Here is a 122,320-nt window from a genome sequence, read left to right on the forward strand (position 1 = left end):
AAAAAAAAAAAAAAAAAAAAAAGAACATACTAGAAAGAGGTAACAAATTCCACAAACACATGAACAGCAATAGAAAGAAGCTGCTAGGCAGGACAAGCAATTAAACAGGAGAGAGGGAACAAACAGCAGGAAAACAACATGAAAAAAGAAAAGCCAATACATATCAGTTATAACCATCAACATAAATGTTCTCAATTCACCAATCAAAAGAAACAGATTGGCAGAATGGATCAAGAAACAAGATCCAACAATATGCTGCATGCGCCGGGCATGGTGGCACACACCTGTAATTCCAGCACTAGGGAGGCTGAGGCAGGAGGATCAGTGTGAAGTTGAGACTAGCCTGGGCTATAAAGTGGGCTCCAGAACAGCCTTAAATGCATAGCAAGACCTTGTCTCAAAAAAAAAAAAAAAAAAAAAAGCTGCATGCAAGAAACACATTTAATCCCCCCCAAAAATTCATAGACTAAAAGTCAAAGGATGGAAAACAATTCTCCATGCCACAGGAACCCAGAAAAAAGCAAGGGTAGCTATTCTATTTGCAGACAATACAAACTTTAAGCCAAAATTGATTAAAAGAGATAAAGAAGGTTACTACGTACTTGTTAAGGGAAAACACCAAGAAGAAGTGATAACAATCATAAATATTTATGCACCAAACATAGGTTCATCCAACTACATAAAACAAATATTAACAGACATTTAAAAGAAATAAGCACTAACCCAACTACAGTGGAAGACCTTAATACCCCATTCCCACAAATGGGTAGATCATCTAGATAAAAAGTCAACAACGAAATATTAGAATTAAATCAAGCCTGTGAACAAATGGACTTGGTAAATGTCTACAGTGTTCTACCCCAAACATCAGAAAAACATTCTTCTGAGCTCATATGGGATGTTCTCCAAAATAGACCATATATTACCTGATAAAATGTGTTTAAGTAAATGTAGAGGAATTGAAATCATCCCATGCATACTATCTGACCATAGCACAATGAAACTGGAAATCAACAACAAAGATCACAAAAACTTCATAAACAGTGGAAACTGAACAACATCCTTCTTAACAACCAATGGGTTAGACAGGAAATTAAAGACAAAATTAAACAGCATATACAATTAAACAATAATACTGATATAACATACTGAAACTTATGGGATACAAAGAAAGCAGTCCTATGAGAGAAATTTATAGCAATGAAATCACATATCAGGAAAACAGAGCAAGCTCAAATAAACAACCTAATGTTGAACCTCAAACTTCTAGAAAAAGAACAAATCAAACCCAAAGCTTGTATGAGATAGGAAATTATAAAGGTAAGAGGAGAAACTAATGCAATAGAAGCTAAGAAAACAATACAAAGAATCAATGAATTGAAAAGTTGTTTCTTTGAAAGAATAAAGAAATTGATAAACCATTAGCCAACCTCATCAAAAAGAGGGAAGAAAAAACACAAATTCAAGCAATTAGGAATGAAAAGGGGGAAATCAAAATGGATACCACAGAAATCCAAGAAATCATCAATATCTACTATGAGAACCTATATTCTAATAAGACGGAAAACATAAAAGAAATGGACAGATGCCTAGACACAATTGAAATGCCAAAACTAAATGAAGATATAAAAATTCTATGACAAGGATTTATTTTTGGTCTTTTGGAGACAGGGTCTTGCTATACAGTTCAGGCTGGCCTTGAGCTCACTTTGTAGCCCAGGCTGGTCTCAAACTTGCAACAATCCTCCTGTCTCAGCCTCCCAAGTGCTGGGATTAAAGGTGTGCACCACCATGCCCAGCTGACAAAATAAAAATTCTAAATAACCTAATATCAGTCAATGAAATTGAAAATATAATTAAAAACTTAGCAACAAAGAAAAGCCTGGACCCAGATCAGTTCACTGTTGAATTCTACAAGAAATTTAGAGAAGAACTAATGCCACTAATGCTAAAAATCTTTAAAGAAATTGAAAGGGAAGCAGTACTTCCAAAATCATTCCTGGAAGCAAGTATTATATTACCCTGATGCCAAAACCAGAGAAGAACACAACCAAAAAAGAAAACTTAGGCCAATCTCCCTAACAAACATAGATGCAAAAACCCTCAACAAATACTGGAAAACAGAATGCAGAATATCATCAGGAAGATTATACAACATGACCAAGTAGGATTCATCCCAGGGATACAGGGATGGTTCAACATATGCAAATCAATACATGTAATACATCATATTAACAGAACCAAAGACAAGAATCACATGATAATCTCAACAGATGCAGAAAAAGCATTTGAAAAAGTCTAGCACTCATTCATTGATAAAAATGAATAAAAACACTACAGAAAATTGGAATAGATTGTCTTTACTTCAACTTTATAAGACCCAGAACAGAATGGAAGATGCAGATGCAGCCCCAAACACACTCAGCCACCTTATCTTTGACAAAGAAGTCAAACATGTTCACTGGAAGACAGCCTTTTTAATAAATGGTGCTGGAAAAACTGGCTTTCCACATGCCAAAAACTAAAATTAGACACATATGTATCACTATGCACTGAAGTTGAACTGGATCAAAGGTCTAAATATTAAAATAGAAATATCAAATTTACGGGAAGAGAAAATATATAGAAATCTCAAAGATACAGATGTAGGCAGAGATTTCATGAACAAAACCTGAACTGCAAGGAAAATACTACAAAGAATAAAAAAAATGGGCTCTCATCTTATTAAAAAGCTTTTGTACAACAAAAGAAATCACCAACAGAGTAAAGAGACAACCTATAGAGTGGGAAAAATTATAGCCAGTTTTCCCTCAGACAAAAGACTTCTATCTAGAACATAGAAAGAATTGAAAAAAATCAGACCCTCCCAAATTCAAAGATCCAATCCAAAAATGGGCATCTGAGATGAATACACACTTCTCAGATGAAGAAATACAAATGGCAAATAAATACACGAAAATATGTTCAACATCACTGGTCATTTGAGAGATACAAATCAAAACAACACTGAGATTCCATCTCACCCCAGAAAGAATGGCTGTCATCAAGAAATCAACAAATAACAAATCCTGGCAGAGCTTAGGAAAAAAGGAACCTTTTTCCACTATTCATAGAAGTGTAGAATGGTACAACCACTGTGGAAATCAGTGTGGAGATTCCTTTAAAAACTAGGATTAAAGGTCCCATTCATCCCAGCTATTCCCCCTCTGTGTATCTTCCCAGAATTAAAAACATCTTACCACAGCAACATATGTGACCCATGTTTATAGCAGCACAATTTGTAATAGCTAAATCTTGGAAACAACCCAAATGCCCATCAACTGAGGAATGGATAAAAAAGATTTTTTTTAATATAATGGAGTACTACTCAGCCATAAAGAAGGATAAACTTGAGACATTTCTAGGTAAATGGATGCAACTCAAGACCATACTCATAAGTGAAATAAATCAGACCCACATGTGTAAACACTGTATTATCTCACTACTGTAAGAAACTGAACAAGTAAATGCGATCCAAAATGTACAACAGATATTGTGAATTGGGGAGAAATTGTTCAAAGGAAAAGACAAACTGTAATGGGGGAAAGGAAGAAAAGGAAAAAGAAAAAATATATATATTTATACACAAGATAGTTAAGATAGGTATACAGCTAGTTGCTCAGTTCATTGAAAAAAAAGGTTTGTGCTAATATTGTTTGGACAAGATATTATGCCTGTATCCTGTACTTTGAATAATTACTATAAAGACAACAATAGGCAATGTATTAATTATTGTAATTCTCCTACTAACCTGTTTTGAAACTATTTTATTGTTATTTTTATTTTTTCCTCTTTAAAATAAAAAAAAAATTGTGTACCAAAAAAACCCCAAAACAACAAAAAAAAAAAACCCTCTCATAAAAACAAACAAAGAAAAGAAAAAATGAATATTGGAGGGGATGTGGAGACACTGGAACACTCATACTGTTGGTGAGAATATAAAATGGTACAACCACTATGAAAACAGTAAGGAGGTTCCTCAAAAGATTAACATTAGATGTGGAGGTGTGGCTCAGTGGTAGAGCACTACCGAGTATACACAAGGCCCTAGGTTCAATCCTCAGTTTAGGAAAAATAAACAAGCAAACAAACTAGAATTACCATCTGACCTAGTAAGTCTACCTGTAGATGTACACCTAACACAATCGAAAGCAGGTGATTGAGCGGACACTTGTATTCTCAGGTTGAAAGCAGCATTATTCACAGTAGCCAAAAGGCAGAAGCAACCCAACTATTCATTCACAGATAAACTATAAGCAAAATGTGGTATGTCCATACAATGGAACATTATTCAGCTTTTTAAAAGGAACTTCTCACGTAGACACAACGCAGATGAACCTTGAGGACATTATGTTAAGTGAAATATACCAGTCACAGAAGGACAAATAGTGTATGATTCCACATACATGAGGTGAATAGAGGAAACAGGGCCACACAGATAAAAGTAGAAGGGTACAGTTGCTATGGGCTGGGGAAAGAAATGGGCAATGGTGATGGCTGTACAACAGTGTGAATGTATTTAATCATGAAACCCTACACTTACAAACAGACATAGGGGTACACTGCTGTAATCCCAGTGGCTTGGGAGGCTGAGGCAGGAAGATTGCAAGTTGGAGGTCAACCTGAGCAACTTAGTGAGATCTGGTCTCAAAAAGGACTGGAGATGTAGCTCAGTGGTAGAGTGCTTACTTAGCATAAGGCCCTAGACTCCAGTTCAAAAAAAGGAAAAATAATGTTAAAATGGTACCTTTTGTACATTTTACCAAAATAAAAATATTTACAAATCATATAGTAACTCTCAGTACTCTAGTGCTGAAATCTCTCCCACAACTTCCCTCTCCACCTTCCTGGACCACACAGCTCTGCAAATTCTGGCTCCCACCAAGCTCTTCTCTTGGTCCAGACGCCCAAACTGTCCCTTCTACTCCCACCTTGGGCCCCTCCCAGCCCCCATACAGTTGTCTAAGGGCCTGCCTATCAGTAGCCATGAGAAGGGTAGACTGGTTTGCCCCTCATTATCCCTATATTTAGGCCATTATATGTAATGACAACCTGGTATAATCCCATTTTCACAATTTGTACACTTACATTCTAGGAGCTAAATTATCATTTTATTATTATTCAATACTTAGTAAGCGCTGCTAGCCATGTAATACATAATGAGTTATGGCCTCAGCTCTTAAAAGTCATTCTTCCTGAGCCGTCTCAATCCCAGCTATCTTCTCTCCTTGGAGAAGGGAACCTCTGAGCTCCATGCCTGGGCTTTCCATGCAAGAACTCGTAGGAACTCCTGGACAGTGCTGGCGGGCAAACACTGCTGGCCTCCTCCCCTTCACCTCAGTTTAGATTTGTGAGTGAACCTCCGAAATTGTAAATGCTGCCAACTTTAGCAGGTTAACTAGCTATTGCCTAATATTCCTTGCCATAAACCTCCTCCCACTCCTTTTATATCTGTGGGAATCAGATATCCTCTGACCTCATGAAGACAACCCCAGGGGATGAATCTCATTGATATAAACCAGTCCTAGCAGTCTCATTTCCTTTGGCCAGTAACTTGTCTCTAGGTGAGCTTATTGCCCAATTCCAACAAATGGGATAAGGGGCAGACTGCTAAGGAGATCTTCTCTTCCTCATTAAAAGACAAAGTCTTGCAGCCTAATCAAGAATGAGTCTTTTGCCTACTGCCCTTTCCCTGTTCCTACCTAATGCAGTCATGAAGTATAGACTAGCAGCAGCCATTTCTGAACCATGAGGCAATAAACAACATGAGGCCAAAAACCAAAGGGTCAAGAACACAAAACAGAAAACACGATACAGAATCCCAGGGATGTAGCTCAGCGGTACCGTGCTTGCCTGGCAAGCCGAGGCAGAGTTTGAGTCTCAGTACAAAAAAAAAAAATTGGGGCCAGGGATATAGCTCAGTGGCACAGCGCCTGCCTGGCAAGCATGAGGTTGTGAGTTCAATGCCCTGTACCAAAAAAAAGAAAGATACAGAATCCCACCACCTGGAGCACAGCTCAGCAATAGTGTTTCCCTAGTATGCACACAGGACATGCATACATTTAATCCCCAACACAGCACAAAAACAAAAACTAAACAAAATATACAGAGTCTTTGCTGGATCAATTCCAGATCTGCCTCCTACAGCTCCAGACACACAGCCACTTTGTACAGATGGGAACAAGCTTGGTCCCTGGAAGTGGCCAGAAAGAGTGACTCATAGCCACAGCCACTTTGTTAAAGGCCTCCTTGTGGAATGTGCCCTTTGGCGAGTGCCTGCATGGAATGCAAATTTCCCTCCTCTCCCCTTTCTAACAGGTTCCTCCACATCCCCCTCCCCAGACCTGTTTTCTTGATCTTGTTCTCACTCTCATAGGCATTCAGTCACCTGTTAACTACTGTCCCTGAACTGTCCGTCCTCCCAGATAAGTGCCTGCTGGATGGCCGCCCTGCGTCTCTGCCTTCACTCTCATCCTCTGGGGTGACTGTCAGGTACAGTATTCTCCTCCTGGCTGGTCTCAGTGTATTTACAAAGCAACCCGTAAATCAGGTCTGTGTTTTTCTTTCTCACTATTCCGCCCACAGAGAATTCCCCTATGAAGCCATAATTCAGGAGACAGGGTGAGGAAGGATGGAGTGGAAAGAGGTGCTATGGGAGTCTGATTCACCTACTCAGCAACTGTCACTCCTGGGATTTGCTCAGGGAAGTGCTTCCCTCTGAGGACAGGGTGAGGTGTACAGCTCGGTAGATTACACCACCCAGCGAGGGTCACACACTCAACTGAGATTGTATTGTGTGGCTTTTAGGCTCTACCAGCACCCAGAAGCAAACTGAAGCTGTTGCTCAAATGGAAAATAGTCCCTTTTTTGGTCAGGTCATCTTTTTACTGAAATATTTTCTCATGCTTCTTAGCTAGCTGGACATTCCACAGCACTGTTGTTGATGTCATCTATGATGTCATGAGGGTGCCAGCTGTCCACATTGTAGCCCACAGACTGGGCGGTCCCCAGCACCTCTTTAATGGTTCTGCAAAGTTCTCTGGCTAAAGACCCATGCCACATCTGTCGGGCAATGTTGACAATCTCATCAAAAGTGATGATTACACTGTGTTTAATTTTTTTTTCTGCTTCTATCGCTTGGTGGCTCCTTGAAGGCTTTGATGATCAGGGCAAAGGCAGAAGGCACCACCTCATGCTGAGCCTGTCTGTTCTGACCGGTCGGTTTCACTGTAATCCTCAGACCCTTCCAGTCACCAGTTGCCGTAGCAATGTCATCACCCAGTTTATCTGGAGCCAGGCCCAGGGGACTGATCTTGGGGACCAGGGCAGACGTCGCACCAACTTCTCCAGCAGTGCATGACTCCTCAGGTACATGACTTTGATCTTGTTGGGGGTGAAACTTGCGTGGCATAGTGGAGGCAGCTGGTGTTGGATCAACCAGGACTCAGGAAAACTGAAGAAAGTTGCACCTTAGCCTCCTCCTAGCTGAACACCGAAAGCTGTCGAACAGTTCTTGCAGAAAAGGGCGTATTTGTGCTTCAAATCTCTGAGAGTCTGCTGTGACTCTCAAATTGGGACCTGCCAGAATTTAGAAGGGTGCTATCTGCCATGAACACTGAACAGCACAGGACCTGTGGTGTTTCCTGGGAAACAAGTCAGAGCAGCATACTCCAATGTGGTCTGTATTATCTGTAAAAGTCAAAGAAAGCCACTAGTGTGGGACACTTGAGTCCAGAGCTGTCTACCAGTTCGCTGAACAAACTGAGCCACCCCCAGCTGCTAGAAATAACACACTGAATCAAAAATTTCTTATAAGTTTGCTACGCCAGTAACTTCACCCTGGTCCAACATTACAGTCCAGATTCAATCCATTAGCATCTATTTTGCATACACTTCCCAGGTTCCTGTTGATGAAAATGGGTTACTCTCACAGTTCTTTCAGTGCATAAACAGGCTTTGTAGTTATTTCCTGGGACATATTGGGACCTTACTCAATAATGGGAGTTAATGAGGGGTAGCCTTTGAGAAGATGGCGTTCCCTAGTCATGTGGTCACTGCCAGTGAGGTAAGAGAACTTCAAACAAGAAAGGCCCATCTCAGACAAGCAGGAGACTGACAGCCATGTCCACTAATGAGGAGGCTCCAAAGGGTTGGTGGCTAAAGGTGCTTGGATGCACTCCCAACACTGCCCATCTCCATTTTCAAGGCCCCACTCTTCCCAGTCCATGGACTAACTTCACATATGATTGCAGCTGTGAACTCATTTTATGTTGCAATTATGCATTAGGTGGGAACAAAGGTAAGTGTGATCTTCAGCTCCATCAGCCTGGAGACTATGTGAATTACAGGAATCTCTTTAGGCATCAAAGAAACTGGTTCCCTAAAAGATGACCCAACAGTTTAAAGCTTGAGCTCTGACTTTATGAAACCTCTCTATTGCAATCAGAAGCTAGCTCACCCAAGCCTTGCAGTCATCATTACCGCTGTGATACTCACTGTGGCGATCTTTCCTTCAGTGGACATTCCAGCCAATGGCTGGTGTTATGGGTTGTGTCTAGATGTCCCCCCAAAGCCCCATGTGGTCATAGGTGGGGTTTTTCAAAGGTGGCTGCATCTAGAGGGTGTGATGCTGGGATCATGGACTTACGACTACTAAATCAGTCCACTGATTGGGTTGGCATAGTGCTCGGTGTGGATAATAGAAAGGCTCAGTGTGGGTGTGATACCCGCCCTAAGGTCATGCAGCCTGAATAAGGGACAGAAAGAGGGCTGCTGCTATTACCTTTCTGCCAGTATTTTTCTCTCAGCCATGACAAAAGTAACTAAGACACCACCTACACAATAACCTCATATCCTGGGCTCTCTGTGTCACTCATTAAGCTCCAGCCACCCTGGTCTTTCAGCTCCTCAAACCGCCAAGGCATCTTCCTCCTTGGGTGTCCTTCCCACGGGCTGCCTTGTTTAGATGCCCATCTCATTCCAACCTTTCTGCATCAATGACTCCTTTAGTTCTGAGCACAAATGCCATTTCTCAGAGGCCATCCTGTCATGCTCACTTGGCTTTGCTTTACTCACAGCACTTAGCACTGGAGATATTTTTGTTTCTTGGTCTGCCTCAGACATGAAAGGAAGCTCTGTGAAAGCAGGGACTGTAGCTGCCTTAGTCACTGGCTGTACCTTTGTGCCTAGTAGTGCCTCACGTTATCCCTCGGTACCCGTAGGTTTCACATGTATAGATTCAACTGACTTTGGATGAAAACTACTCAGGAAATTCACTTGTACAAACTATGTACAGTACTGTCATTATTCCCCAAATAATGCAGTATTAAAAACCATTCCTATAGTATTTATAATGTGTTTAGTATTGAAAATACTCTTAGAGATGATTTAAAGTACTGTATAAGGGAGACTGTCCATTGCCTAGGGTATATTTTATAGAAAGGACTTAAGCTTCTACAGGCTTCTGTATCCCCCAAGGATAAAGACAGACAACTGTATTTTGTGCTTATTTATGTGGGCCAGAACCCAAATGATGACACTGAAACTTAAATTCAACCCAGACCTCTGCCAAATTTGCTCCTCCCACAGGACCCCCTATCTTATTAAATGGAACTATCTTCCTTTCATGCATATTCCATATCATATTAGTAAGTTCCTTTCACTTGGAAAATAACTACCAACCTGTTATGAGGAATGAAGTCAGGAATCAAAGTAGGTTTGGAGAGTTTTATTGGATGGAGGAATAGCTCCTGAATTTCCAGGGTTTCTAGTAGATGGCCACTGAGGCTCTTTGTCAAGGGCACTTTCTACAGCAAGATCACAACTCAGTACAACACAGGTCAGACTGCAATCAACCTATGCAAGTACAAGTATAGTTGCTTAATTAACACTGACCCAAAAGGCAAGTAAGGCACGTACCAAGGGTATATAGTGAGCATCATTCATCACTTTAGCTTACCTCTAATATCTAAAGGTATGGCAGTATATATTCTAGTCACCCAGCTATATGTTTGATGTCTATATAGGCTCCCTGGACCAGGTGGTGCTAATTACACTATAGGGTCACCTCAAGCTGCTGTTTATTTTTTAGGCAGGCTTGCAATCCCGGCTATTTCATCTGGATCTTGAGGTCTGGTGCTCTTCAGATTTGCCTCCAACTCTCTGACAGCTTATTAATTTCTCACTTAGTTGTCTATAATACTTTGACTTTTTTTTTTTTTTGGTACAGGGAATCGAACTCAGGACCTTGCACTTGCCAGGCAGGCGCTTGTGCCGCTGAACTATACCCCTAGCTCCCTTGACTTTAAATTATATCTCAAATGCAACCACTTTTCATGATTCTTGTAAAAGTTAAGGCGGACCACCTTACTCTTCCAAGGGACTCCTTATTTGGAAAGAATTCTAGGTCTTGGAGGGCTACCTCTTCTGACACCCCACTACTTCCTGCCATTTTTTTCTTAGTCCTTTCATTTTAGCCACACTGGCCTCCTGATCAGCAATTGCTGCTGCCCATCCCACTCATAAACAGCAGCTAGAGTGATTTTTTTTATCTTAAAGACATAGCCTATCAGTTTTTCAACAATATGCCATTTTTCTTAGAATATAATCTAACAGGACACAGCTCCTGACAACCTCCCAGAATCCTTTTCACGCACGGGGACCCCAGTGCCTCCAGAGCTCCTCTAAGTGGTTCATTCCGAGAGGGTGTGTCCTCTAATCTCTATCACTTTTAAGAAATACTCCCTGGTTCCTCTTATCTTTCTACAGCACTTTATTTTCCTTCATGGTACATCTCATTACCAGTGTGGCATACATTTGCTTGCTTCTGTCTTGCCCTATACAATGTGAGCCTTTTTTTTTTAAGGGGGTACAGCTGTTGCTGTTGTCCCCGCCGGCCCTAACTTTTAGGTATAAGTTACCTCCCGCCTCAGCGTCCGGTTGTAAAGCGTTTCTTCTCTTCGCTGTCCCATGCCAACCCCACCACACAGCAGAAAATTAGTACACACTCGCAGGGAAGCTAGAACCACCTCCTGAAACTAGCCAGCAGTTTCCCACGATGCTCTGGGTAAGAGGTAAGCGGTAAACTGCATCTGCGCGTGCGCGGCACGAGGGGCATCATGGGTAGCTCCCTTCCGGACTACGACTCCCAAGGGGCTGCGGGGCGCTCGCCCGCTTGCCGGCCGGCCGCCAGGTCGCGCTGGAGCTAGAAGATGGCGGACGTAGCCGTGGGCAAGGACAAATGCGGCGAGCAGCGGCTCGTGTCGCTGCCCCTGTCCCGTATCCGGGTCATCATGAAGAGTTCCCCCGAAGTGTCCAGCATCAACCAAGAGGCGCTGGTGCTCACGGCCAAGGCCACGGTGAGGCGGCCCGCAGGCCGGGAGGAGCGAAGCTGGGGAGGGCGTGGGCGTTCCTAACCGCCATACCAGGCTGCGAGGCACCGTCCTGTCCTCTTTGGCCCTGACTGTCCGGGCCGTGGTCGCGCGCGCCTCCTTCCCGCCCCGCGCGCACCCTCCACGCCGCTCCCGTCGTCCCCCTCGACTGCCCCTCGGCACGCCCATTCGCGCCGCTCCCGCCGTCCCCCGCGGTGCTCCCTTGGCCTCGCCCAGCCTCGTTGCTCGCGCGTTCTCCGCTTCCCCTTAGCGCGCCCGTTAGTGTAGCTCTGGCTGGGTCTCGTGGCTCGAGCTGGGTAGTGCGCGTGTTCCTGGTGTCACAGTACTCATAGCTGCGAAGATTTCCCTTTTTTAACTTCTTGCCAGCGTGGTATGGGAGCGCCCCACCTCCCCGCCCCGCGCGCCTGCGTCGCAACCTGGGGCTTTCTTCCCGCAGATGCGGAAGCGGCCTGGAAGGTGCCGGGCCCTCCCATTCTCCGCCCACCAGACTTGCTCACCTCGAGTCGGGAACAACCCAACCTCTAGCCAGAATTGCAGACTCCAGAGAGCTGATTTTTACTCTACCTGCCCCTCTCCTGGGGCAAAATATTTATATTTTCTTCTGTACGTTTGCTTTTTCTTTCTTTTTTCTTTTTTTTGGGGGGGAGCGGGGGAGGAGATACCTGTCTCCAAAGCACCTGCAATTACAGGTTGCGTGACCGCCCTGGCTTCCTTTTATCTTTTTAAATTTAGACTTGATAGTAGTAGACCAGTAGCCTTCTTGTTCTGAGACTTGGCCATGTTTAAGCTGTACAGTTAACTGCTTTAGCTTTCTCTAGATTCTGTTTTACAGGCCATACTACTAATTCATGGTTGGGCTGTGGCTAAAGGAAATTTTAGCCACAAAACTTCGAGTTTCGTTGTCTTGTGCCAGAGCCATGCTTCCTTTTAACGCCTGGGAAAATCTAAGAGGCCTTACAAGCTTGATCGCAGCACCCCCACTTATACAAAAATTTTGGATGCTAAATCCCTTATTTAATAAAATTGTATTTATGTGTAACCTACTGACATCCACTGGTATACCTCATCTCTACAAGGTGGCCTTGTACAGTAATTGTATATTTCCAGTGTGATCTTCGATCATAGGTGTTTTCCCCTACAATTTCATTGTTAGTATTAAGGAATTAAGGGTTAACAGGAATTTTTCTCATTCCTCACGAAACTATATGGATTAAAAAGGAGGAGGCTCAGTTTAAGTTGTTGCTTTGGGATAATCTGAGAATTTATAAGGGGCAATAAAAATACGTGGTAGATGTTTTAAAAAGTTTAATTCCAGAACTACTTCACGGAGTGGTGAGAACAATGGGTTAAGTGTTCAAAATGAGGGAGAGTATTTTGAGAGAGCCTAATGGCAATGTGTCCTTTACTGTAATACATTTTTAAAAAGTTAACTGTTCATATTTTTTGATCATACTGTGGACGTCTGTCACCAGCTAGGAAGATGCTTTTTGTTTGGGCAAAGTATGTCAATTTTCAGCTTCAGGTTGTTGATTCTACTGTAGTTATAATAGGTGAACTATCTTCAAACGAAGGATTCAAATAGGAGATTAAAAATGTGTTCCTGAGCCAGATAGAATATTTTTTTTCTAATGCTGGGATCAAACCCAGGGCCTCCCTCAAGCTAGGCAAGCAGTCTGCCACTGAGCTAAATCCCTGGCCCCCAGATAGAATTTTTGGTCTTTTGCTCCTTACTTTTACCTTAGAGGTTGTTTCATTGTTACAATTCATGGTTTTTGGTCACCTGTAAATACTTTTCAGAAGTTACACATCTAAACTAGGCTCTGGAAAATGCCCATCTCCCCTCCAGATGGGACACAGACTTGCTTTCTTTCTGACCTCATGTTTCTTTCTCCTGTCATTTTCTGTAATTTAATTTGAGGAATTTAATGTACACTTTTAATGTAATTTGAAAAATTAGATCTCTGGTGAGTTTTCAAAGCATTCCTTTCATGTTACTTTTTCATTTTATTTTAGGAGCTCTTTGTTCAGTATCTAGCCACCTATTCCTACAGACATGGCAGTGGAAAAGAAAGGAAAGCATTGACTTACAGTGATTTAGCAAATACTGCAGAGGAATCAGAAACTTTTCAGTTTCTTGCAGGTACTTAATCTTTGAAACATTCTGCTTTAAAGATGCCTGGCCATTAGGCATGGTGGCACACGCCTGTAATCCCAGCACTCAGGAGGCTGAGATAGGAGGATTGCTGAGACTTCAAAGCCAGCCTGGGCTCCATAGTGAACTCAAGGCCAGCCTGAACTATACAGCAACACCTTGTCTCAAAAAAAATAAAGTCTGGTAATTTGAGGATTATCCCCCCGATTTTGCTTTCACTGAATTAGACATTTGGCTTTTTTCTTCAGGTGCCAGTTTACCACGATATGGCACAGGGAGGTATTTCTAGTCTTTTCTGAATATGGTGGTAATGTGGTCCACTTAGAACAGTAATGAAGTCAATAGGATACACAAGACATTTGGTTTGCAGGGCCCAACTGTAGAAGGGAAGCTCCTTGGAACAGGTCCACAGGCTAAAGAGAGCTCAAGTCTACTCCTGGGACCAGCTTGGCCTATCTCGGGTTAAGCGGCATTGCTCACAAAACTAGTGCATCAAAGCACTGTGGTTTAGAGCCAGGGGTAATGGTACATGCCTATAATCCCAGCACTTGGGAGGCTGAGGCAGGCGGATCACCACAAGTTTAAGGCCACCCTGGGCTAAATAGCAAGATCCTGTCTCAAAAAAACTAATAAATAAATGAATGAACCAACCAGCCAACAATAGTTTGCCCTTAGTTGAATGGGAGCAGGTCTATAACGTTAGTGAGGAGACAATCCTAGTTACCCTATTTCACCCAGAAGCGTAGCCTGAATTTTACTGTCTTTTGGAACTTGTTTTAAGAGGTCAAAATAGGAATTGGTACTTTTTGAAATTTGTACTGCTGTATTCATAGTTTATCATAATGAATTGCTGATGTAAGCCTTATGATTTTAAGATATATTACCAAAGAAGATTTTAGCTAGTAAGTACCTGAAAATGCTTAAGGAGAAGAGGAAAGATGATGAGGCGAATGCTGGTGATGAAAGTGGTGATGACGAAGCTGAGTCCTAAACCACAAAAGAAATCAGCCTTCGAGGACATTTCTGGAGAAGCACCATTCATCTGAAGCAAGCACAGCGCTGTGTGCTTTCCTGCCTTCACTTTCCCAGCAGCTGTAGCACACTGCCTGCTTTCTTGGCAGAGACAGGCATCTCCTGCGTCTGCACTGTGACAAACTGCAGGGAGAGTGACACCAGCAGCATCCTTTGACAAAGCCCACCTGCAGCTGGAGGTCATCAGGAGAGAATCCTGTACCCACGGCATTGCAGCTAATCTGGGCTCCAAGCTGGACAGGCAGAGACCACTGTGCTTCCCTTTGGAACTTGCAGACTGACTTGGAAGAGCTTCTGAATATTGTGCAAATTTATATGTATATTCTGAAATTATTTCTTGTAAACAGCTATATTTAGTTTTAGCTAAGTATGTAGTTTATAAGTAGCATGTTACCTTTGAATTTTTGTATTTAAATAATTAAAAAATTTTTCTTGTAAAGACATATGCTTTCCTTTTCACAATAAAATGCTTCATGCAACTAATTTTAGGGCCCTCTATTCTAGTGCGTTGCTCATGCCTGAGAATTTAGTGAAACTTAAAAATAGGCATTTCTGGGTGGGAATATAGCTCAGTGGTAGTGTGTTCTTAGCAAACACAAGGCCCTGGGGTTGGTCCCTAGCACCAAAACAGCAACAACAGAAACCACTTTTATTCCCAGAAAAAAATTGCAAGTCTGATTATCAAATAAAATACAAAAAAGAACTATTTTACCAGCTGGGTGCAGTGGTGCACACATGTAATCCCAGCACTATGAGAGGCTAAGGTAATTGTGAGTCTGAATCCCATCTAGACAATTTAGTGAGACTGCCTCAAAAAAAAAGTTTAGAAAAGATCTGTGTATTGTTCAGCATAAAGACCCAGGGTTCCATCTGCAGTATCACCACCACAAAAAAAAATTACCTCTGCATAAACACATTGTTCTTAAAAAATGTTTTGTATGTTGAAGATACTTTTCATCTTTCTGTTCTTTGCTTTAAACCCCTAGTAGTTGTTTTTACTGTTTATGAGAAAAAAACTGTTAAGCTTTATTATATTTTTTTCTGCATGGGGCAGATATTTGATTCCATCTTTTCAGTATACCTGTCTTTATTTTTAAAAGTTTATTCTTAAAAAGTTAGCTAGGTATAATGGCACATGCCTATAATCCCACCACTTGGGAGGCTGAGGCAGGAGGATTGCCAAGAGTTTAAGACGAGCCTGAAGTACATAGTGAGACCCTGTCTCAAAACAAAAAGGTTACAATTTTTATCAGTAAAATAACACTTTTTGGTCTCAAGGCTGAATTTTGACAAATGCTCAGTTTTACATTTTCTAGCTAGTCTAACTTTGTTGCTCAGGTTGGCCTCAAACTTGTAATCTTCCTGTTTTGTTTTTTTTTTTCCCGGTACCGGGAATCAAACTCACGACCTTGCGCTTGCCAGGCAGGCACTGTGCCACTGAGCTAAATCCCCAACCCCCATCTGCAGCAGATTCTTGAGTAACTGGGATTACAGGTCCCTCCCATCATACAAATGCACCAGTTAGTACACAGAACACCCAGAATACTCCCTTGTGCTAACTGTAGTTAGTCTCTTCCCCCAGTTCCTGGTAACCACTTATATTTTTTGTATCTCTTGTCTTTAAAAATTTTTTTTTCTTGGTGGGGTGGGGGTACTAGAAATCAAACTCAGGACCTTGTGTAGGCACTTGGGCCGCAGAGCTATATCCCCAGCCTCAAAATTTTTTTTAATAAAATATTTAAAAATTGACTTGATGTGTAGTTGTTTTGACAAATGCAGTCATATAATCACTATAATTATGACAAAACAGTTCTATCATCCTCTAAAACATTCTCTGCTGATTAACTCCATCTTTTATGCTGGCAACCAGTGCTGTTCTATCACAGTATCAAAGTCAGCAAACTTTCTGGAAGGGGCCATATGTAAATACTTTATAGTTTTTTTGTAGTCTCTGTTGCCACCTGTTTGCTGTGGTAGTACAAAAAGCAGTCATAGGTAATATTTAAAGAAAGCTGGATGTTGTGGTGTATGTATCTGTAATCATAACACTTGAGAGGTGAAGGCAGGATTGCTGTGAAGTCCCAGGCCAGCCTGGGCTACATACTGAGTTCCTCAATTACACAGTGAAACCCTATCTGAAAAAAAAAAAAAAGACAGAACATGGTTGTATTTTAGTTGAACTAGTAAAACTTTTATTTCTGGACACTGAAATTTGAATTTTATCTAATTTGCACATGTCAACTCATTTAAGAATATAAACACCTCTTACCTTTTACGCTGTATAAAACAAGACTGAATTTGGCCCATAAGTCCTAGCTTGTTGACACATCTTTTCTGTCTTATAAGTGGAGTCACATAGTATATAGCATGTGCCTGGCATTTTATTTAGTAGTGTTTGGAATTTTTAGAAAGTGTTTGGAATGTAGTTGCAGGTGTCAACAGTCATTTTATTGCTGAGTAGGATCCCACCCTATGGATGTACCAGTTACCCATTCTCCAGGTACATACACAGTGCTCTGTTTAGATTACATCCAGTTTTAATGGTTATAGTCAGCTGTATACACACTGTATAGGTTTTGGGTAAACAGGGTTTCATTTCACTTGGCACAAACTTATGAGTGGAAGCTGTACAAATTTACAAACAGCTACAAATCTAGTTCCAAGAGTGGCTGTGCCATTTTTCACTCCAGCCAGCAACAAGTGTGTTCCAGTTGTGTTGTAATTCTCCACAAAACTTAGTGCGAGTTTTGAGTTTTATATATTCCTAATACACACCTATTGTTGGAGAAACGATTTGCAAACATTTTTTCCCAGCCTGTGGCTCATCTGATCATACTCTTTTAAAAAAATTTTTATTTGGAAAAAAGATGGAAAAGAAAGGATAGTCAACTCCAGGGGGTGGTAGGGGGCATCAGACCTGAAAGCCCCTTGTCATTCTCTTAACTGCTTTGTTCAGAGTTCTTACTTTTGAGAAGCCCTGTTGATTAGTTTTTTTCTCTTATAATCGGATCATGCCTTTGGTGTCCTGGCTAAAATGCATTGCTAGACCTGGTCACAAATCTTTTTCTGTCAGTCTGTCTCTTGGCAGGACAGATGCTGCTTCTGGGTATGACCAACTTAAGCATCCTTAACCCACCACATGCACTTCAGGTCCAGTTATTTAGGGGAGTACCTCTTTGGTTCCTGCTAGAACATGTGCTTAGTCATAGTAACTTTTGACTGTTTCCTTACCATCTCTCTAGCCTCTGTACTCCTTCCATCTCACATGCTGCTATTTGATTAGCAAAATGATTTCATGAAGATTAACATCCTTCTGAGTGTTAAAAATAGCTGATATTTGCATAAGCCACTGAAGGCTGAGCCTTTCTATGTGTGCTGTGCATACTGAATCCTCACAACTTACACACTAAAAGTCATCTTTTACCAGGAAGGGAATGGGAAGATCAGGTTTTAAGACACACCTAGAAAATGGTGGAAATGGGCCTGAGATCTCTGACTAGACCCTTAAGTGGACCATGGAGCTGAAACAGTAGTGTTTACACACTGTTGGGTAGATTCCCAGGTTGGTATTCAAGGTCCTTGATACTGATCTCACTCTGTGTTCCAGTACTCTCCTGCGTCAACCTTCACGTGCTGCCAGGCTCCTGTATCCTCTATGAAAACCTAAATATTCATCACACCACCCTATCAGGGAGCTGCCCTCTGGAATCCTTTCTTAATTCATGTAACAGTTACTGTCATGCATTGCTTTTACTTTTAGGTCTCTCCATTCAAACCGTGACTGTTTCTAGCCATTCAGTAAATGACAGCAAATAGGAAAATAACAAGGCCAGGCCATAGTAAATATATCATTACAGATCTCTGTGTGTATATGTATGCTGTGCTGGGAACTGAACCCACAGCCTCATGCGTGGGGTCAGACCCACAGGCACAAGCACTGAGCCACTTCCTTGGGCCTTTTTTAGAGACAAGATCTTGCTAAGTTGTGTTGGGCTCCAACTTACAATCCTCCTGTCTCAGCTTCCCAAGTGCTGGGATTACAGCTGTGTACCAGCTTCTGAGTCTTATGATTTTGACTGGCATATCACAGGGCCAGTGGGCACAAAGGGGGTTCCTACTTTTGGATACTAAGTAGTGTAAGAGTCTAGATACATTAAGAAATAATTACATCTTAGTATATGTGCAGGCCAAAGCAAGCATGAAATAACTACATCTTGATGTCTTTTTGTTTTTTTTTTAAAGGGCTATGGAACAACAGATCAAAGTGTTGAGTAATTCCCAACTAATGTTGGTGATTATAGATAACTTAAATGACAAATCGAGCTTGCTTTAGCAACAATAAATATCCTAAGGATTTTTAGCTGCTCCCACCTCCCAGTATTAGGAATCAAACCAACAGGGACTCTACCACTGAGGTATATCCCCAGAATTGTTTTTTCTTTCTTTCTGAGATGGTCTTGCTGAGTTGCCTAGCCTAGTTTTCAACTCGCAGTCCTCTTGCCGCAGCATCCTAAATAGCTGGGATTACAGACGTGTGCTACCACACGCAGCTATTTTTGAGTTTCTTAATCTAACCTTCTTTCCTTTCCTAATACCACCCATTCTTTTGAGTATAGCAGAAGTCAAAAACAGCCCAGAGTGAGACCATTCAGGGATTTCAGAGCAGCACACTGTACCATATTTCACTGTATCAACTGAGCCAGGCTAAAGAAGCTAAGACACCAGCCAGGCTAAGAACCAGGATGTGGCAGGCTTGGGTTCCCACACAACACAGAGCTCAAGGCCTTACCATGACAGATGCAGGAGGGCAGCTTTTCAATTTATTCTTCGTAGATGTGGGTGTGGGAATAATCAACTCACCCACATGCTACCTTGGTTCTCCCTCCTGTCCAGCTCATCCCTGAGCTCCGGGTCCTGAAGCAGTGCTTACCCTGCTGAATGCCTCCTTCAAGCCTGAAGAAGGCTATGAGCTCCATCCCTGAAGGTATGGAAACCAACCTCAGAATCTCTGCACGTAACAGTGCCCAAATAGACATGTGAGTAACTGGAGATCTTTGGAAGAGGAAGCTGTAAATATGAGGAATTTTATTTTATTTTTTGCTGACATACTATGAGGCAAAACAAAATTGACACTATACAAAATAACTTTATAAAATATCATTCACATCATATTTTATCAGATTTACAGCATTCTGTGCATGTTAGGGGTTATGTAAGGAGGTGAAAAAACACTATGCCAAACTTTAGTATTAGTTTATATACACACAGTAAGAAACAAAACAGTAACTGTTAGGTATTCCATGAATTTATTGCAAAAATAGTGCAACTACTTAACCTAGTAAGCTGTAAAAACAAACTTGAAAGGACCCAGCTAAGCTTAAACACGACGATAGATGCTCAGTATCTCAGCATTTAGCTTTCTTCACCAGTTTATCTTACCCATCCAGACCACTCCCCACCTGTTCAGTCTGGGGTGAGTGTGAGGAGTAACAAAATGTGAAGACTGGCTCTTCAGGGGCCAGACTCATTGGCTGCTTTGGTCAGCAGCACCTTTTAGCGTCATGCTACTCAATGACAATTTTGTGAGGTCTGTGTTGAAAAATTAGAATGCCATGATTTGTAATTTTGAGCTTAGAAATAAGGTATCCAACCTCTAGATGACATGGGAAAGGGAATCAAGAAAGCAGCATGAGCAGAAAGGCTTAGGAACATTACTATCTGCTTATAAACATAGTATCCTTTTCCTCAGGTGTATCTGGGTAAAGTAATGTAGGGCAACCTTTGAACTAGATATTGCAATAAGTTTAAAACAAAATAAAGGATACTATACCTCTACAAGAGTAACTTTATATTTCTTTCAACAATCTATTGGGGTCCAAAAAAGCATATCTCTAAACAAAATAATAGAAGCAAAACAAAATGCTACATGTAAAAGCTAAAGAAACAAAATGCAGCATATGCAGGTTCTTTTTCTTGAGGTACCTATATAAATTTAATTACCTGCCCCCAAGTACTCTTGTTAGGTTAAAACAAAATGCATCCTGGCGAGCCAATCATAGGGCATTTATTATTATTGAGAAAGTGCAACAATGCTGATCTTTATATGCAGCATACTAAAGGATGATTTACTCTTTATAAAATATACCTTAAGTATTAACCTGATGGAAGTTAAAAAATTAAAAACATTTAACTAGAATATTTTTTTTTGAGATACTGCAGCAAAAAGCCTCCCAAATCAACTTTCAAAGTTTTGCCACAAGGAATGTTGGTTCTCTTGTAAAATTCAGAGATCTCCTTAAAATAGTAAAACTGTATACTATAGGAAAGATCCCTAACTTTTATTTCTTATTGGTATAAAATCAAATTCTTAAGACTTCAAAATATTGTTACCTCCAAAGAAGTAAGTTTAAAAAGATTGCCACAGTAGGAAAAGTCTAGAATTGTAAACTGCCAAATATAAAAGCATGGAAAGTTATCCATCTCCTATCTTATTTTGTTACCCGTCAGAAAGCTTTGCTAACTTCTAGAAATCCTGGGGCTGCTGCAGAAGGCAGATGTTACCCCTGCAGACAGACTTAGGCTCGCCCTTTCTCTGTCCATGGTCATTAGCACCTCCACTGGGCAGGCCAGGAGAGGTGAAACTGACAACAGTCCATCTGCTGCTTATGAAAGAAACTCTTAAAAAACAAGCCAGAGGAAGAGGGGCATGAATGGCTAAGACAGCAATGCTAAAATTACTTGTTTTTTTTTTTTTTTGGCCGCCCTCACTGGCACAGAAAATAAAGTGATTTTATATATATATATATATATATATATATATATATATATATATATATATATGCATATTATGCATAGAAGAGTTTGGAATTTATTGTTTGTAAAATATTAAATTTGCTCTTGGACATAATTTTTTCCTTTCCACAAGAGGGTAGTTGGGATTGGGATTCCAATATACCGCAGCAGTTGGCTGGGAATCTACCAAATTCCATGGCCAATTGGGCTCCTCTCCCCACCTGCAATAAAAAGTGTAATTCTATACTGATTTTTATGATGTGTTAGGGTTCAACATAAAAGGCACAAAATAAATAAAAATATTATTAAATAAACGGAAACTATGATTTCAAGTTTCATGTGGAGTTACATCTCACTGTTTGGTTACTTTTTCCAATTTAGTTTGACAGACTTAGTAAATAGCACCCAACTGTTTAACTGAGGTAGATCCACATTGTAAAGAAAGCTGGGTCCCCTCCATCTTACCTCTAAATTGAAGATGCTTTTACAAAAACAAAAATTCATTTTAATCACATGCAGAAGCAATAACAGGTGGCACTACCTGAAGAAAACTTAGAACATGAGCAGGTTTGTGAGTAAGATCTATGCCTAAATCATACTCTCCTGCTGGAGATAAATAAATCTCACATGGAGGAAAAAAAAAAAAAATCAAACATTTAAAAATAACCCTGAAAATGTCTCTAGACTTTCAGAATAGGTCTTTCTGCCTGACTGCCACAGAAATGCACAATGGTCCATCCATTGTCATTAAGCAAGGACAACAGCCAAGTCAGACCTGGAGAGGAGGAGGAAGGGGATTGAAGGGGAGGGGAGGGCAGGAGAGGGGAGAGGGTTACCAGATGCTTCCCTTTTTAACTCCAGAGAAAAGACTTGTTGAATTATGACATACATCTCGATCTGCACAGTTTAAACTCATTCTGCCTAATATTTTTGCATACTCTGAAACTCACAAATTTAATATCGGATTAAGGCTTGAAGTGGCAGTACCACCTAACATCATGCAAGCACTAGACATCCTCAAGACACACAGAATGGTATTAAACTAAAGATAATGACATGAAGCCTCAGAATTAGAATTAGCAGGTACTATAACTTTATAATTAATTATACAATCCATGTAGCAAATGAAAAATTATACGGAGGCCAATGTATATAAATAATAGTTTATACAGGAACTGTCAATTTACAAATAGCACTGCATGGTTTCTATATTGCAAGCACAAGACATTGTCACATAGATCCACTGTACAGGTATAAACGAGTCCATGGACAATACATAGAGTACCACCTGAAATGATGCCCTTTTAGCTGCTCAACTTCTTAGAAAATAGTAAACTTTAAAGGGACGTAATACATTTTGATTCAAAATGTCTTCTAAAATGTTTTGTAGGGGGAAATTAAGAAGGGGCAAGATCCACAGTGGGACTTTTGAATTCATTTTTGGTTCTTTTTCAATTATTTTATAAAAATAAAATAAAACTAGAAAAATTGATAAAACTAAGGGTTAAAACCCCTCAATACATATTAGGTATTAGGCAAGTAATCTGAAGTGTATCAGAGGTAAGAAAAGTCTGGGTTTAGGTACTACATTCTCTTCTTATATTTAATGAGTCATCAGCCACTTTGCTGCACAGAAACTTCAATTATTCTCTTACAACTTTTTTAAAAAATAAAAACTCACTTGCCTCTACAGTTATAAAACATGAATTTTCATATCTTTAGGAACTACATTAAAATCCACCACCAAACTCAGGACTTAAATTTCAGTATAATACTAAACTAGATAGTTGAGAATTTTAGCCATAAGTGAGTATTTGGCTTTGAAGGAGTAACCAAAACTGTTAATGCATTATCCCTCTGCAGCCAGTGACTCTGGGAGGGAAAGGCCTTTTCTATATGTCTATTTAAAAATAAATATGCTGGATTTCTCCCCCCCACTTTAAACCAACAAAATCATCCCTTGATAGGGAGGGGTCGTTTTAAATTAGACACTGGCCAAGAAACTGCTCAACACCTGGCTTGAAAAACTTAGGGATAAAAACTGCATTTCAGGCATGTTGAAGCTGGAGTCCTATATGCACAGCTCAAGTGACACCACACCTAAGTAAGCGGTTTCCCCGACAGTCACAGAAAATCACAAAATAGAACAACAATGAAAAGCATTCCAAAATAAGGACTGAATAGCACCTTACACCTGAGGACTTCACACACATTTTACAAAGACATGATTCCAACTCCTTTTAAAGCGATCTACTTCCATTACAAGACATTCTTGCTGAGTGACTAAGAGAACAAAACCAGTAGGTTTTGCTGATGGTCATGGTCAGTGCTTGACTAAGAGATGGTCTTGCACCAGTTTCCTGAAACCCCAGGAGAGATACACGCGCTTGTCAGAGCACAGAAACTATGGAGGGATCTGGCAGCAGGTACCCTGGCAGCTGTAGCCTGCAGGGTGTTATAGACTGCAGTCAGGAGCTGAGTGCAGAAAGGAGCTTCCAAGGCAGGAGGCCTGTGACTGACTTGTGGAATGATTCAGGCTCACTTCCACTAAAAATACAGCCCCAACAGAATTCCCAAAGGACACTGAGGACCAGACTTGAAAGGCACAGAGTCTGGGATTGGGTCTCCAGACACACTCAGGTGGGTGCTGGTAGAGACCAGAGGAAGGCCTAGGGCTATCTGCTTTTTGGGACAGAGAGCCTGCCCTGTCTTGCCCTCAAGGAGCCCTGCCCCCTCAAGCAGCCTGCGTTGGAACCCCTGGCAGGTAGATGGTGTGGGTGTTCTGGGGATCAAGTCACAGGTTTTAAGGACCATGAAGATTCCGGAAGAACTGGATGAGGGCCTTTACATCTAGTTCCTGGAGACACTTGGGGGGGGGGGGGGGGAGTCAGTATTTGGTGTCTTAGCTTCAACTCTGAACTACCTAAATCCAAGGAGGTTTTAAGTAGGAAAGAATTCAGCCTTCTTCCACCCCTCAAAAAAGGGGATGGGGTGATGTGAGGTCTTAATACTGCAGTCACACCACCGTGGGCACTAAAAGACCCAAATATGTCTGAATTATTCACTTTGACCAGTAAGAAAATTATAAGCAAAAGCACCAGCAATCTCCAGTGCTGTTTAATCTTTCACAAGTGTCAAGTGGGCAACTCCCCCCGATCCTGGAGATATGAGTGTAACCAGCTGATGGGCAGATCTGAGTGCAATGGTTCACATAATGGAGCCAACCCAGCTTCCTGATGCACAATGTCCTCTCAAATGCCCTCACTGCATTCTGGCTGAAAACCCAAGGCCAACCCTGAGGACCCAAGCAGCCACTGAAGCAGATCAGGGTCATCACTGACACCCACCCTAAATGTCCATGCTTGCAGGGTAAAGAACAGTGTGATGGCAGAATTGAAAACCTTTTCAATAAATCTGCAAGACACTTACTTAGCTCTTTCAGAATCAAAGCACACCATGTGGTATATGGTGTAAACAGCAATGGAACCCAAACCACAGTGTTAAAGGCAATTCCTCCAAGGGATGATGTATTAAAATCCCCCAGGCTAAAGTTAGGGTCTGATAGGCATCCGAAAGAGGACAAAGCCATCTTCACACACCCGGCCAACTGTAGCTGTGAACCTGTCCTGCCTTTACGGAGGAGGTATTTGGAGTGACTGCTGTCTTTCCAAATACTACAAAACTTAAGGAACCTACAGATAGAAGTGGAGGAGGCCAGAGAACACTGAGTGATCCACGTGTGGTGCGAGGGAAAGACATTCCTGACAGAAATGTGGATAATCACAAGAGGGTTGGTCAGAGGCACCAACTTTCAAAAGACAGACTTAGTGCAAGTCAGCCTCAGACCATCGCCAGAGCTGCTGGTGGCAACTTCTACTCCAACTGCAGACCCTGTGGTCTTTTCAAAGGGTGCTCAATTGGAACACAATGTTTTGCTTTCAAATCTTAGCTCATTTTTAAGTGAGAAGTGACAGTAACTCAAGTCCCAAAGCCTTTTGAAATCGTGGAACTATTTTAAATGTATTATTTGCACAAGAGTTGGTGTTGAAGCACCTTGGTGATTATATAGGGTATAAAAAGGGAGGTGAGAGCAGAGGAAACAATTTTCAACCCATTCAGAAGAAGTAAGTAGGAGGGAAAAAGTGCTTTCTTATATTAAACAGGGAATTGAAAGCAGGGATGCAGGGTTATTTCAAGGCTCCACCACACATGTGGTCCTACACAGAGACACTCCTGCCAGCCAAGGGATGGCACACTGCCCATGCAGAAAAGCCCTTGGTTCTTTTCATGCTGGCCTCTCAGAATGCTGGAATCTCAGCTGGACAGTGCTGAGGAGTCCCTGGTCCACTGACACAGCAGAGAAGGAGGGAGCTGCTCCTCCACCCCCATCACAGTATGGCACACACATTTTCAAGCCAGAACTGAATAGAGAGATGTTCACAATTCAGTTTATTTAGGCAACATTTTGGCTATTTTCAGTGTGGATAGCTACGCTTATGAGAAAACATGGATCTATTGAGAATTCAGAGGTAGCTTTTATCTGCATTTGTTTAACTAAAAAGTATTCAGAAACCACCTTCTGTAGTGATTTGGCTAAGCCAATACATTCACTTGAGACAATAAAATGGCAGAACATATGAGGAGAAGCAAAGTAAGGGACCATGATGGCACTGATGTGACATTCACACACACACACGACAGCCCCTCTGTACCTGACACTGGGTAGTCTGGCCAGAGTTACACATGGGGCTGGAGCATGAACTTCAAATCCAGCAGTGTCACGGCATAGGGACCAGCACTAGGTTTCAAATCAGGTCTCTCTGGCATCTATAGGTACAGCTATAATGACAGTTTGACATAACAGTAACCTCATGGCTTTAAACTGACACTGGCCAAAGGGATGCAAGGGAGACCACCCCACAGTCCATTAACACAGATCATGCAGAGGCTTCCTATCTGCAATGTCAAAGGCTGGTTTGGACTAGAAGGAAATGCTTGCAGGAGCCATGGCAAGTAAAAAGATATTGAACAAGACCAGGAAGTCCCAAAGATTTACAATTAATCCTCTTACATTCAAATCTCCAGATAACAGGAGAGCACAGTCTCTTTCAAACATATGGGAAACTTACTGTCAGAAAAACAGAAAAATGAATCTAGTTTGTCCTTCATGAATGGTTCAGAGACGAGGCTGAAGAGCAGAACAAAAGCAGGTCTGCACAACTCTTAACGTGTAATACTGAAATGCATGGTGGTGTCACTGAAGCGAAGCAGTGTCCTGTATTCACATCATTCTGCTACCATGAATCTATTTACAATCATTTAAGTACAGCAGATGCAAAGTTGGACATAATAAAACAAGTTGTCAAAAAAATCAGTGCAATTATTTCGAGTTGAAAACTTTTCCTTACAAAAGAGTCAAGCATGCATGTAATAGGGACACTCCATGACAGAGTCACATGTACACTGTGTCTACATCAAAACTTGTCACAGCAGCGAGACTGCTGGCATGACAGCTGGAGACAATGTTCTCAGTTACTTTGGGGAAAGGCTTAAAATATAAATAAAATATTTGCATTCTGCAAGTGAGGCGCATGAACACTGAGGAAATATCTTTTCTACTATTGTACATTCCTTTTCTCATGAGCGTGAGAGATGAGTCAAAAAGAGGTCACAGAAAAGTTTCTTATGGCTTGTCTGGGCCACCAGGATTGTCCACTGTCTGGATTAGGTAATATCTAAAGCGCCTCCTAATGGAACTGCCTTAGGTGCAGGAAAATGCCCATGAGAAAATCCTTGTAACTGTCCAACAGATCAAAAGCCATGCTGATGGACTACATCCAGTTCCTGAAGGCTCCATGACAAGCCAAGTGCTAAGTGACCACGAGCAACCAGGAGAGGTTGTCTCAGCCCCAAAGCTTCCTGGAGACACTCTGGTGTCCCAGCTGCATGAGGCATGCTGGTCTACCCTTGACATATTGTATCAAATATATAATTTGGCTGAAAAACTGCCTTGTAAAAATAAAATTTAAATCACCCTGCAGATCAATGTAAAAGCACATTGCTGCTGCATATATAAGAAAAACAATTCATCCAGAAAAATTACATTTGTGGCTTTCAAAAATAAATCATCCGGTAAACTTGAAGGTAAACATTACGTCATTTATAAAAGTTGGGTAAAATAATTCCTACCATATCCATCAGGTACCACATGCGCTGGAATATCCATATCAGCCAAATCAAACCAGAGCAGAAAGGAAAAAATAAATAGCAACATTTGCATTTAACAACAATAAAAATAACATATAACAATAAAATGCAAGGACTGAAACTGTCTCTAGTGACTGCTCAGTAATGGGGGTGAACATTAGGAATAACAGGCAGTGTTTAGGCCAGCTGAGAAAAGTTCAACTCTTACTCCCCATTTGCGACAGTGCCCTCCCAGAGCAAGCCAGCACAATGGCCATGTGGCCTTCAGACTGAAAGTGTGAGGCCATGGCCAACGACAACCTGACCTAAGGAGACCAAGCAGACCCTAAAGTGGAGTATCAACAGTATGTGCAAAGACTTCTCAGAACCAGAAAGCAAAGGCAAAACCAAAACATCCCTTTCTTAAGAACAGATACACTCAGTTTTACAAAATTTATCTGAAATAGGAAAACGTGAGCTTACAATATGCAAGTAACAGGAACTACCAATGGCTCCCCTGAGCTTGCATTTCTAAGTTCTCACAGGGAGAACTGCTGAGTGTAACGAACAGTGGTAAGAGGATGAGAGTTCAGTAATGTTTTTAAAAAATGAATATTTTTAAATATACTAGAAGAGTCCCACTATGGAAATCTAATTGGGAGATCTCTTTTAAAGAGATAAACTCTAGCTTTTCTTTTAAATGGATCCAGACTTCTACATCATAATTTTCACATTCAGTTTGCTTAAAGCAAGGCACACCTTACTTAACAGCGGGGTGGGAACAAAGCCAGCAAATGGGCAAGTCTCAATCCTAAACAGGCGGCACTGTGGGAGGCGCACCAAGGAGGAGCCACTGGGGAACCTGGCAGCCACAGTCCAAGGAGACGCAAGTGCCCTTGTAGCTTCTGTGAACAGGGCTTGGACTTATCTTACTGTATTCTGAGGTTTTGCACTGTCTCAAAACGTATGCTAGTAATGGAGGCATTGGTAGAAATTAGGAAAACAATTATTTACCTGAGAAATTGTAACTACAGCCATTTAAAGTGAATCGTCAGACATGTACAAAGGTATGTAGCTAACTCAAGTGGAGACATTTGGTCTGTTAATGTTTTTAGTATTAAAAGCTTATAAAATGAGCATAGGGCTATAAAAAGTACACTTCTTAAAGTACTTTGGCCCACTAAAAAGAAAACGTACACTTCAAAATGGAAAAACAAAACAAAAACCCTATCGGTCTAATTTTCTGTCAGCCTGCATTCTTCCTTAGGCCTTAGCTCGCTCAAGGCCTCTTTGCTTTGCTGAGGGGGTCCTCCCAGCTGGCCCCCTGGTGCCCCAGGTGGATAGCCTGAGTAAACCTCAAGAGCTACACCAGAGCTGCAAGTGATGGTTTAAAATGCAGATGCCCAGTGGCCCAGGAATTTGCATTGACAAGACCCACAATCCCCGAAGACTGAAATCCTGTTTTTGGGGGTAGAGACACATGGTTGCAGATGGCTCTAAGAATGGCTGAAACTAACCTAATTTCAGATTCTGAAAACTGACTAGTCAGAAGAGTCCCCTCTTCAGCTTCAATGTGCCTGGTGAGCTAAGCTCAGTATATTTGTGCCCTTCTGGAAACAGGAGAAAGTGCCATTTGCCAAAAAGACAACAGGCAGCTGCAGTGCTTCTTAATGCGGGGGCTGCTGTCACTTAAAGAGTAGAAAAAAAAAGATACAGCAAGAAGAGACTAATGTCATTAGTAAGACACCTACATGCACACACAGACACACACTCCACTCGGAGTACACATCTTCACAGATCACAGCTACCCCTTGTCACTGCCACCAGTCTAGGCCCAGTGTTGGGACCACTGGGCCAGGGGCTCTTGGGCCTTCCCACCACGTCCAAAGCAGGTCAATGATGGGGACAGGGGGACAGAGGTGGGTGCCTATTCTAGCCTTAGGCACCACCTTTGGGACCCTCACTCTACCACAGTGCCAGAGGTAATGTCACACAGGGCTGGGGAGGGGACATCAGCAGGGAGAGAGGAAACCTATAGAGCACAAAGCAGCACAGGGGAAGGCTCATTTCCTTCCTTTTGAACTTCTAAGTAGAACATGGATCTGATTCTTACTCAAATTGTATTCAAGGACCAAAAGCTCATTCAGCACAAACAGCAATTGTTATCCTTTAACATCGTCCATGGTGTCACTCTTAGTGCAACGGTTTCTAGATAGGTAAACCCCATCTGGGGCCCCAAATGCAAATCCTAACCAAGCAGTCTCTGCCCTCTGTTGCTTGCCTTGGGCCTCTCAGCCACTGGCAGCTCTCTTGGTTTCAGTGCATAGATCCTATGAAGCTTGCCCACCAAAACTGCACACCGAGAGAAGTGCACTCCGACACATGAACTTGTTTCCCAGCGATAGAAGAATAAATTCCATTTGTGCTTCATCAGCTGAGTGACACATGGGGACAAGGTGGCAGGAGGGTGGTGACTGGTGGGCACACTGTCCCTCCCAGAGGTATAGGCTACAGAGTCCACAGGGGAGGAGGATCGCATCACATGAAGTCAGTTGCATATTCCTGTACTTAAGCACTAAGAGCCACTAGAGGTGGCCCATCTCCAGGCTCCAAACACTCCTGATATGCGAAATAGGTCACATGAAGCACCCCGTAGTCAACAAAAGGAAAACAGCATCTATCTATCACATTAATACTGCAAACCAGATATATATATATTTTTCTCTTACATTAAAGACATAACAGTGAAAAAGGATTGTACTGTATTTATCACCACAGACCCGTATTCTTTAGAAACTTTGGAAAATAAATGTCACAGTCCTATAGAACAAATCTTATGATTAGACTGTCAGTATATTGTCTTTTTCTTTTAAATAAATTTTTATTAAAATGGCACTTGTCTGCCAGTCTCTTGACCTGTCACTGCTGTAAACACACATGGCCTACCTGCCACTGCTCCTTTGCTGAGGCCATGTGAGGCAGGCAGTGGCATGGTGAGACATGCCCATGGCTGCCTCGCATGGCCACCTGGCCTTGGGGCTGTGGAGCTTGTGCAGCCATGCCAGGAGCACACAGCATCGCAGGGATCAACATTAGTGACAACATCAAAATGTTCAAGGCTTTAAAACCACAATCGTGTTTGTGTTGCTTTCACTCTCGGAGAACATTCACAGCTAGTTTGAGCCCATCAATTTCATAAAGAATCATGCATTAAAAACAAGTAAATTGAATGATCAAATAAATTAAAAATGTTTTAAAGCCCTGAGTTCATAGACTGGTTTTAGGAGATTTTTAGGAAACACGGGGTTCTACTTTAATAAGCAGCTTATAGATTTTGGCAAACCATATTTCCTACGACAATGGGGTCTCATACAGGTCTGCAGTTCAAAATCCAAGTTTGAAATCTGGGACGGAAGGCATTCTGGAAAATGGAGAATCTAATAAAATCGATGACGTTTCATGTTCGATGCTGGCTGTCACGGAAGGGCTGGGCGTCTGTTGGTCTGAGTGTAGCTGGTCTCATGTGAATCCAACTTGGTGTGCACAATCGCTAAACACTAGAACATGTCAAGCAAAGTACATGGTGCGCAGTGTGTCCTGATGGACCTGGACCGCCTTGGCCAATGCTTGGTGGTCTCGCCCGTTGCTCTGCCCAGAGGTATGGCTTCCCTCAGCACTGCAGGGACACAGGAAGGAGGGGGAGAGAGAACACAGCCTTTGTTTGATGAGTGAGTGAGGATAATGCCTCAGATACCTAGGGAGGGGAGCAGTGTGTCTCCAGCCACCATAAAAGCATCAACACTCAGGAATATCAGCTCTAGCAATTCCTCATTTGGTAAAGCAGCTGCCAACCCTGTCAGAAACAACCCTAACAGTAACCTCCAGCCAGGTACAACACTCACCTGTCGTGTTCCTTATCCACCAGGTGGTACCTGGCTCGGAAGGCCACCAGGTGAGCATAGTAGGCTGGTGCAGGGATGGACACAGAGCGTGTACAGCGCACATAGGTGTGACACAACTGGTAGGTCAGAATCTGCAGCTCATCAGAAGAAAATCGATTGTCATCCCAAAGGACATGGTAGTGAGAAGGCCTGCTTGTCCCCTAAAAAGCAGATCACAGTATCAGTCAGACTCACTGTAAAATCTTTACAAAGAATACTGTGGAAAAATATTTAATGATAAAAAGCGATGCTTATATTATTATGAAAAACTTATCAGGACAATCTATCTTAAAGTCTCCATATTTATAAAGTACTGTACATGCAGGAAAATCGGAACAGACGTAAAGCAATTATTAAAGGTGGGCATAATTCCAAATAGCTAGCAGAGAGGATACTGAAGGTTCCAAATACAAAGAAATGAAAAATGTTTGAGGTCATCATACACTGTACACATACATTACCTCCAACCTGCACATCCCTCCAGACAAGGGGATGGAGATACTGTCATGCTTCAGCAAGAGTAGTCTCTTCTGAGAGCCACTCTGGTTTGAAGGGATTCTACAGGTTGAAGGTGACCTGACAGAGTCCAACAGCTAGTGAGTGCCACACAGGATGGTGAGGGTGGAGGGGTACAATTATAAGGAGTGTGGATACACATTAGGAAAATGAGAGCTTTTTTATCTTTTTCTTTTCCAACATATAGACAAAACTGTAGGCAGGTGTCCAGAAGTCTCCTTTCCCTTTGCCCTGCTCCTCTCACCCTATATGGTAACTATGTACCTTAGTTTCCAGCTGTCATTTCCTTTTCTTTTTTAAAACAAAGATTGACAAATATACAGATATACACCTATGATGGATATATAATACACACATATATGATAAACATCTATGAGTATATATATATATACAAAAAAAAAAAAAAAAAATCACACCACACACCCTTAACCCCTAAATGTGTACCTTATACATCAATTAAAAATCAAAAGGTATTTTTAAAAAATGACTATTGAGGAAAACATCTTCTGGATGGATCAGGTGCTGTACCGTGTTTTATTTATAATAGCAAAAACAACCTCCAATAAAAGCTTTATATATGAAAATAACATTTTAAAACAATAGCCTGAACATGAATATCACTTTACACAAGTTTTTTTTTTTTTTTTTTTTGCTTGAAATCTTTTTAAACACAAAGGGGAGTTTACTCCCCTTGTTTGATTACTCTACCCAGGGCAGCCCCAGCAGTTGACACCACAGGCAGCCACTCCCTGGCCCCAGGTCCTTCAGTTTAGAGCCTTGTCCAGCATTGAAGCCCTGGGCAACTGACAAGTGGTAGAGTGCTCTCACCCTGACAAACCACTGCACACATCCCTGCACTTAGCTGGTGGCTACCAGAGAGGTGAGACACTGTTTGAAGTGAGAGAACCCAAAGTCATGGAGCATGGGCCCTCCCAGGCCCTTCCACACCATAAAGAAGTTCCCATGTTAGAAAGTTCCCAGGCAGAAAAGAAGCCAGAAGTCCTGGAGGGAAAGGGTCCCCTCACCAGGAGGGAAGCCAGCAAAGGGCTATGGCATGAGGGGACAAAGGCTGAAGTACTGCAGCCTCATACAGCAAGTATGCCAGCCCTGAAGGCACGCGCACAAGTGATCTGCACCAAGAAACGGTGTGAAAACCTTCACCCTCTGAAGCATGATAATCACTCTCAGGATACCCAAATGGGCTGTAGGCTCTGGCCACAGAGCATGAGGGGATTTTCATGCATGTGGACACCTGGAACTGTCCACACAGGCCTCCATCCCTACCTGGATGCCAGCGTGACTACACAGGTAGAAGTCAAACTCTGTTGGGTGGGTGATTTTCGTGTCCACCGTTGTGCCTGCTGGAATGTTCCCACTCTTCCCAACCTGCAGCAACACAGGAACCTCATTAGTCACAGGACCGGCAGGGCCCAGTAGGCAGAAGTGAGCTAGTACCACATCACCTTCAGGGTCAGACTGCCACAGGGAAGTCTTTACATTGGCTAGTATATTGGCTCAGCGGGAAAATGCTAACACCTAACAAGTATGAACAACTGAAGTCCTACCGGGCCACAGTTATTATTATTTCCAAGGCTAGGCTTTCCTGTCTCAGCCTCCCACCCAGACTTCTAGGCCTACAGGTGTGTGTCACCACACCCAGTTAATTTTCAGATATCTTTCTTAGATCCTACCTCCCCTTGGCCTTCCCTGGTGCAATCTCAGATGTAGACTTTATTCTTCCTGCACAGACACGCTGAGTTGAATGGCCCTAATCGGGAAATCCAAACGTGAAATCTGAAATGCTCCAAAATATGAAACTTTTTGAGCACCACATGATGCCACAAGTGTGACCTCATGTGACAGGCCAACGTCAAATCACAGATTTACTAGAAACATTGTATAAAATTACTTTCAGGTTATGTGTGTGAGTATATAAAACATTAATGGATTTTTTGTTTAGACTTAGCTCCCATTCTCAAGATACTTCATAATGTATGCGCAAATACTAAAAGTCAAAAATCTGTAACACTTCACATAAGGAATACCCAACCTGTACGTTTTTTGGTACTGAGAATCGAACTCAGGACCTTTTGCTTGCCAGGCAAGTGCTTGTGCCGCTGAGCTATATCCCCAGCCCTACTTTTATATTTTAAATACATATTCAAGAATCCACTAGCATTGTGTTTTAATGTTTTATGGATCAGAAAACTGCATATTGTACTTGTTTTGCTCAGTTTTAGAATTTTGAGGCATATCTATTTAATGTAATTTCTTAATTTCCTTTGCAGAAATGAATGCTAATATACAAATAGAGCAAACCATTTTTCCTGTTGCTTGACAGGTAATTTTTATTTTTCTTTCCTATTATAACAATAGTGCCATAAATAGTAATTATTCTTCTTGAGATGGGGTCTTGAACTTCTGGGTTCAAGTGATCCTTCTGCCTCAGCTTCTTAAGATGCTGGAACTACAGGTGCACACTCCTGTGCCTGGCTATTCTTACATACACGTCCTTAGTCATGTGAGTTTCTCCAGGATAGGTAAGTAGAAGTGCCAAACTGTGGTACATGTTGGTTACCAGTTGTTTTTTTTTCTTTTTGGTACTGGGAATCGAACTCAGGACCATGTGCTGCAGTGAGCCACTGAGTTGCATACCACTGGCCCTGATTATCAGTTTGTACTCCTATCAACTGTGTATGAAAGCTACCTTCGTAATAATGTACTTACTCTGTGCCAGGAACTGGGTCAAGTGCTTTACATGTGTTAACTCAGTCTTCCCGAGACCCTTGTTCTAGTGGGTGGTAGTACAGGGAGGCAGAAAGAGGCTCAGTGACAGTTTATGGTCAAGCAGCCAGTATATGCAGAGGGTAGGTTTGAGCCCAGGCCACTTGGTTCCAGACCCTGTACCCTTAAGCCCAATAAAAAGAAAACATCCCTCCCAACATTTAGTACTAACAGATTATCTTCATAATGTGAGTTAACAATTCCTCCCCCTTTCCCAATCTCTGAAACTTTTTACAAGATGATTCCTTAAAGGTTTGATGAAACCTGCCTGTAACAAAGCTCCAGACTAAAAAGTAGCTTCCCTCTTTCTATTCTCCTGCCACACTGTGAGATAATCTACTGCTGAAGGTTTGGGGAAACAAACCTATGAAACTGTCAGGGCCCAATGCCTTTTGGGGTGGGAGACTTTGATTACTGGATTATCCTCCTGAGCTGATTTTGAAAATTTATATAATTCCACAACATTCATTTGTATATACTTGTTTCACACAAGTTTCCAAATTTATCTGCATTAAGTTGCTAACAATCTTCCATATGATGTAAATAACACCATCCTTTTGGCAGCAATAGCCTCTGTTTGGCTCCTTATGCTGATGTGAGTGTCTTCTTTTGTTCCTGCAGAGCCTTGCTCAATCTGTTTTCTGGGAAGTAGGTTTTGACTTTAATTTCCTTTCTTACTTCTTTTCTACTCCATTATTTGCATGCTGAGAAGGGGAAGATGGGTGTGGATGTCACCAGGTAGAAGCAGCCTTGAGAACCCTCTTGCCTCCTGGTGGCTGAGACCTAGGGGCTGAAGAGGGGGCAGGGGCCAAGCCCAGCACTGCACAGCATCCCCTCTATTCCTGGAGACTTGGGTTCTTCTTTCCACCCTTCCTTCCTACCTGCAGGCTGTGACTGTTCTTATTCTTGTTTTACAACAAATGTATCTAACGCACCAAAGTGCCATCTTAGATGTTTGCATGTGGTTCCATACAGCATTCTCTGAGTTTTGTTTGGTTCTGAGTACAGTGCAATTTCTATTCTCATCACACTTAATGCCTGAGGTACTTAGAAATGAATTAAAAGTTTCAAGGTTCTTAAACTTTATTTCTACCGTTGACTTAATATTTAATTGTATTATGATCAAAATGTATGGTTTATGTAAGTCTGAAGTTTGAAAGTATCCTGAGACTTCCTCTGTCCTCGTAGAAGGCTGGTTTTAATTACCCTTTCATGTGATCTCAGCAGTTGATATGCAGGAGTCTATTAGATCTGGCTTATGGATTTCACCCTTCAATTTTTATTTTTCACATATTTTTGCCAGATTCAATTTCTCATTGGGATGTGTTAACATATCCGTCTGGCGATTTCTGAAATTCTGTCAGCTTTTCTTTGTTTTTATTTTATTTCCTCTCATTAGGTCATGGTGTTGGGTATATTCAAGATCATAGCTGCCGAGTCTTGTGGAATCATTCGTCTTACTGTGACAAAGTATCCCTTTTTCTCACCATAACATTTAACTTCTGCTTTGTCTTCTATTTATGCAAAAGTATTCGTGCATTTGCTGGGCATGGTGGTAAACGCCTGTAATCCCAGCATTCAGGAGGCTGAGGGAGAAGCTTGCCCCAAGTTTGAGGCCAGCTGGGCTCCATAGTGAGTTCATGGCAAGCTTGGACTAGAGAGCAAGACTCTTGACAAAAAAAAAAATGTGTAGCGGGGTAGAGGGCAGTAGGGAGCCCAGCTGAATAGATCTCAGCCCACTGCGCCATGCTTGCAGTCTGCAGGTGTCAGACAAGGCCTCGCCCTTCCAGGTATCATCTTCTTCAGCAGCTGCTTAGATGTCAGCTAGGGACAAGGCATTCTGTCAGGAGCACAGAAACCACTTCTGGCCCAAGGACTATTTTTCTTCAACTGTGGAGAATTCTCAGTTGCTAGAGATCACTGAACTGATTTCTGGTGCTTATAGATAGCCTCCCCTGAAGGCTCCAGTTGACCCCACTCTACCACATTCTCTTTGACAGTACAGTGGCATAGTCCACTGCCATGGTTTCCAACTAGCTCCTTCTCAGAGCCATCTGTTGTGGTAATTTATCAGATAAATGATTTCTCACCACTCAGAGGTCCCTTCCTAGACATCTGAGGTGGTGTCCCCATGAATCCTTTGGGAGGCCAGCATTTCCCCAGAATGTGTGGCCGTAGCTCTGAGTGTCTGCCATGGGCCACATAGTCCAAGTACTAGGAGCTCACCCGCTCATTCTTGTCAGTGCAGAAGAGCCGTGTATGGTGCCTCTTCTGCACTACGATGAACGTGATCCCCGGCTGGTAGTCCTTCTCCAGCTTAATGCAAGCCTCACGGATGGCCAGCAGCTCATGATGTAGGACCTGCAGGAACGAGGGGGGAGAAAGGACAGGCATCAAGGCTTTGTGCTTCCAAGGCCTCTCCTACCTGAAAACAAACACCTCAACAGTATGCAACATCTGATAAACACTGTGGCTCTAGCACTATGGGTACATATGACTCTGCCCTTTTGAGCCCATGTTCTGCTCTGTATATACAGCAAATGGCACCCAAGTTCCATGGTCAAATGGTTTATACTTGCTTGGCCACAGCCCCTAGAATGTTCCCAGGAAATGGCATCAACGGAGGAATAAGGCAGTGTGGGGGACTCTCAGGCATTAATCCATTCAGCTGCTCATTAAGCTTAATTTTGTTCTTTTGTTCTTCATGGAAAAGAGAGAGCTCTACTGGGGAAGACACTGAATGAGAGTTTAGACCTGAGCTCAAATCCCAGCTCTGCTACCAACTGGCCACATGACCTTTGGAAACACACATTCTGATCCTCAGTCTTTATACATATAAAAGGCAAACATTATGCCTCAAAGCCTCTGCAAGAAGATGAACAGTGATGTGTGAGACATTCTGTACATAACTATCAGGCACTTTATAGAGTTTTGTTGTTGTTTTGAGACAAAATCTCATTGTGTTGCCCAGGCAATCTGCCTGCCTGAGTGTCACCAGTGCTGGGACTTGTAGACTGGTGCCTGGCTGCACTTTAGATATTTAGTAACAGTCCCAATTATTGTGTGACAATGTCTGTAATCACAGTTCTTTGGGAGTACTGCAAGTTCAAACCTAGCTTTGACAATTTAGTGATGTAGCAAGATCCTGTCTCAAAAAAGGGGCTTAGAGATGTAGCTCAGGGCAAAGGTCCTGGATTCAATCCTCAATACAAAAAATAAAAGTCTTGACGGCTATGCAGAAAATAGCTGTGGGAATTTTGTAAGGCAGATAGCTCCTCTCTACCAGAGAAGAGGGCTTTGTGGTACAAAATGAAAGGATTGGGAGGTCAGAGGGGAGCACCTTCTAGCCAAGAAGCCCAGAAAATGTTACTGAGAGGTAGCTGGGGCCGGCAGCACAAATGGGACTCTGGGCCATGGGTACACAGCACAGGAGCTGCCAGCCCAGGCTCCCACAGAAACTCAGAACCAGAGGCTCAGGCTAGGAAAGGCCTGGTGGTCAAGGAGCAGTTGTTTGTTCCTCTCCCAGAGGACTGTGGTCTCAGAATGATACCACTGCTCCGACTCTGAGCCAGGAAGGCACATCTGGCAGGGTGCCTGGTCATATCCCATCAGCCTGGTATCAAGGCAAGTGGAATTCTTTTTTTTCTCCTTTGGTATCAGGAATCAAACTCAGGGCTTTACACTTGCCAGGCAGGCACTGTGCTGCTGAACTACCTCCCCAGCAAAGGAGTAGTTTTTTTTTTTTTGCTGGTGGTGGTACTGGATATTGAACCCAGGATCTCGTATATGGTAGGCAAATGCTTTACTGCTAAGCTATACCTTATCCCAGGGCTACTGGGTTCTTGAACACCTCAGGCCTCTGCAATAACACAGGTAGCTAGTAAGGATGCTGTTCTGCTCCGCTCCCTCAGCACTGGGTGTGGCTGCTAAGTCTTACAGCTACCTTCACTGCTTCCACTTCTCCCAGAAGCATCTCCATGGAGTGGGGAGAGGCAGAGTAGAGTCAGTCCCAAGCCACTGAGGAGAGCAGAGCTCCAGGACAAGGTGAACCTGTTACCACCCCAAGGTACCCTGATAGGGGCTGCTGCAAAGACCAAAGAGCTCCCCTTTCCCCTTGGCAGTGGACTATGCCACTGTACTGTCAAAGAGAATGTGGTAGAATGGGGTCAACTGGAGCCTTCAGGGGAGGCTATCTATAAGCACCAGAAATCAGAAATCTCTCCCACATTCAGTAACTCTCCTACCTTCCGGATCCATCATGCCAGGTTTGTGGATGCTGCCTTCAAAGAGCCCCCAGTCCTCTCCGGCCCATGCACAGTTCTCCTGGCTTCTGCCCCCCGTTTACACTGCAGACAGAAGACTCCCAGACACAAGGTCTCTGTCCCCCAAAGATCTTACCATGAAAGCTCACCAGACCTTGAGCTAAAGCTTGGACTTCTAGAACACTTGGACAGCTTACTGTGCTGCTGAATTTGCAACTGGCCTGGCTGGATCCTTACTCTCATGTCCCCAGTGCCCAGATGGGGATAAGCTCATACCCAGATCCGTCCTGCCTCTGCATCCTGGCCTGGAAAAAACCGAGTTTCACAGCCTCCACCAGATCCCGCCTATTTACTATGACCAGGTCAGCCCTGGCAGCAAACAAACTGCATCTATATTTGCAATAGTAAGTGGATGGAGTGATGGTGCCACACAATCAGGCAAATCACAGGCATCTGAGGACAAAAAGCATGCTCAGAGAAAAGGTAACCAACCTGCTGGAACTGGCCCTCAGAGACACCGTCGCGGTAGAAGATGATGCGGGTGGGCTTGAAGCGTGTGGACTTGTAGAACTGGATGAGGAGCTCACGCACCATGGCAGCCAGGTCCTGGATGATCTCCTGCCGGTGCTGCTGTACACGCACAGTGGCACAGTAGCGGTTGGGGTGTGCATCCATGCTGCCCACGACCTGCAGGAACATGCAATGAGCACCTGCAAGGGCGCCTAGGGGCTTCACATCCTGGGCACATGCTAGACAGACAGTAGCCTGCAGATGGGCAGAGGTGTCTCAATTGGACCCATGGTGGCAGAGTTGGGATAACTAGCTTCTTTACTTTCCCTAAATGTTTGGCAAGAGTGCTTGCTTATACATTCCAAAGAACAAAAGCTTGCCTTACGGTACACTGTAAAAATAGGTGATTACTCAGAGAACTTTATTCTGCTTGTGACCAAAGATGGTCGAATTAATCTGTCCAAAGAAAGCAACCAGTGAGAGTCTCTGGTTTTTTTCAAGGCAACTGCTTTCCCACAGAGTCATCTGCATAGTAAACACAGCAACCCCTCACCCATTTTGACCTTAGGAGGGTGGGCTGACCTGAAGGCAAGCTGGGCCTGTGAGCTGTGGTCTGAAGGGTCGATCAGACAGAGTGCAGAGAGGAAAGTGAGTGAAAAGAGGGAGTCCAAGAGGCCTCTGGGTTTCTTGGTCAGGAGAGGAAAGAGTACAAGGCACAGCGATACTCAGTCCAGTGAGGACCATGACCAGCCACTCCAAGGCTGCCCCTCCACTTCTGGGTAGAGGCCTACTTCCCTGGAAACCTTACAGGAGGGGCTTCTTCTCCTGAGGCATTCTCCCAGACTCCAAGGCCTCTGTCTTGCCTGGGGCTATAAGTTTTCTCCCAAACGAAGTGAAAATAGATAAACCTTGAGGTGTTTCAAGTTAGTATGAACAGAAATAATTAAACACACAGAAATCTGTTCCTATTGAGAACTGTGGAGATAAACACACAGGTTTCTGTTTTTTGAAAGCTTGGAAAGTTTTAGAGTCTTACGACTCTAAAATCCAGAAGCAGATTCAACACTACATAGCATTTCTCCAAGAAAACAAAAGGTAACAGGAGTTATTAAGGCAGGAAGATGACAAGAGCACATGCCAGTGCTTTAGAGCCACCCAGCTGTGCGCTGACCTAGCTGAAGATGCCAGAGTCCTGACTTCCAGCTCTACAGACCAGAACACAGCTACCTTGAGGTGTTTCTGGTCTGCTGAGCTACCCTTCCTGATCAAAGGCAGAGATACTTGGAAAAGTGAGAAAGTTGTTCATACAGTATGTGCTGGGGCTGGAACTATGAGGCCAAGTGGCAGGAGCTGCCTTACTTGGTGTTGATTCCATAAAAGGAAGCGTGGCCCTGAGTAACATCTGAGCACAATCCATGTGTGTTTGTACACATAAGCACACAATACACATGGTAGTTTTCTTCCACCAAGGGCAACCTATTTGGTTCTCTTTATGTTCACAACCCTTCAGACTGATCATACAGTGATACAAGCATTTTCTCAGCACCGACTATATGCCAGCCTGGCAGGTCCCCATGTACAGAGCCTGTGGGTCCCATTTTCTACCCTGCAGCCCAGTGCTTCTGAGGAACATCTGCCAGGGAGGCCAGGGAACATGCAAAAAGGCATTCGTGGGGTGGGTCCTAGGTGGTTTCACACAAATGACCAGAATTAAAAAAAAAAAAAAAAGCTTCATGCTTTCTTCCATTTGCTTAGCCACCCATCCTCCACCTGGGGAGCCGTGCGTGGCAACATACACCTTTAATCTTAGCACTGAGGAAGGATGGGACTGGAGGATTTCAAGTTTGTGCTCAGGCTGGACAAGTCAGAGACCTTGTAAATAAATAGATAGATAGACAGATAGACAGACAGACAGACAGGAATAGGAATGTACCTCAGTAATGGAGCACTCCTGGGTTTGCTCTCCAGTAAAACCACTCACTCAGTCACTCACTCAATCAATGAAGAGGCAAGGGGACTCAGGTTGACACCCTTAGCACCTTGTATTCCAAAGTCTAAAAACTTCACTGTTAGCAGGGTGTGGTTTGATTCACTCCTTTAGATAAAAGACCACTGCAATGGTGACACTGAACCCTGTTGCAAACAACTAGTGTGGCAGCTGAGCAGTGAAACTGAGGCCCAAATGGACAGAGGCTGAACAGGAAGCACTGAGCTCCATGCTGGACCCTGGGAGACCTGAGGCTGCTGTTCCCACCCAGACTGCATCACACAGTCTTGGCTGAAGCTGGTCTACACACTTTGTGGATGGGTTAAGCCACTCAATTCATGTAGCTTCTTAGAGCCTATTTCATGCCATCCTCAGTGTCCCCGCAATCTCCTGTTTGCCACGTCGCCCAGATCTCACCAAATGAGCAAAACACTATGCCTTTCAGGAAGAAAGCCAGCCCATGTTGTTGCAAAGGGAGCACAGACAGCTGAGGCTCCTGCCAGGCAGCATGTCACCAAACAGGGTGCCCCGAGGACAGTGTGGACACACTCACTGCGGCAATTGAAGGCTTCTTCCCATCCCCAGCAGGTGGGTGAGTGACATCTGCTCCCAGAAAGATGACAGGCTGCTGGAATACAGGAGGCCTGTGGGGAGAAGCAGGTGTTGGGGCCAAGGCTTAGGACATGGCCTGACCTCTGTGGACATGACATGACTTACTACTGTCCTTTTTTAGGTGTTAAAAAAAATACATATAGTGGCCATGTTTTTAAACAGTATTTATCTTTAAAGACACATATAAACTTCACAGACAAAATCACACAAAGTCTGAGATGTGCTTCTGAATAACCAGGGGAGAGTTAAGGGTGGGGTGTATCCCAGACAGCACTGACTGGGGATTGAGGGTTGTTGAGGCTGGGGTCAGGCACATGTGGGTTCATCATTTCATACCTTCTACCTCTATATACACTTGAAAATTTTACAAGAAGTCTTATGATTTGGGTGTGGCTCAGCAGCAGAGAATTTGCTTAGGTTGTATAGAATTGATACCCTGGTACCTCCCAGAACAGGAAAAAAAAAAAGCCCCATAGCATTCCTCATCCTTCAATTGGCAGCTAGAGGCTACTGCAGGGCTTCTCTGCTCCTTATAATGCTGTGTTGGGCGATGGTATCCTTGGCGTTCATCCACTAGGTGCCCACAGCACCAAGCCCTGCACCCTAATGTTTCCAGACAAGGTCATACAGTCCAACAGAGAACTTGCTGCACTGGCTGGGGTCCCTTCCTGAGGAGGCAGGGTGCACAGGTAGACTCAGGAATTCTGCCCACAGGGACCGTGGCCTGATGTGCTCATACATGCTGAGTGCTTTTAAAGGAGTGGGCCTGTCACACAGTTATCTTCCACTGTTATCATTTCCATGTTGATTGCTCTCTGCGAGAAGTCACGGGGGCACAGAGACCTTGTCCCACCTCTGTGTTTGGCCCACCACTGCATCCTGCCCTGTGGCTGCCATAACTGCACCACAGCTGGAGACTGATTTGCTGCACATTAAAGGGGCTTAGCACCATGGTCAGTCCCTATCTGCCTTGTGAGTCCCGGGTCCATCCTTGGTGCCAAAGAAACCCAACCCTTCCAAGGGGTGAGTTGGGACTGTCTGTCATAGAGAGAACCAAACAAGGGAGACACCCTGGGCAGGGGAAGCAGCCAGAAGAGCCTCCACCGAGTGGTGGGGCAAGCTGGTTCTCTTTCCACCCAGGGTGCTCCAGGGTCACCCTACAGTGCTGTCTCACAGGGCACTCCTTACCCCCAAGGTTATCATCTGCTGCTGAGCCATTCATTCATCCATACCCATACCGTATGCCAGGAAAAGTGAGGGCCCAGACAGTAGGTAAGAACGCTAAGTTTTTGGTGGAACCCCAAGGACAGGTGCGTCCAGAATCTACAGGGGGCATGTGAAAGGAGCTACCATGAGCTCCCCCAGATTTCCTGCACAGACACCCTTCAGAATGCATTGTGCTCATTTCCCTACTTGGGGAAGAGAGCCCTACCTGGCAGAGAGCCAGTGGGATGAAGGGGATCACTACTTCCTGATCACTTTCTCCAGTAGAAGGAGATGTTCGGTGCCCCATTTCTTCTCTGTGTGAGGGTCTAAGTCACACACAAACACAGTACTCCAGGAGGCCACACGCTTGTCTGGGCGGGTACAGGGGCTCAGTGAGATGTCTGCTGCGTGCTGTGAACACCTTCCTCCAAGTCAGTCTCAGCAAGGGTCCAGGAGATAACCTCAGCAAAGTCTCACCAGACAAGGCCTAACAGCTGCCCCAGACCCCAGCTCTGGCTGTACCCCACCACTGCATTCACTGAGGAGGCACAGCCTGCAGAGACGGGCAGGTTTCCCCTTTGGCCCCCAGGGTGGCTCCACACATGCCTGTGGACTCTGTCCCCTGGGCACTTGCTGGCCCCTCAGGGTGCCTGGCAGATGATGACAGCTACTTGCTCCCTTTCAAGGTGCAGGCACCTGGATGTTTCCTGTAGTGACTGTCATTGCAATCACCATTTTAAAGAAGGCAAATAGCTTAGGAAAGAGCACAGATCCCAGGGGTGTGGGCTTCGGGTAGGCCTGAACCTGGCATCTACTAACTACCCGGGGGAAGTGGCCAGTGTACTCCTCTGTATAGAGAGAAAGAAGGAGTCAGAAGCCACAGTGCAGCATGCTCAGCATGCTTTCCTGTGTGTAACTCACCTTAAACAAGCAGAAGCAGCCTGCCCTGACTCCCTCCCACTACACACCCTACACAGGAGCTCCCTGAATTAGACAAGCTGCACAGCCTCCCAGACTCCTCCCACCCAGATTGCATGCTACCATGGCAACAGGACTCCTCTCTGCAAGGCTTCAGTGACCAGCACATTACCCAGGTCTCAGACGTCATCAGTGCAGCTCATTGGTACCTCATGACACAGGACACTTCCCTAGGTGTCCAGGGCCCCTCTGCCTCAGCCTGGCTTCTGCTACTCCTCCCAGTACCCCCACCCTCCACCCTTGAACTTCCCCAGGGTTCAGGGCCAGATTCTCCAGCTATATACTGAGGATTCCCTGATTCTTCCGTGGCCAAGCCCTGGGCTCTGGTCATGCCCCTCACTGTCTCCTTGGGAGCCCTGCAGAGGACCTAGTCCAGCCCCTTACCCACCAGCGCTGCCTCACCACTCTGGAGTGTAGGGCAACAGCTGGGGAGCTATCTTAGTCTCTTCCCTTCCACTCACAGCCCACAAACCCTGGGTCAGGACTGTGCAACCTCTCTAGACCCACCCCAACCTGGCCCAGGTCAGCAGCCCTTCCTCAGGTGGTCAAGACTCCTCACCCTACTTCACATGGCACCATACCTGGTCTTCCAGAGCACAGATGAGGAGTTTTTGGCCACCCAAGGCCTGGCCCCTCAGCCACTCGGCTATCTGCTGCCCTGTACCTGCAATCTGCTCACCTGCCTCAGCTCCTCACCCTCCTGAGCTGAGCTCATCCCTCTGCATGGGGACACTGCTTATCTGCTCTGTCAGCTGTGATTTTTTTTATGGACTCTCTCTGGCCCCCTACATCAAGGAGCTATGACTTAGGTCCCTGCGTAAGGCCCAAATTCCTTGTATGCAGCAGGCACCCAATATACAATCTGCTGACTGATGAAACAATACTCAGTTCTGTGCCTCATGATGGATCCTCATTTGTTCCCAAGGACTTACGTGAGTGGAATGATTGCTTTTCTGAGTTCAGCCTATCTGACTGCATCTCGAGGCCACTTCCTCACCAATTCAATGGGCTCTTCCCAGTCACCAGTGTAACTCAGCAGTTCTAAGTGTGGTAAATTCTAGGCCCTAGTCCAGGGTATCTGGGGAAGATGCTGGTCAGTGCTAAGAACACAGGCCGTCTGCAGTGTCCCTCAAGGGCTCAGGTGTGGGAGGCTGGTCTCACATGTAATGGTAGTGAAAGGTGGGGCCCAACTGAAGGTGATGCAGTTACCATGGCAGAGTGGTTAGATGGTGAGAGCTCTCTCCTGTGACCCCTGCCAACGTGCTCCTGCTATGAGACACCAATTGGCCCTCTCAAGAGGCCTAGGCTGGAACTGTGCCTTTGGAGCTGCACAACAGTGGAACAAATAAACCTCTTCCCTATTCCCTTTCTTTTTGAAGTACCCAGCTTCTGCTAGGTGTGGTGGCTCAAGCCTGTCATCCTAGCACTCGAGAGGCTGAGGCAGGAGGACTGCAGCAGGCCTGGACCACATAGTGAGCTCAAGGCCAGCCTGGACTACATAAGAGACCCAGTCTCAAAAACAAAAAAGACAGAGAGGGAAGGAAGGAGAGATGAAGGGAGGGAGGGAAAAAAGGAAGGAAGGGAAAAAAAACCAACTTCAGGGGTTTCCTTATAACAAAGAAAGAGACCAAGATACTAGGGCCACCCAGGGCAGGCTGGTGGGCTGCACACAGGTGGCACTCGCCACTGCCTGCTTTCCAGATCAGTGAGCGAAGCAACAACTGCCGACAGTCTCCACATTTACCTCTGTTACTCTAAGACAGTCTGAGTCAGTGAACAGTCTGTTTTCACTACTGCGTGTCATTCTAATGGGTCTTTAAAGACAAAATCACCTCGACAGCATCTGTCATCATGACGACTGCTCCTGTGCTTGCATCAGAGGCCAGCAGGCTCTGAAGAGGGACAAGCACAGACCCTGGCCTTGCCCTCTAACACTCAGGCATTGCCAGGCCTAGGAGGTGTCTGAGGAAGGTGCAGCTCCACTGTCCCAGCCACACTCTGAGGCACAATGGCAGCGGGGACCTGGCCACACATCTTGGCCCTGGCCAGGGACCCACCAGCAGTGGCTCTTACACGGAGCTCTTCAGTTCAAAATGCCCTGACAGAGTGCTCAGCAGCAATGGATGGCCAGCATCGCATGGGAAATAATAAGATCTATATAGCAGCCACTGCTCCAGGTCCAAGAGCTGGAACATGTGTCTCGTGGCACTCCGAGTATACCTCTGTTCAGCATCACTCACCCACACACTCCTGAGCAAGTACCCTTGTTGGGAGCAGGGGAACAGGAAGGGATACCTGCTCTGGCCATGCTCCCCAAGATCACGAGCAGCCCAAGATCCACGCTGACCTCGCTGATCTGTTGTTTTTAACACAGCACTTGGCTGGTGTAACTGATTCCACCCCTTTGGGTACCAGGCTCCCATGCCAAGAAATACCACCCATCCAATGAACTGTTCCACACATGGGGACTTACCTGCCCTGGGGCAGCAGGATGTTGTTGACACCTCCCAGCTTGACATTGATCTTCAAGCAGAGGTTGGACAGAGTCTGTGGTGTGGTTCTCTGCACATTCTTCATCTGCACACACTGTGTGGCCATCCCCAGCACAGTGTCTCCCACACGTTTGACCTCAGCTGTGCAGCACAGAAGCACATACATCACAGGTTCCATTAGCACCCCTTCCTCAGCTGGCCTCCTTGCTCTCCTGATACCCCCCTGAACTGTGTTGGTACAAGGCCAGATCCAACAGGTCCTGGGCCCCGGCAGCTGCAGTTAGCCTGTGAGGAGGGTCACTGGTACATGGAATGGGCTCAGCTCCAAGCAGTCTTGCTTTGGCACTGCCATGAGCCAGGGCCCATCCCACCCTTCTCAGGAAGGGAAGCCCGGCAGGTGCATCACATTCTTTCAATCTGAGAACAAAGACAACTGAAATGACTTGTCTTGGACCCAGGGTGGGACAAGCAGAGCTCAGCAAGAACTGAGGGCTTGGCATTCCTCAGCAGCAAAGACGCCTTACATTATAGCATGGGCTCAAGTAGTTAAAAATAAAAACATTGGCATTCTCAAAATCCTTGCCAAAAAAACAAGGAAATCCTTGGCAAATACAGATCTGACATCAAAGAGCTCTGCAGGCCCACACCACCTCTCTCCCTGGATTCTTTCACAGAGCAGCTGGTCACTGCCCCAGGGCAGCTCTGTGGAAAGAGTGACTCCAGGACAATATTAATAGCATGTCAACACCAGTGGCTTTCTTCTTCCTTCTTTTTTCGGAGGTTGAACTTGGAAGGGGAGAAGTGTGGGCTTTCACATGTCTGTAACCTGCCTCTGGCTGGCTGGGGATCCTGCTGGCAATATCCATGATCCAGTGGCTTCCTTCTGCCTCAGGGCCCCTGTACCACAAGCTCTCATTCCAGGCCCCCAAACTCCTGTTGGGAGCCTCTGGGTTCCTAGTGTGCTGCAAATAGCTCTCCCCTTGCTGCAGCTGGATCTGCATGGCCTGTCATGAGGGTTTCCCTACTACCTGGGGCTTCCTGAGCAGAAGGCTGTATTTGACTTTGTTCTGTATTTTCTGGAGGGCCAGGACACTACCAAAGGGGGTCCATACATTCATGTATCTGCCCTCATAAAGGATTTTGAGAAATTTTCAGAGAATTACACAAATTACAAACGTTAGACTGAGTCCTGGAGACACAGAAGTTTTTGCTGCCATCCTCAGGAGTGCTCTGGGGTGCTAGGAGATGCTCCTCTCTGCCCCAACACTCTTACTGTATAGTGGATATGACACCCACTCTCAAGCTGAGTTCTGTACAACTGGAGTGGGCCAGCTATCCAGGCTGGTGGACTCATACGAGACACTGATGGGAGGGGGCAAGAACCACTTCTTCCTCAGGCTCCAGAATGGACCTGAAGCAAGCACTCCTGTGTGGCTGCAGTCATACCTGTGTAGACCACTATGGCTCCCAAAACTGGTGGACAACCAGACACCTACCATAAACGGGGGTTTTTCCAGGCAAGATGACCACCACCAGCTGGAGGCCAGCATATGTGTTCTTGAGATGCCGAAACATGGGCTCCACACTGTCTGCCCCCTGTGCGTATTTACAGAAGCATGGCTGGCCCTGGATTGGCATGCCTGCATCTCTTGAGATCTTTCTGAGCTGCTCCGTGAAGGACCTAAAGGAGAAGGTCTATTTTGTTAAAATGCACTGGAAGTGGCAAAGAATTTAGACCAATCAGAGGCCCAAATAAAGGGCACAAGCTAAATGAAGCCAAAAGCATGCGAGTTTTGTTTTTGCTTTTTTGGTTGGTGAGGATCAAATGCAGGCCTTGTGCTGGGCAGCAAAGCACTCTACCACTGACTACACCCCTAGCCTTGAAAGCATGATTATGGACAATGATGGCAAACCTTTTAGAATTAAGTTTTTTTAATTCCCAGACAAAGCCAGATGTCAAACTCCATCTCCTAAAACATTCTCAGCCCACAGAAAGGCCTAAGTTACAAACATCTACAGAGGCAACCAAAAAGTCAGTGTGGCAGCTGTACCAAAATAAAAGAGCACACTTCAAATGATATTCACACTGTCTCTCATTGTGACACTCTGCTGTGCACTGACAAGGTTTTGTCCCTTACTTGGCAGGCCACAACTGCCCTGAGCAAGGTGAGGACACAGGTTTCCCCAGGTGAATGGCAGGTCCTGTCAAGGAGGGAGGGAAGATTACTAGCTCCTACTCCTTTCAGATGTTCCCCTTATCCCAGGATACAACTTCAGACTTGATGATCTAACCAGGAGAAGCAAAATGGCCCACGTGCCAGAGCAGTACATCAGCAGAGCCCACCAGCTCAGCAGGGTGGGGACATAGACCCACAGCTTCTACATTAAGCTTAAGCATAAAAATCATGTGGCCTTCTATAGATAGGGTGAGGACACTGCAATCCAATCTCACCAGTCAAGTGCTCAGTTTCCCACAAGAGAAACACATTGTGTTACAGAAACACACGTGCTCATCTGCATTTCATCTACACGCCGACTCAGTGCTATTCAGCTCTGGGTGAAAGTGGAAAGGGGGCACAAGGATGAGAGATGGCCAGGGGAGCTGCCCAGCATCTGAACTCTAACCTGTCTCCCAACCCTCTTTCTGCCCCAGCATGGACAAGAGACCGACCATGGACAGCAGCCTCCTGCATTGCCACCCCCACCCCCACCCCCCACCAGGCTTTGTAGAACAACCCCTTGCTAGAATGGTCAAGTTACCAGCTACCTCGCACCCAGAGAGACAAGAAGGAAAAATTTTCCCTTGTAATGCTGGCAAATAAAGCATAAGCCATCAGACCATGTTTCCAGACACCAGGTCAGGCAGGCTGTCCCAGGCTCCCCACTGCTGTCCCCAGCCCTTCTGGCCCAGTGGTAGAGGCTCATCAACCAAAGCTTCCCCTCTTTATTTTAAACATTTCCCTTGTGCAAGAATGAAGAAAATATTCCCAGCCTGACCACCTTTCTATTACCGCCCATTCTGTCCTTTCTCCTCACTTAATTTACAGAAATACCAAGCTAAGGTGTATCATAATTTCAGTTCACTGAATTCAATTTTCTCTTTTTTGTTTCAGCTCTATCCACCTACCTCTTTGTTTAGAGACAGGCTCTTGTTAAACTGCCTAGACTGGTCTCAAACTCCTGGCTCAAGCAATCCTCGGCCACAGCTTTGCCAGGAGCTGGACCCTAGGTGTTCACCACCACAGCAGGCTCTGCCTGTACTTTTAACTGAAGGGTTGTATTTTTCTGTATGCAAATCTGTGCTGTTTCTCCACGCTCACTCTGGTAGCAGTCCCAGTAGGAAGCAGTATACTGAGAAGGCAGTATACTTCCCAGCCTAGCCAGCCAAGGCAACTGCTCTTTGATCAAGAAAGGCTGACACCCCACCACATGAACCCCGGGTGGCACACACACCCTGATACACAGGCAGGTCTTCCCAGAGCCACTTGCTCCCGACCCACCGAGCAAAACCATGGCCAGATGCCTTTAGGCGGCTTACTTCAGATGGACTTCTGTGCACTGGCGCTGAGGTGCAAAACACGCAATGGCCCACACTTTGATCTCGATGCCTGTGTGGAACTGCTTGTTCCTCATGTCCCAGACACCCTGGACAGGGGTGGCGATTGCTTTGTTCTGTAAATGGCAACGAGTTTAGGGTGAGAAAACATGGGGAACAGTCCTCTGACTTTGGCCTTTGTCACTCTCACTGCTGGTTCCCCCTGACTGTGCCTCCTGAGGGTAGTAACTTGACCTTTGTGTCATCCCATCTCTAGCTGGACTTGTACTGCAGGCAACCTGCACATGTTTGCAGAGTGGCTGGATAACAGGGGAGAGTGGTTGCATGTAGAGTTGAATGGAGAAGGAATGGAAAAGTGGTGCACAGGGGATGGATGGATGGATGGGTGGATGGATGATGGGAGGAACAGACAAGATAGTTGAGCCAAAAGCTGGATAGAGGATGGATGGGTAGATACATGGATGAGAGGCTGGGTGGACAGCAAGGTGGGTAGACGGACTGGTGGGTGGATATAGAGCTAGAGGGAGGATGCATGGGTGTGTAACCAACAGGAGAGCAGGAAGGGTCCCAGAGTTCTATTCAAGCTCATGAATAGCCTAGTGGAACAGAGGCACCCTACGATGCCAGAGGAAGCTTTTGTGTTGTATAGAATGCTGTGCCTTAAGCTATCTATCTATTATCACTAAGACCACCTGGAAAGAAAGGGAAGGCCAATCCTCTTCCCCAGGCCTGGGTCTAGTGTGTGGGCAGGACAGCAAGAACTGAGCCTAGCACTCTTTTCTTCTGCCCATGCTTATAGCTGTGTCAGAGGTAGAAACTACTCTCATTTGGAAAGAGAAATAAGAAGCCTCACATCTGCTTAATCTTATCATTTTTTAATTAGGAAGGACCAGCCCCTAACATCCTCACCTAAGGAATCTCTGAAATGCCTTCCAGTCATTCTTCCAGAAAGGCTACATGTAGGAGTAGCACTGCCACCTTAGGACTGAGCGCTCCTGCAAGAAACATCTGTGCCCAAGCTGCTGTCACTACCTGCTTCCGTGACTCCTTCTCCACAAGACAGCTGCCAATGCGTGCGCACACACATAGTGCATGGCATCTTCATAGGAAGTGGCTCTTACTATCTAGATGTCAACCTCAGCAGACTGAGCCTGGGGAGCTGGTGGTTCTTCATGACAGGGTGTCCTGTGCATGTTACTGTCTGCCTAGTAGGTGCCAGGAATCGCATCCACCTGAGCTGGAATGAGGTGGTTCTTCATGACAGCGTGTCCTGTGCATGTTACTGTCTGCCTAGTAGGTGCCAGGAATCACATCCACCTGAGCTGGAATGAGGAACAGTATCTCCAGATACCACAAGATGTCTCCTGGCTATAAGCCCCGGCTGCATGCACTGCTTGCAGCAGAGAATTCACTTCTTGTGCTAACAGTGGACACTAGGCAGGGGAGGTGATGAAAGAAGCATGGAGGGTCTTTCCTTCTGGGAAAATGTTTCAGGGGCCCAGAAAAATGCACTCATTTAGAAACAATATGAGCTCTTTTAATCCCTATGATTCCAGCATTACAAGGATGATTACAAGAGGGATTCTGTTATTCAAACTGCTCCTCTTTAGTAGGAGGCAGAACAATGATGAAATAGAGGAAAGCAGGGAGGAGTGACAGACCACTGGGTTTGAAATCTTCATTTTACCACCCAGGGCCTCGGGAGCCAGCCGCTTCCCTTTGTAGCACCTCTTCTCTCACTTGTGCAAGGGAACAAAGCACTCTCCCTCCTGGGCTGGGGGAATGAACAGATGCTATGTGTACAATGTCATGGCACGCAGGTGCACAAACCAGCATGGGAAGACAGAGGCTCCGCTCAGAAGTCCCCTTCAGGACAGGAGTGCCACTGGGCCATGGCAGACTCAGACACATTCAACACAGATACTGTGCAACAGCCACAAAGAGCCAACTTGCATTATATACACCACAAGATAACCTGTAAAATCCTGGTGAACTCTTTCACGAAACAGTACAGTGACGAAAAACAGGGCACAGCATGTACTAAAGGCATGAAAAAATATGTGATAATTTGTGGGTGGTTTTACAAAGGAGAAAGATGACACCAATTGTTTCCTGGGAGGGTAACTGAGAGCTAGGAAAAAGAGGCTTTCTGTGTAATTCTTTTATAACTTTTGAATTCTAAAGCATTTTAAAAAAATGAAAGCCCCTGGGTTTGAACCCCAGCAATTCAAAACAAAAGAAAAAGAACTTTTATTTTAAAAATGAGAACAAAATTAAAACTTTACTTTGCTATAAATCTCAAAGACTAGAGTAAAATGCAGTAGACAACAGAGCAAAGCTGGTAGAGCCCTCCCCTTGAACCCAGCTACCGAGGAGTCAGTGCCTCTGATGCTCAGGCCCAACGAGCCTGGGCACTGCCCCCTGCTCTACCACTGGGGCCCCGTCAGAGGAAACGAGGAACCCCTTTTTGTGAACCCCACAGACTTACTGGTCAGGACCTCCTGGCTCACTACAAAATCCAGAGGTTACACTGGCAAAATACTAACTGTGATGCTTCCTACCAAGTACCTGGAAAGCAAAAGTTAAAGAACAGAAAAACAAGATAAGCCCTGGGAAAGAGCTCTGCACTAGTAGAGTGTTTACCACATGAGAATGACCCCTTTTACATTTTGATGAGATAAAATGATCTTTTGAAACATTAAGGACAATTCTGAGAATCTTTCTTGTTTTTTGTTTGTTTTTTCCCCCGGTACCGGGAATCAAACTCACAACCTCACGTTTGCCAGGCAGGTGCTGTGCCGCTGAGCTAAATCCCCAGCCCCAATTCTGAGAATCTTTCTAAAGGACCAAGAAAGCTATGTCTTCATGAAGCCAAGGCCCTCGCAGGGGCAGCCCAGACCAGGAGGAGCCTGTACCTTGCCCAAACTCTGCACAGCACTGTGGGTGAGGGCCAGACACAGGGCCTCCACTGGTGCTGTGCAGACTCATTTCCCCTACTCCTTGCCCTCTGGACTTACTCTGCCCCCATACAGGATGGAGGGTGGCTGTAGGACACGCCCAGTCACATCTGTCATCTCGTCTTTCACCATGATTCCAAATTCACGAACATATGGGTCTGTATTGAAACTTGCACTTCGCATCTTGAAAAGAGGGGAAAAAAAAAGAAAGCTCAAAGCCAGGCAGGGCTCTGCAGCCTGTGGCAGCCACATATGTCCAAAGCATGCAGGTGTCCTTGCTGTGCCATGCCATCCCAGGACTGACCCCGAAGACACAGCCCTTACCAATTTGCTGATCTCTTCTTGCCTATCAGGTGCCGACCTGGCAGTTGCTCTGATCATGGTTGAGGTCTGATTGTCCGTTAACTTTTTTATACATCTCTGTCCTGCCACTATGTTACAGACCTACGAAGAAGATGCAGAGGGGTCAATACCTGTGCTGCATGTGGACAGGTGCGCAGGTGAGGGCCAGCACTCTGCCAAATAGTGGAGCTGCTCCATAGCCTTCTGGCTCACACAGAATGGCCTCTAAGTAAACCAAGCAAGACACAAACAGGTACATGAAGCCAGGTCCAACCCAATGTTTCTGGGCTCTCTCCAGTCCTCAGCAGAGAAGAGTCTAAAATTTTAGTTCATGAAACTGGCTGCTCAGCTGGGTGTGGTGGCAAACACCTGTAATCCCAGCACTTAGAAGACTGAGGCAAGAGGACTGTGAGTTCAAGGCCAGCTTAAACTACATAGTGAGACCCTATCTCAAAAAGTAACACTAAACCAAAAGAGAAAAGCGGAGGGGAGGGGGGGAAGGGAGTGGAGGAAAGGGAAACTGGCTGCTCAAGAAAAAGGACATCTACTGCTGGACCAGGACACCAGAAAAGTAACACTCAGGGAAGACTGAAATGTGTTTGTTAGTTTTGGTGTTTGATCTTTTACCAAGGATAAGAGTTTTCAAACAGCCTTAATGCTAGATAAAGAATAGATGAAGAATCAGCACAGGTCCTGAGGATTGACTTTTCTGTTTTTTTTTTGTTTTGTTTTTTTTTCCGGTACCAGGAATCGAACTCACGACCTTGTGCTTGCCAGGCAGGCGCTGTGCTGCTGAGCTAAATCCCCAGCCCCAGGATTGACTTTTGTGCTAGACACATTACCCAGACTTCAGTCTGTCCTCACACCAATTCCATCAGAGCCGCCAATCCCATTCTATCACAGGGGAAATTGAGGCTCAGCAACATTCCCTAACTTGCCAGGGTCTTACAGCAGCAGGAATGACACAGTTGTGTTTCTTGTGGTTGCAGCGGCCCATTTGTATCTCCTCTTTGCCCCAGAGACACACGACAGACACAAACCACTTGCCTCCAAGGGAAGGTAGGTGTGTTTCTGCTCCTGTCCAACTTGTAAACATGGGAGGTGGGGGTAGCGCAGAACCAGCTTGTGCCTGTCCTTGAAGTATTGGGCCACTGTGCACTCTACTGTCTGCCCACTCTCCTGCTGCAGTGGGAACCTGGAGAACAAAGAGGTAGCTTGGATGAGAACTCCACAGAACAGCCACTGGAGCCTATACACACCTCACCCGGGATTGCATGTTTGGGTTTGCTCTCCTGGGGTGACAGGTGGAAAACCAAGTGCTCAGAGCAAGTCCTAGGAGTGAAAACCAAATCCTGTCCTCTAGATGACCTGGACTATTCCAGAGAGCTCCAGTTCTCATTTTGTGTCTATGGGCTAGAAAATAAAAAATGCCTACAAGCATAAGATAGGCAATAATCACAAATCACCCACATGCCAGTAAGTTCCAAAAAGGATTCAGAACAAAGACAGATTGAGACAAAAAGGCCCATGGACTTCCCTCAGACTATGGCAACTCTTGACAGTCACCCTGTGGCTATCCCTCCACTTGCCAACAGGAAGTAAGATGTTCCAGGAGAGGAGAAGGATGGGAGTGAGATGGGCTATTCTTGTAGCTATCCATGGCTCTGTGCAGGGCTGAGGCAGGAGAGGACCAAAAGCAGAAGAGGAGAATGAGTTGGTATCCCAGCCTGTGCCGCAAGACTACTCCACTGTGTCTACATTGCTGGGAAGTCTGTTACCTGCCCAATGGAAGGAGGTCATAGGGCCAGACCTAGCTGGTCTCCCTTTGTATTTCAAAAGGCCCTGGGGACTCTGGTATTTTTAGTGCCTGGCAATAATGTAGGTGTTTTCTATGAAAAGACTATAAGATAAACAAATGAGCTAGGGCACGAGGTCCAAACCTATCACTTTCCCCAAAATGAACACTGTATTCTTATAGGAGGAAAAGACAGCAATGACTTGGACACAAAACTCTCCAAGTAATGAGACACACAGCAGAAGAGGGGTATCCCTGGCAGGCTGGCAGGGGCAGTCTAGGCCCAGCTACACCCATGGGTCACATAGTGTCCACAGACATCCAGCTTTTCCTAGAATTAGCGCTGGACAACACACAGCAGAGACCTTTCTCTCACCTATGAAAACCCACTCCTTCCCAACAAGGGTGAATTTCAATATTTTATGAGTTTATTTCAATAGTGAAGTTTGGGATCTAGTGAGCCACATAAGGAAAAATCCTGGCATTCTAGAACAGAATAAGATTCTTTCCAAGAGGATCAAGGTCCCAGAATTTGGAAACTTGAGTGACAGGGAGGACCCAAGCCTAATAGGAAGGAGTGTAAAAAAGGCGGTCACTTACGTTTGGTGACTGGCGGGCCGCCGGGTCACATTGCAAACACGGTACTTCCTCTTCATCTGCCCACAGTGCGTTATCTCCACCTTTAGACCTGTGACACAGCACACAGCAGGCATCAGTGGCCATGCTTGCCTGTGGCTTTCAACAGGAACCTGGGCTGCAGACCCAGTCGTGGGAGTTCGGTTTTTGCTGCAGGCTCCCAAGGGGTGGTAGCACCACACTACTGTCTGTGGTTAATTCCAGGCTTCACATCTGGGATTTGGATACTACTGACCCATTCTCTTATTCCTGCCCCACATGGATAGGTACATTTCCTTAGAAAATCATCATTCCCACAGTGGGATGGGACATAAACATCTCTAATCATTCATCAGACAGTTGTCATCTGCCACCTCCTCCACCTCCCTCTGGTAGGAACAGGAACTCACAAGCATACGGACAAAGGGCACTTAGCGGGCTGCCCTGCCCCATGACCTGGTGTACTGGGATGGCTCATTACCTTTAATTTCTTTGGTAAACTTTACCCTTTGGGAATCTGTCAGAGGTTTTTGTTGTTCTTCAATACTTTTAAAGTCCAAAACTTCACAAACAAACTCAATCACTGGCTGTGCCTTATAAAAAGCTGTCGCCGACACTGCAGGCAGGAAAAGACAGAGATAAGAGTTTGGTGGTGTCCCTACCACGTGGACCATACAGCAATCCTGGAGTGGCTTCTGCAGACTGAGCCATTTGTCTTCCTTCCAGGGAGGAAGACACTTAACTTCAGTGTTCACTCTGCAGAGTTTACCTTTGGGCTTTTGAGATAGGAAACACCCAGAGTCCCATGCCTGACAGGCACAGGAACGAGCCCAGGGATGTTATACTTTCTCTGGCTGGGGAACCAGGAAGAGGTTGACTGAGTCTACAAAGTTGGTCTCTGAGAATAAAACTAGTTAAAAAACACAGCCTCGCTGGGCATGGTGGTGCACACCTTTAATCCCAGGACTCAGGAAGATGAGACAGGAGGATTGGTGCACATTCGAGACCAGCCTGGGCTACAAAGTGAGCTCAAAGCCAGCCTGAACTGCACAGCGAGACCCTGTCTCAAAAAGACAAACAAAAAACAAAAAAACAAAGCCTAACAGATCGGAAGAGCCATAAGCCTTAGATTTTGTAGGGTCTTCTGAACATCTTTTGGTACAGTATTTCATTTCCCATTCTTTATTTCTTTTTCAATAAATTTGTATCTGAGCAAGGCATAATTTTCAAGCTTTTTTTAGAGCTTCTTGTAGTAATTAATTAACTCCCAAACAAGAGGAGTGAATTCTTCTTTCTGACTTTCTCTTATCTCGGTGGAGGAGAAGGAAGTGGAGGTCCCACAGACAGAAGCAATCAGATTCTCCTGAGACAGGGAGAGACAGCCATGCCCAAGACTGGAGAAGAGACCCACTGAACTGGCCCCAACCAGCTGCCCCACCCTTAGATGTCTCCAACACGTGAACCCCTGAGATTCCAGGAGGGAAGCCAGGAGCATGGCCTGAGTCTGTGCCCAGCACAACCAGTAGCACCCAGCAGCCTCGTAGCTCCTCAACCCTGATCCATCTCTAGGGATGGAGACCTCCAGAGGGCTCTGATGCCTGCCTAGGAACCACTGATCTGCCCTCAGACACCATTCAGGTGACATAGGCATTGCCAGAGGCTATGTTTGGAGCTGGCCACAAAGGCTCTTCCCTTCCACCTACTCCCCAACCTATACTGCAACAATGGCCCCTTTGCTTACCATCAATATTCAGCATCATTTTCCAAAGAGAAGGTCGGACGGACTGATGGAAGCCAAACCACACTTCTCGGCCCCCACCAAGAGGGTTGGAGCAGCCCTCAGACGCGGTGAAGAAGGAACGGCCCACAGGGGTGTACCTGCAACCCAGAGAGGCCCCGCCTGCTCAGCTGTGCTGCAAGTGCCGGGCCTGCATCTGCTCTGCCCTACACACACACAGTGGCATTCTGATATCCTCCCTATAAATTTGCTTCTCTTTCCTATATCCCAGCCTGTCTGACACAGCAGCTCCTTTGAGGCATGCTGTGTAAGCAGCAGCTCTGGGGACCTTTCTTGAGTCTCAGTGTCAGCTCGAGCTGGCTGGGAACCCACTGTGGTTCTAGCACGTAGATATGTGGCCGACACTCTAAGGGGATCTTGTGAGTGGATTTAGGGCCTTGGGGTACACATGGAGCCCCGGGGTTGCTTTGGTGTTTTCAACACTCTCTTGTCTTCCTGTTAAAAGTCCGTAAGCTTACTTTCTATGTCTTAGACTGCACATCTTACAGTGTACCCCTTCAAGTCCTTCCAGAACACGGCCTTGTCAACTATGTAGGGGCATATGACTAAGAGCATCTGCCAAGTGCCATGACTATCAGGCTGAGGCAGCTGGACCAGTCTATGGACCAAGCTATGAGGCTATGGCCCCAAGCCATAGCCTATCTGACCACAGTGCACTCTACCTATGGGGTTACAGTGGCTGCTAAGCACTGTGTGGCTGGGCATTCATTCCCTATTTCATTCAGCTCCTTTTATCCAGGGACTGAGGACCAGCAGGCACAGTGAGCTCACTACATTGGGAGCCTGAGTTGGTGTACAGTGAATGGTAAGCCAGCACAGGATTCACACCCTTCTGCTGGGACATGTGTGGACCCAAGCCATAGCCTATCTGACCACAGTGCACTCTACCTATGGGGTTACAGGGGCACCCAGCACCTAACCATTGGGGATGTGCCACAGGCTACAACTCCACAGGGTGGGTACATCATTTACCAGTGGTATTATCCTGTGGGGCGCTACACTATTAATAAAATCATGGAGATGGCCCTTTTCATTTTCTAAATGAGATGTGCTAATGGTACCTCTATTTCCATTAGTCTTCCAAAATGAAAACACAGTTTCCTCCCCAATTGTAAAATTAATGTAAATAATCCAAAGGAATTCAGAATGGAGAAACTACAGTCATTCCTACCACTCAATTAAAAATACAGACATCTGGCTACCATCCTTCTAGATTATTTCTGCTCCTGCCTGCTTTCCAGCCATCAACTGTTCCAAGTAGTGACAGATCATATGCCAGGCCCTGCCAGGAGTGACAGCTGGTCCTAGATATGTTACTTCCATCCAAGCCTGAAGCTGCAGACTCCACAGTCCTCTCTAAATCTAGCACCTGGCTTCAGAGTGCCTTCTTACATAGCCCCTCCTTCCCTCTGCAGATCAGTGTGAGTCCTGGAGAGACAGTGTGGAGCTGTGCTTCTCTAGTTTGGCTTCCTGTTCTTCATCGGTCCCTTCCCACTGTTCCTGAGACCCTACTGGGTACCACATCTAGGGGAGGCACCAGTGTGAGAATCCCAGTGTGGAAGTGGTGAGCTGGCCTTGCTCGTCCATGCTACTCTCATAGGAAGCTGGCAGGACCCTCTGCCCAGCACATGGAAACTGATGTGGCGCTGCAACGTTCACCTACCCTTTCTCCTAGCAGTGCCAAACGCGGTGATCTCAGGCCACAAGATGATCATTTAGAATGAAACAAGAAATCCAAGGTATCTATGGTGCTGTCCATAGTCATAACCAGGCATGGAGAAGGTCCTCTAGGGTGGACATGCACCAAGCACGACATCAGGGCATTAGCACTATGAGTCCTGTGCATCAGGACAAGGTACACAAAGTGCTGGCCACACAAGGCATATGGCAAAAGGCACCCAGGGGCACAAGATCGGGAGGTAATTCTTTTTGGGTTTGGTTGAAAATGCTCATGGTTAATTTTTATGTTAAATTTTTTCTATCTTAGCCCTGTTTTACTCTTTACCACAAAACACCCGCATGGTGTTTTTACTGCCTGTTCTGGGATAGAGACAGCATGCTTCCCAGTCACACCCGGCCCCTTGGTCCCACGTGGCACTCTCACCTCATGGATGGCAAATGCCTCATGACCACATCCAGGGCCTGGATCGTCTCAAAAGGGACACTGGGCAGCCGCCCCGAAAGTGCATCATGTAACGCCTGTAAGCTCACGCAGGATACCCACTTGATGGATACCTTGAAGATGCGGTCTTTGCCTTCTCCTGGCAGTGTGACCTCCAGCTCCACCTGCAGAGGTCCAAAGCACACAAAAATCACTGCCTCCTAAGAAACTACTAAAGACAGAGGATGGTGGCAGTTAATTCCCAAACACTGCTGGGCTGGAAAATTCCCTGTAGAACATTATCCACCCATTGGCCACTGGTGGCTCCTGAGCTTGTGAAATGTGACCAAGAAGGTGAACTCCTAATTTTGTCTACTTCTAATAAATGCACATTTATAAAGCCATGTGTGGCTAGTGGCCAAGTGTACTGGACAGTGGCCTAACATACACACTCGAGTCAACCCATAGCAAACAATACACCTAGGACTTGCCCCTCCTCCACCTTTGGACCAGCCCTCATAGGCCCACCTCACTCTAGGCAATGTCTTCACTTGCATATTCCACACTGTGACTTATGCTGCATTTGGATCACCTATCAGACTTACTATGGCATATAAAAACTCTCTGGTGGTAATGGAAGCAACTTTGTAATCTACTGATGACAGCTCCAAATGTTTGAGACAGCTACATACTCCATCCTCCAATGCACAGAATGCCAACCGAGGCAGACTTCCTCACGTTTTATACAGACACACAAATACTCTGTTTAAAAAACAGGGCCAGGCTATAGCGCTATAAAGCACAGAGATGGGACTGAGACCCAGGCTGGTCTACAACCAAAGATTTTTCTGGGGGATGTAAGGACCTCTGGGGCAGAGCTGGGTGGTCAGCCACCTGGCAACATATCCCAGACCATGGCCACACTCTGGGGCCCAGCTCACACCCTATTTCTGCAGTTTGCGACTGGAACAGCTCCCTGAAGTGAGGATCCAGCACTTAGCACAGCTCCACCCTCCTCAGGTCAAGCACTATGGGAATACCTGGTATGCCAACTTCCATCTGTTTAGGCTCATGATCAAGGCCTCTACACAGATCCAGCTGTAACAGCTCTTTTCAGACCCACCTGCTCCACCTTGCTTGAATCTCACAAGAACACTGATGGCCCCACTGATGCAGCCTGCACACCCAAGTCCCAGGAGGGCAAGTTCCTTCTAACCAGGCCTTGGACTGCACTGGCAACATCCTCCTGGCCAGCAGCACTCAGAGTTCCACCACACCTGGAACCCAAACTGAAAAGTACCTGTGGCCCATTTGTGAATGAAAGCAGCAAAAGGGAGAATGCTTCAAGGTGGACAGATAGCAAACATCTAATACTGGAAAAGAAAGCAAACCACCAAGGGTGCTGCAAAGTGATTCCTTCTAGACTTCAAAACTCGATCAAGCAAGGCAACTTGTATCAGCGGACGCACACTCTAGAAAAACCCCTAGGAATAAAGGCTCAAACCAATACAGGTCTCATCAGGACAGGGAGGCTGCTACTGGAAGGAGAGGGAGCACAGGGGCTACGAGGAGGGAAATGCTAGACCTGGATGGTATGTACATGGGATTTATTTTATTATTACTCTCGATGAAATTTATTAACAACCTATTATTTCCCCTGCCCTGGTGGTGAGGAGTGGATCTTGTTCATGTCCATGTCCCAAAACACTTTAATCTCTTGGTCCTAATAGTAATGTAGCATCGCAAGGGCTCCAACTGAAGTGCACTTCTGCAGCCCCCTATGAGCTGACCTTGGGCAGGGGACTCTGTTGTGGTTTGTGTTTGGATGTTCCCCGCAAAGCCTCATGCAGTCATGGGGCGGGCTTCTACAGTTTATGATTGATTCTTGGTCCAGTGTTGGGATTATGGGCATAAGTGCTACATCCGTCCTGGGGTGGGTATCCTGCATACAATATAAGAGAGGGAAAGAGGCTTGCTATCTGCTGCTCTTCCCTTTTGCTCTTGCTCCTTTTGCTGTCTTCCGCCACCATGAACTATTGCCCTCTACCATGTGCCACTCTGCCATGGCGCCAATATGGACTGAAACCTCCACAAACTGTGAGCTAAATAAACCTTTCCTTCCTTAATTCTGGGTGTCAAGTATTTTGTATCAGCAATGAGAGAAAAGTAACTAAGACAGGCTCGTTCCTACTCACACAGCATCTGTGACAGCTGTGGGGCTGACGTATTACAAGAAAGCCACAACTGCCACTTTCTGAAATGGTCGAGTAAAAACACCAGCAAACGGCACCAACCCAGAGCCTAGACACAGTGAAGGCTGGACACAGTGTGAAGTCAACCTCTGTGGGCAGACCAAAGGCCAAAGTCTGGGCCCCTCTGTCTGGAAATCATCAAGGTGAGGAAATCAGGAGAGTGATGGGAAGATTCCTGTTTTTGTCCAGCCACAAAATTGAGAAACAAAGAAAGGGAAAACAGCCTTTGAAGAACACAAAGAATTGTCTACACTCCTGAGCAGACAGCAAGTGTGGAGGAGCAGCTGCATTCCCAGATACTTCCTAACCCAGAACTCAGCTGTTGAGCCATCAAGGCCCTGGAGACATCTGGCCCCCATCATTATGGAAGGAACCACACAGCACAGGCAGGCAGTCTGGCTTGGCCAGCACACTGAGCCCAAGGGAGGTGTCACACCGTGCCTGCCAGGCCAGGCCAGAGCAACAGCTGTTAGGTTTTGGGCCACAGTTCCTTTCCAAAGGGGGATGTGCAGGTCACATCCTGTTTAAATGTGCCCAAGGATATGCTATCTAAAGGTCTTCTGTGATTCGGCACAGCAACCAATCTTCCTGAAAAAGATCACTGCCCAATCTCATACCTGGCATTAAAACCAGGCTTGGCCAGAGTACCTGCAAGGTATACTACAAACCCAGAGGCACACTGGCAGGTTTGGGAACAGAGGCTCACCCAGGACAAAGGAGCACATCCGAAGTATGCTGACAGGCACGGCACCAAGTCAGGCCTGAAGAACAGATGAGGGCAAACACACTGCTACTATGTGTTGCCCAGGGGGAGCCTCAGTGCTCTCCGGCCACTTGACCTCTTCATGGCAGGTCAGCAGACAACTGCAGATGCTCCCATGGTCCCCACATGGCTAGCTCAGAGGTAGACAGGGAAGAGAGCCACATGACACCTCACTGGCAGTGAGTCTGCATCATGGTAAACTGCTTTTGGGCAGAGTTTATGGCCTTCTGAGCTAGAACTTCATGTCACACATCAAGTCACTTTACTGCAAAAGTGGTCCAAGAATTAAGCCCCAAGTTTTGAGCAGCATGTACAAATTCTGGGTCTGTATCCGATTCTGAAAATGAGGGTGTGGGTTACAGAAAAAAAAGGAGATCAAAGAGGATTTCAGAAAATGGAAAGATTTCCCTTGTTCTTGGCTAGGAAGAACCAACATTGTGAAAATGGCTATACTCCCAAAAACAAAATGGGATTTAATACAATCCCAATCAAAATACCATTAGTACCCCACAGATCTACAGCAAACATTCCTAAAATTCATCTGGAACCAGAAGAGGCCTCAAATAGCAAAAGCAATCCTGGGGAAAAAAGGAAAGGCAGGAGGTATCACAATTCCTGACTTGAAATTATACTACAAAGATAACTATGATAAAATCAGCATGGTACTGGGAAAAAACAGACCTGAAGATCAGTGGAACAGATTAGAAGATGCAGACACAACTACAAACATACCCAGCCACCTTATCTTTGACAAAGGGGCCAAACATGTTCACTGGAAGAAAGACAGCCTCTTTAAAAAATGTTGCTGGAAAAACTGGCTTTCCACATGCCAAAGACTAAAACTAGACCCATGTCTACCACCAGGCACTAAACTAAAGTCAAAATGGATCAAAGATCTAAATATTAAAACAGAAACACTAAATCTACTGGAAGAGAAAAGTAGGTAGAAATCTTGAAGACATAGGGGTAGGCAGAGAGTTCATGAACAAAAACAAAACTGCGTGGGAAATACTTCAAAGAATCAACAATTGGGATCTCATCTTATTGAAAAGTTTTTGCACTTCAGAAGAAATCAACAGAGCCAAAGGTGGTTGCGCACACCTGTAATCCAGGCTACACAGTGTGTTCAAGGTCAGCCTGAACTGCATAGTGAGACCCTGTTCCCCTCTCAAAAAAAAAAAAAAAAATCATTATCTTATTTCATGAGTCACTAATTCAGACATCTCATCTGGCTCCAAGTAGGAAACAGTTTATCAAAAAAAAAAAAAAAAAATCAACAAAGTAAAAAGAAAGTCCATGAATTAGGAAAAATTTTTAGCCAACTGTCCATCAAAAGGCTTCTATCTAGAACATATAAAGAAGTTTTAAAAATCAGGCCCCCCAAATTCAAAGACCCAATCTAAAAATGGGCATCTGAGATGAATACACACTTCTCAGTTGAAGAAATACAAATGGCAAATAAATACATGAAAAAATGTTCAACATCATTGATCATTCAAGAAATGCAAATTAAAATAATACTGAGATTCCATCTCATCAGAAAGAATGGCTACCATCAAGAAATCAACAACAACAAATGCTGGAGGGGCTGTGGGGAAAAGGGAACCCTTTTCTATTGTTGGCAGCAATGCACACTAGTACAACCGCTGTGGAAATCAGTGTGGAGACTCCTCAAAAAACTAGGATTAGAGGTCCCATTCGACCCAGCTGTCCCCCTTCTGTGTATTTTTCCAGAAAAATTGAAAATATCATACCACAGCGATAGATGTGCACCCATGCTTATAGCAGCAGCACAGTTTGTCATAGCTAAATCCTGGAAACAACCCAAATGCCCATCAACTGAGGAATGGGTAAAAAAGATGTATTTTTATACAATGGAGTATTACTCAGCTATAAAAAAGATAAACTCAAGGCTTTTATAGGTACATAGATGCAACTAGAGACCATACTCATATGTGAAGTAAATCAGACCTGCATGTATAAACATCCTATTGTCTCCCTAGTGTGAGATCCTGAAAGAGTAAATAAAATCCAGAAGGTACAACAAATATTGTGAAAGGGAAAGAAACTGCTCAAAAGGAAAGAACAAATGGATGAGGGAAAGGAGAAAAGAAAGGTAAAAGAAAAAAAATATGTATATACACACCCAAGATAGCTAATTGTACTATTAATTACTACTGGTTTACTGAAAAGAACAGTTAATGCTTCATTTTTTTATCAATTTTGCACACCTGTATCTGGTAATCTGAATTACTTTGAAGATAACAATATTCAATATAACAACCAAGATGATTTCCTATCATCTTGTTTTGAAATTCTGTATTGTTTTATGGTTTTATTTTATTTTTTTATTCTCTTTAAAATTAAAAAAAAGTAGACTTATAGAAATACTATAATGTGTCCTCATCCACCTTGTTCTCCAGATCTGGCATCGTGTGATTTCTGGCTCTTCCCCAAAGTAAAATGACCGAGAAGATAAACCTTTTGAATCAATTCAGGATATTAAGGGAGCCATGACAGTACAACTAAAGATACTCACAAGGCTGGGTGTGTTGGTGCATGCCTGTAATCCCAGTTACTAGGATCACTGTGAGTTTGAGGCCAGACTATGCTATAACATCAGTTCAAGGCCGGCCTGAACTGCACAGTGAAACCATGTCTCAAAAAGACCCCCCAAAAAAAGTACAAAAGAGGATTTCTAAGGACTGCCCTCTGAGGCAGAAGCTCCAGGTATCAGATCCATTTTACCAGTTGGTCCAGTAAGACTGAAGGGCCCCAGGGCATGCTCTCTGCTTCCTCTCTCTCTGGCCAGACTGTCATCTCCATGGAGGAGCTCCCAGTAATCTGACTATAGAAAGAAAAGAAACTGGCCTATTGCTGGACCCTTGCCCATGTCTCTCAGTCCTTCTTTTCAACCATGGCCTTCCTACCAGTCATTGTATTTCAGTGAAAAGAGTCACTGGAGAATAGGTAACTCACTATTTCTCACAACCATCAGGCTGTAACTAGGATGGCTTTCTTTTTACACAGTCCTTTTAAATTATCCCTGAAAGTCCAGTTTCCTTTCTGGGGAGAGATATCTTATCTTGCTTGAATACTGTAATACACATGCGCCCAGATCAGGTACACTGCCTCCCCCTCATGGGGATAGAAATAAATCCTGACGTATGGGCAACTACAGGTAAAGTAGATAAGCAGTAAGAGCTGCCCCAGTACAAATACATCTCAAAGACTCTACTTACTCTCATTGGAGACAATACCCTCTAAGGCCTGAAGTTAAAAGAGGTCTATTGCCTATAATCAATAACTTAAGGGCACAAGGTCTACTCAAACATTGCAACAGCCCTTGCAACACTCTAATCTTTGCAGTTCAAAAAGCCAATGCAGAATGAAGGTTGGTACAGGACCACAGATTGGTAAATGAGGCAGTAGTGCCCATTCACCCAGTGGTATCTAAGCTGTACACTCTTCTTTCTCAGATCCCAGAAGATGCCAGTTGGTTTTCAGTGTTAGATTTAAAAGATGCTTTATTTTGTATTCCTTTACATAAAGATTCCCAGTTTCTTTTTGCCTTTGAAAATCCTCATGACCAGGCTTCTCAATTGACTTAAGACTGTGCTTCCTCAAGGGTTCAGAGATAGTCCTCATCTTTTTGGTGAAGTGCCTTCCCACAACCTGTGTGTTTTGAATTTTCCCAAGTCATGGTCCTGCCATATGTAGATGATATACTGTTACGTGGCCCTCAGAAGAGCTCTCTCACCAAGGCACCTATGTTCTGCTGAATTTTCAAGCACATAGGGCTTATAAGGTCTCTAGGTCTAAGGTACAACTTGCAGTCTTGAAATACTTGGGACTTACCATACCTAAGGGAAACTGGAGGCTGAAGGAAGAAAGAATTAAACCAATACTTTCCTTCCCGCAACTCAAGACCCTAAAACAGCTAAGGGGATTCCTAGGAATTCCAGGCTTTTGTCACCTTTAAGTAGCAGAATATGGTGAGACCCCACAGCCCCTCTATCAGCTTATCAAGAAAGCCCAAAAGGCAGATATCCATATTTTAACCTGGGAACCTGATTCCTAAACTGCATTCCAGAAGCTTAAACAAGTGCTTCTAAATATCCCAACATTGAACCTACCCAGAGGACACCATTTCAATCTATATGCTGATGAAAAGCAGGGGATAGCTTTGGGAGTGCTTATGCAGGATCAAGGATCTGGTCAACAACCTTCAGGGTTCCCAAGTCGTGAATTAAGACATTGTAGCAAAGGGATGGCCTGTGTACCTGACAGCTGTGGCTGCCATATCTCTTCTGGTATGTGAGGTATCCAAGCTGATTTTAAACAAAGATCTATCTATCTATCTATCTATCTATCTATCTATCTATCTATCTATCAATGTGGAAGGACTTCTTTCTTCCAAAGGCAGCCTATGGCTATCAGACAACTGAATTCTTAAATAAAATACCAGGCTCTACTTCTAGAAGGACCAGCCATTCAAATATAGACATGCTGCTCCTTAAACTCTGCCACCTTCCTACCAGAGAAAGAAGAAACCGAGGTTGAAATACATGACTGTGAATAGGTAATTTTCCATACATACGCAGACAGACAACTTGTTAGACATGGACCTTACTAATTTGACCCTCTTCTGTGATGGCAGTTCCTTTGTGGAAAATAAGACAAGAAAGGCAGTGCATGCAGTAGTGACTCTGTACTAGACACTTAAAAGTTCCTCATTTGCCCCTGGGATTAGCACCCAGCTAGCAGAACTCATAGCTCTGACAAGGGCTTTACAACTCAGTGAAGGACAGATAGTCAATATTTGTACTGATGATTATATGTGGTTAACTCCAACTAAGTATAAGATAATTTAGTAGAAAGGCCCCCTTACGCTGGGAAAGAAGAAATCACTCCAATTCTCATTGACCTAACTCTACTCAATCCTTGGGATGGACACTCCTTGGGCAGTGTTTACAGGTCGAAGACTGGTTTGAAACAGAGTGGTTTAATCACTCTGGAATTAGACAGGAAGCCCCTAATGGCACTCACTGGTCCTGCAGAACCAATTTGTGGCCCTGGCTACCCACTGGATGGATAGGGAAATGCACACTGGGATTTGCATGGTTACAAGGCAGGAGTGTCAAAAGTATTGACAAACCTGCAAACTTACCCCATCTATAACATCAATGGTCTACAAGTGTTTCACTGGTATAATCATTTGGTCTCTATCTCTAGCCCTTTCTAAAGGATGTCATGCAACATATCAAGGCCCTGACTACCTATACTTAATAGGCCACAAATGATACCTGGACTGGTCTCTTTCTCCTAAATGAAGAAGTAAAATTAATAAGGTAAGCCATCCTCCAAAATCGGTTGGCATTAGACATCCTAACAGCAGCACAAGGGGGTACCTGTTAATTAGTTGTGTGTACAATCCTGATCCTACTGCTAATATCTCGATGGCTTTTCAAGATATTAAACAACAGGTAATGCCATGTCAGATGCTGAAATTCCATGGACTTTCTCCTTACCCTCTTTGTGGGGGGCTACTACTGGCTCTTCCTGGTGGAAATATTTGTTGTATTCAAAATAGTACTGTTAGTCTTATTATTAGCCCATCCATACTGAACTGTTTCTTTGGCCTTGTCTCTTCCAGAGAACTCCTGGTGTCTACTGAGAGCCGTTAGATAGACCCTCTGTGGAATATCTCTGACTGCTAATCACAACTACGACCTCTTCAGCCGGAAGTAGCCAGAATGGTCTTTGTCCGGGTTTTTGTCCCTTCCCCGCTCATGGCAGTTAGGGGTACCTCTTCAGAGGGGGGGAATATTATAGACGGTTAAGTTAGGTAGACATATTATAGGCAGTCAGACAGGGCTAGGCCCTTGAGGGAGTCAGTGCAGAAGATGAGAACACATCAAAACTGTGGCTGGAGGTGCATCTGAAGAAGATTAAAGTCACAATGGCCAGATTTACGTACTTCCCTAGGGGACAAATGAAAGCCTGAGATTATTGGTACCATTCTTTTGAGATTTACCAACTAACCCTAACCTTTATCTCAGTAGGGGTGGGCCATCCTCTCCCACCCACTAGGACTACTAAGACTAAAACTAAAGATAAGACTAAGACTAAGGTTAATGATGTCACCCATATACCCTTGCTACCATTGGATTAATATTATCTAAGTGACTATACTTGGAATTTTATTGTTTAATCATAGTTTTCTCCCACACTGTACCTACCTTGTGATTTTGCTCCACAAAACTTCCTTTGAGAAGTGAACTTGTTGGCAATCGATTCGGGATCCCTCCTGTCTCTCGGGAGCTATTCCTATTCCTCAATCCTTTTCCCCATTAAATTTTCCTACTCTTTAAAAAAGAAAAGAAAACTTCCAGAACTGCTTTACAAGTGGCAAGAATGATGGAATAAGTGTGTTCCAAATGGTGGGATATGTTGAAGGGGATTAATGGTAATGTGTCTTTTACTGTAATCATTCTTTAAAATTTAAACATTGTTTAAACAGCATTGTTCGATCATACTGTATATGTAGAAGGATTTTTTCTGAACTGGTTTTCTACTTATCATCACCCTAGAGAAGCACATTCATTGAAAGATGGTGCCACAGAATGAGAATTTCTAAGTAGAAGTTTTATTACTTTAAATAAAGACAAGATAAGGATAAAGATAATAACAAAAGATGACATTTTAACATAAGCACTACTCTGGGTTCACTAATTTTCCTCACTCTGATTTCAGATGAATCACTGGGTGGAGCAGAATATTCACTTTGTTTTACTGCCAGCAAGACACACAAACAAACACACTCTCCTACAAGCCTCATGAGGTGGGCTGTGGCACACACTCTGGAGGTATGTGCATCGAACCAGCTCTCACTGCAAACCCACATTAAGGCAGTTTTTATGGATCTCAGTATAAATAAACCACACAGCCAATAAACTGCCCTTTCTCCTAGGTGAAAGGACTTAGTATGTGGTAAGAGGAGTAATTAACTTTACAATCCATCTGAGTTTCATCTTAATCTACTCAGCTTGATCTGACCTGTGGCCTTACCTTATCTCTACCAATTGGAAGGGGCATAGCCGTGTAAAGATTCTTCCTTCCATCAAACACTGGCTTCCGATCCCCAAAGATCTGTGTTTTAAAGTGCTGGACCATATGTTCCACTATTTCCCTGCAAGAAAAATAGAAGTCAGGCAAAAAAAAAAAAAAAAAAAAAAGTCAGTAAAACCAGGGACAAAGCACACTTGGATGGCATTTTTTCTGACACTAGTTTTAAGCAAAATTATAAGACCTGAATTTCCTTTTTGTGATGTGACTTTTGACTCTTCCATAACAAATCAACCTAGAACCACAGTGTAACACAGTGTATTTATGTGTCTTCACACTGGAAAACTTCCTAACATGCTACGTGCAACAGACAACAGGTACTTCTACAACTTCCAAGGCTCCAGGAGGCACTAAAGTGGGCCAGTGATGGAAGCTTCATTCCAAAATTCTAATTAAACGACCTCTTCAGCCGGAAGTAGCCAGAATGGTCTTTGTCCGGGTTTTTGTCCCTTCCCCGCTCATGGCAGTTAGGGGTACCTCTTCAGAGGGGGGGAATATTATAGACGGTTAAGTTAGTTGCTTTTCTGTCAGGACTTTGCAAGGCCTCCCATGCATATCTATCACATTCCCTGCCCCACTGGCACACGGGCTAGGCTCAGCTGGACCTTGTGTGAGACTGGCTTGGCCTGTGGTGTTCCTGGGATCACTACAATATGCCCTGGGTGTCGCTGCCCCTTCTGCTGTGGCTCCAAAATGAAGGAACTTGATTCCTAGTCCAATCCAGCCTAGGCACACTTTTCATCAACCTACGTAGGGTATTTGGCTACCCAGTGTTGAAAGAAAGCATATAACCCACCCCATGGCACATGGAGCATCTGTCAACACTGATTCAGCTCTGGGCATGACCCCACTCAGGCACCATTTTGTGGTCTGGGACAGGGGGTCTGGGCAACTCATCCCGAGCACCAAGCAGAGTAGGCATGGACTAGATGAGTGAAGGGATTGGTCAGTTTTGACTGCTAGGTATCACCTCAGTGGGCCATAAGTTGTCTCTGCCACATGGCTAGCAGATAGCCCTGCCAGACACCTGGACATATGCTGCTAAGAGAGCACTCCTAAGACCCACACACTGCCCTCATGCCTCAGTGGCCCATTTCCATGGAAGAGAATGTGCTATTATGTTGTGGAAGACATAACACTAATAGGATGCTTAAACATTAGGTTGGAATGGTGACCCAACTGCCCAGTTCTACAACAAAGATCCTATCTTTCATAGCATGGCCAACTCCCACACACTTGCCAGAGAATTCATTCTTTCTTTTAAAAACTGTGATCAGGAGCTGGGTATGGTGGCACATTCCTATAATGGGAAGTTGAGGCAAATTCAAGCCTAGCCTGGGTAACTTAGTGAGACCCTGCCTAAAAAAGGAAAGAAAAGCGGTGTATACACACTGGTGATATAGCTCTGTAACGACTGATAGATATATTGTACCAACTTCAGAAGTTTAGAAGCTTAACTAAGTAACTCAGCAGCTCTACATCCTAGAGTGTAGAAGGCACGTCCTGCAGGACTGTTTAAGCTCAAGGATGTTGTAATGATTGATTCATTGTGTCAAGTTGAGAAGTTTAACTAAATGACTCAGCAGGGGACCAGAGTCCTCACTTTGCAAACATCCTAAGCCTGTACCAGAGATGGTATAAGTGCTATACCCACCCTAGGGAAGGTAGCCTGCTTACAATGTAAGGGAGGGAAAGAGGCTTGTCCGTAACCCACTTTTGCTCTCCTGGCCTTTGCTGTCTTCCACTGCCATGAACATAACCCTCACCATGCCATCCTGCCTTGGACCCAGCTGATTATGGATTGAAAATAAAACTTTCCTTCCTTAATTTTGTGCTTGGGTACTTTGTCTCAGCAACAAGAGAAAAGTAACTAAGCTGCACCCAGGGGATGCTGGTCAGCTGCAGGAGGGAGGGAGGGGGCTGAGGTGCTGGTACATGGGTTTTGCTGTACAAATCACTACTTGCAGCATTTTCTACACTGCTTTGAACAATTATAATTTTGAGATTGCACCTCAGTAGTAAAGTGAAGAAGAATTGTAAAGGTTCACACATTTAATGAGGCAACAGCTCTCAGGATGTCTCAGTCTATGGTGCTGGCCATCACAAAGACAGGCAGCTCCACCTCTGCTACTTGCTGCCCTCGAGAGCTGAGGCAGTTTCTAGGTGGTAATTTCAAAACTTACAGGTCTAACGACAACAGAGATGGTGACAGCTATAAAGGCCACATGCTAACCAATATCAGTCTTCCTTCCACTGGCGCCAGACACAGAGCCTCATCTACTTCTAGAAAAGAAGGTGCCACAGTATCCAGCCAAGGCCCCCAAACTGTGCAGGCCTTTTCCTGCCTTAGTGCCAGTTCCAAAAGCACACCCAAACAAGTCCTACAGACTTCCATCCAGAGAAACTAAACAACAAACCCACAAGCCCAGGTATGCGGAGTCACAAAGCCCGTGGTAGAATGGCAGATGGAGAAAGATCCTCAGGGAAGTGACCATGTCACCAGCTGTGCCCACCATGTCTGTTCACAGACCCAGTTTTCAAGGAGCATAAATTTAAAGGACCTCACAGAACGCTCAATGTGCTCTGGACACTTTGAATCTGTTTAGTTTTACAGGTAAAGAAACTGAGTCCTCAGACTCCCTGCCCCCACTTACAAAGGTTGGGATAAGGAAAAAGCACTGCAAGCGAGAGTCCTTTATCCATAATACACCAACTTTTGCAGCCCACGTGGCAACTGGTTTTAGACTCAAGCCTCCTACCCTAAACATCTATAAAAGAGGAGAAAATAGGAGACAACTGTTTTTGACATTAAAAATAGGCAGCCTAGGATGGTGGTTAAAGAGGGACATGTACTACCTAAGTTAAGCCCCACATCACCCTGGAGTGCTGCAGTCTGTCCAGCAAGGACAGGAGCCAGAAATCAGAGCTGCAGAAGAGGCAGGAATTTCTAGGACAGGGCCCCAGAAGAAACAACAAGTAGTTTTCCTCAACATACTGTGCATAACATTTAGCAAATAAAATTTAGTGCGTGTGTGTGACTAAGCCAGAAGACATGACAGGTAATCTGAGATAAAGTTGATCAACACAAGGGACCCACAAACTGTACCCAACAAATGTGCACTACTACAATAAATGTTATTGATATAAACACATTCAAGGTCATCAAGAAAAAGATAGAAATAATTAGTGAATGGATGAGGAATATCATCAGAATGTACATTATGAGACAGAACCAAATGCAAAATCTAGAACTCAGAAATACAACATCTAAATGACAAATTGCACAGCTCAAGAGCAGAATGAATACTACAGAAGGTGGCCAAAGTGATCTTGAAGACAAAGCACCAAATTATCCCAACTAAAAGTAGGAGAGGATTTTGTTTTTCTTTTTTCTTTTTTTAAATCATAGCCTCACTGACTTAAGTCACTATCAAATGGTCTAACATGCACGTACTGGCAACTCCAAGGATGAGAAAATGGGGCAGGAGAAAAAGAAAAGATCTGAAGAAATATTTCTGGTTTTTTCTTGGTTTTTTTTGTTTTCCAAATTATGTATTTTTATTTTTTTTCCCATTCCTGTACCCTCCCTTCAATTCTCCCTCCTCTCTCCATTTACAAAAGCTTCATTTCCATTTTTTTCCTTCTTGTCTCATTTTTAAAGAATGTTTCATGGACAACAACAACAACATATAACCCCAACACTCGGGAGGCTGAGGCAGGAGGATCACTGCAAGCTCAAGACCAGCCTGTGCTACAAAGGGAGCTCAAGGCCAACCTGAACTGTAGAGCAAGACACTGTCTCAAAAAGACAAAAGCAAAAAAACAACAACATATAGATGTAAGAGACAACAAACCCCAAGAAGAAAAAATATAAAGAAAGCTACACTTGGGCAGCAAGAAAGCAACATTTTATCCCCCTCCCCACTTTTCTCTATTGGTACCAGAAATTAAACCCAGGGCCTTGTGCTGTACCACTGGGCCACACACCCCACGCAGCCCAAAGCAAAATTAAAAAAAAAGAAAAAAAAAATGTAAGTACAGGCTTGCAATCTCAGTAGCCTGGGAGACTGAGATAGAAGGATTACAAATCCAAGAGCAATTCAGTGAGGCTGTCTCAAAATAAAATATAAAAAGGGCTGGGGATCTGGTTCAATGCAATAGCCCTGGGTTCAATCCCCAGGACCACCAAAAACAAAATCTCCACAAATTTACATACAGGGAAACTACTCTAAGAATTTCGACTGACATTTTGTCAAAAACCATGGCAGTTAAAAGAATGCAACAAGGGCTAGGGCAGTAGCTTGGAGGAAGAGCACTTGTCTAGCATGTGCAAGGCTCAGAGTTTAAAATAATATAATGACATTAATAAGGTGCTGGGAAAAAAGTGCCAATCAGAATTTTGTACCCAGAGCTAGTGATACAGCTTAGTGGTATAGCACTTGCCTAGCACACACAAGGCCCTGGCTGAACACTATGAGGAAAAATAAACCTGTAGCAAGTGAAAAATTGCTTTTAAAAATAAGGATGAAATAAACACATCTGAGCACTTTAAAAAAAATCATGGCAGAACTGATCACTGGCAGATTTACACAAAAAGAAAGGCCATGCTACAGGGAAATGCTGCCAGATGAAATACACTGGCCAACAGGAAGAAATGATGACCACTTGACACGGTTAATGTGTGTATAAATATAATAATTTTCTTTTCTTAATTGTTTAGCAATAACAGCATTGTACTATGGAGGCTATAACATAGGTATAAGTAAAATATATAATGAGTGTAAGGAGGACAAGGGGAATGGAACTATGGTATCACTTTATTCTTATATTTTATAACATTAAAGTCAAGTAGACTATGCTAAGTTTTTTAAAAAACTGACATCTAAAGCAAAAAGAGGGAATGTTAAAAGTCAACACAGGAAACAGCATACTAAAAACCATTTTCCAGATGCCAGGGATGAGGGTCCACAGAAAAAGGGCCACAAAGGGTCTGCAAGCCAAGGAGAAAAGTATCCCTAAGAACCAACTGGGGACACCTTGATCTTGGACTTCAGCTCCTGAACTGTGTGGGAATATAAATTTCAGTTCAGAAAAAAATGATGACTCCAAAAGAAAAAAAGAGTAACAAGAAAATAGGTACAGAGGGATAGAAGTATAGCTCACTGGTGGAGCACCAGCTTAGCATACTTAGACGGAGTGCAATCCCCAGCATCCCTCCAAGAAATACAAAAATTTTAAAATAGCAAGATACAAGCCTTACATGGAACCACTGATAATTATGTATATTAAATTTACATGAACTCCACTGAAAATGCAGAAATTGGGGGAAAAAAGCAAGACTCCATTACACTATGTCTTTACAAGATGCACCAGAGTACAGATATATACATGTGGGTTAAAAGTCTAATCATCTTTCTTTGGGAAAAGATATATAAAACAAAAAGGATAAGAATGCTCAGGAGGCTACATTAATAATCAAAGAAAACCTCTTTTAAATAAGAATTATCGTCAGGCATGGTGGTGCACACCTGTAATCTCAGCACTTGGAAGGCTGAGACATGAAGATTCCTGCGAGTTTGGGGCCAGCATGGGCTATGTACTGAGGTCAAGGCAGCCTGAACTACATAGCAAGACCTTGTCTCAAAAAACAACACAAAATGAGGAACATTTCCTAATAATGAAGGGTTAATTTGTCATTAAGATACAAGAATCACAGATGTTAACAAATCTTCACAATACATAAAACATGAAGGAGGGGCTGGGGATTTAGCTCAGCGGCATAGTGCCTGCCTGGGAAGTGCAAGGTTGTGAGTTCGATTCCCAGTACCGGAAAACCACCCCCCCAAAAAAAAAACCATGAGGGAGGAGTGGGAAGAGAAGGGGGCATAAAAAGAATTAAGATGTGTTGTATACATGTACCAACTCCTCACAATGAATGCAATACGAATGTAATTGTTATATACTGCAAATGTGCACTAAAAAAACATTTTTAAAAAAAAATTTTTAAAGTATGCACCAAAAAACCAAAAAAACAAACAAAATGCAAAACAGCAAATACTCAATAGAGAGATAAACAAATCCACATTATATTTGGTGCAAAATTTTTTTATTTTTTAAAATTAATTAATTTATTTACTTAGGTTTTTTTGAGGCAGGATCTCAATATGTAGTCCAGTCTGATCTTGAACTCACTATGTGGCACAAGGTGCTCTTGAACTTATGATGATTCTCCTGCCTCAGTCTCCCAAGTGCTGTGATTACAGGCATGCGCCACCATGTGGAACAAAAAATTTTTTTTAAATCTGTGAAGAATTCGATTCATTTCCACCAACTACCCTAATAGTCATAGACCTCCAGGCTGAACAACTCTGGAACAGACAATCTTCTCCTGTGCACATGTGATGTTTACCAAGATAAATCACATGCTAAACTATAACTCAAGCTCCACTGTTTCAAATGACTGAAATCTTATGAATATAAACTCTGACCATAAAGAATTAAATTAGATGTCAATGAGAACTGGTTAATTTTAAAAATCCCCACACAGAAATGGAATAGAACATTTCTACAAACCTATAGGTTAAAGCATGAGGAAGATGAATAAACATTTAACTAAAAGCTAAGATACTACGCAGTATATTGAAATTTGTGGTTTACAGCTGAGACCAGGCTTAGAAGGAAACGTACTGCTTTAAATGTGTTACAAAAGAAGATTTAAAACTGATGATGTAAGCATAAAATTCACTGATTAAAGGTGTATAATTCACGTGGCCGTGGTGGTGCACACCTGTAATCCCAGCACTTGGGAGGCTGAGGCAGGAGGATCATTGCGAGTTCGAGACCAGCCTGGGCTAAAAAGTGAGCTCAAGGCCAGCCTGAACTGCATAGTGAGGCCCTAGCTCAAAAAAAAAAAAAAAGAAGAGTGTATAATTCAATAATTTAGTATATTCAGTCTTGCAACCATCACCAGAATCATCACAATCTAAGTTAAGCATTTTTAATCGTTCCCAAAAGACTAGATCCATACTTGTTAGCAGTCACTCCCTCTGCTCCTGGAAAATAAAATTAAAATAGAGCTTTCGTAAACGTGGAGGAGAAGAATAGCTGGAGCAAGAGGAGGGGAAGGAGGGAAAGGGGACAAAACAAAAACAAGATGTGCTATGCAGATGTACATATTCCCCATGATGAATGTAATCATGAAAAGGTGACCAGTTTATCAATCAGAGAAATAGAAATTAAAAACACCACAGGAGACAATTATATACCCACCAAAGCAGCCAACATCAAAACAGGAGACCCTATCAAATGCTGACAGGGATGTGGAGCAAACAGAACTCTCAAGACCGTTGACAGAAGTAAAAATGATACACAAACTTTGGCAAATTCCTGTACAGATTCATGCCAGTGGAAGCTGCCTAACCCAAACCTGGTAGTTCTACCCCCAGGCATGTAACTAAGAGGAGTGCAAACAGGTGTCCAAAACGTGCATGAACAAGAATATCCACAGCAACTTTCTTCAAATGGACAAAGTCCAGATCCCTAAGGTTCTAAAAGGGATATGAAAAGGTGAATTATGAAACATACAATGAAATATTCCTTTGTAAAATAATAATGTGCTGTTACTGGAGCGTGGTGGTGCACACCTGTAATTCCAGCACTCGTGAGGCTGAGGCAGGACGATTGCAGCAAGTTTGAGCCTAGCCTAAACTACATAGTGAGACCTCATCTCCGAAAGAAAAATAAATAAATAAATAAACTGCAATACAAAGAGTGATACAGGTAAATCATTTCTATCAAAAGGAAAATAACCTATGATAATAGAAATCAGAATCCAGAGTGACTTTAGGACAGGGAGACCGGTGGAGAAAGTGATGGGTACACACACCAAAACTCATTGAACTGCCGGTGTTATGGCGCACACCTGAAATCCCAGCTCTCGGGGGGCTGAGGCTACATCAGCGAGTTCAAGGCCAGCCTGCACTACATACTGAGACCCTGTCTCAACACACAAACACAAAAAACCCATCAAACTGTACATCTGTGATGTGTGTTTCACCGTGCTGAAATTATATCTCAATACAAAAACTTTTCAAAAATGCACGGAAAGTTTACGGAAAAAGTCAGAACAATGCACTCTGCAGTCCACCAACCCTAACCTGTTGGGATCAACACAGAAGACCACTTTACCTGTTAACCCTCCTTGGGCACTTCTCAGGCTTGATATCCAATTCATAGTGGTAGATGTCAATTTTGGGGATGTCCATTTCAAAAAAGTTGGCCTGTAGTTTGATTGTTCTCCCAGAGGTCCCAAAGTCCGGCCGTGGTGGAGGCTTGAAGGCATACCCTTGGATAGGGGGTGGTGGTGGCGCAGGAGGCGCAAGCACTGGAAAACAACAGGGATAGTGCCTATTATAGTGACAACGGGTGGACTTCTTCCCACTCCCCTCGGACCAGGCCTCCCACTCCTCCGGTCTTCCACGCTCATCTTCTCTCAGGCTCTCCCTCCCCTTTTGTTCACATAGGTTCACAGAACACTGAGGTGCACACCCAGCACGACAGACTGAGGCTGCACCCCACTCCTATGCATATTCACCCCAACACAGAGACTCCTGACTGCCAGGCTCAAGGGACCTCTGCAGTGTGCCCCTGGGTAATCTGGAGAATCTTCCTCTGTCTGAATCTCTGGAGGCTTGGTGGCATGGGACACTATGCCATAGCCTTCTTTCCCAAACCCCTCCTGCGTCCTCTCCTCACTCTGCTCTGATCCTTGGAATACTGCACAGGTCAGTCCTCAGCTCAACTCTCCAAGTTTCTCACCAGAGGCTCAAGGCAAGTTTGAACTCTGTACCCAGTTGCATTTCTGTCCCAAGCTCCAACCTCTATTTGTAAAGACAGTGTGGGGACCTCTGTCTCTGACCGCCTTGCTGCATTCATATTCCTCACGACACTGTTCCCTCTTCGACTCTCGCCTGGCTTAGCACAGGGCCCCACTTATCTTGCAGAGCCCATCACAGAGCTTTGAAGCAGGCTTGGGTGGGAGTCTCCATTTTCCTACACCCTCTATCCACTGGCCTACAGCCAGAGTATCATTTGCTGCTTCACACATCTCCATGGCTCCCTGGAACACATCCCACACACTCAGGCACTCCCCAGTCCTCACAATCTGGTTGCCATTCCATGCCCCAAGGAGTCCCCAGCAGGGCTGAACAGAGGCAATGTCCCCTTTTAGGCCTATCTCAGGCATCAGCAGCCAGCAGGACTGCACTCCCTGTCTCCCACCCAGCTCCGCCACTCTATCCCATTCCCCGCGCAACTCTGCTACACTGTGCTGTCATTTTATCTGCTGTGTCTCTCAAGGTCTTAAGAGGGCACAGTTAGGGCCTAGGGAACTTTGATAAACTCTTTATCAATATCTGAAGAAGCAGAAGTTCAGACAAGTTCCGACCCAAAGTCACCCACAAAATGTCCCCAATGACCAAAGTCATGAAGAAAGATGCGTACAATGTCCCAAGTCAAGAATCCCTGACATCAATGTTCACACAGACCCTGCCACACCTGGCCCCCACCCTGGGAGTGTGACGGGCACTCAAATACCTAGGCACTCTAGGGTCTTGGAAGCCACAGCTCAACACCAGCTTCTCTGCAATGGAGGAAACCTCATTCCCTCAGAAAACCCTTCTCAAAGCTAACCCATGGGCTGACCTCAGAGGCTCTTAGAGTGACCCCCAGGCCATCACCTCCAGGTACCTTCTGTCATCCTCATAAGGAATAGAGAGATGGGCAGTGTGGGCACAGCAAGGGGGACGATGCCAAGGGGTCTGTGATGAGAAGTCAAAATCCTTAAGATGGTATCTTCGTTCTCTGCTATGTCAACTGTCCATTCACTCAGGAAATGTTTTGTGCTAAGCACTGGAAAGAAACGTTACTCACACCAACTCAAATTTATAGGAACTCAACAGGAATAGAATTTGAACTGTGGACTTAAAACATTGCTTGCTCAATAACTGACTACTTTCAATTTTCGATGAAATGCCTTTTTTTCAAAAACTAATTTCTAAAAAAATTGCACATAGGCACGGTGGTACATGCCTATAATCCCAGCATTCTAGAAGGCTGAGGCCCTACCAGGCAACTTAGTGAGACCCTGTCTCACTAAGATAACAAAAAAAAGGGTAGGGGATGTTGCTGAGTGTGAAGGCCCTGGGTTCAATCCCTAGTATCATTTAAAAAAAAAAATCTGACATACTTATTGATATTCACTGGAAACAACTCTTCTACTAAAAATAGTATGAATGAGCTGTTCTTACTATATTTCTGACTGAGAGAAAAACAGCATTCTTTGACTTTTTGTTTGTTTCTATGGGAAAACTCAGGCTTCAAAGGTTATAAACACCATGGAGCCACACTGCCTGGAGGCCTTCAGGCCTCTCCACCACGTTAGCAGGACTTGGCAGGAGACATATTTACAGATTTGTTTGTTTGATTTTTGAGACAGGGTCTCACTATGAGAGTCAGGCTGGCTTTGAACTCTCTACGTAGCCCAGGCTGGCCTGGAACTTGTGATGATCCTCCTGCCTCAGCCTCACAAGTGCTGGGATTACAGGCGTGTACCACCATGCCTGGGCTATTTACAAATTTTTAAACCCTGTCCCACCAACAGCTTGCATCATGTATACCATCCCTATCCATGCAGGGGCTATGCCAAGGACTGAGGGTGCACAGACAAACTGTTCAAGCAGCCTGCATCTCTTCTGCCAGCCAATTATCTGGCAGCCAAGTTTACACTGTTTGCTCAGCAGGCCACACAAGATCCTTTTCAACCAGGCCCCGACAATGGAAGAGGTAGACGTCACTGTCCAGATTGACTGGTCAATGCATCCCTCCTTGAGGACCAAGGCAGACTAAACAAAGAGCACAGCAATAGACACACATGCCTGGCCCTGGCAGTCTCCATCTTCCCAGCACACAAAGCTCATGGAGAATCAACGTGTTGGGGGTGGTGGGACATGCTTGTAATCCCAATATTTGAAGCTCCTGTGTAAGGATCAAAAATTCACACCCAACCAGGGCAACTTAGCAAATTCAAGGCCAGTCTAAACCACACAGAGTGACTTTGTCTCAAAACAAAGAAAGAAAAGGGAAAGAAGTAGAAATGACCTCAGATTATATCCTAAGAAATACCCAGGCACCACAAAGCCATAGTTCATTTCAGGAAAGAGGGCGAGGATATAGCTCAGTGGCCCAAGCACCTGCCTGGCAAGCGCAAGGTTGTGAGTTTGATTCCTGGTACAAAAAAAAAAAAAGAAATACCTAGCATTTCAGGAAGGGCATTTTCCATGAGGAAGAGCACTACCATGTTGGATTAGGCACTTTCAGTTCCAAGCCCCACCAACACAGAGCAACTGGGTCCCCACTGAAAGTGAAGGGTCCAAGGCTGTGACAGAGGGAGACCTTGTGCTGGAACACAGAGCTGAGCCACCAGCTCTAGCCCAGACTCCTCATGGCCCATCAGCAACAGTGGAAGGGCCTCTGTGTTACTTGAACCTGATTAGAAGCACAGACTCAGCATGGGTTCATTGCTCAGGTTGACCTTATTTCTCCAGAAAAGCCCCACTTCACCCCAAGCCCTTCTTCTAGAACATTTGCTGTGGGAATCAAGAAACTGTCACTAGCTTTGGTTACTAACCTGAATTAACAAAAGCAATGGAAAATGTGAGGTAATATGTTCATGAAATATGCAGGTGCACAGGGTGTTTCTTCCTTGTTTCCAGGAATAATGAAAATGCTGAATGACCCTTCACCAGAAGGGATAGGGATTAGAAAATCACACAGTAAAGGCACTGAAGTTTTCCAAGCACAAAGACTGGGCCCCTCCTCCCTTCCCATAGGGAAGGGAGCTCGGGCTGAATGACTGAAACTCTGCAGGCCCTGGGAGACCTCAGACCTATTTTTATCCTTCTCAGGGAGTCCCAGGTGTAAGCTGCCAAAACAAGGGAGAAGATCTAAGCCAAACTCTTAGGGAGAGAAGTCACTGCAAAAGGACACAAAGCACGGAATCCCCGTGAAAGGTTGAGGGTTCCAGTAGAGAAGAGCCCTTTGCACAGGTGTAGTGGCCTTGACAGGAAAATACCATGTCACAAAGGAAACAGACCAGCAGGAGAGATGCATGACATACTCATTACATACTCATCCACTGCAGAGAAGTGCAGGTACACACGTATGTGTCACATCTGACGTATATGGTCTGAAGAGTTCATCTTATTGCAGGTAGAAGTGCATTCACTCTGTTGAACAAATGAGAGCTGAGGAAATATGCCAGGGAAAGACAACATCTGGGTAGGCTTTGCCAAAGAGACACTACTGAGGTGCTGCCTGTTCCACTGGGCTTGGGTTCCCACTCTCCGACTAAGACGCCACTGGATTCCAAGCTATGGCCAGACTGCCCAGCTTGGCAGACATCCCAACTTCTCCATCTTTTAAGACACTCAGATACCCCACTTCCTCCCCAACCACAGCCAGTACACAGACACTCTTCTCAGCTGGCAACTCATCACCTAGCTGGTGTTTTTTCCTCCCAGTACTTAAGATAAAACCCAGGGGGACTCTACCACTCTACATCCTCAGCTCCTTTTTATATTTTTTTAAATTTTGAGACAAGGTATTACTAAGTTGTCTGGCTAGACTCAAACTTGTGATGCTCGGGCCTCAGCCTTCAAGTAGTGTGTGCCAACATGTCCAGGCTATACTTGTTTCAAGTGATTTCTGGTTGTTTCTGTTTTGTTTCTAGAACTGCTTGAGAACAGGAAAACAAATCCTTCTTTCTCATTCAGGATTCCCTGGATCCTAAGCTGGAACAGACCTCAGGGGCCTGAAGGAGAGGCACTGTCACCCCTTGGCCTTTTAACAACAGATCCCTTGGTTGAGGAGTCCTCATTAGTGAGCCTCCAAGCAGGGGGAGCCCCAAGGCCGACCATCCGGCACAGTGTCAGGGCCAAGTAGGTTTTCAATGTTTGCTTACTTGCTAATCACTCAGCACATGTGTTGTAAGATTCCACTTTTAGAGTCACATTCAACCAGTGAAAGGGAAATGCAGAAAATGAGTAATTGACTTCCTGTATGAGTAAAAGGGTTGAGGCAACTGAAAGTTTCAGTGTTTGTAGCAAATGCCAAGTGAGGTGCCCTGAGAGTGAGTCACCCCAAGACAGGAAATCCCAGAGGGTCCTGTGATGTCACCAGTTTCTCAGAGGAGGGTCACAGAGCAGAGTGTGACATCTGCACCCAAGGGGCAACACCCTGGCCATGGGGGTCTCTCATTCCCAGCTCACCCTCCCAGGTATGGGACAAGGGCAGAGAAAGTTTCTTAGGGTCTCAGGTAGTCACAGACCAGGGTAGAGTGGGAGGGACAGCCCTCCCAGCAATGACCCTGCAGAAAATGCTATCTAGGAGTGGGGACTCATATCAGTTCAGGTTAGGATGACTGAGGACAGACATGAATGCTGTCGGGGCATTAGGACCCATGCAGCTGCCAGGTTTCAAGGGCATACTTCATGTGGACATATGGCTGGGCCACTTTTGGATTCCCCAGGTCCCCCAGCACAGCCAGCCACTGGCACTACAAGGGCCACATTTGCCCACCTCACAGCTGACCAGCACCAGGGGAGCAGACAAACCAGCATGTGTCCCCACATCCCTTTAGTTTGCACAGGTAGGTTGCAGCAAGGCCAAGGCTGGGCCTACCCTGGAGAACTTTCTGGTTTAAGCACAACGAATTACTCAGGCCCCACTTTGGAAAAGACACCCTGACACTAACAGAAATGAATGGCCAGGTGCATGCAGGCACAAATTAAACCCATACCAACTCTCTCCCCACTGGGAACTGGGTGGCCCAGGCTAGACATGTGAGACTGCTTGCTGCATGGACCAGCACAGAGGTGAGTGCAGAACAACTGCTTCCTGTGGCAACTCACTCCCCATTGGAGCAGGACGCAGTGCAGGGTGGACCTCCAGCCCCGACTTCCCACCCTCCTACCCACCCTACATCACCAGGGTCCCAGTGTGCACTCAAGAAGTGGGTGGGGCCTGCTTACTGTAATAGACCCTACTATACTATAATGGCCTGCTGCAGGAAGCAGCTCAGGGCTGGCTCCAAATCCCTCTCAGCAAGGTAGCTGGGCCACGCTGTGCTGCTGCTCCCAACTCAGAAAGCACTCAGCAAAAGGTCGTTTCTCACCTGTGGTGGAGACATGACAGACTACTGTCATGTGTAATAGTTTCTTCATCCCTGATGAAACTTATCACAGGAACTAGAGAAAAAATACAAAGGAAATAAAAACTACCCAAAGTGCCATTCTGAGGTGAACCCTGTAAAACCTGTCCCCTTCTAGACACACATATATAATTATGTGTATAAGTGCTGGCTGGAATGAGGCATTTTTATGCCCTCCTTCTTTTCTTTAACGCTACATTATGTGAATAAAATGTTAAGCAAAACTCTCTTTTACTGACTGCATTACTCACAGAGTCTCCTGTTAATGCTATAAGAAGGCCTTCCAAATGTTCATGCTGTGCCAAAGCCCTGTGTGGGAGGCCCCTTGTACCAGCATCTGCATCTAAACCCCAAAAGAAGAGCCAGGACCTGCACCAGAGTGTTCAGAGGATGCCCTCCCACCCTTCCCACATGCTGAGCCACTTGTCCCACCCTTCCACACACTGTTGCAAACAAACCTCCAGACATACCTCTGCCCTCCTGGCCAGCCTCCGGCCTCCGGCCTCTGGCCTGAAGCTTCCCAACCTCCAGGCTAATTGCCTCACTGACTAGTTGATCTGAGTCTGGCCCTGCCCCTGGCACCAAGCCAGCTCAGAAAGGCACACAGCCCTGCACATACCACAGGTGCTCCTGGCATGTAGATTGCAATGGGGCACAAGCTAGGCCAGCAGGAAGGAGATGCCGCTTCCTGCTTCTCAGCCTTGCTCCCTCCAGCCCACCTCACACCAGCCTACAACCTCTTGCACTTCTAATCCACACTGGGATTCAGAGTTTTTCTTTCTTTTTTTCATGTCCTGTGCTCCTCTGAGAAACAAGTGGATTCTTGAGCTATCTCTCCCTAGTGACAAACACTACATACAAAATTTAGCCGGCAGTCACTGGCACCAAGAGACCATCACTAGAAAAGGTGCTTGGGCTTCTCTACCCTAGCACCAGTCCTGACCAGAGTGCCTCAGTGGTGAGGAGCCAACTGGCCATCTCTACCTCTCTACCTGCACCCAAGACTGGATCTATGAGGGTGGAAAAGATTTTCCAGGTGGACTTCCTTCCACTTGGAAGGTGCACAAGGCACCACAAGCCCAGCAAGCAGTACCTGGGACCCCAACAGAAGGCATGACTGTCCCACGTCACACAACGGTCTTTACCAATGCTGCAAAGAATACTTCGTATCTATGTATATACAGGATGGTTAACATGGTTGTTCTTCTGTCTTCTATTTCTATGCTGAAAGAAACTGTCAGTGAGTCTTCGGTTGACCAGTATTGCATGTCTATATCTGTTTTCATGAGAAGCCACTTTGAAGATATCAGTATGTAATACAACAACCATTGTTAATTCCCTACCACTTTGTTTGTAACTCTGTATTGTCTGTACTGTGCTTGTGATATGTTGTAAAATGTTGTATGTCTGTTAATGTTTCCCCCCTTTTATCTTTAAAATAAAAAAAAAAAAAGAATACTTCGTATCACAGGGTAGTCTTGTAATTCACTGTGATGAAGAACTCATTTACTAACCTGCCACACATTTGATTTGGCATTTTGATAACCATAGTTCAATATAACTGCATCAACTGTCACCCTATGTATTTTGTTTTGCTCCTTAAAACCATTATTTGGGAAAAGGGACCCTCACAAGCATTAGCAGGATGACAGTGGGGTCACAAACCACATATTTGAGAACTACTTGCTCTCAGGAACACGATGGCCTCAGGCTTAACCACTGAAGATGGTGTCTCAGCTCTGAGAATGTCATTTAAACCTGCCCTCGTTGCAGTTGTTGAGGGATAGGCAAAGCCTGCTATTCTCCCACCAGCAGCACCTGGGGCCCATGTCACCTGCTGAGTCCCCAGGTGTGAACAGCTCTGACTACAGGCTTGTACCCTGCAGACCCAGCAGGAACTCTGCTGTCTCCATGGCTGCGCCGATGTGTGCTTAGCTCACAATTTACCAGCTGCCATGACAACCAGGCTTCTGCATCTGCTCATCACCCAGGGCTGGGGCCAGGAATGAGAAATCAGGCAACCTGACAAGGCTGACTGACATGCGACCTCAATGCAGTGTCCGCAGCATGTGGATGCAAAGCCAACACATGCCCACAGGCTGCCAGCTTGAGGCCAGGGGAACTACAGTCATGTACCAGGGCAGAGTCTCTACTGGGACCTGAGAGGAAAAGCAAGCATCCTTTGGCAAGCACCGGAGTCCTGTGCAGTAAGCATACGAGACACGCAAGCAGAATATGACTATCCAAAGCTTTCATTTCTGCTGTTTTCTACAGCCTAATAAACTGAACTTTTAAGAAAACTGCTCAACATATTAAGCTGGACACATTGATCTCCACACTTTGGGTGGATGACAACTCCCTGCAACACCACAGAGCCAGGTCTGTACTGAACACCCGCTGCATAATGAGCATGACTGCAAAAGCTGTTGCCACCGTATACCAGCACCAGGCGAGACCATGTCCCTGACCACAGATGACACATGATTAATCATAGAGCATGAAGCCAGAAGTCACTCTGGAAACTGATGGAGGAGAGAATAACTCACCCCTTCCCTCCTAACCTGCTCTGAGTCACCACCTCTATGTGGATGGATGCTGGGGACAAAAGGCCAACGAGACTGGTCTGAAGCCCCTGGAGGAGGGGAAAGAGAAAGGGAACAGAGAGAGGAACTGGCCAGATGTCCCCAAAGGACACAGGCTTCCTGCCATGGCCCCACCTGCAGGCAAGGTCTCTTCCCCACACCTTAGTATGAGTTATATGACCTTTAAAGAATAGATCAGCAATGACTGTTCACTCCCTGGTGACTTAAATGTTACTTATGAAAGTCTAAACCACTCAGAGTCATTCAGTAAACAATCTCAGGGCTCTGTCGACAAACACTCACGCCAGGGGATGTGGCAACACATTCGTCCTCCTGCAGCTGGAGCTTGTACCCAATGCCTGGGGCAAGGCTTGAGGAAGACACAAAAAGATCTCCCGGAAGCAGGCCCAGCTCCCAGATCTGCCACCCAAGGAAAGGCAGTCACTACAAAACTCTTTCCAGGACATCAAAGTAAGCATCATTATTTCAAGCCATGTGTCCTTGCTTTCCTTCCAGAACTCTTTTCATCATATCAGGCATCTGCCAGCAACTACAGAGGCCAAAGAAAGTGACAGAAATGTCTCAGTTATTGAGTACTTCTGTGCTACACCAGGGCCATACCAACTCTTTCACATACCTGGTAGACCCTGAAAAAGGGTTAAATGGAGGCTTTGGGTTTGAGTGACTTCTCAGGGTCCCCTGGCCAGGCAGGGACTCAGCAGGACTGGCACCCAGGCTCACTGCAGGTCCAAGACAGAATGGGTGACAACAACTCATGGGAGCACAGACAAGAGAGCAGGTGCCACCAAATACCGCTTTCCTGCAAGACTCAGAACATCTTGTTAACAACTGACAAGCAAATCTTACAGCCACCAAAATCAAAAGAACTGAGTCAAATACAATCACAGCAGCCTTTATGGAGAGGTGGTCATGCACTGTGAATGGAGCTGAAACATTTGCTGTCAGCTAAAGAGCACACAGCAATTATAATGCCATTTACAGAACTGCAGTGTGACCCTGGGTGACTGCTGAGCCTGGTGTGAACAAAGAACATAAGATCAAATCCAGCTCGTGCCCTAAAAGAACTATTCCTATGCAACCTATGCCAAGAAGCAGAAACATTCACGCCTGCGTCCAACTCAAGCATCTTGGCCAAGTAATGCTTAGATGGAACTGTGACTGTAGTTAAGAAGCCACGCTGCCCTAGTTTTGACCTCTGAACAGTGGCAAACAACCTAAAATGAGCCCATAAGAGCCCCAGGAGTGTAGGACACAAAGTAAAATGCAACTAGATGGGGAAGGAAAGGAGACCCTGCTGTTCGGAGGTCTCAACTCCCAGACCTTGGATTAAGAGGAGGGCACACAGCCTAGGCATGGTGGCGCATGCCTGTAATCCCAGTCCTCGGGAGGCTAAGGAAGGAGGATCACTGCACATTCGAGGTCAGCCTGGACTACGTAGCAAGACCCTATCTCAAGGAAAGAAAAAAATAAGGAGGGGACAGGCCCAACTTCATCGCCCCCTTATGGAAGTCTACCCTTGATGCTGGTCCACAAGTAGAAAGTGCACTGCACTCAATTCTTAGTTGAAATTACATTACTGGTCTGCTTTGGAACTAAGGATACCTGTCCTCAGGAGCCAGCTGGTGCCACCAAAGTGTTTAAATGGGGGCGATAAATGGCCCAGAGTTCATGAGTGACAGGGAACAGATTACAGGAAATGCTGGCCAACAACCTGAGCCCTGGTCCCCTCTGCCCAGTGACAGACCCTCCGGATCTCATGGGTTCCAGCCACAGAAATGACTTTGCCCTTCTCTTGCAGGAGTTGGGGGCAAGGCACACATCTGTTTACCGTAAGAAAGGACTCTGCTTCCATTTCTCTAGGCCAGTACCTCTGGCTCAGGATGACAGGAGGGGCCTGTGGGGAAACCCAGATTGTTCTCAGGAAGAGTCCCATCTTTTCAAGTAGGTCAGGGTTCCTGGAAGTCTTCACTTCTGTTCTGCAGGGTAAAACCCTCTGGGGATCTCCAATGTGTTACAGCCTAGTTTTGGGGAACACCAAAAGAGGAGCCCCAGGAGACAACTCAAACAGGGCAGTGGTCATTCCCAGGACACATGAAGATGCTAGGGGAGTGGCAGGCAGACACCCCAGTGAAAAAGGAGCCTGAACCTCAGCCCCCATCAGCCATGGTGCCATGTGCCAACAGCTTCCCCAAATGGGGCCAGGGAATGAGAGCTACTACAATTACTCATACAGCTCTCTTAGTTTAATGAGTAATCTTCTAAAAATATTTTGACCTTATTTTACTGAGCCATACAGTATGCATAAGAAGAGCACATGTCACACAAAGAATTTAGAATAAACTATAAAACATACCTCAGCTGCCCAGGACTAAGGATAGTGTTCACTACTTCTCTGTAAACTGAAACAACTTTATCACCAATGGGGTTTTAATGAGCTTTTGTGGTTCAGCCTGAAACTCCAACCATCATTCTCTTTTTGAGGGGTGGTGGCCAAGGCCACCCCTGAGGTCTATAAAAAGAAAAAAATTTGTCGTGTGAATCTTTTTTTTTGTACCAGGAATCAAACTCAGGACTTTGTGCTTGCCAGGCAGGCACTTGTGCTGCTGAGCTCTATCCACGGCTCGTGTCCTGAAAATCTTGAACACATTTTCCTTCACAAGTTAAGACCCACTGACCCACCATCCATCTCCACACAACATTAGAAATACTACAATGAGTACGGAGGAGTTAGAAAGGACAGGTGGTATGTGACTACCTCCCAGGGGAGGTCCCCAGGCTTCTGGCAAGGCTTTTTGAAAGCTGGCCATGCAGTGGTGGCACCTGGCAGAGGCTCAGTGAAGACTAATGTCTTCTGCCTGTATTTTTCTCACACTTCCCCATACCCTCCTGGTTTAGTTTCATACTTCTTTGTGACTCTGGTCACAATGAAATCTAGTATCTGATTATCCATGGGCTGGGCCTGTTTTTGTACATCTGTTGACTGAATAAATGAACAGCAGAATAAAAAAGAGCACCTTACTGTCATGGTCTCTCTCAGTAAAAGCACCTTTACTAGTTTTCATCTTGACATCATGTGTTCTTAGAGAAAGACCACAAGGCACTCTATGGAGCCATGACTTCAGCTTCTGCACAGCCTGCAGGGTCCCACCTGGGCCAGCTGGTGGCTACTTCAACTCCTCATTCACCCACCACTCAGCTCTGTGCTGTCTCTGAGTTACAGGTAAGAAGTCAGGGCTCCATGGGGCCAGGTGAAGGCCCCAGCACCTGGCAGCAGATCACAGGGTAAGGATTCCAATTTCCAACTCACCATATGCCAAGCACACCCACTGACTCGGTAACCTCTCTTTCTAGAGCACAGGTGACATCTTCTGAGTGTCAGAAAAGACTCTTTCTCCAGAAACCCTAATTCTTTTTTTGCCCCAAATGTACAAGAATCTGACCAACTGCCCTTGTGTTCACCATCTGGTGAAGCAGTTAGAAAAGCTCTAAAGCCTCTATTTTGTGCTGCTTTATAGTAAATGACTCACCCTAGATACTTTTTCAATAGCTACAAAAAAATGTTTCTTCTTTTAATTTTAAGGTTCCCTAAAACTTTAAGAAGTAACGGCTACCACTGCTATGCTAGACAGGGTAAACCCCTTCCCACATATCATCTGGTTGACTGTGAATCACAGATAACACATAGTCCCCATTTCATAGATGGGAAGTGGTGACCCCAGCCCAGACCTTGTTTGACACCAGCACAGGCCTTGTACTTATCAGAGCACAAGGGCTTTGCCACCAGACACAGTAGCCTCAACCTACAGAGGGGGCAGATATGCTTAAATCAAACAAAGGAGGTGTAGGAACTAACAGTGCATACACATCTTCCTCAGCAGGCTCACTCAGATTTGAGAGCTTAAAACAGCTGCCAGGCACTGAGGGTGACTGTGTCCAGCTGTGGGCACACAGCATGCACCAACTCCCTGCCCACTCCATGCCCACACATAAGCACCCTCAAGGAACCTGTCTGTGGTCAGTACTCACCTCCAAAAGGGACAGGCAGATACCTGTTATTCCTACCAGTGAAGAGGTAGGGGTAGAGGGGCTATACCCCACGGAAGTGCTTTAACCAAGGAATGGTACAGCAGAACATACAAGGTGAGCTCTCTCTTACTTGTACTACAAAATAAACTCCAAATAGGCACAAAACTGTAACAGCTCATATTTAAAAAAAAAAAAAAAAAAAAAAAAAAAAAAAAAAAAACCACAAAAAATTTTTTTTTTTTTTTTTTTTTTTCTGGTCTTTTTGAGACAGAGTTTCACCATGCAGTTCAGGCTGGTCTGAACTCACTTCGTAGCCCAGGCTGGCCTCAAACTTGCAGCGATCCTCCCGCTTCAGCCTCCCAAGTGCTGGGATTACAGGTATGCACCACACCTGGCACAGAAATATTTTTAAATTTAATAACTTTCTATAATGTTAGGGTGGGAATGGTTTTTCTCAAAGCAAAAATCAGAAACCACAATATACAAACTTGTCTACATAACGTTTTTTATTCGCACCTATCAATTATGTAGAATAATAAATTTTATTCTGGCTATTTGTATACACATTTTTTTGTGTGGTTGAGATTAAACCTCATGCTAAGCAGGAGCTCTACCACTGAGCTACATTCTCAGCCCTACACAAAGTTCTTTAAACTTCTCTAATTGCAAGGCAAAATCAGAATATAAATTTATATAAATTAGTGAGATTAAAAATTCCAACAGGAAATGAGTAAGGAAAACAAATAATGCAGACAAGAAACACTAGTAGTATAAAATATATTTAGCCTATAATCAAAGAAAGATTAAAACTGAAGACAATCTTCTGCCTTGAAGCATGCCTAAGAGCAGGGAAACACAACCAGCCTGGAGACTGCTGGACTGTGGGCATGGTCTGCCTGCAGTATCGGGAGACTGCAGCTTCTGATCTAGAACTGTGACCTCCAGGCACTGCCCTAAGGAAAGACTTCCCAAGAGGGCACCCACGGGCTGTCCTTGCCTACTGCAGGTGACAGCCAGAGTGACCTGAACATCCACCAATAGGCAACTGGCCAGACAGACCACACAGTAGTTCAGTGGCACCATGCAACTACATCCTTCATGGGGAAAGAGGCCCAAAGTGGTAAGTGAGCAACAGTCCCACAAGGTAAGATACCACCCTATGTCCTATATTCACGCACGGGGGTGTATGGACAGGATCACTCTCAGGTGGAGTATAAAACACAACACTCACAGTGATTATTCCTGCCTGGTCAAGTTGCGACCAACCAGTCTCTCTACAATTCTTTGTTTCTGCACTTTTAAGTAGGCTTTCATTCTCTTATTAGAAAAATAAAGTTATTCTTTCAAAGCCTACAGAGACAGAGATGAAGAGATCCTGGAAGGGGCAAAAACGAGTGTTTGGCCATTGCTGTGTTTCTCTCTGAAATTTTCTAAAGTTAAAGAAAATAGCAGTGTCATTGCCCCATTTCCCAGACACCCAGAGAGCCTTAATGTTGCCCACATCAAGACCTGAGGTGAAGATGCTTCCCCACTGTGCATCTCAGGACAAGGCAGGGTGCACAGTTGCAGGAAGCAAGAGATACTGAGGCAGGCCAAAAGGCGGAATCTTTCTCTCAATATTCAGCCAAAAGGCTGAATCATTCTCTGAGGAAGCTAGAAAACCATCTCCTGTTATGTATGCCCTTCCTGCAGCCACTGTGACTCCAAGCACCGGCAAATGCCTCAGACAGGGTGCTGGCACTGACAGCCAAGGAGGCCCACAGCTCGGTCAGCACCGTAACTCTAACCTGCAGGGAGTTTTTAATGGCCCATCTACCTACTAAGGAAAAGTACCATCTGCATACATTCCTCTGTATCATGTTTGCACACATGCATGCATGCACCAGCTGTGCTGGAAAGAAATCCCTCGTCATGAGCCATAACTCACCAAGTCTGGCTGCCACTGGTTTCATAATTGCTTTTCTGGAATAGCTACATTCAACACCAACTGGGCTGGGCAGGCTCAGGGCCACCACGAGCTTCCCCACCTGAGCAAGGCCTACTGCAGGTGACAGCCTCCTATGGGACTAATTCCTGACCTCCAGCCTGAATCTTGTAAGGGCCCCAGGCAAGTCAGCACACAAGACATCACCAGCCAACTCCGCTTAAGCCTGCCCTGTCTGCACAACCTGTGAGAGCTCAAGAATCTAAGGAAAAGAACCAAGGAAAAACGACATCAGGAATGAAAACACACGAGACTGTGAGTGTAGCTCAGTGGTCAAGTATTTAAATAGTGTGTCTGAGGCACTGGGTTCAATCCAAGTACCACACAAAAAAGAAAAAAGAATGAAAAAAATGCTGTCTGTCCCACAGGCCCACTCACATGCTTTAGCCCTTTGCCTATCTTGAGAAGAGGAAATGTCTATTTTTGCCAGTGAAGTAGTAAAACCTGTGGACATCTTTCACTCACCTGCTAAACACACAAGCCCTATATACTCTGCACAAGGCTTGCACCACCTACCGCTGGGGCCTCTTGGCACACAGTAGTCCCAGCAGGACCCAGGCGCAGGGCCCAAGGCTATCCTCTCCGGGTATACCACCCACCACTGAGCTCAACGTTCCACTTGATCTAACACAGAAAGATGAGAGCGAAGCCAGGTGTGATGGCGCACACTTAAATCCCTCTGGGAGGCTCTGGAAGACTGAAGCAGGAGGATCACAAGTTCTATCCCTGCCCGGTTAAGCTAGTGACTTAGTGAGAACATGACTCAAAAAATAGAAATAGAGAAAGGGCTGGGAATATAGTTCAATGTGAAGGCCCTGGGTTCAATTCCCAGAACCACCATCCAAAAAAAAAAAAAAAAAAGGAAGAGGAGACCCAACAATAACCAGGTGATAGGCATTCCACACAGCCACCAAGCCACTAATGGAGGCCACACAGATAGGAAACAAATGTCCACAAAAGTTCCTGTGACTCTGAAGAGAAGAGCCTCAAGTCATGAATGAGAACCAGGTTTTCGTCAGACACTTTGAGCTACCGCACCAAAAAGAACCACCTGAGACAAAGGCAGCAGTACTCAGAGCCAGAAGTCAGATCCAGTACCTAAGGTGTGGCCTCCGGAAGCTGGTTCCTCCTGCCACTGTTCTGCCGTGTTTTACCTAGATCAAAAGATGGTTCCTGTTTGACGTGCTAGTTTTTTATGATTTTACAGGATGATGCTCACCCCCTCTCCACTGCTTGCTAGGCCAGACCTTAAGGCCCTTCAGGTGTACCTCAGTGTCCCTCCACTGAATAAGCCCACCTCACAGACTGATAACTGGTCAACTGTGTTCCTCCTGTGTTGTCTACACAGCCACCCTGCATCCTGGAGCTGCACCAGCCCACCCACAATGCTCCTAGCTGCTGAGCTCCCAAAGAGAGAAACATGCCTGGCTCTACCCCCACCTGGTCTGGAATGAGACTTCTGCTTCCTCTGCTCTTTGGTCCCTCCTCCAGCGTGAGCAGCACCAGCACACAGAGGGCAGGGCAGGGACCTGAATGGTGGAACTACACAGCAGACACTACCTCTCTTCCAGACCCCTGGGTGCCTCAACAAACGCCAGATGTACACACATGCACACATGTACACAAATGCCCAGCACCTCCAGGCAGGATGACCTCAGATGTGACCAGCAGCATCCATGGTTCCCACCACCCAGCCCTCCTGTGTCTTTCTGCCTCTGCTCTACACTCTACTCAACCCGCTGGAGGAGAGAAATGCAACAACTCATACTTTCTCTCAATAAACCTCTCCCTCGTTTCCTCTGTGTGCTTTCCACCGCTTCCACCAGAGTCCCTTCTGCCTGGTACTCGGTAGTTTGCAAGGGAGAAGACCATTTTCCTGTCGCACCCAGAGTGCAGTACTCCAAGTACCACACTAATATCTGGGCAATACTCTTGGTAAGTGTTCAGTTACTCTTGGTAAGAAATGAACTGTCACTCTGCATTTGTGATAATGTGCTCAATGCCACCAACCAGCCAACATCTGAAAGGGACATCCACTGAGACTCTGTATGCTTGTGCACTGCATTCATCTTCTCAACTAGTATGAAGAATTTTAGGAAGTGGTCTTTCATTGTCTCCACTTTATGGATGAGAGGTAGTGAGATAAATTAAGATACTCTCAGGCCCAAGTGTGGTGATACATATACCTGTAATCCCAAGATCCAAGCCAGCCCGGGGCACACATAATGAGTACCAGGCAAGCCAGGATTATGTGTCAAGACCCAGTCTCATATAAAAAAAAAAACAACTAACAAAAACCACCCTACAAAACAAAACAACAACAAAGACATCATTAGTATCACAGAAAGCAGACATGTTGGGAAGTGAAGCCCAGTATGGCAGATTCTGAGAGCGCCACATCTCCACTGACAGTGACAACAGGTCTGCCCAAGATCAGGAGGGCTAGAAAAACCACAAAGAGAGGCAGCACAACTGCCTACAGATCTGCAGCTACAGGCCCATGTGTGGGTTCTGAATCTGCTCTCTTTGTAGGGTCTTTACCAAGAATCATCAAAAACAGTGAATACTGCTGCCAAGAGCCACTCAACAGAAAGGCAGCCTTTTGTGCAACTAAAGACATGAAAGAGGACTATCAGAACTCCTTCAGAAAGTGGCAAGAACCCCGTCAATATATGGCCATTAGAGAAATGTGAATTAAAATGATACTGAGATTCCACCTTACTCCAGAAAAAATGGCTACCATCAAGAAAGCAAGTCATAATAAACATGGGGGAAAGGAACCTTGCTCTATTGTTGCTGAGAGTATAAACTGGTACAATCACTACATAAATCAGTACAGACTCCTCAAAAAACTTAAACTAGAAGTTCCATTCAACCCAGCTGTTCACCTTCTAGGCATCTTCCCACAAGAGTTAAAGACATCATATTACAGTAATACTTGCACACCCATGTTCATAATAGCACAATTCACAACAGCTAAAATCTTGGACGCAGCCTATATACCCATCATTAGAAAAATGGACCAAGGGGCTGGGGATTTAGCTCAGTGGCAAAGCGCCTGCCTGGCAAGCGCAAGGTCGTGAGTTCGGTTCCCGGTACCAGGAAAAAAAAAACAAAAAAAAAAGAAAAAGAAAAATGGACCAAGAATTGTATTTATACACAATGGAGTATGATTCTGCTATAAGGAAGGATAAATAAGTCATCTGTAAGCCAACATTTGTAAGCAACAAAAACTGAAGGTATACAAGAGGAGGATAAAATCAGCAAGTAAGCCAATCTGACTGATGAAGTCCACACTTGTGGGAGCCTCCGCTGTCTGGCCTCGGCCACTCCACTGTCTTTATTCAGATCACAGGGGCTCAAAGATCTATAACATAAGCTGAACATGGCAGCACATCCCTGAAATCCCAGCACTCTGGGAGGCTGAGTCAGGAGGATCAAAAGCTCAAATCCAGCCTGAGCAACTGAGAACCCCACCTCAAAAAAGTAATAAAATAAAAGAGGTGTGGATGTAGCTCAGTGTAAAGGCCTTGGGTTTGATCTATGAAAAGATGCAGCATCTACCTCTCCATCAACATCATCGCTTAACTAACCACCCTCGTTACTTCACTGCTGGGTACCAGGCTTTGAGTACCCTCTGTTTCCACAGCTCTGAGATCTTAGCTAGCTAGCTCTAATGTGGACAGGAGACTGAAACTGCGGACAGGAGAGTGAGCTGCACAAGGCCACCAGCTGGAACTAGGACCCTGACATTGCCTCTCTATCTGGCCAGGACTGCATAGGCCCTCCTGCAGCCACCCCAGTGAAGCCAGGCTGGCAGTGGCTGCCATGATCTACATGGGCGTGCAGCAGGATCTGCCACTTCCACATGTCATCAGGCAGGAAATGCTCCCTAGGTCTACTGCTTAAACTTAACATTGGTCAGGTCTTCTGGAAGAACAGTACTGTGGGGGTCTTCACAGCCCCCTTTTGGTCCCTCTGCCTCTTGGCCTCTCTTCCTCCTGCCAGGCAGGCTGTGTCTCTTTCTCCCTCTTGAATCTAGGGTGGCTTTGGTTAAGACTTGGGGCAGAAAGCCACATAGCTTCCACCTCGTTCTCCTGAGAGGTCTGTTTCCTAGCCACTTCACCCTGGATGCCATGTTCCAGGCAAATCAGTGGGGACTGTAGACACCTCCAACCTGTGAGGCACAACAGGGCAGAGACAGACATCACCTCTGCTGCTGTGGAATTCCTCAACCAGCAACCCCTGGGGAGGAGGAAAGAGCTACTGCTCCATCCAGTAGGTCTGGAGGAGTTTCACACAACAACAGGAAACTGCAGCAAGCACAGGCTGAGGACACTTTTTACCTGAAGTAGCCAGACCAGAAGTGTTTCAGGTTCTAGATTGTTTTTAGACTTCAGAATATCTGCAGATACACAATAAGACATCTTAGGAATGGGACCCAAGTCTAAACACAAAATTTATTTATATTTCATACAGATTTTTTTTGTTTTTTTTGAGACAGGGTCTTGCTGTGTAGTTCAGGTTGATCTTGAACTCACTATGTAGCCCAGGCTGACCTGGAACTCTCAGCAATCCTCCTGCCTCAGCCTCCACAGTGCTGGAATTATAGGTGTGCACCACCACACCCCTCACATAGAAAAAGATCTTATACACACAGCTTAAGGGTAATTTTACACACTTTCTGTGCTCCTGCATTTTGCCATGACCTGGCAAATGAGGTCCCACGTAGAATTTTCCACCACGGCATCCCATTGGTGCTCACAAAGTTTTAGACTCGAGTATTCCCAAATTTTAGATTTTCAGATTAAGGATGCTCCATCTGTACCAACTTTTTCAATAACGCCATGACAACCAGACCTTCAAAGTTATGTTCCCTACACAAGGGTCCCCAACTCAGTGCAGACAGTTTTGATATCCAACTGTTGCTACTCAGTCCCGTCACAGTGAAGGCCCACAAGTACACACAACTTAAAAGAAGTATGCGTGGGGCTGAGCAGTGCTCACTGGAAGTCCTTTGGTCATGTTCCTAGTCAAGAATGCAGGGAAGCACAGTACATTTTGAACTCTACTGGCCTTGGGCTCCAACAGCCAGCTACTCAGAAGACATCTCCCTCGCAGAGCAAGGAAGAGTCTATGACACACCACAAGGCTCACAGGGAGGGATATCCCCGGGGCAAGCAAGAAGAAAAGCACAAAATTGGTAAGCTCAGAGAAATTGGGCTCTCCCAGAGTCAGGGACTGCTACAAGAGTGATCTGAAACCCCACTTGCTTCCCTCTGATAGTTGCCCTGTACCTCTATGACTGAGACCCTCCCAGGAGCCCTTAGTGTACGCCAATGTCCTGTGTTGTCCTTTTACAGCTCACCCTCCTCAGAGACAACCACATCTCCTGTATCTTCTTCCTGCTTACTCCCCTCAGCTTTGGGCTGGTCTGACTTCAAGAGAAAGGACAAGTCCCCTATAGCACTCCCCCCACTGCCTGGGCCTCCTCCCCCAAGCAAGGACCAGCTTTCATCGCAGACCAACAGTTTATTCTCCCTTGGCTGGCTCCGGCAGCACAGAAACACACTGCCCTCTCTTAACAAGCAGGACATAGCCAGGCAAGGATCTTAATAGCAGAGAAACAACCAGGACCAGACAGCCAGTTTCAATAACAATGCCAGAGGGATGATATCATCAAAGTGTGAGGAGAAAACAACTTTCAACCTATAGATGTGTACTCAGAAAAACTTTTTCTAAAGAATGAAGGTATGCTAGGCATGGTGGTACAGATAAGTAATCCAGCCACTCAAGAGCTGAGACAGGAGGATCCCATGTTCAAGACCAGCCTGGGCAACTTAGTAAAATGCTGTCTCAAAATAACTAAAATAAAATAAAATAAAATAAAATAAAATAAAATGGGCTAGCTGGGCATGGTGGCGCACGCCTGTAATCCCAGTACACAGGAGGCTGAGGCAGGAGGATCACTGTGAGTTCAAGAAGAGCCTGGACTACAAAGTGAGCTTAAGGCCAGCCTGAATTGCATGGTGAGACCCTGTCTCAAAAAGACAAATAAATACATAAATAAATAAAATGGGCTGAGGGGTATAGCTCAGTGGTAGAGCTCTTGCCCAGCTCACACAGGGCCCCAAATTCATCCCCCAGCACAGCACAGAAATAAATAAATACCAAAATGTTCTCAGATACATACCAAGTTACCTAAGCACAAGCATCTACTTGAGAAGAAAATCCTTAGGTCCCCTCCCTCCACCATCCTGACATGAAAAGTACCTGACTCTTTCTCTTATACAGCCAGAAAGGGCATGGCATGTCCAAAGGCTGTCCCTCCCCTCTCCCAGCTTCCCTTCATTGCCACCCTACCACCATCACCACCAAAATGGACTGGGACAATTTGCCTCTCGCCTCAGGGTCCTCCCACCACCTCTGAGGTTGCTTAATGGTGGCTCTGGGCCACTCCAACAGGAGGTGTAGCTTAACTGTTAACCATGGTCCCACTTCAGATGCTGCTGCTGCCTCTTTTTCAGGGGAGGCACCCTAATGTGGCCAAGATCAGGGAGGAAGTGATCTGGGCCCATTATTAACACCTCCAGCTTGCAAGCCCCAGGTTGCTGTGATGAACACAGCTAGCCTTCCTAAAGATTCCCTGTTTTCAGACCCATTTTCACAGAGGTGATAGCTGTCAATCAGCTTGCATTGTCTCCCTCCCACCACTGAGCAATCACTATGACAGCTGCAGGTATGATGGAGCCGCACACCCACTTGAACCGCTCATAGGCCTGCGCCTGGACCAACCAGCAGGCTTGAATTTGAACCAATCACAAGCCTGCACTGGGACTGATCACAGGCCTGCAGCTGCTATATAAGCAGCACTCCTATCACACTTCTATCAGTGTACTGATACTCCTGTGGTACAGCACAGGTCCTGTTAAAAGAAAGACTTGATCTGGTGGTCCTGTAAATCTGCTTGTGATGTATTTCTCTGGTAGTGTGGGCTTCCAAGGTCCTGTAAATATACTCAGGAGCTTGAGAAGTATGGACAAAGCAGTCCTTTCTAAAGTAAGAGCATTAAATACTAGGGGCTATTAGCCCTGAAGAGCTCCAGAGACTAGCAGCTAGCAAAGATCGCCACCCAGAGTAGCACCGGGCAAAGTCTCCTGAGGGTGTTGGATACCTAGCATTATCTGGCACTATCCAGTGGCATCAGGACTACTAGCAGAGCTGCACTTTGCAGATTCACAATTTCCATCTGAGTCAAGCAAAAGAACCCTCAAGTGACTGGCAACAGTGCCATTGCTGACCCCTCAGTCCCATCTCATACCCAGCCTCACATCAAGCTCACTGCCCCCGCTCTAAAATATCAAAGTGAATCTAGAATGTAACTCACCACCCTCCACTTTACATGCAGGCTATAGCCATCACAATCCCTGATATCCCCCTCCACTCTCCCTATGTCTGCCCAGAAGCCGCAAACTGGTTAACACTCCCTGCCCCAGTAGCATTCCATGTCCATCAGGGGAAAAGACCAAGACCTCACAACCCCACAAAGCCTCTCATCTGCTCACCTCTTGCTGCCTGCCCCAGGGCCACTGCACTTGCCATTTCTTTAGGTACCTTGGAACACTCTCTCCTCAGAGACCTCCATAGTTTGCCCCCTCACTCACTCCCTTCAGGTCTTTGTTCAAATGTCATCTTTGTAGGTAGGGACCACTTCCGGCTGCTGTACTGAGCTGGCATTAGCGCCCTCATACCTACCTCACTCTTCACCACAGCACTCACCACCAGACACTTTACATGACCCATCTTCACTGCACTGGGTAGAGCAGGACAGTGCCCTGTTTGTTCACTGGTACACTCCCAGCAAACAGCAGCCTGAGGAACAGTCTCAAGTGTGATCCTAAATCTCTCCTTATTCCATCACCACTCTAGAAGCTGTTGGCTGGCCACTAAGGCCCACTGACTCTTCTTCTGTAGCAACTATGTGTGTGGCTGCCTAGCCATGCTATTAGGTTCCAGGCTCCCCTGCTAGTCAGATGTGTGGTGGACAGGTTAGCTGGAAAACTCATGGGACCCCCAACTTTGAGCTCAGCCTGAGTCCCCAGGTGGCTGCACAGAGCAGTGTCTGCTCCCTCTCACCCCTAGGGGACAGCATGAAGGGAAAGTCAGTCTGGGTCCCTGGGGGGAATTATTTGGGGTCTGTGTATTTTAAGAGCCTAATCCACCCAACCAATACTGCCCTCCCTGGTTGCTATGCCTTCTACAATGAACACATGAATCCTTCTTTTTGACTGAGTAAAACTGACTTTATTTTTTTAATTAATTATTTTGGCTTTTTGAGACACAAAGTAGTTCAGGCTGGCCTTGAACTCACTATGGAGCCCAAGTTGGCCTTAAACTTACGGCAATCCTCCTGCCTCAGCCTTCTGAGCACCGGGATTACAGGCACGTGCTTCCATGCCTGGCTAAGACTGACTTGATGCATTAGAAACCCAGCATTTCAGCACAGCAGGTCTCCAGTCACAAGAATACTCACGTTAACTTACTACACATTGTGAACAGCAATGCTGCCTCAACGTTATTAAAACAAGGCACACAATGATTAGCAAACTATACATCATGGTATATTAGAAAACCACGATGTTGAGGGCCGGGGATATAGCCCAGCGGCACATATGCCTGCCTGGCAAGCACAAGTCTGTGAGTTCGATTCCCGGTCCAAAAGAAAAGAAAAGAAAAGAAAAGAAAAGAAAAGAAAAGAAAAGAAAAGAAAAGAAAACAAAACCACGATGTTGCCAGGCGCTATGGTACATGCTATAACCCCAGCCCCTAGGAAGGCTAAAGCAGGATCTGGCCATCCCAGGCAACTGAGAAAGACCCTTCTCAAAACAATAAAAAGGGGGTGCTGCTGATGCGACTCAGTGGTAGAACACTTGTATACCTTGCCACACACAAGGCCCTGGGTTCTATTTTCAGCAACACTAAATAAATAAATACAACAGTGACTTAATGAGACTTCTCTCAAAATAAAAGGGGGCTTGAGAATATAGATTAGTTCAAAACTCCTGGGTTCAATCCTTGGTACTCAAAATTTGTATTTTTAAACAATATTATGGAATTTTCCCACCCAAATCAAGCTCTAGCCACTCACCAAACTTTGACCCACTAGTCTGCCCTCTACTGCTTCCAGGACCTTGGCACCCACCCAGGCCCAATGTGGGCAGCAAACTGCCAGTTTTCCAAGGATCCCCAGACATCGGGGCTACAAAGATGCAGAGGTGGAGACTGGGTCTTATGGGCCCCGTAGATCTATTTAGCAAAAGATGGAACCCCAAATATCATCCACTTGAATCCATCCACCCATGCATGCATACCTCCAAGTTAGGTGGGCAGTGCCTTCAAGCTCACAATAGAGCTGCAAGTGCAAAGCCAGGATGGTACATATGCACAAAATGATCAAGGGCCAGGTTTTCTTTCTTAATAGAAAATTTCATCATCTTAACCATTTTAACGTATAATATAGTGGCTTTTAGCATGGTCACACCACCGCTCTTAATGACCCAATATCCCAGTGAGGCAGTCACCCCTTGTCCCTCTGACACCCTGGTAACCACACAGTAGCACCTGAGAGTTACGGATACTTCAAATATTTTCTTACTGGGGATTGAACACCTGTTGCCACCAGATGTTTGCAGCTCATCCACACAATAGGGTTTCAACTGGAGTGTGTGCCTTGGCCTTGCTGGGCCACTCTGGCCCCTTCCATGACCTGCGCTCAGCCAGGTGAGCAAGAGCACCTGCCAGCTTCTGCATTCTTTGGAACACTACCTTCCATGGGTCCTGATATCCAGGCAGTGAAGACCATCACAAAGACCCTGTGGCCCTGGAGACTCCAGCACAGTAGTGAATGTTGTTTTAAGTTGCAAAGTTTTGAAGAGCACCAGGGAAATGACATAATGGAAAATGCACATTTTTAAACTCACCAGAGTGACTAGCATATGCTCTGCACTGTGGGAGAGTCACCAGCGATGTGGCCTCTGTTCAGGACAGCTCTTCTTGGATGCTGGTCACCTTTGAGAGCTTGAAATCACATAAGACAAACCACAGTGGAAAGCTGGCAGGGCCCAGGCCACTCAAACCAAAACTAAGAAACCATTCTCGAGACACCTGGGGAACCCTGAGTCCTGACATATATTTGACAGTGCTGAAGACTGATATTTGTCATGGGTCACAGTGCTAGAACTGAGTCCCTGAAGCACTTGTATCTCTCAGATATACATTAGGTCTTTGTGAGTCAACAAAGCCATGTAGGGCTCTGCCTTAGAATCTGCAGGTTAGGAAGGAAGACCAGCCAGGTGCTGTAAAAGCTTGAAGCTGGTGATGAGCATACCAGACTCTCTCTTTTCATGCACACAGAAAACTTTAAAGTGTTCTTCTTTCACTCTGGGGGCAGTGCTAGGGAGGGAACCCTGGGGCCTCATACCAAGCTACATCTCCAGCCCTGAAAGTATTTCCGAAAGCTTTAAAAACATGAATGAAGAAGAAGAGCCTCTGGCCAAGGAGAAGGGTAGGGTGGGGTGGTCCTCCCTGCAAGAGATCAAGACAGCTTGGAGGGTCAGCTGTGCTTCGGGCAGAGAGGGGGGCTGAGCTTTCATCAGGGTTTTCTGAACAAAGTTGTGTTGGGAGCTACTGACAAGACCTTCATACATACACTGGTCCACACTGGGATATAATCTCCAGCAGTTTTCTCTTGACTGTCAAGTTGAACAAGAAAAGGAATGATGGCAAACATGTGAGAAAGCGCTATGGCAGGAACTTTCAATAAAGGAGAACGAAGCCACCAGCAAACCAGCTCAAAGGCTTCAAATCAGCTGGACAAAGCAAGAAAAGTAACATTAATACGTATCTGCATGAAAAGTTCCAGATGTGTGAGGTTCACAGAGACAGACCCGTTAGCTAACTTCTACAGGACAGAGTATAGCTCAGGAATAATGACTTCCAAATAAAAGATAACTACCTTCCCCACTCTGCTTGCTGTTCTGAGCCTTTCAGGCTTGAAGTACACCAAACATGACCAATGTCATAAACAAGCTGTACAGAGTAAAAGTTTTCATGATTATAAATCAGTATGCTCACAGTAACATATTTACAACTCAGTTTTACTAAAAATAAGGTGCTGTTTTTCATAATCACAGAAGTCACAGTGAAGCATTATCATTCTAGAAGACAGAGGACACTTTTATTCACGTGAGGAACCCCACAGACCCAGTCCCTCAAAAGGGCCCAGGACACACATGGCAGACATCAACCCATGACACACCATTCTCATGCTTTCAACAGCGTAAAAAAGCAGCCCACAGGCTGATGTGCCCCCATAAAGTTACACACATTTATAATTCTAATAGGGCTTGAAGGTACAGCAAACCAACAATTCTATTCTAAAAATCACAAAATGTCCACTAACCCAAATGTCCACTAACAAGTGAATGTAACTAAAATGCAGTATTTACACCCACAGTGGAACACTATACACCCATAAAAAGAAGCTGAGAATGATGTATGCTACAACCTGGATGAGCCTGAAAACACTGATCCACAAGAGGCCGCTGCTATACAAGGCATGCATACAAAAGGTCCAGAGCAGGCAGACCCACTAAGGCAGGGACAGAATGCAGTTGCCTGGGCTGAGAAGGACTGGGGTCACTGCTGATGGGCACAAGGTTCCCATCAGGTGTGCTGAAAATGTCGGGAACGCACAATGGTGGTGGCACAACACAGTGAAGGCACCAGTGCCACTGACTGTGCCCTTCACAGGACGACTACCACAAGAGCTCGTTTGGAGCCTCTAGCAGGAAGCACAGCCACTCGCACACCCTTGACCGAGGAAACAGTCCTCCTCTCTCAGGGGTGGTTGTCCTCTTCAACCAAGCATGCAGCTTCAGGAGGGACACACATGGAACAGTGGGGGAGGAAAGTGTGTCCCTAGCCAGCCAGCTCAGCTGAGCAAACCCTGGAAATAAAACGGTGTGACAGACGTCACAGCCAGATTCCCCTCACATCCGGAATTACTGTTTTGTTTAGTGTGTTTTGTGAATAATAACTGATCTGTGGCCGTCTCAGCATTGAGCTCTGCACACTCCCCCAGGAGAGGCACTGAGACTTGCCCCATGGAGAAGACATGCACTAAACCTTGGACCCTCTTCGGGCACCATTACCCACAATACACCAGCTTAGGGGAGCCAAGGCTTGGCACGCTCTACCTTGAGTCAGCACAGCTGTTGTTTTCCAGGTACTAGTGCTGTATGAGACAGACCACTGGTCAGAAGATGGCTGTCCCTGCTCTGTGCTTACTGTTGCTGGAAGGAGTGCTAGACCTCAGTGCTGCTACCAGCCTCCATCCCCTCCACATCTGGCAGCAAGCCCACAGGTTCCAAAATCCTGTCTGACCCACCCTGACCCTTCGCAGGGACCCTGGCTAACAGTGCACAGCTTCTACCTGTGATACCCCTTCCTGGCACTACTCAGACCCCTACACTGCCCACATGGGGCAGGCAAGCAGCCAAGCTGGCAACAGACTTGGGCAGACACCTCTCATTCCTCAAAACCACACAGCAATGGAAGCCTGAGGGTAGGTCATGGGTCAGTGAGCCTTCCCTACAGCAGCCCTGGCCAAAAAATCCGCCACAGTCTGGCCTGTAGGAGTAGGCTATGCCTCTGTGGTTTGCATTCCTCAACGTGCCTGCCTAGAAAGGCTCTGACCATCAGGGGAGAACAGAACAGTAGGGAGGGATGTCTGCCAGATTATTATTCTCTAATTCTCTATGCTTCAAAAAGTGACAGCAGGTCACCTGCTGGCTCACAGAATGGTGTCTAGTCAGCCCTGGGCTGAATGGGCTCTACGGACAGTGCCCACCTGGCCAGCCAACATCTGCAGTCCCTGTGGGTGTGGCACTCCAGCCTCCCTGGGAGGCTCTGCTCCTCGCTCAGCACATGAGGCCTCCTTATGCCTCACAGCCTAGAACCCAACACCCAGCAAACCCCTAATACTCTGTGTGCTGAGATGAAAGGTGGAATTCAGGGCCAATGTGTAATCAGAACACAGACACAGCAGTCATGTATAACATGAGAGGAGGTGAAGCAAATACTCAGTTGCAAGCCAACTGCTGTACGATTGCACGTAGATCCTTCACTATTTGGCAAGGTTTCATAAGAACCCCATCTTGAGCAGGTCACAGGAAGAACGAACTTCCACTAGCAGAAAAAGGGGCCAAGGATGGGCAACAAGACCAAGGAGCCGGGCCTGGGGATTTAGCTCAGCGGCAAAAGCACCTGCCTGGCAAGAGCAAGGTCGTGAGTTCGGTTCCCGGTACCGGAGAAAAACCAAAAAGAAAAAAAAAAAAAAAAAAAAAGACCAAGGAGCCATATGGCACAATATCCCATGTCATAGGGCCCTAAGGTGTCACATGCATGCTCTGGGTCAGGGTTTATTCTACAAAGAGTTGGCAACCTCTCAGATCTCCCATGGAATGTGGCCACAGCAAGATGACACAGCTGTCCCTCCCATGGCCCATCTGCTGCCTCCTCCATCTTGGGCTTCAGCCACCCAGTCCCAACACACCCCTGCCCTACTCCAGCCACCATGAGCTGGTCCTCTTCTAGCGGCTCCAAAGGTGGCACACTACAGCCTTGTTCTCCAACTACTGCCCTGCATGTGCTTTTGTCCCAGGGTACAAGGCTCCCCATCCTGACCTGTGTGCTACTGCCCCCACCTGATCACAGGCTCCCTGCAGGAAAGAATGTCTCGCTCTGGTCACTGCTTTCTCCACAGCACGTGGAATAGGGTCTTGTACAGAGCAGGTGCTCAATAAAACAAAGGGAGGGGAGGAACAGACACCCACCAAGACAGAGACTGCAAAGAAGGGTATGAGGAACACAGAGGACCACAGGAAGGACACAGCACCAATGCCAGAAACAGACGATGGGTTTCTGCCTTGTCCCTTGTCCCAGCAGTGAGATAGCAGTAGGCCAACACTCGGACGGCTGCCTGGTGCTGAGGAGCCGGGCAGACACTTTCTTTATGGGGGCTGCACTATGTTTTGCTTGAAGCAGATCAGAACTCACTGGCAAAAGCACATAAAACCATCCCAGGCCAGGTGTGGTGATGGTCACCTGTAAACTTGAACCCAGCCTAGGGAACTCAGCAAGAACTCAGCAACTTAGCAAGATCCTGTCTCAGAATTTAAAAAATTTAAAAACTGCCGGGATATAACTCAGTGCAAAAGCCCTGGGTTCAATCCCCCCAAATACAAAACAAAAACCAAATGTCTTTGGATTGACTTAATTATTTTCTCCGAGTCTCCACAGCCCAGAACACAGACATGCCACACACTATCCTGTGCAGACACTGAAATTTTGGAATCCCAGAAAATTCATTGACTGGGCACATTTCCAATACTTTTTTTTTGTTTTTAGAAGTTTGGTAAATCATCATGTTACCTCCAGCTTATCCAGTTACTTCAGTTTAAACAATTATTTATCAAGTGCTCAACTCAAAAGACAGCAAACATCATTCACTTCAAAACACATAAAACTGCACCAGGGAAAAGAGCTGAGCAAACAGGTGTACTTTCCCCAGGAGTGAACAAACAATTCACCGCACCTGGCTGCAGGGCAAGGATTACAGGACCAGAATGCTCCTCACCAGGCCTGGTGTTGGGAGCATCATGACCTCCAGAGACAAGGACAGGAACTCACCCCCAAACTTCAGGAAAGCCACTATATGCTCCCTTTTTCTCTGTTAGTTTAACCTTTAAAACAGAAGAAAAGACAAAAAGCGTGGGATGGGCTGTAGCTCAGTGGTGGAGCACTTGCCTGCATGTGCAAGGCCCTCGAGTTCCACCAGAGGAGAAAGCAAAGCCCACCATTGACTGTAAGTGCCTTCCTGCTCCAGCTCCCTACTTCAATTCTGCCAGGATCACCCGAAAGGCAAAAGTTAGTGCACAATGCAAGGCAACCACAGAAGGAGGACAGTTACCCCAAACAACAGGAAATATCCACTTTCCTCCTCAGTTCCCCAGCTACCACCCCAGAGCACAGCATCCCTTTATTCTGATGTAAAAGGGGGAAAATGATACAGCTGAATTTGAAAGAGACCTTTTATCCTATTACTCAATTTGTGCCACCATCCTTCATAAAAGCATGTGAAAATGATCTCAGACATCAGAGAGAGGAGGCAGGAGCAGCTTAAGAAAATATCTGACATGTCCGTGGGGGTGGGGGTGCGGGGTGTGGCTGGTGGAGACCCCAATGCCCAGAGCTCTGCAAGGTCACTGCACACAGCACTCACAAATTCATGGTCAGCAAAAGCAAGAGTAAAACTCAAGTCAGCATTCACTTATTCAAATAGCATCCTAAATAAAATCCATTCAGTTCTTTAACTAAAATGCTGGAAAATCCAAACCCACTAAATTAATTTTTCCCTTTTATGCCTTGATGAAGTTTGCTCTATTTCAAAGAACTGCCTGATAAAGTTCTGTACATCAGTTCTAATCCAGCTAATGCCTCCTTCAAGGTGTAACGCCCAGGCCACAAACCAAACGGCACAGAGGCCAAAGTTCTACACCTGGGGACACTGTCCAGACCCCAGCAGTGACCCAGTGCGTACTACCTGTGACTTAACTGAGTACCAGTTGGGGGGATAAATAGGTTAAATGAAATTCTGCCCTACTCAGAGCTGTTCTGTTAAAACAGGATGATCTTCCTGTACATCCATCTCCAGCACTCTCCACAACATTGCTAGTGCAGAAACATTTCCCCCTGTGCACCTTGGCTGTCCAAATGCACTACTGACTTACAGCAGTCATTTGTCTGCTGCTTCTTCTGTGACTCTGTTTAGAAAACAACTTTGACAATGTCCTGGTGAACAACTAGGACCAAAGGCCAGCAAAGTCCCTTAGAAGAACAAAAGATACTTATTCCCACTCAAAAAGAACATTTTATGAGACACACATGCCGACATCACTCATCCATATCAACTTTCAGTCTCTCATCTACAATTTCAATCTCTGTCTTCAGAACATGATGGAAAATGCTGAGCACTGACAGATGCAAGGCTGTACAGGACTCACTCAGATGGTTACTTCAAAGGGACAAGATAGGGTTGCACTGAATCATCCAGTTCCTACATCCCACAGTCCATGCCAGAGATGAGGACGCCATCTACCACTCACCCAGGGAACCCCAACCATGGCTCACCAGCAATGTGCTTATCTAGGGGATACCCATACAATTTTCAGACCCCTACAGTAATGTCACACTCCTCAACAGAGCTATGACACCTTATCCACTCCCATGTTAAAGTCAATAATATGCACCAAGCCCTTCCTAGGCATCAGGAGTTCTCTCTAGAAATCAAACCATTTTCCCTTCAAATAATTACTGCTATTATGACAACTTCAACAATTGGTAACAAAAGTAACATAATCAATCATATTGCCAATCAGGTATAATCCACAATTTAATATAACTAAGTATATATTACTCTATGTCAAGTGTAAAATATAATGCATTATGGTAACTGTGCTGATACTTATGATATATAATTTCATATTAATGCATGGCTAGTAATTACAATAATTAACAATAATAGCCAGCATTATTATCGCCCTTTTATGGAAGGGGAAGAGACCCAGAGAACTGACTGAGGAGCAGAGCCAAGTATGAGCCCAGGGTTGCACTCAGAGCCCTGCCTCGGGCTCATACCTAGACTGAAAAAGAGCCTTAGGGTGGAAGATTCCTTTCCACCTCACCTTGGTGCAGTTTCTCCCCAGAGGGCTTGGTAACAGGCAACTTACAAAGAAACAGACCTGTCTTAGCATTAACTACTCACACCTAAGGGTTCCTGTTCTCCTCATACAGGTTGTTACTCAGCAGCCTGTTCTCCCAACACATGCACACACACATGTACACAACACACCCCAGCATTCACTGACATTCGGTGCTCTGCTACTAACTGCGCTAGATGTAGGGATGCAGCAAGATGGGCTAGCTCTTGGGTAGTGAGATGTAGGCCACCACATCATCCCTAAGGCTGTACTAGAGACTGCAGAAAGGGCTCTGATGCAAGAGAGATGGGTGTTGTAGGAGTGTTCATGATAGTGACAGTAATAACACAAGCAGCTGACGGAGGACTTGCTTACTCCTCAGATCTCCACAGTAGCTCTCTGAGGAAAGTGTCACTCTTACGTCCACCAAATGAGGACTCAGAGGCAGGGGTGGGAGGGGTGCAGGGGTGCTGGTGACATGCCAAATACACAGCTAGGAGGTAGCAAATAATCAGGAACTGACCACAGCCGTCCATGTGCATGGCCCACCTCGTAGCATCCACCATCTGACCCAAGTGGGTCCCCTTTTTACATCACAAGTGCCCACCAACCTAGCTCCCCCATGAAAAAATAAGTGCTACTATGAAATGCTTGAGATAGTAGGTAAAAAGATAAAAAATAAATGTCAGCCGACCCTAACATCTACATGTATAGAACAAAAGAAGACCTAGAAATAATACACACACTAACAGCTACTTGTTGGAAATAATGTTAAAGGTGACTTGTTTCTTTCTATTTATCTATCATTGAAATTCTATTCAGTGAACATGTATTCTTTTTTATCATGAAGAACAATTTAAAAAAATAACTCATAATTAAAAGCAAAATTGTGATACTGGTACTGACTCTAAGAAACCAACAGGGTGCTGCAGGGCGTGGGGAGGTTAAGCACCCTCTTGTTGAGATAACACTGAGCTGTCATGCGGAGACTGCCAGGGCCTTATCACAACACACAGAGACCATGACTGCACCCACCGCCCTAACTGCACACATGGCATCAACAGGTAGCAAACAGCCACCCTGCCCCTCCAGGACTCTGGCACAGACTTGGTAGCAACTCCAGAGGACAATAGCCCAGGGAACAGCACCAGGAACAACTCTCCAACAGGAAGGAAGTCAGGGCTCAGAGACTCTTCCGATGCAAGTGACCACCTCACTCTGCACTCCTGGCTTCTCAGTGCTGTCCACACGCTACACTGAGTTCTTTACACCCTAGAAGACCTGGACACACAGATGCAGACATATAAGGCATGCATGGGGTCTGAAATGCACAGCTTAGAAGAAAGCTGTCAGAGAGCCAGGAGCACAAGAAACACAAGAGGCACTGAAGATGGGTGACTGGAAGCTGGAGCCATGTGAACTCTAGGACTGTGCCAGCCATACTGCAGAGATAGAGAAGAAAGAAACCAACCCAAGCAACCTTGGTGAACAAGTCCTAAGTGTGAAGCAGAGCTAAGGACAAAGAGTGATGCACACTCCAGTGCTCATCAGTAGGTCTGCAGCTCACAGGGACAGGGTAGAATCCCAAAACTACTTCATGTACACACTGGGTTTGTACAAACCTGCAAATACACTGTGGGTAATGACAAGCCATAAACAAAGAGAGGGGAGGCTAGAATAAACCCTGTGGTGTTGGGTTTGAATCGGAAACATCAGTACAAACTTGTGGCTTTTCATGTTAACACAGAAGGACACAGGAAGTATGTGGGTGTAAACACAGTGTTTCCTGGTCATTTCCACTGAGAGGACCAGGGCGCCCCGCAGCACTGCGCACTTCCAGCACCCAGATCTTGGCTTCTAATGTGACCCTCCAATAAAAGAAGCCAAGAGCTCGCTGATAAAATGGGCTGGGGTAGAAAAAATATAACACAAGCCTAGAGCATCTGATAAAAAGAAAGTATTCAAAATGTGATGGAGCCACAAGAAGATGCAGGTGCCCCACCCCTTGAAAAGGGCTCCAAGATCACAAAGACAAGTCAGACTGAGGAACTGTCACAGACACGATAACATGGGTGAAGTGCTGGAAAGGGTTCCAGAAATGGACACAGAATATACAGAAACCACAACAGTTAGACGAACAGCCAAATGTGCACTGATCTGCAGATGAGGGCAGAGAACTACACTGATGTGTATTTCGTGGTTTGTCACCATCTTGTGATTAGACAAGATAGTGACATTAGAAGGAGCTGACCAGGGGACTCCAAACCATCCTGGCCAATTTTCTGTATGTCTGAAATCACTTCAAACCATTAAAAGAATATTTATGGGGGTTGGGTATAGCTCAGAGGTCAAGCATGTGCAAGGCCCTAGACTCAATCCCTTGTACAAAAGAGAAAGGAAAAGAAGAGAGGGAGGTAACAAAGACATTTATAAACAAAATGACAAGATGCTTCACAGAGGGTGAGTGGGGATAACAAGATTGGGCTTAGTTACTAAAGCTCTAGGTCACAATAAAGAGTTCTCACATTTTCTTCTTCTGTAATGTATAAATTTGAAATTTTCCACCATAAAAAGTCCTTTAAAATTTTTTTCCAAAGATTACAAACAACATGAATCTGGTCTCTCCAATCAGTGAACTGCACCCCAAACACAGAAGCCTGCATGACCCTGCTGTGCTTTGTTGGGCATGCAGCACACACAGTGCATGTGTCTGTCTGGGGAGGAGTGGGGTGGCCAGGCAGCCTCTGCCCCTGCCTACCCTTCACCCACCAGCCTTGCAAAAGACACCTTCAGCTTTCCATGGATCTGAGTGACTCACGAACTCACACTGGTGCTTGTGATACTGTGAGCTCAGACAGCAGTAGCCAAGCTGCACTCAACCTCTCTGCAGGAGCAGGTGTCACACCGGGCACAGGGTTGGACCCAGTGTTTATCAGAGGGCTCCTCTGACCGTAGAGGACCAGGCCGACCTGTATTCTGCACTCTGTCTCTTTATTCATCTAACTGTTGAGGTTAGATGAGGTTAGATGAAAGGGCTGAGGGTATAGAGGGTATACAAACACCCTGCACTCTATCATAAAGAAGTGGGGGGTCTGAGAAAAATGCACCTAAATCTAATACTTTATGCCTAGCTTGGAAAGCAATAAAAAATGCCAGATATGGTTTGTTACTTAAGGTCTTCATCTTCTTAACAACTGAGATGACAAGGTGTTGCTAAGGATGTAGGGAAACTCCAGCCTGTGTTATGTGGTCAGGAGAACTTTAATTGGTACAGCCACTATGGAAAAGAGCTCCACAGTTCCTTAAAAATGTACACACAGAATTAACCCAGCAAGTCCATGCCCAGGTATATGCGCAAGAAAAATGAAAGCATAAGTCCATGCGAAAACATGTACCCAAGTGTTCGGAGCAGCATTATGAACTCATTATCAACCCAAAAGGGATGAATGGATAAACTGTGGGATATCCATACAATGGAATATTTGGCAATAAAAAGAAAGGAAGTGCAGGGTCAGGAGAGGTTGCTGCACCTGGGAGGCTGAGGAAGGACTGTTTGAGGGCCGCCTAAGCACATAGTAAGACCTGGCTCATAACAAAGGAGGTAAGGGTGAAGTTCTGACGCATACTGAAAGTGAAACTTGAAAATATATAACTAAATGAAAGCAGCCAGACACAAAGGGTCATATATACTGTACAATTCTATTAACGAAAAATATCCAAACTAGGTAAAGCCACAGAAACAAAGCGCAAATTGGTGGTTTTTGAGGGGTGGAGTGGGGCTTAATGGGTACAAGGTTCTCCTTTTGGGTAATAAAAGTGTTTCAGAACTAGGTGGAAGTGATGGCCACACAAGATTGTGATATATAAATATCACTGAATTGTTCACTTTTAAACGATTAATTTTTATGTAGATTTCATCTCAAGTTTTTTGTTTTTTGTTTTTTGTTTTTTTTTGGTACCCGGAATCAAACTCAGAACCTTGTGCTTGCCAGGCAGGCACTGTGCCACTGAGCTATACCCTCAGCCCTTTTTTTTTTTAAAAGACTGGCATCTTGAAAGTTTCAGTCCCTCTGAAACACTGGTCATTTTTCTTTTCTCTTTGTTAACAATGCAGACTCCCTGTGACAGACCAGACAAGCAGCTTGCAGAGCAGACGAGAGTACTGTTGGGTCAGACTCGGAATCAAGGCTAAGAGCTCCCCACCCAGCAAGTGGGAACCACTAGGGACTGTGTCCTGGCTGAGCCCGTGGGAAGCAACGAACATCGCCTGTGCCGCAGCAGTCAGATCCATTAGCAGGGAAGACGACTTTGAAAATACTCTTAACGTGTCATTCTATAACACGAACTTAAAAATACCTCGTTTTTTTTTTTTTTAAAAAAATACCTTGTTTTGACAAAAATATAAAAAATGAAATTAAAATCACATTTCAAACAAATATTCACTGGAGTTCTAACTGGTACCATGGGAAAGCTCAGGAGAGCTGTGTCTTTCTTACAAGCTACAACTTCACCTCACACTTTAGCGTGTCTGCAGGGAGCGCAGACCATAGGCCAGGGCACCGCCCTTCCCATGGCAGACACTGATAACCCACCATGGCACCATCTCCAGGAAGCTGGACCCAGGTTCAGCCTCCTCCAAACACAGCACTCCAGATAGCTGGGACTCTCTCATGAGAGTGGACCCAATGGAAAGAGTCTAACCCTTCCAGGGGCCAACCCAGTTCTGCACTGTGCTTCTATGGACTGACAGATTCAGACAGAGACAGATACACAGATATAGATACACACACATATACACACAAATGACACCCAGGATTCTCAAATTCTTTTCTATTTACTTCATACTATTTATTTTTCAAAGGATTTTCCCCCCGAGACAACCAGTTTTTCCCCACCAGCCTTGGATAATAATGGAAAAACCAGAATTCTCTTTCAAAAGACTCCACATCCCTGGGAAACTACAAATCTGGCTTCAGTCTCAAGTCACAATAACCATACACAGGATCCAGGGGCTCCCACTGCCCCACTGCAGGGCACAAGGGCCGTTACTGCAGCTGCCCTCAGAGGGGCACACACAGCTGAGCACACGCTCCCAGCCACTAGGGATGGGTCAGGGTTCTACCCTCATCCACTCACACCCAGCCCGCCCTCCTATTGTCCCCTGAGGGCGCAGCTTCTGGATGTCACCTAAGGAAACAGAGGGAGGGGTTGGCCTTCACCAACGAGGCCAGTCAATTAGGCACTGTGGACGACAGGGTGACACCCTGACCCAGTGTGGCCTAGAACTGATTTGCCCATGAACTGGATGGGGATAGATGTAGCCTCCTGCCCCACACAACTGGGCACAGGAAAGCAATGCCACCAAGGGCATGGGAGGAGGAAGGACATAAGAAGGTAGCTCTCTGGGACACAGGTACCTGTGAGACTTGCCAAACGTGGACAGTTTCAGTACACGTTTAACTCTTAAATCAATTTTTAAGTTTTAAATCAATTTTTAAATAACTAAATGCAGTCAAAAAAGAACACAGAGCAGATCCTGGGAAGAAGATTAAAAAGTAACCGAGATGATTCCCAGGTGTGGTGGTGCACATCTGTAATCTTAGCACTACTGGATGCTCAGGCAGGAGGATGGCTAGTTCAAGCCCGGCAAGGGCAATTTAGTGACAGAAGAATTAAAATTTTTATTTTATTTTATTTATTTATTTTTGTCTTTTTGAGACAGCGTCTTGTTATGCAATTCAGGCTGGCCTTGAGCTCACTTTGTAGCCCAGGTCGGTCTTGAACTTGCAATGATCCTCCTGTCTCCGCCTCCCAAGTGCTAGGATTACAGGCATGCACCACTATGGGGCAGAATTAAAATTTTTAAAATGGGCTGGGGATACAGTTTAGTGTAAAAGCTCTGGGTTCAATATCCAGTAAAAGAAACAAAGTAACCAAAAGATTCCAGGCACAATGGTGTTTACAATCAGAGGAAGGAGGGAAACAGACAGAAGACCACAAGGCAAAACACTGGATGCTATAAAGTAAACACAGTGGACATTCTTCTGGTTACTTAGAATCCCCTTAAATTCAGCATGTCTACATTAGAAGCTCAGCCTCACTGCTCCTCCCCACTGCTACACAGGACACCAGCTTCTGCACTCCCATCTTCTCTCAAATACCCAAAACCCAAAGTTAAGGCAGGAAAGGTTTATTTACTCACAGGGTGTAGAGATTTCAGTCCATAATTGGCTCACTTCAAGGCAGGGTGGCACATGGCAGAGGGGTAACTGCTCATGGCAGCAGAAGACAGCAAGAGCAACAAAGGAAGAGACAAGATTCTTTCTGTCCCTTATATTGTATGCAGGCTACCTGCCCTAGGGTGGGTGCAGCACACACACCCTTAGTCCTAACCCTAACTGTGCCAAACCAATCAGTGGACCGATTTACTAATCACACACCTTTAATCCCAGCATCACACACTCTAGATTCAGCCACCTCTGAAAAGCCCTATGCTGGTATGAAATTTTGAGGAGACATCTAGACACAAACCATAACACTCAGGCTCCTATCACCCACCTGCTCAGCTCCCTGGGGTCCCACCACCAAGAGAGCCCCAAGCTCCCACAACAACACCTTGGCCCTCTGACCTCACTCATGGCCAGTGCTGGAGTCTAGCCTCCACACCACTCACTGGCCCACATTCCTTCTGTCCTCAAAATGCACCCAGAACTGGGCAGTTGACCAGGGGAAGTTTTGATTTGTAGTAGAATCAGAATATGTGCACACCACATGTCACCCAGTGAAAGAACAGAGCCCAGAGGTCAGTGATCAACAGCAGGAGTAGCAAGGACAACCTCAGCTCTGTGTGTGGTGGAGACACTACCAAAACAAACCCAGGAAGTAGAACCTGTACAGAAGAAGGCTCCAGCTCAGCCTACCGACTCTCAGGCAGTGTCCACCACACAGAACAACTCTATAACCCAAAGGACACGGTCACTGCACCTAGGCCATGGGCACATGGTTGCCCAACCTGGCTTCCATCTTCCACAATGAACACCGAGGCCAGGGCAGAACAGGGAGAAAGGTCCAGATCCTGATATCTTGATTCAATCCACGTGGAAATCCATACTAGGGTGATTTGAACAGCATGTGGCCCAGCAACCATCACCTTCAGGTCATGTGCAGATAGATCACACATCCATCATGCCGAGAAGTCTTCCAGGGCATTTGTAATAGGGTGATGTGGCAGTGCACAAAGGACTGGTGACTTCCCTGCCCTCACTGGGGCTATCATCAGGCCTCCCTGCCTCTAGTCTTTGCTCCTTCCTCATGGGTTGCACAGACCACAGAGCTACCTACCCCAGCCAGTTCGGGCATACCCTCCCATGGGGCATTGTGCTCTGTGGCGCATGCCAGACATGCTTTCAACTCACTTGCTAGTGTGTCTGTTTGCACTGTCCATGCGGAGTGGGGTGGGGGGGTTCTTCTTTTCCCTAGGAGTTCCACTGTTATTCCATGTCAGGTCCTGCAATGGCTGGCAATGTCCACAGTGTACCCCTCAAATGATTCTAAGAAAATGCCCTGCACTGCTCGAGGAAGCTAAGGACTGGGAGTCTCCCTCCTGGCTGCTCATCCTCCAAAAACTTTCTACACCAGTAGCTCAGAGTATTTTGTGACCAGGCACCCTGGGAACCCCCATGGCTGACATGGCCACTCTCATAGTAACCCACAGTGTTAACACTCCAAGCTGCACACTCTCCCAGGAAGCAGCAGCGTCCAGAGTGACCAGAGCAACATCCCAGTTATATTCCACCCATGGAAACTACAGCAGCTGACACTGCCTGTCAGTCCCACCCACTGTGACAGCGTCATAACCCAGGGACAGTGCTCTTTTGGCTGGCAATTCTCTGTGTAAACAGGCAAGGCCAGTCTCTAATCCCAGCCAGCATCAATCTGCACATGCACCATGACCTGCACCCAGCAGGGTCTACACCAGTATACACCACGGACACGAGCCTAGGCACAGAGCCGTGGTACTCTCCTGTCCTGGAGTCAAGCCTCACAAAGCAGCATGGACACCAAGCCTGTAGGTGGTATTATCCCTTGGAGACATGTTCTTCTAAAAATTTTCCTTCCCTGCTTGCAAACAGAGGTCAACAAAGAGCATGGAAGAGGAAGAACATCTACCCACACTCCTGCCCACTGCAGAAAGGTGAGGCGGGATGCCCAGGTACAGGAGATAATGACTGCAGCAGATGCATGATGACCAGCAGGCCACACACATGGCGGGCAACTCCACTGTGCCTGCATCACCCCACCTGACCTCAGCCCACCACCTAGGGTTCCCGTTTCCTCTGATGAAGAGAGGGATCCTGCAGCCCTCACATCATACTCACCTTCCTCCTCTGCTCCCCTCCTCGACTCTTTACATATATTACTCTAGTAATTCCTTTATTTCTACAAAAATAATAAGGGGTTCCACCACTTGCTCATTCTAAGGCCTGGGAAATTGCTATTTCTGGGAACCTGACTCGATTTCCTCATTTACTGCTCAGCGGGTATCCATCCAGGACTCTAGCAGCAGCAACTGCCAAACAAAGACAGCAGCAGTCACTGTGACTCCAACTCAAGCAAGCCCCCAAAAGCAGTGACCAAAGACTACTTACCCCGAGCATGCCCCATCGCGCTGCACGTGAGCCCAGCTACAGCAAGCCTGACCTAGGACTCAAGTGCAGCCCTGCCACTAGCAGAGCTAAGGGAACGGCCTGCACACAGCACACCCGCAGGTACTCAGATGACAGGAGCCAAGTGTGCTGGGCTCAAGTTCCTCCACAACACCTGGACACAACATTGTGAAAGATAAAATCCCCACAGTTGTACTATTTCATTTTATGAGTCAAACCTGACAAAATTATGACCTATGAACCTTAGTTTTGTTACCTTTATAAGTGCAACTGCCAGATAAACTCTCTACACTAACTCTTCAGTATGCACTAAAATTCAAAAAAAAATACCCAGAAATAACATAGAAAAATACAAAAACGCTGCCCTTGAGTTATCACTGCAGTAGGACTCTCAGGAGATGGATGTTGCTTACACAATTCCACAATTCCAATCTTTTTTTTTTTTTCTTTTTCCTTTACTGGGAATTGAACCCAGGGAGTACTGAGCCACTTACCCAACTAGTTTTTTTTTTTTATTTAGAGCAGGGTCTCCCCAAGTTGCCCAGCTTGGCCTCCAACTTATAATCCTCCTGCTTCAGCTTCCTAGGTAGCGGCACTAAAGGCACCAACACACCCAGTCAGCTTTTTTTTTTTTCTTTCAAAGCTAGGGATGGAATGCAGGGCCTCATGCTTGCCAGCCAAGTGCTCTACCATTGAGCTACAGTCTCAGCCTGGTTGTTTACAGTAAGAGGGATTCGGGTTAGAAGCCTCTTGAATTCCTGAGTCTAAGCCTTGCTACAGTCCTGTGTGGTTTGGGCCACAGATTCTGAACCATGGACGTAGCACAGTTTCCACTGCACTTGCTGAACCCTCAGTAAAACCTGTAAAGGTCTTTTCTGCCCAATTCTCAATGAAGCAGCAGAAAAGCCACAACTCCAGCAACCTGGAGCCGTAAACTGTGAGACCCCGAGGTGCCCCAAGAACCGCGGCCACTGAAATCAGACCTTCAAGCTTTCTCAGAAAAGAGTGCTACAGTCAGACTAACTGCTTTTGTCCATCGAGAGAGAGCTCTTGCTGGGGACACCGAACTTGCCAGCCCCACAGCAGGCCCCACCTCCTGGGGAGGCCTCTAAGTTTGTGGCATGGGTGCCTCCCTCAGCTCCACGCCTGACCACACAACGCTCCCTGGGGTCTGCTCTGACCCCTTTCTACCTCCTCTCCTCACTACTCCCAGCACTGAGGGGCCTCAGCCCTACCTAATGCAGCCACCTGGCTGGTGCAATACCTACTTCCAAGCTCTTCAGGGGCAGAATTTAGGGGACTCTGGATCAGCCAGCTAGGGCCCAAGGCAGTTGACTCGAGTGCCAGCTATGGCGACCCCAATGGGCACACCCTGATTACCCCACACTTAACCCTGACCTCATACCTACAGCTCTTCTTTGCCTCTTCCACCCCATCTGCTCCCAGCACACCCCCACCTCTGAGTACTCTGAGTACGGAAGGACCCGGCTAGAACATGTCTGACCACCTTACCTTCCACATTTGGGAAGCAGGGGGGCCTTCTGCAGCTTCCCAGCCTGCCCCATGCAGAAGCATCCTGAGCCCCTTCCTCCACACTGGAACAGCAGGAAGGTTTCATGGCCACAGCTCACCAGTCTGCCAGGGGAGCATGCCTGACCTCCCCAAATTCCACCAAAGCTTCCCAGACCCCAATTCTTCTCAGAAAACCAACATCACCCAGCTCCCCAGCCCCAAACAACTTCTTCACTCCTGCAGTAGGCCTCTACAGTGCCCTCCTCAACTCTGAGCAGGGCACTACTCCCTCCCACAGCCCACCTCCGGGAGCACCTCATGCTGACCACTTCATCCACTGCCTAGGGTCAAGATGGGCGGGGATAAGGGGTCAGCTCTCCAGCTCTCCGGGAGGCACGTGGGCACGACGCCCTATAATATTCCAGTTTGTGTACCAACAGTACAGATGCTTCTAGGACTGCCTGACCCTGGAACTGCCTGGTCATAGGGTCTGCCTTGAAACATTAAACAAGAAATGCTACAGGCCAGATAGGTGGGGGCCAAGCTCTGCATGCTGGACCTGAGCCCCAGTTCTGGCCCTCTCCACCTGCCCCAGTACAGTCTTCTTTTCTGTCTCCAAAATTACCAACCCTAAGGAAACATTCTCAAGGTGAGGTGAGGAACATGTCCATTTCCTTTAACCACATGTGGCCATATGGGAAGAGGGCAGAGGAGCAACCAGGTCACAGGATACAGGGGTGGAGGGAACACACGCCCCATTCTCCCAGTCATGGATAAGGAGACACCCCACACTACACAAGCGGGTGAAGACAGGGATGGACCTAATAACCAGACTCCTGTCTGTGCACCGCTCTCACCATGTCCTTGAGGAAAGACAGATTACAAGTAGGGCTTCAAGCTACTCATGGTGGTGCAAACCTGTAACCTCAGCACTCAGGTAGGCTGAGGCAGGAGGATCACCAAGTTCAACCCTAACTTGGGGAATTTAGGGAAGAACCTGACAAAAATTTAAAAATAAATTAAAAATAAAATAAAATTAAAAATTAAAAATGGAGTGGGGATACAGCTCAGCGTGAAGGCACTGGGTTCAATCCCCAGTGCTATTTAAAAAAATGGGGCTCCTGGTTCAATACTCAGGAGAGCTGGGCAAGCACTTGACTGCCTCTTGCATACCTTGAAGGCTCCCTACTTAGGACTGCGATGGTCTCTCTGAAACTTCTCAGACTCCACATTCCCACCCTCCCAATATGACAAGGACTTCAGAAAGGGCAGAGCCCCTGAGGAACCACACATATTCCAAGGGTTCAAGTCACCATCTCTGAGCCCAGTACCAGCCTTGGCTAGAGACCCGCCATCCTGAATCACACGAGGTCCTCAGTGTGCTGCTGTCCTAGGGAAATAACAACAAGCTCCCCACGTCCCCTGCACAAGCCCCTGTTACATGACAAACTGTACAGTCACCAAGTACAGCTCAATGTGTGTGGTTATTTGGTCACAGAGAGCAAGGGACTAGAGAATAAACAGTGGTTTCAGGTTCTTAAACTTGTGGGAAAATGAATAGTGCTTTCAGGTTCTTAACCTGTAGAACTGGGGGCATAGCTCAGCAATAAAGTGCTCGTCTAGCATGCCTGAGGCACTGGGCTCGGACCACAGCACTTTGGGGAGGAGGGGATGAGAAGAGAAACAAAGGGTAAGTAGATAGATAGGTAAGTGTAGCTTGATGACCCTTCACCACAGCAAGAGCGTGACTGACTGACAGGAGTGAAAAGAACAGGCCTGTTCAGGCCACTGTTGGTGCACGCTGCGATATTCAACGGAGGACAACCTAGCGGAGTACAAAGCCTGCTCAGGACTGGATGAGCAGAGGGTGAGGAGGTCAGAACCCAGGCCCCTCTCTCCCAGACCAAAACTGGGGAGAGGATCTTACTTCAGTCCTTCTGAGAGATACATCCCCCATGATCCACAAGTATTTCTACTTCTACACATCATGTCACTTCTGCCTAGAGTGCCACACAGGTCAGGATTCTGCAACACAAACAGACCTGTCCAAAAACATCACTAAGTGTGTAGGAATTAAAGTCATGAGCAGCTGGGTCTCTACCTAGTCACCTGAACAGAACAGGGAAACTGGCCAGATGTGGTGGCGCACGCCTGTACTGTAATCCCAGCACTCAGGAGGCTGAAGTAGGAGGACTGTTGCAAGTTCGAGACCAGTCTGGGTTACAAAGTGAGCTCAAGGCCAGCCTAAACTGCATAG

At 45.6% G+C, this 122,320-nt stretch overlaps 2 protein-coding genes and 1 long non-coding RNA gene across 11 annotated transcripts; 2 read left to right on the forward strand and 1 right to left on the reverse strand.

Annotated features, from left to right (window-relative positions):
* The first annotated feature begins 9,728 nt into the window (after nt 1-9,728).
* Nucleotides 9,729-15,056, forward strand: Chrac1 (chromatin accessibility complex 1). Of its 2 annotated transcripts, none has more exons than XM_013521311.1 (3): nt 9,729-11,396; nt 11,866-12,032; nt 13,443-13,525. In XM_013521311.1, the coding sequence occupies exons 1-3, from the start codon at nt 11,250-11,252 to the stop codon at nt 13,462-13,464; spliced, it is 336 nt and encodes a 111-aa protein (XP_013376765.1). In that variant the 5' UTR covers nt 9,729-11,249; the 3' UTR covers nt 13,465-13,525. The 2 variants fall into 2 exon arrangements, with proteins under 2 accessions (XP_013376765.1, XP_005398110.1); XM_005398053.2 differs by lacking the exon at nt 11,866-12,032 and adding an exon at nt 14,457-15,056 and having other exon boundaries at nt 11,148-11,396; nt 13,443-13,569.
* A 1,272-nt stretch (nt 15,057-16,328) lies between these two features.
* Nucleotides 16,329-39,572, forward strand: LOC102025329. Its single transcript, XR_001236562.1, has 3 exons — nt 16,329-19,649; nt 34,337-34,389; nt 39,098-39,572. It is a non-coding gene; the product is annotated as an uncharacterized LOC102025329 (long non-coding RNA).
* On the reverse strand, nt 19,679-86,360 carry Ago2 (argonaute RISC catalytic component 2). 8 transcript variants are annotated; one of them, XM_005398054.2, is made up of 20 exons: nt 84,923-84,959; nt 84,417-84,489; nt 78,374-78,569; nt 70,130-70,250; nt 60,047-60,228; nt 57,886-58,022; nt 56,626-56,760; nt 56,130-56,217; nt 54,782-54,929; nt 53,717-53,836; nt 53,453-53,575; nt 50,418-50,551; nt 48,376-48,560; nt 46,861-47,020; nt 42,145-42,235; nt 39,587-39,781; nt 37,059-37,193; nt 33,333-33,434; nt 31,494-31,693; nt 19,679-31,267 (listed from the first exon to the last, which is right to left on the reverse strand). In XM_005398054.2, exons 2-20 carry the CDS (start codon nt 84,463-84,465, stop codon nt 31,159-31,161), a joined length of 2,610 nt encoding a protein of 869 aa, XP_005398111.1. In that variant the 5' UTR covers nt 84,466-84,489; nt 84,923-84,959; the 3' UTR covers nt 19,679-31,158. The 8 variants fall into 8 exon arrangements, with proteins under 8 accessions (XP_005398111.1, XP_005398115.1, XP_013376767.1 ...); XM_005398058.2 differs by lacking the exons at nt 84,417-84,489; nt 84,923-84,959 and adding an exon at nt 86,287-86,360; XM_013521313.1 differs by lacking the exons at nt 84,417-84,489; nt 84,923-84,959 and adding an exon at nt 86,262-86,339.
* Nucleotides 86,361-122,320: the final 35,960 nt, after the last annotated feature.

This window comes from Chinchilla lanigera, unplaced genomic scaffold, assembly GCF_000276665.1.
Source record: "Chinchilla lanigera isolate Chin_1 unplaced genomic scaffold, ChiLan1.0 scaffold00060, whole genome shotgun sequence".
NCBI classification, from domain to species: Eukaryota; Metazoa; Chordata; class Mammalia; order Rodentia; family Chinchillidae; genus Chinchilla; species Chinchilla lanigera.

Bases quoted from the DNA above. Each gene is read 5' to 3' on its own strand.
- Chrac1 (XM_005398053.2), top strand. From the start codon at position 11,250: ATGGCGGACGTAGCCGTGGGCAAGGACAAATGCGGCGAGCAGCGGCTC. The intron at 11,397-13,442 runs GTGAGGCGGCCC...ATTTTATTTTAG, and splicing joins TGCTCACGGCCAAGGCCACG to GAGCTCTTTGTTCAGTATCT. The intron at 13,570-14,456 runs GTACTTAATCTT...TATGATTTTAAG, and splicing joins AACTTTTCAGTTTCTTGCAG to ATATATTACCAAAGAAGATT.
- Ago2 (XM_005398054.2), bottom strand. From the start codon at position 84,465: ATGAAGAAACTATTACACATGACAGTAGTCTGTCATGTCTCCACCACA. The intron at 78,570-84,416 runs GTGAGAAACGAC...GTTGTTTTCCAG, and splicing joins CTGTCATGTCTCCACCACAG to TGCTTGCGCCTCCTGCGCCA. The intron at 33,435-37,058 runs GTGAGCTCCTAG...GTGTTGCTGCAG, and splicing joins GCACTGACAAGAATGAGCGG to GTTGGGAAGAGTGGGAACAT.